This window comes from Doryrhamphus excisus, chromosome 14 (assembly GCF_030265055.1).
Source record: "Doryrhamphus excisus isolate RoL2022-K1 chromosome 14, RoL_Dexc_1.0, whole genome shotgun sequence".
NCBI lineage: Eukaryota > Metazoa > Chordata > Actinopteri > Syngnathiformes > Syngnathidae > Doryrhamphus > Doryrhamphus excisus.
Genome location: NC_080479.1, coordinates 3,383,683 through 3,513,497, shown reverse-complemented (window position 1 = coordinate 3,513,497; position 129,815 = coordinate 3,383,683). Strand labels below are relative to the sequence as shown.

Below are 129,815 nucleotides of genomic sequence, written 5' to 3'. Positions count from 1 at the left end.
TGTCGGTAGATCTCTGGCGCATCACAGGTGGCCCCCTCCTCTCCTCGGCCGACATCTTCTCACCAAAGGGAAATGTCCACCTCCAAGCAGGGTGGGCGGGGTGGAGCGGTGGAGCCAGCCGTTATCGACAGGCCGTGGCTGCCGACGTCATGCTCCCCCGTTATCTGTTGTTAGTCAAAATTGTGGATGTGTAGGAGAGCTCCGGAACTGTATGTGCCTGAAAGCGGTTATGTGTCTTGTGATTTGCCCAAGGCTACTTGGTTGTACTTGATTAAATGTAGTGCATAGTTATATGAGTGAGACACAAGAAATAGGAGACAAACATACATGAGACACAAAAAATAGGAGACAAACACACATGAAATCCTTCAATACTGAAGACAGTGAAATAATTAAGAAACTGGAGGACTGGGGAGTGACAGTTGTGTCACCAATAAAGAGGAGAAAGTGGCCAGGAACAAACATTTTGGATGGCACATGCTTCTGCCGCATCAAATTCAATGAAAGGGTCCGCTCACTCCCCTTCGCAACCGAATTCTCAACACTTGAAGGGGAAGAATATTTCAAGGTGATGCACGATAGGCAGGTCAAGGTGTGCAGGCTTTGTATTCAACCTGGTCACAGCCTAAGAGAGTGCTCGGAATTCAAGTGCTTCAGCTGCGGTGCACAGGGCCACTACGCCAGGGAGTGCCGTCAATCAAGCGACCCAGCGGGAGATGAGGAGATGCCGGAAGCCAGAATCCAAGCAGAGGCGGTCAGCATGGAGGAGGAAGAGGGGCAAAGGCCTCAGAACGTCAAGATCACTGCAGCAGCAAGGATGGAAGACGAGGAACAGAGTCCGTGAGGGTTCGTGAGGACGGCGCAAATGAGACAGCAGAGCTGAAGCGCAAAAGGAGCGACGGGAATGAAGAGAGTGTGGAAGAGCTAACAGCAGGACGAGAAGACGAGACAACAGGAGAGGACACGGTCAACGAAAGTAAGAATGACATTGCTGACAAGAGGCATAATCATGGGGAGGAAAGAGGGAGGAGAGTGATTGATGGGTTCAAGGTGATTGAGGGAATTTGGGGAGAGGAAAGGGAGCTGGAAGTGTGTGGGGCAACAACGAGTAAAACTAGAGAGAGTCTCAAAGATGTATCGAGTGAGGGAGAAAAGGGTAACGGGGAAGAGACGAAGGGAACATTACATAATTCCCAAGTGAGGAGTCGGATAAGGGGCAGGAGGGTTTGACAGTGCAAGAGGAGATCAAGGGGAGAACAGCTGATCGGAAGGAGACAAAGAAACTGATCAGATTAATGTAGAATTAAAAGTGGGGGGTGTCAGACTTTTCTCCTTCTCACATGAAGTCAATGCTGACGCTTTCCTCATTCAATGGGAACGGACTAAGAAATAAAGAGAGACTGCTTTATGCAATGCAAATATGTAAAGAGGACATTGTTTGTCTGCAAGAGACTAACTGGGATGGGGGGGGTTATAGATTATATAGAGAAAGAGTGGATTGGGGAAATATTTGTTAATAATGGAGAGAAGAATGCGAGGGGTGTGGCAATATTAGTTAGGAAGGGAGTGGTGGAAGATGTAAAGGAGTGTGGGAAGGATGGGAAGGGGAGGGTTTTAGGGATTGAGTTTCATTATGGCGGCAAAACATATCAGCTATGGAACATCTATGCACCGAACGATGAGAGGGAAAGGAAGGTATTTTGGGAGTTTGAAGGAGTTCATGGAAGAGAACTGTGTGATGGTCGGGGATTTCAATGTGTGGTGTGGGAGGTTGGATGTGTGCACAGGGATGAGGTTCAGGGATGACAGCTTAAGGGGGGTTCTACTGCAAAATATGAGAGCAAATGGAATGGTGGATGTATGGCGGGAACGAAACCCAGCAGGGAAGGTGTTCACAAGGAAACAAGTGGTAGGGGGGGGGGGTGCTCAAACAAAGCAGAATAGATTTGGTTTGGGCGAAAGAAAACATCTTAAACAAGATAGGATCAATCAAATATAAGATGACTGCAATCAGCGATCATGCAATTGTGTGTTTGACTATATCACAAGGGAGGGAGGGGAGGGGAGGCGGGGTGTGGTGTTTGAATGGAAGCCTACTGCACGACACTAAATATAAAAATCAAGTGGAGACATGCATTGCAATATGGATGAATGATAGTATGTATGAGGATAATGTTGGGGAATGGTGGGAAAGGGTCAAAAGAGCAATTAAAATATTGAGCATAAAATATGGCAGAGATAAGAGCAGGAGAGAGAAAGAAAGAGAAAGGAGGCTGAGGGATGAGCTGGACAAGGAGAATGAAAAAATAGACAATGGGGGAAGTGATCTAACGAAATACATAGCCCTAAAATATGAATTAGAGGATATAGAGGAGAGGAAGTGTAGAGGGGCGATGGTGAGAAGTAGAGCAAGATATGTGATTGAGGGAGAAAAATGTAGTGGATATTTTCTGGGCTTGGAAAAAACAAACCAGAAAAAGAGCTTCATAGGGGAGATAGAGGATGGGGACGGGGGGATCATCACAGATGGATTTGGAATAGTGGAGAGGGTAGAGCAGTTTTATAGGGACCTATTTAAGGAGGAAAAGGTCGACAAAAGAGTCATGGAACAGCTTCTCGAAAAGGTGAGGGTCAAGGTCAGCGAAGGAGATAAATTAATAAGTGAAAAAGAAATAGAAGAGAGAGAGATAGAGCAATTAGCGAATTAAAAAGGAATAAAAGTCCAGGTTCGGATGGACTGATAGGAGAATTTTATATTGAGTTTAAAACCATACTAACTCCAGTATTATATAGATTATTTAAGTGGATGGAGGAGACAGGGGAGATGCCAAATAGTATAAGAATGGGGGTTATAAGTTTAGTATATAAAAAGGGTGGGAGGGAAAAATTAGAAAACTATAGACCAATTAGTATATTGAATAATGATTATAAAATACTGGCAAAAGTAATCACAAACAGGTTAAAGAGATTCATAGGGAACATTATAGGAAAAACACAATCTTACGGCATACCTGGGAGGGACATCACAGACACAATATGTAGTATTAAGGATGTAATTGATTATATGAAAAAAGGTGGTGGAGGGATTATCATGAGCATAGATTTAAATAAGGCTTTTGACAGGGTGAATCACGAATATTTATTTACATTACTTAAAAGAATAGGGTTTGGAGATAGGCTGGTAGGCTGGATAAAAAGAATGTATAAAAATGTCGTAAGCGTTTTAAAAGTTAACAGCGTTCTAACAGGGTTAATAAGATTAGAAAGGTCTGTCAGACAGGGCTGCCCGATGTCGGCCTTATTATACTCTCTATCAGCCGAACCGCTGGCATGGCTATTGCAAGGGAACAATAATATTAGAGGGATAAATATACCAGGAGGACAGAGGAGCTTAGTATACCAATATGCAGATGACACAACTATCACAGTAAAAGATGAGGAGAGTGTAGGAGAAGTACTGGAAAGTATAAAAGCCTATGGTAGGGCATCGGGGGCAAAGGTCAACATTGGGAAGTCGGAGATGATGTATATAGGAGTAAGTGAATCAGGGAAGAATGAGATGGGGTTAAAGGTGAAGAAGGACTATATATATGAAGATCTTAGGGATAAATGTGGGGATAGAGAGAGTAGAAGGAAGGGATAGAAAGTAGGAAGGAATAATAAACAGTATGAAGAATACATTGAAATTTTGGAAAAAGAGAGGACTAAAATTAAAAGGGAAAGTGGTGGTGGTGAATGCACTGCTAATGAGTAAAATGATCTACGCAATGAGAGCGTTGGATGTGCCTGACAGAGTGGTGAAAGAAGTGGAGGGGTTGGTGAATGACTTTTTGTGGGACGGGAAAGGGGCCAGAATAGCACGGGAGGTTTTAGAGAACGAATACAAGGATGGTGGATTAAAACTAGTAAGTCTAGAATGCAAGAAGAAGGCAATGAGGGTGAAGACAATGGTGAACTATTTAGCTGCTAAGAATGATCACGTGTGGAAGGCTTTTCTGAAGGAAGCAATCAGTCAATGGTCAATGTGGGGGGTGCAGAGAGAGTGGTGTATACATGAAAATGAGAAAAGGAATGTTGAATGGAGTGAGTGAGTTTTACAAAGAGGTGTTGAGTGCATGGGGGGAGTTTGTAAAGAACATAAGCTATGAATGTCAAAATCTAAAACAAATATGGGAACAACCTCTCTTCTTAAATCCAAAAATCACAAGCGACGGAAGAATGATGGACAATATGCTGATCAGGAGGGCAGGTATAAGGAAAGTTAGAGATATAGTGTATGAATATGTACCTGGTTTCATGTCAGCACAGGTGATGGTGGATGAAGTGAAATTGAGGGGGGATGACATTGGGGTGGGAGAGGTGGAAAAAGTGATGGGCAAAATGAAAGATGGGATGCCGAGGGAGTGGAGAATGATGATTGAAAGAGGGCATAAGGTGGGGGATGACTGTGAGCTGGAACTCTATGTGGGAGAAGGGAAAAGTAAGAAAAGACTGGAGAATGTAAAAACTAAGATATTGTATGCATATTTTAAAGGAGAGAATGTTAGAAGGCCGGCATCGGAAAGAGTGTGGGAAAAAGCAATAGAAGGAATGGATGTAAAGAAAATATGGGCAAATATGAGAGTGAAATGGAACACCAGTGAATGTGAGCACATGGACTTCATGCTAAGACACAATAGAATATTCAATAATCTAATTATAAGCAAATTTGATGAGAATGTAAGCAAAGAATGTGAAGTATGTGAAAAGAAGGTAGAAACATTTATGCATGAGTTCATAGAATGTGAAGGGTTAATAACATATTTTGACAAAATGAGAAAGCTCATAATGAGTTGTTGGGGGGTAGATTTGTAAGGGACATGGACTGGAAAGAACTGTGGGTATTTGGTGTAAATAAAAGGGTGGGAGAATGTAATGCAAATCTGTTGAATTATACATTGAGCCATGCAAGATATGCTGTTAAGGTACGAAGAAATATGATTCACTATGACAAGACAAATGTGGATGTATGGCAAATTTTTAAAAGTATAATGAAAAAAGACATTTCTATTTTGTATTATTACTTGGAGGAGGGGGAATTCTATCATGCTATTGTCAAAGGGAATACAATGGTGTATATAAATGAAGAAATGGGACTGAAATTCAGAATTGATGTGTAAAGTATGTTGAATGTATGAAAATAATAATAATAATTAAAAAAAAGCATTCAGTGCTCTCACCGCCGCAGCCCGGTTTCGATTCCCGGTCAGGGAATTGACATTTGGATAGGTTTTTACTGGACATAGGATTTGTCTTGGGCCTCGGTGGAATGGTTGGGGTCACCTTGAAGCGCTACTTGGGAACAATAAATCACGAACTGGGTTTCTTCACTATTACATGACAAGAGACTGGATTAGGTTTGGGGGATTTGTCTGACACTGATGGATAGATCCTGGACTCATTTCCGATACCACATCTCTTTTACAAAATACAAAGGATTCCTTGGAGAATGCGGGTATCGATTCGGTGAGAGCACCAAGTCTTAGCCACTAGACAACCAGGGACTGCATCATGGCTGCACTCTGAAAGGCAGAGACTGTGTCGCTTTGACGTACTCCAGCAAAGGAACAAAAATAGTTCTGAGACTGGACCTTCTCTGCCAACATTGCAGCAGCAGGGGAATTACCTCAGATAGTAGAGCGCTTGCTTAGCATGTGAGAGGTAGCAGGATCAATTCCCACATTCTCCAAGGAGTCCTTTGTAATTTGTAAAAGAGGTGTGGGATCGGAAATGAGTCCAAGATCTTTCCCTTCGGCATCAGACAAATACCCCAAACCTCTTCCTGGTTGCGTTCTCTAGACCAGTCTCTTGTCCTGTAGTGAAGAAAACCAGTCTGTGATTTATTGTTCCCAAGTATCTCTTCATGGTGACCTCAACCATTCCACCGAGGCCGAAGACAAATCCTATCTCCAGTCAAAACCTATCCAAATGTCCTGACCGGGAATGGAACCCAGGCCGCGGCGGTGAGAGCACCGAATCCACACCACCAGACCACCAGGCACTGCTTTAGGTCTGCACTCAGAAAGGCAGAGACTGTGTCGCTTCTCTTTGTGTTGAGGATGAGAGAGGAGGAATCTTCTGGCATTCTGGACTTGACCACAGTAGGAGGATAAAAGAGGTTGGTTTCCTCCTTGATAGATGAGGACAACTCAATGAAGACAAAATGAAAACAAAATCTTCTGGCCTACTGTACTTCTCCTTGCAGAGATGAAGAAGCCCCGGTCCCGAAATGTCCACCTCCAAGATGGACTGAGGTCTTAAACTACCCACATGGACAAGCCAAATATCTTCCGGAAAAAAAAAGAGTTCATGGTCAGACAAGACAAAGGTTGAGCCGGTCACCCGAAATGGAAACTTTTGATCTGAGTGTCCACGATTCAAGTCCTTTCGCCCTCGGGAGGGGAGGCGTTCCCGTTACGCCCGGGGCCGTTCTGGGTACCTCCCGCCGAACGCCGAACCGACCCCGTCTTCGAACGGGGGCGGGCGCGCTCGTCGCGGAGGAAAGGCGAAGGGCTGAATCGCGAGCCGCTTCCCCCCCCCCCCCCCCCCCCCCCCCCCGCCAGAGACGGACCTCCCGCCGGCGCCCTCGCCCCGCTCGATCTCGGTCTGGCGCCGGGGCCCCGGCGGGCGTTCCCGTTACGCCCGGGGCCGTTCTGGGTACCTCCCGCCGAACGCCGAACGCCGTTTTTCGCCGAGCCCCGTCTCTCTGATTTTTTTTCCCCGAGGGCGGGGGGGAGCGGTTTGCGGTTCAGCCCTAGACCTCCCGCCGGCGCCCTCGCCCCGCTCGATCTCGGTCTGGCGCCGGGGCCCCGGTGGGCGTTCCCGTTACGCCCGGGGCCGTTCTGGGTACCTCTCGCCGAACGCCGTTTTTCGCCGAGCCCCGTCTCTCTGATTTTTTTTCCCCGAGGGCGGGGGGGAGCGGTTTGCGGTTCAGCCCTAGACCTCCCGCCGGCGCCCTCGCCCCGCTCGATCTCGGTCTGGCGCCGGGGCCCCGGCGGGCGTTCCCGTTACGCCCGGGGCCGTTCTGGGTACCTCCCGCCGAACGCCGAACGCCGTTTTTCGCCGAGCCCCGTCTCTCTGATTTTTTTTCCCCGAGGGCGGGGGGGAGCGGTTTGCGGTTCAGCCCTAGACCTCCCGCCGGCGCCCTCGCCCCGCTCGATCTCGGTCTGGCGCCGGGGCCCCGGCGGGCGTTCCCGTTACGCCCGGGGCCGTTCTGGGTACCTCCCGCCGAACGCCGAACCGACCCCGTCTTCGAACGGGGGCGGGCGCGCTCGTCGCGGAGGAAAGGCGAAGGGCTGAATCGCGAGCCGCTTCCCCCCCCCCCCCCCGCCAGAGAGAGACGGGGCTCGGCGAAAAACGGCGTTCGGCGTTCGGCGGGAGGTACCCAGAACGGCCCCGGGCGTAACGGGAATGCCCGCCGGGGCCCCGGCGCCAGACCGAGATCGAGCGGGGCGAGGGCGCCGGCGGGAGGTCTAGGGCTGAACAGCAAACCGCTCCCCCCCGCCCTCGGGGAAAAAAATCAGAGAGACGGGGCTCGGCGAAAAACGGCGTTCGGCGTTCGGCGGGAGGTACCCAGAACGGCCCCGGGCGTAACGGGAACGCCCGCCGGGGCCCCGGCGCCAGACCGAGATCGAGCGGGGCGAGGGCGCCGGCGGGAGGCGGAGGAGCGAGCCCGAGCAGGGGATTTTTTTTCTCCACCGCTCCCCCCCGCCCTCGGGGAAAAAAAATCAGAGAGACGGGGCTCTTCGAACGCCCCCGTTCGAAGACGTGAAACTGTGAAACTCCGCCATCTGGTGGCCACTTAAAATTACTGCAACTTAAACTGTGAAATTCCGCCATCTGGTGGGCACTTAAAATTACTGCAACTATACTTGGGAATTTCCGCCATCTAGTGGTGTTTTTTAAGCACTGCTAATCTTCTTGGGAAATTCCGCCATATAGTTGTCACTTGCATGCATTTAAAATACTATAAATACTATTTTTGAGAAAATAAAGATAGAAACAAATGGATTTAAAGGTCCAAAAAAGTACACAACAAGTGGAGTGATTGTAACCCGGAAATACTGGAAAACATTCCTTATACAAAGTGTGACATTATTTGTAAGTACTAACATGACTAGATTATTGCAAAATAATACTTCCATTGTTGTCAACAGATGCTCCACTCGTATAGACAAGTGTTACAGTTGGTTTAGCCTTAAGCTTTTACAAAAAGTACAAGTGGTGATTAAGAAGAGAGTAGTTGTCAGAGCTGGGAAAACATGTAGGCCAATTATAATGACCTCCATGTGGCCGGCTAACATTGTACTGTAACAGCCAGAGCAACCTTTACAGCCAAAGCATTAGTCATGGCACTCGTGTATGAATTGCATATCTTTTGTCATCTATTCATTTATCCTGTGTTATTGTGCTACATGTATGAAGGCCATCATGTCATTTACTTGAACAAGTCTTCCTACCTGTGAAGAACGCCGACACCATGTTGTTGATGGTCTGCCAACACGATTACATGAGTCCTTCCCCGGGGGCCGACAGACTGCTGATGGACGCAAAAGGTTGAAGCTCCAGAAAATGCCGTCTTGTGCGTGCAATAGGTGAAACTGTCCACTGGAGAACCTATGGCATCAGATGACGCTCCCATTTGGAGCTCATGTTGGGATGGATGCAGAGGGATCCCACGGGCTGTTAAGCGACAAGCGGCTTTTCATCTGTAACAGAAGTTGTAAGATTAGCTGCTATTCCTTTGCTGTAATGAAATACTCAGTTTTATAAAATTCATTCCTGCATTGAATACTTATAATAATAATAATAATAATAATAATAATACATTTTATTTGTATAGCGCTTTTGAAAATACTCAAAGACACTTTACAGAAGAATGGAGTTGAATAAAGTATACAGAATAGAAGACACACCAAAATACAACATTCATTGGTTAATACACAGTTAAAACATGAGTAAAAGCGGGGCGGGGCACAGCAGTCAGATATAAAAAAGTTAGACATTAAAAACTGATTTAAAGAGGTGGGTTTTGAGTTGTTTTTTGAAGGTGGGAAGGTCAGGGCAAGCACGGAGTGAATGGGGCAAAGAGTTCCAGAGGGTGGGGGCAGCGATGGAGAAGGCTCTGTCTCCCCAGGTTCGGAGCTTGGTTATTGTAATGATGCGGTCTACAGAAGTAAGTTTTTTAGGCGCCATGAAAAAATATGATTAATTAATTATGAGTGTGCTTTCTCTTCCGTTGTCACAATGATGCTCAAAGTTAAAATCAGCGGCTTACACTCACCTAACAGATGCCTCGCCTCTGACGGCAACAAGTTCCGACACAAACTTAACACGCCATGCACGCGACATAACCACGACATCAAGGGATTTTCACGTCAAACGAAATATTTCCAAATAAACCACTTTTAGCTTCGGTTGTCATTGACTATGACGAGGGTAGCGAAACATACTTTTAAAAAATCGTTGTCAATTTGGGCCAAAGTCGTTCACATTATGTTATGGATTGCAAATGAACCGGTTGAAACAATTGCTTCCGTCATTTCGAGCAATCTGCGCGCCAATTATGTCCACAAAATGGCGACCTCGGCTCCAGCTCGTCAACTTCGACATCGTTTATATACTGTATATTGTCCTATTGTCGGAGCGAAACGCCACTATTCGTGCGCCAACGTGACTTAAAACTTTGATACTGACCTTGTAGCATTGCTTGTGCGGCGTCTGAGTTACATGGCAACTCCAGTGTTTTCCGTCAGGGTGTTGGAACGCCGACTCGATACCGAATTAAATTGGCGCCAATGAAAACGATGCTGATGCAAGACAAACCGTTTACTTCGGCACTTCTCCACGGTCGTGGCGGTGTTAACTGTCACTATTTTCAGCCCCAAACCGTGGTAAGGGGCGGCCTGACTTCGTCAGAGAAAGACAGATGGTTGCCTGCTGCTTCCGGTGTTGTGCCGAGTTTTGCATGCCTGCCGGAATATGCATCCACCTCGCGGGAGCGCGCACGCTCACTTAAAACCGAAAATATGTGACGCTGCGGGCTTTTTTCGCCACAGGACTTCAGATTAACGTAGATTACAGTTACTATGAGATACCTAAAGCACACAGTATATGAAAACTTCGATTTATTGGCTTGGTATTTGTTAGGTATGTCAAGCATTTGACGCATGCGTATCCAGGAATACGGTGAGTGGAGCGGGTTAGACATTTACAATGTAATTGTGGCGCTTTGTAACACAGTTCTTCCGCCATTTAGGTATTTCTGCATAACTAATGACAAATATGACCAAACCAACCAAACCACAAGGAAGAGTTGTTAACAGACAGTGAATGAGGCATGATGCAACAGTCGATCTCACCCGTTTGACATACTTTGGACTGTAAAATGAAAAATAAAAGTGTTGAACTTGGGGGCTCCACTCATTCATTCATTATGTGGCAACACAATGGTTATTTGGTGAATTTTAAATTCCCCATCAACAAATATGGGTGCATGCATTCTATGGCAGGGCAGATTTTTGACCTGCCGAGATTTGCATCCACCCCTATTTGGGCTGAGATCACTTCTACATGTCTATAGTTCACATGATTTACTTTAAAGACATCCACCTATCAAGTGGACTTCATCTTTGGACCAAAAAAGTTTCCCATCAGCAAATAGGGGGTGCATGCATTTTACGGCAGGGCGGATTTTGACCTGCCGAGATTTGCATGCACCCCCTATTTGGACTAAGATGAGTTCTACATGTCTATCATTTGAACAAAAAAGTTCCCTAACAGCAAATATGGGGTGCATGCATTCTACAGCGGGTGGATTTTGACCTGCCGAGATTTGCATGCACCCCCCACTTGGACCAGTATAACTGCTACATGTCTATAGTTCACATTATTTACTTTAAATACATCCATCTCTCATGTGGATGTCATCATTTGAAAAAAAAAGTTCCCATATTGGAAATATTGTCACGCTGCACAGTGACATGTGTTACCTTGTGTGTCGGGTTGGGGGTACGCCCAGTTCATGTGGTTATTAGGACTCTTACTGCTCTCTGTGTGCATCTACAGATGTGGACCTCCTTGGAGTTGGGCGGAGCTACCTGACGGGCGCAGCTGCTGACAATCAAGCTAATTTCCGGTTCCCTTCTTTAGGCACTGAGCTGCGGCAGGAGGGTGCTGGATTATTCCTTTGTGGACGTGACAGACTAATTCCTGTACCTCCTCCAGCGTTACACACGCCTCGGCCACGCACCCTCCTACCCGTCCGGTAGCCCGCTGGCCTCTAAGACTGCTCTGTTCTTCCTTGTATTTTGTGTTGTGCCTGCGTGCACCCTTCCACGGAGCTCCCTTTTTTGTGCTCCGGCGCCTTTTGTTTATTGGGTCTCCTCACCTGAACTATTAAAGCAGCTTGACCTTACCTGAGCTTGCTGTGTCCTGCATCTTGGGATCCACCCTCTCCGCCACACAGTCAGAACGTGATAAATATGGGGTGCATGCATTTTACGGCAGGGCAGATTTTTGACCTGCCGAGATTTGCATGCACCCCCTATTTGGACCAGCGTAATTTCTACATGTCTATAGTTCACATGATTTACTTTAAAGACATCCATCTCTCATGTGGACTTCATCTTTGGACCAAAAAAGTTCCCATGTTGGAAATATGGGTTGCATGCATTTTACGGCAGGGCGTAATGTAATGAGCAATGTTGGGGGAGGGCACTCAGAAGGTGCTGTATGTGTGTCTTTTGCACACTGGCTGTACAAAAAATATTACTGGCCAAGCTAGTTACTGCTGGCTCATATTGAGGTCATGACCCTTTTCTTGCATTTTAACAAAGAAAGATTTCACACACTCACAAACACAAACTCTGTTTTTAGGAGTCTTTGGGGTCTTCATATAAATCCAGTCCTGATTTGAGAAGTCCAGATATAATAGTTTTTGAAGTGGAGCAGGTCTAAAATGAACTAGATGGAAAGAAAATGTGCAAATGTGACTTTATTCACAAATACAATAGTCACCTTCAGGAAAGTGCAATGTCTTACATGAAATGTTTTCACATTAAGAAGTGTCACCAAATACAGACCGAAAACACTAAGATTCATCATTATGTGACCTTCAATTCTATCTTATGTATATTTAAGTACTGTATCGGAAGCCAACTTCAGCATCGTAACATACTGTTGGAAAAATAATTATTCTCATATATATATTTCTTCTGAATCCAAATTGCGTAGTTTACATCCATCTTGTGTTCATTACACAGGTGTCAGAATGTACTGTCTGCCAGGCGGCTCAGCATACCATAAAGCACAATGTCCAGCATATTCCCATAAAGGTATCATTTGTTCTATTACTTTGTCCTCACTAGGGTCGCGGGTGTTCTGGTTGGTGTCAAAGCTAATTTAATGTTCCACTGTTTTTTTGTGTTTTTTTAGGTCACACAGCCATTTGAACTGGTGGGTATGGACCTCATTGGAAAACTAACCACCACAACAAATGGACACATGTATGTGTGTGTGATGGTGGACTACTTCACCAAGTGGCCACAAGCCTATCCCCTTAAGACCAAAAGGGCTGAGGAGGTCACAGAACAAATATTGAAATTTGTTCATCAATTCGAAGCACCGAAACGCATTCTCACGGACCAAGGGAGTGAGTTTGTAAATGCGGTAAGCACAGAACTTATATCTTATTGGGATCTATTCTTCTTCTTTCTATTTGTGCTTTTCCCTTCAACTACCCTCATGTCCTCCTTCAATACATCCATAAACCTCCTCTTTGGTCTTCCTCTACGCCTCCTACCTGGCAGCATCCTTCTACCAATATAGTCACTATCTCTCCTCTGGACATGTCCCAACCATCTCAGTCTGGCCGATAACTGACTTTATCTCCAAGGCCTCTAACATGTAATGTCCCTCTGATCTTATCCATCCTGGTCACTCCCAAAGAGAACCTCACCATCCTCATCTCTGCTACCTCCAATTCTGCTTCCTGTCTCCAGACCAAACAGCATGGCTGGTCTCACCACGGTTTTGGATACCTTTCCTTTCCTTTTAGCTGAAACTCTTCTATCACACATTATTACACCTTTTTGGAATTTATTACTATGTGTTTAAAATAAGGTTTCTTAATATGTTATGCAATTGTCTGAAATTGTATATGTGTTACCAGGTCAATAAGAATGTCTGCAATATTTTGGAGATCAAAAGAAGTTTGTGTGCCCCCTACCATCCTCAAACCAATGGTTTGGTGGAGCGCATGAACGCAACCATCCAGAGGTAAGTAATGTCACCTTGTCATCCAAGTTGTCCCTCAAAAATTATATTGTTGAATAGATTTGCAATCTATTTTTTCTCTTTTAGGGCTCTTGGTAAACTGGTAGGGTGCAAACCAGAAATGTGGGACGAATATTTGGATGCTGTTATGTTTGGGTTGCGTACCAAAAAACAGATGACAACCAAATTCTCCCCCTATTTTTTGATGTTTGGCCGTGAAGCCCGGTACCCAACAGAAGTTCCAGAGGACTTTCTGGTTTGTGAAATGCACTATTAAGTTTAATTACATTATGAAGAATTGATGTTGTTATTATGAAATTGAAGAAGTAATATATTTCCATGCTGTTTTCTTTCATATTGAATGTATTTGTAGAATGGAAATGTTGCATGAGCTACTGTCTATTTTACAGATGGACAGTAATGTGGAGGATTACATTGGAGCGGAGACAGTTTGCGAGGACATTAGGCGGCTTGATGTGATCAGGGACATCAAAAACGTGTCCCGATCTCAGCAGAGAATGGTGCAACAGAGTAGTTCAAAACGGAAGCAAGTCAGCTTCGCAGAGGGTGACAGAGTGTTGAGACAGAATGTGAGGAGCCAACAGCGTAAGGGTGGGAAGCTGGAGTCTAATTTTCTTGGGCCCTTCACCATCACAGCCATCAACGGGAAAAGTGCTGATCTACTTGGCGACAATGGAGTTAACTACAAGAAAATTAGCATAGACCACCTGAAGCATTTCAGGCAGGAGACTCCACGGATTCCACATAAAATTGGAGCACTGGAGTGCCAATCCGCTGCCACTGCTGTCAATGTGCCAGGCGTGTCTGTCCTCACTGCCACTGTCCTCACAAGACCTACAGTCATTGTCGTCCTCAAAAAGAGACCTTCAGCCCTCTCCACCACAGCCGCTGTCCAAGCTGCCTCTGTCCCCGCCGCCACACATGTAGCACCTGTCCTGGCTGCTCCTGTCCCTTCGACCACTGTCCTTGCCACGACACCTGCATCCACTGTGCTGACTGCTTCTGTCCCTGCGGCCAATGTCCTCGCCGCAACACCTACAGCTATTGCCCCAGCTGCCTCTGTCCTCGCTGCCACAGGACCAACTGCCCCAGTCCACCCAGTTGCTGTCCCAGGTGCAGCAGGACCGGAATATCAAGACTCTGCAGCTGAAGGACATGTCCTGTCCAGAAATTTGTGGCACATACAGTGACACAGAAGTACAGAAATGTATGTTTATTATGTTTATGTTTGCCTTTACACAATAAATCTGGTATGCATGGATGTTTAAATGTTTCCAAGTCAGTGTTCAGTCTTGTAACTGTGATTAACGTATACGTTTCACTTTTGTAGATCTAGAAGCAGTGTGGACTGGGAACCACTCTAGTGACCATGTGCTGCTCTCAAAAATAGAAAAGTATAAACTATTTTGTAGGGACATTGCTCGGATCGCTCCTGGCAAAGAGCTTGAGAGTGAGGTAATAATTCTTTACTTTCGAATGACAGACTTTAGATTAAGTATATCTTGGATTGAGAGTACTGATCAAATGTGTGCGTGTATTTGTTTTTTAATTTTTTAATGTTCTTACTAGGCACCTCTGGGCCATATTTTAATCCATGAATACATAAATGAGTGTTTAAATATGTTTCTGTGTTGTGTGGAAACAAAATGTTATCTTTTTGTTGTCTTTAAGGTGATAAATGCATATCTAACATTGCTTGTCCAACGATACACCAATGCCAACAGCGGTGATCAAGCTGCTGTCATTGACAGCTATGAAATGACACGTATTTGGACTCACAACACCTCCAAGCTCAAAGTTAGTAGAGAAAATATTTTTCTAATTAAGTAATGATTACACAATTGCTTTATATAGTCACATTTTACTTTATTATCCTTCAAGTTGTTTGTTTGGATTGATTTTCAGATGGATCCGATGCAGTTCAATATTATTGTGGGGATTTTTAACCAACATCATCACTGGATGTTAACGGTAAAGCTTTGACTGTCGCTTTGAATACCTACATATAAAATAGTCCTTATTGGGACTGATATGAAGTGTATGATTACAGTTTATGAAACATTTTAAACAAATATTAATCTGTTCATTCATTGTCTCAATTGGTGGTAGTTGTAGTGGAAAAGTTGTAAAGTTGTTACCTTCCAAAAGGTCATTTATCCTCATGAAAAGAGGACCTTGTTTGTGGATCCATTTGGGGAAACTGACGATAAAATAAAAAGATGCCTGGAAACAAGAAGGTAAGAAGAACTTAAAGAAAGCAGTTAAAAACATCAATCTGGTATAGACAAAGATGTATCATTTCTTCAAAGGGCATTCATGCGGAAGAGGGACTGTAAGGTGTCAAGGTGGACATGTGGTACCCTTCCTCATGGACTTCAGGGTGATGGCACATCATGTGGTATGTTAGCCTTGAAAGTGAGTACAGTTGCAGTTTCATATAGCCAGACTTTTAATGTTGACTTAATCAGTCTGTCTTATGCACACATATATTCATAACAGATTTTCAGCTTGTATTAGTCCTGTCAATGTCTGTAACCCCCCCCCCCCCCCATATTTTTTGCAAAGCATGTACAAAGTATCACAATTCATTGGGTCCATATCTAATAACTTGTCTTCAGTTTGCTCAGTGTATCCTGGAAGACCAGCCCCTGACCTTAGATACCAGCAAAGGGGCCGTCAACAACATGCGAGAAGAGATTGCCAAAACTCTTCTCCGTGAATCAGGTGTGCTACCGTTTGCCTTCTTTTGTTTGTGTTAAAATTCATTATCAAAGGGACAGTTTGTGGATTTTTTGTCAAATTAATTAACGTTTTTTTGTGTGCGTGTATGTTTTTTTTTAATTAGAATCCCTCAAGAACCTGTGCCACCATTGTGGGTCTGAGGAAACGGATGACATGCTATGGGTAATGACATTAAATTGAACATATCAGAACACATACAGTACTTAACAAGCCAACTTGTACTAATTGTACTTAGTACTATTGTAGTGATAGTAATGCCTACAGTAAAAGACGGATGTGAATAACACCTTAAATGTTTGTCATTTTCAGATTGGCTGTGACAACTGCAGCAGGTGGTGCCACCACAGTTGCTTAGGTCAGCCACCACTTGATGCGGACTATCTCTGTCCTCTCTGTCTGTAAGGCGGGCAGAAGACCATTGAGTGTGTGTTTATGTGTTTTGCTGATGGATCATGAATATTTCTCTACTGTATATAGTTTAAAACAATTTTCACACAATTCAAATATTTTCATATAAAGTTTTCGTATAAAACATTTTCCTGCTCCTATTTCTTTTAGGGCACATTTTGTGCACACATTATTTTAAAAGCAAATTGGCATACTGCCGTAAAATGCATGCACCCCGATTTGCTCTTGAAGAACTTTTCTGTTCAAATGATGAAGTCCACATGACAGGTGGGTGTCTTTAAAGTAAACCATGTGAACTATAGACATGTAGAAGTTATCTTAGTCCAAATAGGGGTGGATGCAAATCTGCCCTGCCGTAAAATGCATGTACCCCATATTTCCTATATGGAAACTTTTTTGTTCAAATGATGACATCCACATGAGAGATGGATGTATTTAAAGTAAATAATGTGAACTATAGACATGTAGCAGTTATCCTGGTCCAAGTGGGGGGTGCATGCAAATCTCGGCAGGTCAAAATCCACCCACTGTAGAATGCATGCACCCCATATTTCCTATTGGGGAACTTTTTTGTTCAAATGATAGACATGTAGAACTCATCTTAGTCCAAATAGGGGGTGCATGCAAATCTCGGCAGGCACAAAATCTGCCCTGCCATAGAATGCATGCACCCATATTTGTTGATGGGGAATTTAAAATTCACCAAATAACCATTGTGTTGCCACATAATGAATGAATGAGTGGAGCCCCCAAGTTCAACACTTTTATTTTTCATTTTACAGTCCAAAGTATGTCAAACGGGTGAGATCGACTGTTGCATCATGCCTCATTCACTGTCTGTTAACAACTCTTCCTTGTGGTTTGGTTGGTTTGGTCATATTTGTCATTAGTTATGCAGAAATACCTTAATGGCGGAAGAAATGTGTTACAAAGCGCCACAATTACATTGTAAATGTCTAACCCGCTCCACTCACCGTATTCCTGGATACGCATGCGTCAAATGCTTGACATACCTAACAAATACCAAGCCAATCGAAGTTTTCATATACTGTGTGCTTTAGGTATCTCATAGTAAATGATAAAACAGACAAAAAGTATAATATCTACGTAATCTAAAGTCCTGTGGCGAAAAAAACCCGCAGCGTCACATATTTTCGGTTTTTACTGAGCGTGCGCGCTCCCGCGAGGTGGATGCATATTCCGGCAGGCATGCAAAACTCGGCACAACACCGGCTTCTCCTCAAGATGATGGCGGATCTCGACTACATCATCCACTTGCTACCCGGCACAGTGGTGATGTTTTCGGATATCTTGCCCCGTTGGAACTGGCGTTACCAGACGGCACCCACAGGACGTGGACTGGACAATGCGAGGAAAAGGATTAACCGAGTCCTTGGCGGCTTCCTACGACAACGCGGCATGAAGCGCATCCCGCATTCCAACATCTCCGTCCACGAATTGCTTGCCGACGGTTGCCATCTCAACGAGAGGGGAAATGAGACGCTCTATCTCAACTTCCGCCGAGAAATCGCTGCAAATCTGCAGTAGATTCACCACAACGGCTCTTTTAAGAGCCAACCACTTTTCCATAAAGAGCAAGATGTTCCAATGCATTCCACACACCGCAACGCACTGCTTCAGAATAAAACGTAAACAAATGGTTTCAATCAGAATGATGTACAAAATACTACGCTCAGAAAATGACCCAGAGCTTAAGCTTGGTGACGTAGACCGTCATGACGTGCCCCCTTCGCGGCCAAAGGGGTGGAGTTATGAGAGGTCTATGGTACAGTTTCCGGCAACACAACACCAGCGAAGGTATCAAGACGAGCACGGCAAGTTATATGGACGACAATACATCGGTAAGTAGAGCACTTGCAATTTTTAAACTAATAGCGACCCCGTCTTCCTTCAAATACGCTGGGTGTTGTTTTTTTAATGTCACCACTATTCTGTTGCGCGTAAGCTAACTTTAGCTATGTTTGCTAGCCACCAAATTGCTCAGCTAACATGGTTCGTTGGGCGAACATACTTTAACAGGTAACGGACCATCGAACCGGAAAAGTGAAGCTTTTAACCGCGCTCTCTTTGTGTGTACGCCGTGTTTTGCTTGGTTTTACTTTGTTTTTGTAACATGACGTGATGTCGATATGCTCCGATGGGAATCTCTTGTGGGAACAGCCGAGCTACTTCCGGAGCTCATTACAATTATAATACAAGAGTATTCAACATTCGTTTTCTACCGCTCACCCCCACGAAGGTCGCGCGGGGTGCTGGAGTCTACTTGGAATTAAATTTGCATGTTTTTGGAATGTGGGAGGAAACCGGAGTACCCGGAGAAAACCCACGTATGCACGGGGAGAACATGCAAACTCCACACAGAGATGGGCAACAGTATTCATTAAAATTATTCATGGTTTTATATACAAAATATTAATTTGAATTATGAATTACTGCATGTTTTCCTATAATTATATTTGGAGATATAATTAATGTCAATGTGCATTTTTGGCAGGCGAGTGATTAGTGGCAGACCTCACAGCTAAAAGATGCCAGTTCAGGGGTGCTCATTAAGTCGATCGCGAGCTACCGGTCGATCGCGGAGGTGGTACTGGTCGATCGCTGGTCGATCGCGGCGTGACATTAAAAAAATATCATCCCAGCATCAATGCCGTCACTTGATTGATATACAGGGCAGCCATTCAGATGACAACTGAATGTTGCCCTTCGGGCGACCAATCAAATCAAACAACGTCTCTAAGTGCAGCAGAACTTACGATGTCAGCCTATCATCCATCCCCGTTACTTGATTGACATACAGGACAACCAATCAGATGACAACTGAATTTTGACCTTTAGGTCACCCCTCATGCGTAAACAACGATGCAAAGTGCTAAGCTAGTCGGCGAATTGCGAGATTTTAAGCCCTCGCTAAAGTTTATGGTCACTAAAATGAGTGAAGGAGCTGGACCAAGTAAAAAGGCAAAAACATATCACTTCCATACGGAATGGGAGGTGGACTTTTTTTTCCACAATGTCTTTTTCGAAGTGCGTTTGCCTGGCTAACCTGGCTATCAGCAGCTACTGTCCGGACTATGCATCCCTGGCTGGTTCAATTCAGTGCAAGTCATCAAAGTAAACTCAGGTAATTACAAAAAATGTTAATAGTTAATTATGTGTGTTTTGCAATATTGGCTCATTTGGTTATGTAAGGTACATCAACATACATTGTACGTACAAATAATCCTCAATACATTTGAAAATAAATAGATGTTTTGCATTTTTGTAGTGGGTAGATCATTTTGACTCGGTCATTTTAAAAGTAGCTCGCATGCTGAAAAAGTGTGAGCACCCCTGTGCCAGTTCAATTCCACACTCGGCCATCTCTGTGTGGAGTTTGCATGTTCTCCCCGTGCATGCGTGGGTTTTCTCCGGGTACTCCGGTTTCCTCCCACATTCCAAAAACATGCTAGGTTAATTAGCCACTCCAAATTGTCCATAGGTATGAATGTGAGTGTGAATGGTTGTTTGTCTATATGTGCCCTGGGATTGGCTGGCCACCAGTCCAGGGAGGCCCCCGCATCACGCCCGAAGACAGCTGAGATAGGCTCCAGCACCCCTTGCGACCCTTGTGAGGATGAGCAATCAAAAATGAATGCATGAATGAATGTGCATTATAATTCTTTCTTTAGAACTGTGGATTTAAAACGCAATCCAAAAACGATGTACATGAAATTACACAGCACTTTTAAAAACAAACCATCCTAACACTGTTTATGCTCCTTTTTAAGGTGGCGGCCCGTGGCCTGGCAATGTAGGCGCTGCACATTGGAAGATACTTCAAAAGGGGAGCTTCTCAAGCATTACCAAGTCAAGCACAGTATTTATGGTTGTGGCTGTAAGTACCCTGTCTTCATTTAAGATGTCCTTGCTCCCTTAAAACATGGAACAGTGGTGAAGTGGTATTCTTCCTCGCTATCCTCCAGGAGCTGAACCAAAACCAACTAATCACCAATTAAAGAAGAGAGACAGCCCAGTCATTAAGGACTTGATGTGGAGAACTTTTGCACATAGAGGAACATACGACATACAAATCAGGGCTCGACAATAACGATGTACCGATGGCCCGGGGCAAGTTAAAACAAAATTCGGGCAAGTAAATCTAATCAGTGATATTCCCGTCGGGCAAGTGCACTACTGCCAAGAGGTATTTTTTTAAAGCGGTTCTTGTTGGGTGTTGGTAAAACACGGAATGCGTAATTCCGGTGGTAATTTGCAAAGCAATCCTTGCAATGGACCAATCAGAATCGTTTATTTAGACCGCGGTCCGTAATCCACAGTCCGCGTTTTACCCACACCCATTTGACTATGAAAACATCCATCATGGCGTCGCTGCTAACATCGTCTAATTCTGAAGGAAACGAAAAAAGTGATGAAGCAGTGCCTCCTAAACAAGTATTTTATTAGTGGCAGCAAATCAAATGATGGCACAGGTGAGTGAATCACATTGCTGTGACAAACACCACCGATTAGATCCAATACCAAGTGCTGATTTTGCACAAGTTACAAAATCTAACGCTTCCATTTCTCTGTGTATTTTTCTCACCTTTGCTTCACAAATTATTGTTTGACCATTGAGCATTTTTTTTCTGGATTAAAAACACTTTACTAGTACACAAATGTGTCTATTCAATAATGTTTCATTGTGGTGCACAACTTATAAATATCACTGCTTACTACGACTACCATGTGTAAGGTATTATTTATTATATTATTGTATTTATTTGAGATTCTCATGTGATGCCACAAAAAATTACATGATATCATTATGGCAGTCTTTTCATTTTACATGGGGCAAGTTCGGGCAAGTAGTTCTCACCTTAAGGATTCCCTATGGGCAAGTCATTTTGGTTTTTAATGTAGAGCCCTGCAAATGAGCATCAGTGACATGAAGCACAGGTGGCCTACCTTGTTTAATGTCTCACAGGTGAGTATTTGGATCTTTTGTGTTAAACACATTATGGACTGTAAACAACTACTGTATGTTTCACAGTTATACTTAAGTATGCACTTCACTTTTTGTTGTCACTGGTTCTTTTGTCTCTTCTTTCATATCTCTCTTTCAGGAGAGGAAGGTGCCAGAAGGGAGGTGAAAGGACACCAAAACTGATGTCCTTGTTTCCAGCAAGGAAAAGCGATGTCAGAGCAACAATTCAAGCACAGACCAACATTCTACTTCAGGTATTAAAACCATCCTCCACCTATTCAATTTGTACCTTACCTGCAATAGTCATCATTCCACCTGTCTCATTCACATTTCTCTCCATTCTCTGTTCACATCATACAGCTGACATTTATCTTGTCTGACTCTCTCTCCTATTTATTACTCATCCTTTCCTCCAGTCTTTCTCAAAGGAACTCTATGTATGTACGAAGTACACAAAATATCGCACAATATGTCTGTCATCAGAGACTAAGAAAACATGTTAATTTGAAATAAAGATGTGACAACAAGCCTTCTGTAGGTGCACAGCGCACAGACACAATGTCAGGGCGCACACTGGTCCAGAATCACGAAAAAGTCGATCAAAACTGATCTCTCCGATTTTCGAAAAAAGGGGTATTTTTCCTTTTTTTAGTTCATGAGGAACTGGGGTGTGCTTTTACTTTGGTCCCCGAGCCCCCTGATTAGGAGCAGTGCGCGTTCAAAAGTAAGGTTTTCAGTTTCCTCTTTGTACCGCTTCCCAGCAAGTGAAATGTTGGGCACTTGTGCTCACTAGTGAACGTGCGTGTTTCCAAGTTTTTGTGGTACCTCCAGTCACCCAAGGATGGCAACTGCCCAACCAGGTGGTCGTTTCTCCTTTTGAGCCAATACTGGGAGAATTCCCTTTGGTTTGAATCACATGTTGTCGAGCAGTCATTTAGTGTTTGTTCAATGGGTCATATAATACAGAAGAAGGGCCAAGCACAGACTCAAATCAACATCATGTGATACCTACGACATCACTCTTTACTTGGTTGGAAAAGGTTTTGCCACTTTTTGCAACTTTAGGAGTAAACTGGATTTTCCCGACTTTCCCGACTCTACCATGTTCCTGGCGAGTATGGTCCCTCTGCGGCTCCGGACCGAGGATGGCCGAGTGATCTGGGCAAACCCGAAGCCAAACTCCACTTTCTTCTGTCGTCCGATCAGCTTCATCTTCGAAAAGGAGTCCAGGGAGTTGACCACCTCCACCTACGTCCAACTCAAGCAGGAGGTGGAGTCACTCACGCCGTCAACCGTCCAACTCACCAACGACGCCACCATCTCCGTCCGCCACGACATGGCATTAACCATGATTGACGGCAAGGTCCACAACGCCATCCAGGACATCCGGTCGCAACAGGTCTGCAGCATCTGCCTGGCCAAGCCTACCGAGATGAACGATATCGACGGAGTTCTGGCCCGGCCCACTGGAGACCGGACCCAGCACGGAATCTCCACCCTCCACTGCTGGATCCGGTCGATGGAGATGCTCCTTCACATCGCGTACAGACTCCCGTTCTGCGAGTGGCAGGCCCGTGGAGAGGAGAAGCAGCGGATTGTCAAGGAACAGAAGCAGCGGATCAAGACCGAGTTTCGTCAGCGTTTGGGGCTCCTAATCGACCAACCCCTTCCTGGCGGATCTGGAACAACCAACAATGGGAACTCTGCCCGCCGCTTCTTCTTGGAGCACGAAACGTCTGCGGACATTCTGGGCCTTGATTCCACCCTGATCCGCCGCTTCAGCCACCTCCTCCGCGCTGCATCCTCCAACTTCAACCTCGACGAGGAGCGGTTCGGCGTGTACGCGGTTGAGACGGCCAGGATGTTGGTCAGCCTATATGGGTGGTTCAGGATGCCACAGTCGGTCCACAAGCTCCTGATCCATGCTCCCGCTGTCTCCGCCGGCATGCTCCTTCCCCTGGGGGCGATGTCAGAGGAAGCCCAAGAAGCAAGAAACAAGGACTTCAAGGCCATCCGGGAGCACCATTCGCGCCAGATGTCCCGGGTTCAGTCGAACACCGACCTGTTCCACCGTCTTCTTGAGAGTTCTAACCCCTTGATCAGCCCCCTCCGGATGCGGAAGCTGAAGACTCCAACGAACAAGGCCACGGACCAGTTTCCGCCAGAGGTCCTGGCCCTCCTTCGAGCTCCATCGGTAGAGCTGTAGACCCTGGGTGATGGTGGTGGTTGTCTTTCAGGTCGCGGGGGATAAACTTTTAGTGTGTGATATGATGTGAAGTGGAAGGCGTTAAGTTACCAACTTTCAGTGTGTTTTATGATGTGACTTATAAAGTTTTGGTACAAGTCAGTGTTTTTGTGAAAGTTGGCCAACTAAAGTCATTCGTTATTTTCGGTTTTTGAGGTAAAATGAAGAGATACGGTCATGTTTTTGCTTATAGATCATTTTCATGCTGATTTACAATGAATTCACTCAAAAATTAGTTTTGATCGACTTTTTCGTGAATCTGGACCAGTGTGGGGCGGTGAAAGTGGAACAATAACCAGCAGAGCACCTGACTGACATGACCTCTGCTTTTAGTTACTGTGACTGATAGTAAGAAGCTAAATACCCGTCCATCCTACCCGCTTAAGCCACAGAAGCCTGAATAGATATCACTGTGACAACAGATACTGCCGCTTCATTCCTGCTGCTAGTTGCAATACAGATTTTTTTATTTCACTCCAGCAACAGCCACAATAGCCACAATCTTACATACAGCCCCTTGAACAGTTTTTGGTTTTTCTTCCTTAGTTTTCTGTTTCCAATCTCTCACATCCTTTGCACACCGCACCACAATATCCACTTATATTCATGCGCCTGGCAAAATTTTAGGTCTGAGGTTTTTTTTTGCTGCCATCACTACTTACAAACTTCCCTCTCATGTAATTTCTATAGACATGTTTGAGACTTAAGTTTTTCTAGTAAATCAAAGCACTGCTTTAATGTGTAGTGTTGCTTTTTATTACTTTAAACACTTTCTGTCCGGCAGATTGAATCCAACGTGGGCAGACAAGGGACGTTGTCATCCGATGCCTTATTGACTATCTTGCAGGACATGCCAGTGCCCTTTTCAAGGACTTTGAGGTTGGTATACTACTGTACTTCTCATGCTTTTCAAGGTTTTAACATTTTAGCAAATGTAATCTCAAGTGCACAGCTGCAGTACAGTTATTTTTCTTTACTGCACACAAAGATGGAGCTGCTTTTTGTATGCCAGAGTACGTGCTACTTCTCTTGTGAGGTGCAAGTTGAACGTGAACTCCTAACAGCTGTCTTTACAATGTCTGCAGGGTGCCGGGGATGGATCAACCAGCATTCAAGAAAAGATGGCATAGTGATTGAGAGCAGCACCGTCCACAGCACTCTTGGGGATCTTAGCAAGGCCTGCTACTATCTGATGGGACTGACGTATGCACGAGACCTGCGGTTCCCCAAGACCCTGTCATCCAGTTTTATGGTGTTCCAGAAAGTACTGCTGGATCTGGATTTATGGAAACCTTTCAAAGACTTTGCCAACGAAATGTTGTTGCCTGGCTCCCTTAAAGTGCATGGTTGTCTATATGTGCCCTGTGATGGTGAGATATTTCATATTTCATTGATGACAAGTTATATATTGTGTTGATGTTGCAATATTGTCATGTTTATGCGTAACATTATGTATGATTCTGATGATATATTGTAGTTGTTAATGCGGTGGATGTTATAGTGTTTCACCGCTAGATGTCACTCATGTGTTATTTCTTCTAAACAGACACCCGTGACTGTGCGACACAAACGGACGACGAAAAAAACCCGGAAGACAGGATAAACGTCCAGAAAAACCACGTCCGGAAAAAAGACAAAAAAACAAATAAACATCCCCCCTTCCACAAACATGTTAGGTTAATTGGCGACTCCAAATTGTCCATAGGTATGAATGTGAGTGTGAACGGTTTTTGTCTGTATTATTATTAATAAATTGTTGTTATGGTGCGTGCTTTGGATTGTTGAATTTTTGTATGTTACGTAATTAAACATGTTTTGTTTTGTTCGTACGCGACTTTGTTTAAATCTTTTTAGCTTTCATCCATCATCTGGTATTCCACAACATGTTGGTTAATTTGACAAAGCCGGTCTTTATTCATTTTGACACACGTAATAAGGTTTAAGTGGACTTTACAAAACAAAACACACCAACAAATACATTGCTCAGACATCTCACTTTGCATATGAACTTCACCCATGAAGTACTCGTGGGTGTTAAAAAACACTGAGAGAACCTGAATATGCCCATTTGCTGGAAAGGGATGTTAACGTAAAGACGTTACTCATTATAAGACCCACAACAAAGTCTCAGGAAGCGGCTGGAGCGCTCCACATCGCCCCCTTCCGGATAAATATGGTGCATGGTGAATTCCGCTCCGAGCGCCTCTGTTTTTTTCTACCGGACACGCCGATGCCGGGGGCTCGATCCGAGCCCGTCGATTCGCGTGCCCGTCAACTCTCGCGCACCCCCAGTGGCATGGGGTGCGGTATGTTCAATTGATAGGAAGTTTTGGTTGATCCATGAAATGTGGGCGTGGCGGGTCGCCTTGCATGCTGAGCAGACTGTAAACGTTAATAAGTTGGCTTCACATGGTCAGATCATCATACTTGGTCATGTGATCATGGCCCCACCTCGACGATCCACATAGGTCACTTCCTGATTTTGGCGCAGCCCCCCTATTGGCAACAACTAGCCTAACAATTAGTCTTCTTCTGGCAGGAGATTGATCAGATGGACATAAAGGTCACAAGGTCACTGACTGCCAGCCTGGTGAATACTGTTGATGGACGGTGATCTGAATAAAGCACACGTGGTGGGCGTGGCCTGGCGGCGAATGCTCAAACCTCGCCATTGACCCTCAAAGGGTCATAATTAGCCTGCAGAAGGTCGCATGTGGTTGAAAACTTATAGGGGGGTCAGAATCCAGGCCTGAGCGCCCTGGTGGTGCTCCCATGTGACACCAATCTAAGTTGACACACTAGCGCCACCTAGAAGTTTCCATTCATTATCCCTCGCCACCCGTTGCACGTATCACTATGATTTTCGGTGGAGACGTCTATCATGACAGGACGCACCTAACGCTCCAGAACCCATGTTCAAAACACAGCGCCACCAACTGGTGGAAATTTATATCTGCCGTAACTTCCTTCCGCATGGTCGGATCGGCCCCTAATTTTTTCTGTCGGTTTGGGGTACCCTCCGGTCCGTTACCGTGTGGGCGCATAGACTCTATAGCGCCACCCACAGGTGGAAACGTATATCCGCCACAAGTACCTACCGCACGGTCAGATCGTCGCAAATTTTTTTACGGCGGTTCGGGGCGTCGGACGGGACGTGACCGCGCACCCGCCTCGCCGCCAGCGTCGCCCCCTCCTGGCGGAAAATTGCAAGTGCCGTAACTCCCTTACCGCTTATCCCATCACCGCGGTTTTTCGTACGGCGCGTCCGCACGCCCGTCCAGTTGCGCCCCCGACCTGCGCGTACCCCCGACCCGCGCGTACCCCCGACCCGCGCGTACCCCCGAGCGCGCCGGGGTGCTCGAGCCCGCTCATCACCGCTTGCAGTTTTAATTTATATTATTCCTGTTCCCTGGGCTGCTTAAAATGTGCTCTCCCTTCTGTGAGCCAGATCTCTGAAGCCAAAACACTGAAGGAGCTGCAACAGTTTGCAGAACCCCTCACTGATTACCTAGCCAATGCTGGCTGCTTGAGACATCTCACAAGCCTGGCTGACAAGGACAAACTGCTGGAGGATGTCCTCATGTTTCAAGTGGTCCAGCGTGTCCGTGGTCCCCTGGAAAGGTACATCCTGTCACAGGTTAACTGTTGACTATATAGTACACATTCAACGGACTATTAGAATTAATATTCATTCTTGCAACATGTATTTACTGAATTTGGCCTGTATTTGTTGATAATAATTTGTAATATTCAGTTTTCATCTCAAATTATTGTGTAGGTTTTCTGATTGACTGAAAACACTTGGAGTCCTCAATAAAATGAAATCTCACCCTGAAGCCTTTCGCCCAGTCGTGCTACAGCCCTGGTACTCTGACTGCTGATATTAAGGAAGACTTGTTTGACATAAGATGGTAAGAGGTGGGAAGTAACAACAGGGCAGATGAAAACAGGGTGGTAGCCTATTGGAGGGACTACTTGCAGGATGTTGAAGGTGAATAACTGCAGGGGAATTGGTTCTGGCCTGATGTATTTTTCCAGCTTTTGAATTTGTGCTCAAACTTGACTGGAACTATGGGTACAATAGGATTTGAATTTGTGTATCCAGCAAAAAATGTTGCTTTCTGTCCTTGTTTTTGAGTGTGGTTCCCACCACTAGTTGTATTTAGTTTTCAGAGGAGGAAGGCCCTGCAAAGCCAGGAGACATCTTGGCATTTGCAACAGGATGCCATGTGGCACCCCCTATTGGATTTTGTCCAGAACCATCACTAGGATTCCAGAGAGGGAGATACCCAATAGCAAACACATGTATCAACTGTCTCAAAACACCTCGCCATAAGTCATATGATGATTTCAAAAGAAACATGGACTTTGCAATCCAAAACACTCAGGGTTTTGGAATGGAGTAAAAATTCTTACCATTCATCGTGAGAAAGTCTTGCGTTCATATTCAAAGCCATGCTGTGCCACACACCTGTTTGGGTGTCATTTCTGCATTAGCACTTTATTTTTACAGGAGTATAACATTTCTTACATCAGTATTTGCACTTCAAAAGTACGAGTTGCATTTCTTGAAACAATCTGAGTGTTGAAGGTTGTATTGCATTAAGATTGAAATTTAAATTTGGTATCAGAACATGTCCGCCGTTTTTCATTATTTGCACCACATCTCAAAATGATTACACAAATTTGAAATGAGTTTAATTTTGTGTGGAGTACAATGCGTGCACCTGAAGAATTACGCTTGTAATACGCTTACGCTTGTAATACATTTGAGAGAAAACTACCAATTCAGTTACTCTTTTTAATTATTTAGTGTGTATTAATTAATCCCATTGTCACTTACCTTGTTTTTTTTTTGTAAATAATGTATTCATAGTTGAGCCAGATAAAATCTTAGCAGAGACTGAAAGCCAACCATTCACATGTAGGCCACTACTATTTATTTTCAAGGAAATGTACAAGCGTTACAAATAAATGAATGCCATGGTTACCATCCTCAGTAAATTGATTCATTGTCTGGCTAACTTCCTCCATGGTGCTATGGTTGACCTGAAAGTCAATGTTCAGGAACCTCAACATTGTTATTGAGCTGGAGCTCATGTAAGGGTCCGTTGTCAGTCACTGAAGCGTCATTAGTAGTAAACACATTCCTTCCAGCTGTACTGTTCTGTCCAACGGTGGTGAGCATACCTTCATACCACAACTGTAGAGGTGTCCCGTGTCTCTCAGTTCGTAGTGCGTGGTGGATCTGTGGTAAATAAATGTAGTGCAAGCTAAATATGTGTACTTCAGACAAGGAATCAAGTATATTTTCATCCTGCATAAAGGGATCTCAAAGCTGATACATTCTCCAAAGCGATGGGAAGAAATGTGAAAATAAACCATTTGTGTGTTTCCCCTGTTTTCGTTTGCAGGAGAAGCTAACTTCCAGCAAGCAAGTTTGCAGGCTATATTTTCTGGAAGTGGAAGGCCAAAAAATTGTAATATTAACGAATCTAATGAAAACGTGCAAAAAAACTGCCCTGCACCCAACATGACTTTCTGTCAGACTTACCATGACTCATGAGGTCCCCGCACATGGTAGACTCTTCGATGAATCGCTCGACTGCGATGAAAGCATCGTCCGATTGGGTCGATGTGTCGCAGTACTTGGCGGACCCTCCAACGCTGCCGCGGACATATGTTTCACCAGCATTGGGCGTGTTTGATAAAATATGTCTGATGATTGACATCAAACAATCATCAGACAGTGGCGTGTAATCCCGTGATAGGGCATTGAGACGTTGTCTGTGACGAAATAAGGTTCGTCGGTCTATCACATACAATAGAGAAATTCTCTGCCAGTTCAGCCCTATATCCAAACACTGGTTTATCTAGTCCAGTGTCAGGTCGTACCTTGGCCGACCAGGAGCACCACTTTGAGTTGTTGGTGTCATAATAATGACTTCTTGAACTGACGTTTGCTGTAAAATAAGCAACAAGTGTCTGTGGAGTGACTCTAATAGTGCAGCACACTCTCTTGACTCTGAGCGTTCAGCACGACGAGCCACAGAAGTCATAGCACCAATAGTCCTGGTATGGCTCCACAGCTCGGTGAAGTGTCCGGCTACTGGGTTCTGTTGGATAGACTGGATGCAGTGCACAACTCCAACGAAAACGTCATATATTTCCTCAACATGGCTGAAAAAACAAAACTCCAAATGCAAGTAGAATCAACTTATGTGCCTCCACATTTAAAGGACTATACTATGTACAAGTCGTTCCAACCTTGTGTGGAGGGGGAGGAATAATTCAAATAGCAAGTTTACCTCCGTTTGCCTACCGCCGGCCATTGTTGCGATTAAATGTCTGCACTTACTATGACTTACAGTTGTGCGTTTCAGAATAAAATACACTCAAACATGCTAAAACTTACATTTAGCAAGCAGGCGAGCTGGTTTGTTCTTATTGATTGTAAATGTACGCAAAATAATGAACAATGAGTCCTTGTCTCCCAAGTATGAAGTTTTTATAGCAAAGCCTATAAAAATGTAAAGGGTTGAGAACATTATTTTGAAGTGGCAAAATGGGAAGTAGCTGTAGTAGTGGCTTCCTGTAAACAAGCAATTTCAGGTGCTTTCCGGTTACACGGAACTGAGCTTCCGGGCGCACACAATTTCTTTTTGCACACACGCACGCTACAAACTAATACTCCTGTGTGAATATTATATCTGTGTGTGCGTGTTTATTTGTGTGTATGTGCCTGTTGTCGGTGTGTGTACACGGCTTTTAACGTGCGTGTGTACCCATTATTAGTGAGTGTATGTGTGAATTGTGTTTGTGTGTACAGATTTTTGATGTGTTTTGCCCTGTTTCGGGGCATATGTGCCAAATACGGCCTCCCATAGCCATTGGACCCGTCGCTGCGCGCCCAGCTGGTCGCTCTGCCGTCGCCGCGTCACCCATGGCAACCTGTTCCGGATGTTCCCGAAGAGTTGGTCTGTAGGCCCACGAATTGTTACGATGCACGTTAAACCCCGCTGTGGGATTCCTCCAGGAGAACGGGTGTGAGTGTTGGAGCAACGAACACCAGACATATAACGCAACGCCAATCATTCATTGAAATAAAAGAACACCTTAACACTCTGACTGCATCCACACCTGCCGTGGTTCACCCGCGTCTAATTTACCCATGATGCTTTGTACAGTGGGTCTGACAACTTCATTTTAGTTTGTTCAATAAAATAGTGTTTTTTATTCGGCTTGTCTGCACATATCGCACATAGTTTAATTAAATAAGTAATATGTATCTGTTTAAATTTGTTCATACGATTATATCAAAATACCAAGCTATGTTGTTGACCCGCACCCCCTCGCAATGGACTAGCCCAGGGGTGCTCATTAAGTCGATCGCGATCTACCGGTCGATCGCAGAGGTGGTACTGGTCGATCGCTGGTCGATCGCTGGTCGATCGCGGCGTGACATTAAAAAAATATCATCCCAGCATCAATGCCGTCACTTGATTGACATACAGGGCAGCCATTCAGATGACAACTGAATGTTGCCCTTCGGGCGACCAATCAAATCAAACAACGTCTCTAAGTGCAGCAGAACTTACGATGTCAGCCTATCATCCATCCCCGTTACTTGATTGACATACAGGACAACCAGTCACATGACAACTGAATTTTGACCTTTAGGTCACTGCTCATGCGTAAACAACGATGCAAAGTGCTAAGCTAGTCGGCGAATTGCGAGATTTTAAGCCCTCGCTAAAGTTTATGGTCACTAAAATGAGTGAAGGAGCTGGACCAAGTAAAAAGGCAAAAACATATCACTTCCATACGGAATGGGAGGTGGACTTTTTTTTTCCACAATGTCTTTTTCGAAGTGCGTTTGCCTGGCTAACCTGGCTATCAGCAGCTACTGTCCGGACTATGCATCCCTGGCTGGTTCAATTCAGTGCAAGTCATCAAAGTAAACTCAGGTAATTACAAAAAATGTTAATAGTTAATTATGTGTGTTTTGCAATATTGGCTCATTTGGTTATGTAAGGTACATCAACATACATTGTACGTACAAATAATCCTCAATACATTTGAAAATAAATAGATGTTTTGCATTTTTGTAGTGGGTAGATCATTTTGACTCGGTCATTTTAAAAGTAGCTCGCATGCTGAAAAAGTGTGAGCACCCCTGGACTAGCCCAATACGCAGTGCTGTGTTTTCAAATCCAAGGGTGAGCGGGAAGAGTCGTAAAGGCCTGCGTAGCACTGCCGCTCGTCTTGCTATCGAGACACAAAATAGCATAAAGGGGGGAAAAAAGTTGCAAAAAGTTTGTTTGGCTATAGATACACTCGACGAGGTTACGACGAACACTCTAAAAGGTACGTTAAGTGGCAACAGGGTATAATGTAGACATTTTTATGACTGCTATGCTAGCACAAGTCTTACTTATTAGCTAATGAGTAACCAATTGTCATGATTCACTCTGCTTGGTCCTCTGCTGTCTCCTTGCAGCCCTGCTGAGGACTCCACCCCCGGCTCATCCGGCCAGCACACCTGGGGTCAATCTTCCATTAGGCCTTCTTAGCGCTTTTATTTCCTGCTGCCTACTCTTTTCCCGTGAGTAGTTGAGCTTCCTAGTTTTTCCTAGTTTTTCCTTGTTTGCTGCTTTGTGCCTTCTGTTGTACTTCTCGTTCCCCGGTGACCTTTGGTTACCGGCGTCTTTTGTCGTACCGTGTTTTTTCCTCCTCTGTGAGTGCCTTCTGTTACCATTAACCCGTTTTTTACCATCTTCGCCTTCGTCTCTGCTCTGGGGGCCACAACGGCTGGCACCAGCCTTTGTAACACCAATCTGGTTTAGCTGGTGAGATTAAATTGTGTTTTATCGAAGACATTGTTCTTTGGAGATCCTCTAACAAACCCCAAATAATTTACAGTAATTAGCTTCCAAATAATGCATTATTGAATCAAGCTGCTGTCTCTGTTATTAAGTGAACTTTTCCGTATGTGTTCATATATTTGATCTTATCTTGTTCTATTTTCTTCAGTTTTCTCTCCTGTCTTGTCTTGGTTGTTGTATTTTGTTATGAAGCTTATTCTGACGTTGATTGGTGAGCTGCTGGAAACAGGAATTATCATATCATAATCATCATAATCATATTACTGAGGAAGCAATGAAAAACGAATGAACTAAGGAACTAATGAGTAAGGGTTGTGTACATTTGTTCCTCATTAACTACTGTCATTTCGTGTACCTTATGGTAAAGTGTTATCAACAAAGTATATGTCCATCTTGTACTGCATTATAACAACTGCAATTGGTCAGAGTTCACACATGGTGTACATGGTAAAACTATTATGACAGTCACAATATGGTTTTAGTGATGAAGCACGGAAAGACTGGAAGTGGTTGAAACGTCATTTGCAGTGGTGTGCAACAGACAAATTTGGCATTTAATGACAAGTGTATTGTACTGTATTTCAGCTGCTAGTATTGGAGAAGACCTGCTCAGGTCACTCTCCAGGGATGACATCAAAGATTAGTTTCCTGGTCCAGAAAACTTTCTGAGACGGCGGGCACTGTGGCTTCTTGTGAGTGGTGAACAGGTTAGTGCTATTTTTTTAAAACTCAGATTATACTCTTCCATTACACTACATTTGATGAAACTGTAAATTCGTTTTAAGGCTTACTACATTTATTCTTGTGGAAAATTGCAAAAGGTAGATCCACAGATCATTAAGTGACATTTATTTTAGGTTCAGGCTTCTGTCAGTGATGTGGACTGGACTAAATCTTCATTTACTGCAACCACCGGCCCTCCAGCAGAGGAACAAAACGCCAAATGTCCAACCCAGAGTACATTGTCTAAACAGTCTGCGAGAGGCAATGATGAGAGGTTTAGTAGATTAAACGCTAAACCGTGGTGAGGGCGGTTGAGGTCATTTTGGTGGAGATGGCGGCTGTGGCTGAGATGGATGTTTTCTTTGTCTCTTTGTCTGCCTTTCTTCATCTGTGCCATTTCCCTCTTGTATTCCTAAAATAATAAATGACATTACATTTTTGTATTTGGCTTTCCCCTCAAACACCCCCAGTTACAGTAGCAAATCCATTGTATCATATATACAAATTATGAAGCCCTACTAAAATTGTACAGTAGTAATGACAGTAATTGCACAGCATATAGCTATAATCAATGTATTTTCTTGATATTTGAATTTGATTTAATACAAAATGTCCCCACTAATACTGTGTCCCATGAGAGCTACATTCCAGGTATGACACATATATGTGATGCTTGCAAGTGTACTTATGCAAATGGATGATGTATATCGCCATAACCTCCCTGGTAAATAAAAAAGGGTCATCTTTTTTGCACGGCGTGTTTGGCATGGTTAATGTTTGGGCTTTTTTTATATGAAATTGTTTTTATAAAATTGCACCCTTACCTACATGTAAATCAATGCATGTTTGGTGTATGAAGACGACTTCATACTACAAGCTCATAAAAAGCTCATATTCAACAACAACAGCCTGTTAAGAGATCCCCATAGGTGATCACTCAGCACAACAGTCTCAGTCATGGTGTGACAAAAATGAAAACACAGCAACACAACAGATGACTAAAAACCAACGAGACACTCTTCCAGGTTATATAGAACAATAGCTAACAACAGAGTGACTTTGAACAATCAACTGAAGAGCTATTTACATATAGACAGTGAACCAGAAATTGCTCCCAGCGACGCCACTATAACTTAAGTGTGTTTTGGGGCAGAAGGGGAAAAAATACTTTTGGCCTTACATTGCTTGTCTTTACTAGCTGCCGGCTAACATTTACCTGATAAGTTAATGAGTTAGAAACAAGTATACATGTAAACGTAAACATAAAAAAAAACTCTGCGGATGGGCACAATAACATATCGGGATACCCCAAGACTTGCACCCTCGTTGAACCCAATTAACATAAAAAGTTCCTTTATGTTAAGAAAAAAACATCTAAAGCATTATCTTCTTGATTTTGAACGTCACTTCGAATTCCTCTTCGGTTTCAAACCAAATAGTTTTTACCCATTTCTGAAACTGTGGCCCACTTCTCCGAGCAAGGGGCGTTGGGCCCTGCGAATCCATTCGCCACAAATGAATGTGTCACAGAAGCTTTGCCTCCGGCCCTTGCCCAAAGGTCTTTTTTTCTTTTTTGTCCTTTTCTATAGCGCCCCATTTTAAATGTTTAACGAGATGCACAAAATGAAATCTTTGTTTTCCACACCTGTCTGTCTGCCTGTAGGTCGCTATAAGTTTGCTAATAAAATCGCCCCCTACAGGTTTTTGGTACGTGTAGAAAAACATTTCAAGAAACATGCAACTGAGCTGTATGAAGGCAACCAAAAACACACTGAATAGCCTGAATCCAAGTTAAATCAGCAAGGTTAATGCCTGGGGTTGTGGGAATTCTATTTTTAAGTAAGTAATTAGTAGTGACATGTTACTTCTGAAAAGTAACCAAATCAGTAACTAATATACTATATAGTATATAATTAAAGTAACTACTTACAAGACAAAGTACTTAAACCGCCACTATGTATACTAGTGTTATACGTATGTTATGTACAATATGTATATGTAGGCCTATATCTATAGAATGAATCCTCTCAGGCCTGAAAGGTGACCCATTATGCTTTTTCCACTTTTCTGACCTATTTAGAATGTTATATTCTCGTCTTAAATGATCCCAAAGTTTCAGATAATGAGCTTTGTGTACTTCGAAGTGAATCCTGAAAGAAGTTTAGGATGGCTCAAAATGCTCAGTTGTAAAAGTCATGGTAAAACTGCCCCTTAGTGATGTCACAGAGGGGCGAACTTCCTTATATGGTTAATAGTTCAGCCGCACTTTGGCCGTGTGACCAATCGCAGCGTAGTGGGCATGCCTGGAGGCAGGCCGTAGGTGGAATAAATGACAACACCCCATTTGGGCAGGAAGCACAAATGAAAGGTAATACAGATGGAATAGGTGCAGATTCTGCTAAATCTAAAAAGTTTTCTCTGCGGGTTATTGGGTTATTGAGACCACAACTCAATATAAAGGGTTGCAAAATTAGTATAAACGGTCCCCTTTAAAGGGGAACTGCTTTTTTTTTTTTTATTTTACCCATCATTCACGATCCTTCACATCATTCACAATGTGAAACATGAACACATATTTCTTTCCCTTTTCTGTGCATTCTAACATGAGAAAATGAGTTAGCTCACAACAGACATCATGGGAAATATCTATTTTGACCACAAAAAACGCCAACAATGTCCATTTACTGTCATATCCTGGGGTCCTTGCTCTGTTCCCCAGTCTCCTCCCTGTCTTTTGTGTCTCCTCAGATCCTCGTTTCCTGGCTGGAGGCGGAGCTGCTGAACGCACCTGAAGCCAATCACTCCACTGGCACTTAAGCGGACCGCAGACAGCTGGCCAACGCCGGATTATTGTGCTACCTACGCTACGATACACATGCCGCTGCTCTTCCTAGTTACACCTGTTGTTTTGCGTTCAGCAGCGCTCGCCTTCAGCCAGCCTATCTTGTGTCTTTTTTTCCCATGGTGCTCTTTCCCGACACCATCGCCTTTTGTTTCTTCCTTTTTGGGCCAAATAAAAGCCTTGAGACGCACTTACCTGACTCCTGTCTCCGTGTCCGGAACCAAGACTAACCCCCGACGTAACAGAATAATCCGGCCATAAGAATGGACCCCGGCGACACGGACCCGGTCAAGAAGTCCCTCCGTCTCCAAGCCATGCGCCTCTCCAAACAAGAGGAACTATTCGGCGCTCTCGGTGCCAGCGTGCAGAACTTGGCCGAGCAGCAAGATGCACGCATGGCCGCCCTCGAAGCTCAGCTCAACACGGTGCTCTCGGCTCTGCAGGTCCTCCCGGCTCTCGCCACACCTCCGGTGGCGGACGTCCCTCCGGACCCTTCCCCTCTGCCCATGGGGCCCAGCCCGGCCGCCGTTTGCCCCCAGCTCTCGAAACCGGAGCGATTCTCCGGGGACTCAGGTGACGTGCGCACCTTCCTGACACAGTGCGAGCTGCACTTCGAGCTTCAAGCAGCCGCCTTCCCCACGGAACGCGCTCGAGTTGCCTTTGCCACCTCCCACCTCACGGGCAAGGCGGGCGCCTGGGCCACAGCGGAATGGAGCCGGCGCTCGGCCATCTGCTCCTCATTCTCCTCGTTTGCCAAGGCCTTGGAGCAGGTGTTCCAGCGTAATCTCCCCGGCCGCGAGGCAGCGCGGACCCTCCTGAGGCTTCGCCAAGACAGGCTCAGCGTCTCGGACTACGCGATCGAGTTCCGCGCGCTCGCAGCCATGAGCGACTGGAACCCCTCAGCTCTCCTGGATGTGTTCTCCGACGGGCTCGCGGAACGAATCCGAGACCACATGATCCCTCTGGAGACGCCGAGCGACCTGGACGAGTTGATCGCCTTGGCCGTCCGCATCGAAAAGCGCTTGAACTTCCGCGAGCAGGACCGGCTCCTCCGTCGCGCCGCGCCGACCTTCGTTCGGAGATTCCCCGATGAGCGGCACCTCAACGACAGGCCGTCCGCCTCCATGGGGACAACACCTACGCTGGCTCCGGAGGAACCGATGCAGCTCGGCGGACATCGCCTCACGCCGGCCGAGAGGAGGCGTCGCCTTCGGCTTCGTCTCTGCATCTACTGCGGACAACCCGACCACAACATCTCTCGCTGTCCACTCCGCCCAGACAGCCAACGCTCACAAGCTACGGGCGCGCCCTCTCCTGGTTCGTCGGTGATCTCTCTGGCCGCGCCTCCTGTCTCGACCACGTCTGCTGTCAGCCGATTGCAGCTGCCAGGTACACTTTCCTGGTCTGATATCAGCGTAGATATCAAGACTTTTATCGACTCTGGCTCGGACGACTGCTTCCTCGATGAAGCATTTGTGGTTAGCTCGTCTATCCCTGTGGTGCCGCTATCTACGCCTAAGATTGTACACTCATTGGACGGGCGCCACCTTGCTAAGGTCACTCACCAGACCCGCTCTCTTGTGCTCCGCCTATCTGGCAACCACGTTGAAAATTTATCTTTTTTCGTCATCCCCTCGCGCTCCGCTCCGGTGGTTTTAGGGCTTAATTGGCTAAACAGACACAACCCTCACATTGACTGGACGAAGCCAGCCATAGCTAACTGGAGCATTTTCTGCCACACGCATTGCCTTAGGGGGGCGTGTCCCCGTCTGCCGACCACTCGCGCCGCTACTCCCGAACCCATCGATCTCTCCTCGGTCCCCTCCGCCTACCACGATCTCCGTGACGTGTTCAGCAAGAGCAGGGCCATGTCACTCCCCCCTCACCGTCCGTACGACTGCAGTATAGATCTTCACCCCGGTGCCACACTCCCCACCTCACGCCTGTATAATGTGTCTAAGCCGGAGAGAGAGGCACTTGAAGAGTATATTTCTTCCTCTCTCGCGTCGGGTCTCATTCGCCCCTCTTCCTCTCCTCTAGCTGCCGGCTTCTTCTTCGTAGAGAAGAAGGATAAGTCACTCCGCCCATGTGTGGATTTCCGCGCCCTCAATAATATCACGGTCAAGAACAAATACCCACTTCCCTTGCTGGACTCTGCGTTTAACTCCCTTTACTCAGCGAAGTTTTTCACCAAGCTCGACCTCCGCAACGCTTACCACCTTGTCCGCATCCGTGAGGGGGACGAGTGGAAAACTGCGTTTAACACCCCCATAGGCCACTTCGAATACCTAGTAATGCCGTTTGGACTCACCAATGCTCCGGCCGTCTTTCAGGGCCTCATTAACGATGTTCTTCGAGATATGCTGGGTCGGTTTGTCTTTGTCTATCTGGATGACATCTTGATTTTTTCTGCCACGCTCGAGGAGCATATCCAGCAAGTGAGGCTGGTCTTACGTAGGCTCCTCGACAACAAGCTTTTCGTTAAGGCCGAGAAATGCACTTTTCATGCTTCGTCTGTGTCTTTTCTGGGATTTGTGGTGGAGAAGGGGCAACTCCGAGCCGACCCAGCCAAGATCCAGGCTGTGGTCGATTGGCCCTCTCCTACATCAAGAAAGGACCTTCAAAGGTTTCTGGGCTTTGCGAATTTCTACCGTCGCTTCATTCAGAATTTCAGTCGGGTCGCAGAACCTTTGAACAGGCTCACATCCTCTAAGATTCTTTTTGTGTGGTCCCCTGACGCTAATTCCGCCTTTGAATGTCTCAAGTCGTGCTTCACCTCTGCTCCTGTTCTTGTCCACCCTGACCCTCTCTCTCAATTCTTTGTCGAGGTGGACGCGTCCGACACTGGCGTGGGGGCGGTCCTCTCCCAGCGCTCCACCGTCGATCAGAAGCTGCACCCCTGTGCCTTCTTCTCTCGCCGTCTGACCCCGGCGGAACGCAACTACGATATTGGCAACAGGGAATTACTGGCCGTCGTCTTGGCCCTACAGGAGTGGAGGCACTGGCTGGAGGGTTCGGCGGTCCCCTTTGTCGTTCTCACGGATCACAAGAACTTGGCTTACCTCCGCTCTGCCCACAGACTTAACCCACGGCAGGCACGCTGGGCCCTATTTCTCACCAGATTCGACTTCACTCTGACCTTCCGCCCCGGTTCCCGGAATGGCAAGCCCGATGCCCTGTCACGGATGTACTCTCCGCCCTTGCACACACCTCCTCAGGAGACCATCCTCCCTCTGTCCCGCATCCTTGGGGGCCTTCAGTGGGACGTGGAGAAACGGGTGATGGACGCCCTGAAGGACTCTTCCCCTCCGGGGGGCTGCCCAGCTGGACGCCTGTTTGTTGCCCCTGACCTTCGCCCAGAGGTTCTTCGCTGGGCGCATGAGTCCAAGCTCGCGTGCCATCCCGGAGTTTCACGCACCACCTTTCTCCTGTCGCAGAGGTTCTGGTGGCCTTCCCTGCGCTCGGACGTCACAGAGTTTGTGGCCGCTTGCTCAACATGTGCCCGCAATAAGTCCTCCCATCAGGCCCCGGCAGGCCTCCTATGCCCCCTTCCCATCCCATCCCGGCCGTGGTCCCACGTGGCTTTAGACTTTGTCACCGGCCTTCCCCCATCCAATGGGAACACGGTCATCCTCACCATTGTGGACCGTTTCTCCAAGATGGCCCACTTCGTCGCCCTCCCCAAGCTCCCCTCAGCCCTGGAGACCGCCCAGCTACTGGTCACCCACGTTTTCCGGCTTCACGGCATCCCTGTCGACGTCGTCTCCGACAGGGGACCACAATTTTCCTCTGCTGTATGGAAGGCTTTCTGCAAGGCTTTGGGGGCGACCGCCAGCCTGTCCTCGGGCTACCATCCTCAGACAAATGGCCAGTCCGAGAGAGCGAACCAGGACCTGGAGGCGGCCATCCGCTGCGTATGCCACCAGCAGCCTGCCTCCTGGGCCATCAACTTACCCTGGATTGAGTATGCCCGCAACTCCCTGGTCAGCTCCGCCACAGGTCTCTCTCCGTTCCATGGGGCATATGGTTACCAGCCCCCAGCCTTCCCTTCTCTAGAGGCGGAGTCAGCTGTCCCCTCGGTGTCCGCCCACCTGCGCCGCGCCCGCCTGGCTTGGCGCAACACCCGGATGGCCCTGGCACGCACAGCGGAACGCAACCAGCGCCTGGCCAACCGCCACCGTGTGGCAGCTCCGGAGTACAAGCCGGGACAGAGGGTTTGGTTGTCCACTCGTGACCTGCCCCTCCACACCAGTTCCAAGAAGCTCCAGCCTAGGTTCATTGGCCCTTATCCCGTGGAACGGGTCATCAGCCCCACCTCGGTGTTGCTTAGCCTCCCGGACTCCCTGGGGATCCACCCCACGTTTCACGTCTCCCTCCTCAAACCCGTCAGAGTCAGCGACCTCAGCCCTCCAGATGTGCCTCCTCCTCCTCCCAGGCTTATCGACGGCCACCCCGCATTCTCGGTCAAGGCCATTTTGGACGTGAGAAGAAGGGGCAGGGGTTTCCAGTACCTGGTCGACTGGGAGGGGTACCGCCCCGAGGACCGTTCATGGGTCTCGCGGGCGCTCATTCTTGACCCGGACTTGCTTGCTAACTTTTACCGTCGTTTCCCCGAGAAGCCAGGTAGGCCGCCAGGTGGCGCCCGTCCTTAAGGGGGGGGTACTGTCATATCCTGGGGTCCTTGCTCTGTTCCCCAGTCTCCTCCCTGTCTTTTGTGTCTCCTCAGATCCTCGTTTCCTGGCTGGAGGCGGAGCTGCTGAACGCACCTGAAGCCAATCACTCCACTGGCACTTAAGCGGACCGCAGACAGCTGGCCAACGCCGGATTATTGTGCTACCTACGCTACGATACACATGCCGCTGCTCTTCCTAGTTACACCTGTTGTTTTGCGTTCAGCAGCGCTCGCCTTCAGCCAGCCTATCTTGTGTCTTTTTTTCCCATGGTGCTCTTTCCCGACACCATCGCCTTTTGTTTCTTCCTTTTTGGGCCAAATAAAAGCCTTGAGACGCACTTACCTGACTCCTGTCTCCGTGTCCGGAACCAAGACTAACCCCCGACGTAACATTTACAGAACTGCCTAGTGTATTAACCAAGCCACAGCCATATTGTTGTTATGGCAGTTAAAATGTAAAACAATATTTATCTTGGGGACGAACACGGCGTGTCACTAATCGCTGGTCTCAGCATAATTCACAGACAAAAGAGTGGATACTTGGCTCTAAGTTCCACTACAAAGACTCAACAAGATGCTCGTTTTCCAGCAGCATTTGCCTGAGGACTGGAGCACACGTCTTGTGCTGGAAGACACAGCCATCCCACAGAGAGTAGACATTGGAAGTTTTGTCGCTGTATGTATGCCGCCTCATATCTAATGCGCTTAGAAACAAAGTTTGGGTTGTGTTTTAAATCATCAAAATATGGAAAGATACAGCAACTATTATATGTCATCATTAGTGTACGTGTTATTGTATGATCACAGCATGGATATCAAACCATGCAACTTTGTTAGAGGTTTCTTAAGAGGGCTTCACAGGCCAAATAGGTGTATCCCAATGACGTGTCATGAGCTGTGTCGTCGCTCTGCTGCCACCTGCTGCCTTTTTCTTACAGTGCATCCTGATGGGCAGCAGGCTGGTCTTTTCTGCACACACCTGAGGCCACTTATCCCCTGGACTACTTAAGCTGCACTCAGAGACCAGCACACCACCAGATTGTTCCTCAAGCTTCTTTTATGACAACCTGTTGCACACCTCCTGTCCACTTGGCCCCGTGTGTGGACTCGCAGGCCCCTTGTTTTCGGGCTTTTAATCTTAGTGTCGTGAGTACTCGCCAACTGTTTTATGCCGTGGTATTTTACGTTACCCTTACCCAGTTTTTACCCGCAGACTTTCTGTCAGCTCTGTTTTTTGTTCTTGTGCCTTGTGTCCTGCTTTTTGCCTGTGAGCCCTTTTGCTGAAGTGTTTTAGTTTTTTTGTATTTAGCATTGGACAGTGTTCTCAGCTGTACTTTTTGCTTACCCTTTTGGTGTTTGTTTGCCCTTCCCCTGTAAGGGCACCTTCTCTTTAGTAAGCATTTTGGCCCACATTTTACATCTCCATTTTGGGTTTTAAAACAGCTCACTAGTTCAAACATGACATCCTTTTTTTATATCAACTTATCTCATGGAGTAATACATAGAAAAAGGAAAGAAATGTGTTCATGGTTCACATCAGGATTGTGAATGGGCCAAATTCCCCCCAAAGTGCTGCCCCCCTTTAAAGTGTTATCACAAGTCTTGTTGTTGTTGTTGTTTGCAGAACTCTGCTGCTGCTGCTTCTTGGCTTCGGTTACAGCCACCAGCACCCAGGAGGTATGTGAGCATCCTACAGGCCAGCGACAGTCTATTAGTTTGTGGCTGGAGCAGGGTCTGAGAACAGAAACCGCTCAATGTGACGACTCTCATAAAAGGAGAAACACCTGGAGGATTGATGCATAAAAAAAGCTTAATGTTGAAATGGTAACAGCCTTATTAAAATGAATGGAGGAAGTACATTCAGGTTTCACAAAGGTTGTCAAGATTAACCAAATGAACTCACTCAACACTTCTCTTTGTCAGTCGCCCTCCTGCAGCAGGACTGGTATGTCATGTGAAGGAGCATCTGTCATCACCATGGTTACCACGCTGCCCGCACCAGACTCTGCTGCATATACAGTGTAGAAATGCCTGGAGAAATTGGAGTTAATTTATCAATAAAATACCTCTACTACTAACAAGATTATTTGATGTGGAAAACAGCCATGTTACCATCACTCAGGTGAGAAAGGTAGTTGAGCTATTAACGCTGCTAGCCCAGACTGTATTGGAGCAAAGTAAGAAACACTAACATTGGTCCTACACAGTACATCCCTGATCCCTCTGCTTCACCGCACAGGCCACTGGCAATCTAACAACTAGCTTACCAACTCCAGTCACAAATCATCACCTAACTGCCGTACCGCTCTGAGCTTTTTTACTTTTGCACTCTACAGTCTGGTCAGGTCAGCTGATCAGTTGCTCCTGAGGAAGCCTAAAACAAAGCGGAAGCTCAGGGGGGGATCGTGCCTTTGCTGTTGCAACCCTAAAACTTTGGACTAATCTGCCACAGTGTATCAAACAGGCCTCCTCTCCGTCTGTTTTTCAATCTTAAGACTTCTCCATGGGTTTTAACACTTAGTCGGAGGCTGACTTTTGACTGTTTTGGGGGTGGGGGTTATTTTTTATGACTTTGATCGTACTGTATTATCTTATTTTATTTTATGGATTTTATTATCACGTTCTGACCGTGTGGCGGAGAGGGTGGATCCCAAGATGCAGGACACAGCAAGCTCAGGTAAGGTCAAGCTGCTTTAATAGTTCAGGTGAGGAGACCCAATAAACAAAAGGCGCCGGAGCACAAAAAAAGGGAGCTCCGTGGAAGGGTGCACGCAGGCACAACACAAAATACAAGGAAGAGCAGAGCAGTCTTAGAGGCCAGCGGGTTACCGGACGGGTAGGAGGGTGCGTGGCCGAGGCGTGTGTAACGCTGGAGGAGGTACAGGAGTTAGTCTGTCACGTCCACAAAGGAATAATCCAGCACCCTCCTGCCGCAGCTCAGTGCCTAAAGAAGGGAACCGGAAATTAGCTTGATTGTCAGCAGCTGCGCCCGTCAGGTAGCTCCGCCCAACTCCAAGGAGGTCCACATCTGTAGATGCACACAGAGATCAGTAAGAGTCCTAATAACCACATGAACTGGGCGTACCCCCAAACCGACACACAAGGTAACATATGTCACTGTGCAGCGTGACAGTATCCCCCCCTCCCAATTCAACGGGTGGTCCTAGGCGGACAACCTGGCTTGTCTGGGAACTTGCGGTAAAAATCAGATAAGAGGGTAGGGTCGAGGATAAGTGACCGGGAGACCCATGAGCGATCCTCGGGACCGTAACCCTCCCAGTCCACGAGGTATTGCACACCCCTGCCCCGTCTCCTGGCATCCAAGATAGACCTGGCTGTAAAGGCTGGGTGTCCGTCCACCAGGCGAGGAGGGGGAGGAGGCACTGGCGGTGGGTTAAGCTCGCTTATTGTAACCGGCTTCAGGCGGGACACGTGAAACACCGGGTAGGTCCTGAGAGAAGGGGGGAGCTTGAGTCTGGCGGAAGCAGGGTTGACCATACGAACCACCTTGTATGGTCCGACGAACCTGGGGGCCAACTTCTTTGACTCCACGGCCAGGGGCAGGTCCCGCGAAGACAGCCAGACACTCTGCCCTGGCTGGTAATTGGGTGCAGGCCTCCGATGGCGATCCGCCAGTCTTTGATTACGTTTGGCGGTCCGGGACAGCGCCGCTCGTGTGTCTCGCCACACCCGATGGACCCGGCGGAGCAACGAGGCTACCGAGGTAACCGATGATCCGGACTCCTGAGGGGGGAACAGTGGAGGCTGGAAGCCGTGGACCACATGAAAAGGAGAGAGGCCCGTGGAGGAGCAGACCAGGGTGTTGTGGGCGTATTCCACCCACGGGAGATCCCGAGACCAGGACGTGGGATGTTGGTGGCACACACACCTCAAGGCTGACTCCAGGTCCTGGTTTACCCGTTCCGTCTGCCCGTTGGACTGGGGGTGATATCCAGAGGAGAGGCTGACCGAGGCTCCCAACGACTTGCAAAAGGCCCTCCAGACCGCTGAGGCAAACTGGGGCCCCCTGTCGGACACCACATCGACAGGAATGCCATGGGGGCGGACCACATGTTGTACCAGGAGCTTGGCTGTCTCCAGGGCGTAGGGGATTCTGCGGAGGGGTACAAAATGAGCAGACTTCGAGAACCTATCTACGATGGTAAGAACCGCCGTGAAACCCCTCGAAGCGGGCAGACCCGTCACAAAGTCCAAGGCAATGTGCGACCAAGGGCGAGAGGGGATGGGGAGAGGGTGAAGCAGGCCAGCCGGTGGTTGGTTGGATGATTTGTTTCTGGCACAGACTGAGCAGGCAGCCACGAAGCTCTTAGTGTCGGCGTGGAGGGAGGGCCACCAGAAGCGCTGGGACAGGAGGAAGGCTGTGCGTCTGGCTCCGGGATGACAGGCGATCTTAGAACAGTGGCCCCAGGTCAGGACCTCCGACCGCAGGGACCGTGGAACAAACAGTCTGTCTGGAGGGCAGCCCGCTGGAAGAGGGGTGTCTCCGCTGGCTTCAGCCACCCTCTTCTCGATCTCCCACTGGAGTCCGCCCACGATGCAGGACAGGGGAAGGATGGAGTCAGGTGTTTGGTCCTCAGCTTGTGGTGCATATATACGGGAGAGTGCGTCTGGTTTGCCATTTAGAGAACCTGGGCGATAAGTCAGAGTGAAGTCGAAGCGGGTGAGGAAGAGGGCCCACCGGGCCTGGCGGGGGTTGAGGCGCTGGGCAGAGCGGATGTGTGAAAGGTTTCTGTGATCCGTGTAGATGACAAACGGGTGTGCAGCGCCCTCCAACCAGTGCCTCCATTCCTGCAAGGCGAGGACCACCGCCAACAGCTCCCGATTGCCAACATCATAGTTGCGTTCAGCAGGCGATAGGCGCCTGGAGAAAAAGGCGCAGGGGTGCAGCCTCTGGTCAGAGCTGGAGCGCTGGGAGAGCACGGCCCCTACACCAGTATCGGACACATCCACCTCAACGAAAAACGGGAGATTAGGGTTAGGGTGAATAAGAACAGGTGCAGAAGTGAAGAAGGCCTTGAGGCGCCGAAAGGCTGAATCGGCCCCCGGTGACCAAGAAAATGGAACCTTGGTAGATGTCAGCTTGTTCAGAGGGTCGGCGACTTTACTAAAGTCGCGAATAAAGCGCCGGTAGAAGTTGGCGAAACCCAGAAACCTCTGTAACAGCTTCCTAGATGTAGGAGTGGGCCAGTCAACCACAGCCTGGATCTTGGCAGGGTCCGGTTTCAGTTGCCCCTTCTCCACAATAAACCCCAGAAAAGGAACAGATGGTGAATGAAAAGTGCACTTTTGAGGCTTGACAAACAGACGGTTCGCCAAGAGCCTCTGGAGGACAAGGTGAACGTGCTGCCGGTGTTGTTTGGTGGAAGAGGAGTAAATAAGAATGTCGTCCAGATACACAAACACAAAGCGGCCAATCATGTCACGTAAGACATCGTTAATGAGGCATTGGAAAACTGCAGGGGCGTTAGTAAGACCAAAAGGCATGACGCAGTATTCAAAATGCCCTAATGGCGTGTTAAAGGCCGTCTTCCACTCATCCCCTTTCCGAATACGGATGAGGTGGTAGGCACTACGTAGGTCCAACTTAGTGAAGATGGTGGCAGTGTGAAGTGGAGTGAAGGCGGAATCAAGGAGAGGAAGAGGGTATTTATTTTTTACCGTGATGGCATTGAGTGCCCTGAAGTCGATACATGGGCGCAAGGAACCGTCCTTCTTTTGAACAAAAAAGAACCCTGCTGCCAAGGGGGAGGAGGATGGCCGGATATGCCCTGCAGTGAGGGAAGTGGAGATGTACTCCTCGAGAGCCTTCTGTTCAGGTTTGGAAATATTGTATAGTCGGGATGAAGGAAGCGGCGCCCCCGGCAATAAGTCTATGGCACAATCATAGGGGCGGTGGGGGGGAAGAGACATAGCATGATCTTCACAAAAGACTTTCCTAAAGGTGTGATATTCCTCCGGAACCAGAGATAGGTCAGGCGAGACAGGAGAAGGGTTTGAAGGACAGACCGGAGGAGAGGCGGAGCGGAGACAGTTAGCATGGCAGAATGAACTCCAGTTGACCATTTTAAAAGTGGACCAATCAATATAAGGACTGTGACGGTGCAACCAAGGGAGACCCAAAACTACAGGAGCGGAGCGTGAGGGGATAACAAAAAAACAAATGGATTCCCGGTGGTTGCCAGACAGCAGGAGTGAGACCTGGCGTGTCTGATGCGTAATGCTAGCTAAGTGGCATCCATCCAAAGAACGCACATTTTTGCATCTCTCCACCAGCATGGTGGGGATATTAAGTTCCTTTACCAAGCCACTGTCTATAAAGTTCTCGTCAGCGCCCGAGTCGACAAGGGCGGAGATAGCGAGGTGCCCCTCCCCTCCCCAAGACAACGTACCTTCCACTTGCAGACGGCCCACGGAAGCAGTGGAGGAGGGAGGGGGGGAACGTCCGTCCACCGATGAGCTCTGGGAGGGGGACGAACGTCGAGCAGCTGGTCGGCTGGAGCAGCGGGAAACTGGATGGTCCGCAGCGCCGCAGTAGCGGCAGAGACGAAGACGCAGACGGCGAAGTCTTTCCGCGGCGGATATCCGGTTGGCTCCCAGCTGCATAGGAACAGCCTCCCCGATGCTCTCGATGGGTGAAACCATCGACGGTGGAGGCGGAAGCGCCAGAGTTTCGTGGGGGTGAGAGAGTGGCTGGGGGCGTTCCCCACCACGCTGACGGCTGCGCTCCCGCAGACGGTTATCCATTCTGATGGCGAGGGAGATGAGCTCTTCGAAGGAACGGGTCTCATCTCGGGCTGCCAATTCGTCCAGCAGACGGGGACTAAGGCTGGCCAGGAAGACGCACCGTAGGGCTTTCTCATCCCAGCCGCTCTCCACTGCGAGAATGCGGAAGGAGATTGAGTGATCCGCCACCGAGTTCGTGCCTTGGCGCAGGGCCAGGAGGCGCAGTCCAGCCTCTCCTTCTCTGACCGGGTGGTCGAACACATTCTTGAGCTCTTCAACGAACAGGGGTAAGCTGGAGAGGAGTTCCGGCTTGTTTTCGCTCACCACCATGGCCCATTTGGCGGCGCGTCCGGTCAATAGACCAATTATATACGCCACCTTGGCGGAGTCGGTGGCGTAGGTTTGCGCTTGCTGACGAAACACGAGGCAGCACTGGTGGAGGAATAGTCTGCACTCGCCAAAATTACCCTCGTACCTGGAAGGGTGAGGGATATTGGGCTCCCGTGGGACTAGTTGGAGCGCCGGCGATGTTGTGGCCGGTGGTGGAACGGCGTCCGAGGGGGTGACCACAGACGTGTCAGTCAAGCGGGCGTGCATGTCGCGGACCAAAGTGGATAGGTCCTGTAATGTCCGCTCGTGGTCGCTGATCATCTGCCCCTGGGCCTTGAGGGCAAACTCCAGTTGCTGATGTTCCGCGGGATCCATGGCATTGGCTGGATTATTCTATCACGTTCTGACCGTGTGGCGGAGAGGGTGGATCCCAAGATGCAGGACACAGCAAGCTCAGGTAAGGTCAAGCTGCTTTAATAGTTCAGGTGAGGAGACCCAATAAACAAAAGGCGCCGGAGCACAAAAAAAGGGAGCTCCGTGGAAGGGTGCACGCAGGCACAACACAAAATACAAGGAAGAGCAGAGCAGTCTTAGAGGCCAGCGGGTTACCGGACGGGTAGGAGGGTGCGTGGCCGAGGCGTGTGTAACGCTGGAGGAGGTACAGGAGTTAGTCCGTCACGTCCACAAAGGAATAATCCAGCACCCTCCTGCCGCAGCTCAGTGCCTAAAGAAGGGAACCGGAAATTAGCTTGATTGTCAGCAGCTGCGCCCGTCAGGTAGCTCCGCCCAACTCCAAGGAGGTCCACATCTGTAGATGCACACAGAGAGCAGTAAGAGTCCTAATAACCACATGAACTGGGCGTACCCCCAAACCGACACACAAGGTAACATATGTCACTGTGCAGTGTGACATTTATATTTTTATGCTTTATTTTTTTTAGATTTTATTTGATCTTATATTACTCTAATTTACCAGACTGACATTTTCATTGTCCTTATTGTGCTTGTGCAGCACTTTGGAAACCTTGTGTTTGTTTAATTCTGCTACATAAACAAAATGGATTGACTTGGACATTGCATGGGTTATGATCCTCCAATTACACGCCTGCCTCAGTATCAACTTGAAGAAAACTAAAAAGATAGTTGCAGATTTCAGGAGGACCATAAAAAGGCAGTGTATGGTACCAGCATGGGAGTATGAAAGATTCAAAGTGATTTGGAGGTCAAGGGTCATATGACCTGGCGCTATTTATAATAGTTCATAAAAAAAATATCACATGCAATCTTATGAAAGTCAAGTAGAAAAGCTAAAAGATGAGTATGGTAGTAGCAGACAATTCCTATTGATACAAGGCAGTTTGGAGGTCAAAGGTCACATGACCTGGAATCTACTGGTAATGATTTGTAAAAAATTCATATTTAATTCTAGCAAAGTTGAGTAGCAAAGCAAAAGGCGTGTATAGTACTGGCAGACAAGTCCCACTGATACAAAGTAGTTTGGAGGTCAAAGGTCACATGACCTGGAAGCTATTCATAATATTTTATTTCAAAAAATTATATAAAATCCCAGCAAAGTTGAGTAGCAAAGCAATAAGGCGTGTATGATACTAGCAGACAAGTCCTACTGATACAAAGTGGTTTGGAGGTCAAAGGTCACATGACCTGGAAGCTATTCATAATATTTTATTTCAAAAAATTATATAAAATCCCAGCAAAGTTGAGTAGCAAAGCAATAAGGCGTGTATGATACTAGCAGACAAGTCCTACTGATACAAAGTGGTTTGGAGGTCAAAGATCACATGACCTGGAAGCTATTGGTAATGATTTGTGTAAAAAATTCATATAAAATCCTAGCAAAGCTAAGTAGAAAAGTAAAAAGGCATGTATGGTACTAGCAGACAATTCCTACTGATACAAGATGGTTTGGAGGTCAAAGGTCACATGACCTGGAAGCTATTGGTAATGATTTGTGTAAAAAAATTCATATATAATCCTAGCAAAGTTGAGTAGCAAAGTAAAAAGGCGCGTATAGTACTGGCAGACAAGTCCCACTGATACAAAGTAGTTTGGAGGTCAAAGGTCACATGACCTGGAAGCTATTCATAATATTTTATTTCAAAAAATTATATAAAATCCCAGCAAAGTTGAGTAGCAAAGCAATAAGGCGTGTATGATACTAGCAGACAAGTCCTACTGATACAAAGTGGTTTGGAGGTCAAAGGTCACATGACCTGGAAGCTATTGGTAATGGTATTTAAATTGGTTATTTCCCTTCGTCATGGAACATCGTAGAACTAATGTACAAAAAGTAACATGAAAATTCATACATGAAATTCATATGGCAGTTAAACATCAGCGGCACTGTCGCACCAAAGTTAATACCAAATATAAATAGCACTCACCACTTTAGCCTGCTTCTCAATCAATGGCGGAGTCACGACTCTACAAAACTCTGCTCTTAACAGTGTCTAGACATTTTATAGTGACATTTACATCTCTTGAGCAGTTGTCCTTCTTATACCTCTCTCAAAATGCACGAGCGCCACCTAACGGCCGTAACGGTCCTTAACTTAAGGAAGTAGTTCATAGCACTGAACTTCCTTGGTTGTTAGTGGTATATAGTGTCGTGAAATCTCAACCTCAGACAGATTAAGGAGGTCTTGGAGCCATGCTTCCCAGTGCGGTCTGAGGTGATCAGGAAGTGGCTCATCCCATCCTACCTTGTCTTGACACATCCGTTGTAAAATCTGCTTACCTTTCAAGATGACCGGTGCCACAAATCCAAGAGGATCAAAAATTGAGGCAACTGTCGACAATACTCCTCTTCTAGTAAAGGCATGATCCTTTATCCTCACTCTAAACTGGAACATATCGGAGCAAATGCACCACTGGACCCCAAGAACCCGTTCCATTCTTTGTTCTCCCAGGGCCAGGTCCAGATCAGCTGCACCTTCTGCCTGTTCTTGCTTTGGGATTGTGTCAAGCAAATTCCGATTGTTGGTGATGAATTTGTGCAAGTGGAGCTTACCAACACTGCACAGTTCTCTTGCCTCTTTGACAAGCTGGATGGCTTCTGCTTCACTGTCCAAACTTGACGACATAAAAGTCGTGTTTTATAAACCGCACTGTGGCTTCACTAAAGTTTCCTGCTCCTTCTGCAGCCAGGTGCTTGAGCCCAAAGTTTGCGCATCCGGGTGATAATGCAGCTCCAAACAAGTGAACTTTCATGCGGAACACTGACACTGGAGCTTTTATATTTCCCTGTTCCCACCACAGGAATCGGAGGTAGTCTTGGTCTCTTGGTGCAACACATCACACATGAGGGCTACTTGTCCTTTGCGGAAGCGAGACAAGACCCCTACAAGGGTATTGGTAAGATCTGGTCCAGTAAGTAGATGCTCATTCAGCGATGTATTCAAGTTCAAGTTCAAAGTTCAAGGTCTTATGGACCCACTGCAGTTTACATACAGGGCCGGCAGGGGAGTGGACGATGCCAAACTGTTCATAATGGAGGCCATCCATGCTCATCTGGAGACCCCTAATTCCATTGCTCGGCTCCTGTTCGCGGACTTCTCATCAGCATTCAACACCATGCAGCCACACCTCCTTGCTCAAAAGTTAGTTACCCGCTTTAAACTGGATCATCAGCTCACTTTGTGGATTATGGATTTTCTAACTGACCGTTCACAAAGGGTGCTTGTTAACGGTTTTTACTCCGACACCCTCCGTACCTCCACCGGCTCCCCCCAGGGCTGTGTTTTATCACCACTCCTCTTCATCCTCTATACGGACGACTGCAGGTCTAGCCGCATTGCCACCTCGTGAAGTTTGCTGACGACACAGTTCTACTTTCTCTGCTTTCTGCACCAAATCTACACCATAGCTCTGTTCTTCAGGACTTTGTCACCTGGTGTGACGACGTTTGCCTGCAACTCAACCCAACCAAAACCAAAGAGGTGATTGTGACATACAGCAACAAGCAGAGACAACTTGCAGAGGCCATCACTACCACCATTGGGGGGGAACCGGTGGAGGTGGTTGAGGAGTATAGGCACCTAGGCACGATATTTGATGGCCTTCTGAGGTTTTCATCAAATACAGAGGAGATCCTCAAGAAGTGCAATCAGAGACTGTACATGTTGAGGAAAAAAGGAAAAAAAAATTGCTGACCTTCTATTATGCTTTCATTGAGAACTTTTTGGCCTTTTCATTCATTTCATGGTTTTATTCACTGCATCTACAGGATCGGACTCGTTTAACCAGTATTTCAAATGTTTGTTCCAAAATCATTGGCCATCCTGTGAGACCTCTTCCTACATACTGCGATCAACAAATAACCCGGACTGCATACAGGATTCTACAGGACCCTTCCCACGCGCTACACCCCGTGTTTGAGTGGCTTCCATCGGGTCGTAGACTAAGATGCCCACGATGTAGAACACAAAGGAGGAGGGCTACCTTTGTCTCTACAGCAGTCCGGCTTCTGAACTTGGACCCCTCCCTATCCAGATTTCGCACAACCTCCCTTTAGCTTGTTATACTTTTTAAATTATTTAATTACTATTTATTCTCTTAGGTACATGTATGTTCAGTTGTGTCTGCTCTTTTACTTGTCCTTGTCTGCTTTCTACATTTTTATTCGATATGCTGCTCTCTGTGTCCTTTAAATTGCCCCTCGGGGATAAATAAAGTGTTTTTGAACTTTGAACTTGAATAAAGGCCACATAATGCTTGTGGTATACGTCATCTTTCCTAAAACGTTTTTCCAGACACCTGAGTCGATGTTCTGCACATACTTTGTTGTTTGGCAGCTTGGGCCTCTCTTCCTTGAAAGGTCATTTCGTAATGTCCATTTGGCTTATGCTTGATGCCTTCTCTCATTGTCGTCAAAAACTTAATATCTTCTTGTGATATTAGAACATTTCACTGAACCTTTCAGTAAAGTCTGACTCAAATACTTTAAGTATTTCCGCTGGAGTGATAATTTCTTTAACCTGGGTTCTACAGACAAACTGAACCTCAGACTTGATCTCCAAAGATGGCTTGATAGCTGGAACTAGCTTTGCAGTTGTACATGTAGGTATATGAGATCTATTAGCTGGTATGTAACTGCTGGTGTAGGTTGTTGGGAGTTTTATTTTTGTGTCCGAGCCGATGCCTCTTACTTGTAGTCCTTGCACCCTTTCGCTCTTCACCACCTTAGTTTTTGATGTTATTGTGGATACTTTAAGTTTTACTGGCTCTTTCTTGATGCACAACATTTCAGCTACATTTTGCAAAATGAAAGTTGTGTCACTTTGACTGTCCAGTAAAGCATACACTAGAACTTCCTTGCCTGGTTCAGTTGACGTGGAAACATAGACTGGAACAATAGATGAAGTATGAGTTCCCTTTTCCTCTTGAACAACTCTGTTGGATGTAACTTGCTGCATTTCTATGGATTCAGACTGCTGGTTTTTCTCTCCTTTGTTTTCGTCTGTAGTGGTTTCATTTGTTGCTTGCCTTTTACTTCGTCCTTGTTCTTGAGCTCTCTTCTCACGGTCTTGATGAAGGCATGTGGGGTGACGTTTTCCACATAAGTCACACACACTCCTGGATGTACAGGCTTTGGAGTTATGATCATTCTTGAGACAACCAAAACATAACTTCTCCTGTTGTACAAACTTGAGTCTTTCTTCAACTGTTTTTTCCATCATTTGGCGGCACTTGTGGACAGTATGTCCCCGCTTCTTACAGAAAAGGCATGTGATGTTTGTTCTCTCACTTGCGCTAGTTGTGAAAGTCTTAGCACTTAAGTTTTGATTTCTTTGAAACTTGGACTGTTCTCGTTCTGTTGGCTTTGTTCTTTCTTGGTCAGTTGGCTTCATTACATTTAGTGATGTAATAGGATTGCATGCGATTCGAGCCTCCATGTTGAGAAATTGCACAAAATATCTGAAACATTTTGTGTTCGTCTTGATAAATTGTAACTTCTCTGTTCCAACGCGAGCTCAACCAATCTGGTAGTTTGGCAATAATCCTTTGGTTTTCTACACAGTCGTTTAGTGTTTGTAGGCCTTGAACATATGGCATAGCTGATTCCACACTGTTTAGAAAATCAACAAACTCGCGAAGATTGTCGCTGTCTTTGGGGCTAATTTTGTGCCATGCATATATCTTCTCACGGTATGCTTTGGCAACAATGAATGGATTACCAAATCTGTCTTCAAGTATGCCCCAGGCAGCATGATAAGCCGTTTCTGTTCCTGCAAGGAAATGGCCTTCAATAGCTCTCTTAGCAGTTCCTCCAACATACTTGTGAAGAAAGAACAGTTTTTCTCGAGTTGGAAAGTTTTTACGATCAATCAGAGCACAGAAAGACAGCTGCAGTCACATACCGGGTGACTTAAAAAAGAAACAGTCAGTTCATCTCTGCACGGTTCAGAGGCAATTAACCTGCAATTCTGGATTCCTAGACCATCCAAGAGCTTCTTTTTACCCTCCATATCCTTCATTGTGACTTCGTATCTATTTCTTCCTTTAAATCTGCATCCTGTCATGGTTCCACAGTTTAGAACAATTCCCTTGTCCAGTGGTGCAATGGCCCCCTCACCCACAACTTCCACTGCCACAGCTAATTGCCTAGGATAGGCAGCAGCCTTGTCTGATGGCTCCCTGGCTACCAGCTTGACTTGTGCTTGTTTAAAACAAAAAGTGCCCCTCCCCCCACCAGCCACAAATTTGGGGGGTGGGGGAGGACAGGGAGGGGGGAGCGGGCCCACTCCCTGAACATTCACAAAAGAGAATTTTTAACACTTTAAATAGAAAAGAAAAAACGGAATATATCTAAAAAAATATCTCTCTGTGATCTACTCTGCAACTGCTCTCACCGTTTTTTTTCAGGGTAGTATAGCCGTAAGGTGCCAGGTCAACTGAAAAGATCCTATTTGAAGGTGATGCAGGCTAGACTCCAGAAAAAAAGTGTCAAACAGCGCCCTCTGCTGTCAGGCAAGAGCAGAAACCATAAAAAGCTTACAGCACCTGGTATTCCCAGGTGGTCTCCCATCCAAGTACTAACCAGGCCCGCCCTGTTTAGTTTCCGAAATTGGGGGGTTTCAGGGTAGTATGGCCGTAAGCTGCCAGGTCAATGTCAGGTTCAAACTCCTGTGACACTTGTAAAAACACTTAAATACAGAAATACAGAAGAGACAGACAACAATATTCAAAGTTGCTCGCAGCGAGGAGAGTGAAACCACATACCCAGTGACATGCCGCTCCACTCTGAATATGCAGTTCACACTCCCCTCTTTTTATTTTCTTTTGGGGGTCTCTACTACATGGTCGTGCAACTCTAAGGGGGGGGGGGGGGTAGAAGGCAGTTGCACGAGCTGTATTTGTTTGTCTATGTGTGTGTGTGTATGTGAGAGCAATTACTTTTAATGTTTTACGAGTTCTTATCTTGACACATTCTTGCAGGATTAACATGAGCATCTGCAGAGTTGCTGTTGGCGCATCCAGGCACCTCCAGGACCTGGGGGTCACTGGGGGTCTCTGATCAGGGTCACGGGAACATTCCTTCTTCAGCACATTCAAACACTTTCTATTGTCTTAGCAAATTGATATAAGGGTGATAACTAACAAAATAATACTTGTATCTACATTTTATTCTAACATTTCCCTCCTGTTTATCACGCTTTTATCTGCTTGTAGTCGCTCCTAGGCTGTCCTCTCGGTTTTTACTCGCAGGTCATCTTTGTCAGAAAATGTGCTTACACCTAAACGGAAGTGTTCTCGTCATCTGAGTCAAAGTACAAGTCAGAAACAAGTCAGGCATATCCATAATGGTTGTCCGAGTCATCATCACTGTCATCGCTGCCACCTGCCACCAGTAGGGGGTACATTTCATTTACCTTGTTGTCATTGGTGCCATGGCTAAATTCACAGTCCATGTGATTCTAACCTTCAAGATAGGGTTAGGGTATTCCCAGGTGGTCTCCCATACAAGTACTAACCACGCCCCTGCTTATCTTCCGAGATCTGACGAGATCGGGCGTTTTCAGGGTAGCATGGCCATAAGCTACCAGGTCAACTGAAAAGATCCTATTTGAAGGCGATGCAGGCCAAACTAGACTCCAGCAAAAAGTGTCAAACAGCGCCCTCTGCTGTCAGGCAAGAGCAGAAACCATAAAAAGCTTACAGCACCTGGTATTCCCAGGCGGTCTCCCATCCAAGTTCTAACCAGGCCGGCCCCTGCTCAGCGTCTGAGATCGGACGTTTTTTTATTTTTTTATTATAGAACTTACAACAGTACATCACAGATCTGCGTTTTTTTTTAATTATTATTTTTTAAAAATCATATATATATATATATATATATATATATATATATATATATATATATATATATATATATATATTTGTAATTGTTGTCATTATTATTATGACTATTATTTTCGATTACTATTATAATGTTTTTTTCCCTGTCCTCTCTCTAGCCTATAAGTTGAACATTATTTTGCCATTGTCTGCTACTGAGATTAGGCTGCTCCCTTCTGTAAAAGAGTTCTCGAAGCTTTCTTGGTTGGCGGCCCGGCATATCGACATGGCCTTCTTTACATTAGCCTCAAAGTATGTCCATACGGGTATCTTCTTTTTTTCAAACTTTGTGAGGTTCCGTCTCAGCCATATGGCGTACCTCGCATGGCTCAGCATAAAGTTCCATAGGAATGGAATGGCCTTTATTGTCATTATACAAGATGTACAACGAAATTGGAGAGCTTCTCCTTCCAGTGAAGTAGTCAAGTTTAAAGAAACAAAAAAGTATGTAAAGTAGAGAAAAAAAGACTATTTAACAAGATATATACAAGATATCCAAAATATACACATAGTATTGCACAGGAGCATATGCAGGAGCAGATATATTAATTTTAGTGCAATGATCAATGGGTCATAGTGCAAATAATGTCTGGTGTATACAGATGAGTAAAGTCACATATGAGTGTATTGTAATGGTTGTTAAATAAATAAATATGATTGAGATAGTAACAGAGGCAGTGATGGAAAATATTGCACATTTGTACGTTGTATGTCTGAGTTCAGGGTGGTGATGGCTCTTGGGAAGAAGCTGTTTCTCAGTCTGCTTGTTTTTGCCTTGATGCACCTGTAGCGTCTGCCGGAGGGCAGCAGGTCAAACAGCTGAGCACCGGGATGTAAATTGTCCTTGATGATGTTGCGAGCTCTGCTGAGGCACCGGGTGGAGTAGATGTCCGTCAGGGAGGGGAGAGGGCAGCCGATGATGCGCTGCGCTCCCGCGACTGTCCTCTGAAGCCTCCCTCTGTCCGACTCAGTCAGCTTCCGTACCAGGTGGAAACGCAGTAGGTCAGCAGGCTCTGGATAGACGAGTGGTAGAAGGCCAGTAGCAGCTCACTGTTCGGGTTGTTCCTCCTGAGGACTCTCAGGAAGTGTAGACACTGCTGGGCCTTCTTTATGACAGCTGTGATGTTGTCTGTCCAGGAGAGGTCGCCGGAGATCTGGACTCCCAGGAACCTGAATGTGTGGACCCTTTCCACACACTCGCCATTGATGTAGAGGGGGGGGCGGGTCACTTCTGTTCCTTCTGAAGTCCACGATGATCTCCATTTGTTTTGTGCGTGTTCAGGGCTAGGTTGTTGTCGGAGCACCAGGTCGTCAGCCTCTGGACCTCCTCCCTGTAAGCTGCCTCGTCTCCCTGTGAGATCAGTCCGACCACTGTGGTGTCGTCAGCAAACTTGACGATGATGTTGCTCTCATGGGGCGGACTGCAGTCGTGTGTGTAGAGGCAGTACAGGAGGGGGTTCAGCACGCAGCCCTGTGGTGATCCGGTGCTCAGACTGCGGGTGGAGGAAAGGTGGGGGCCGAGTCTCACAGTCTGGGGTCTGTTTGTTAGGAAGTCCTTGATCCATCTGCATGTGAGGGGAGGGAGGCCTAGGGTGTCCAGTTTTGTAGTTAGGATGTCCGGGATGATGGTGTTGAAGGCCGAGCTGTAATCCACAAAGAGCATCCTGGCATAGCTGTGCTGTTGTTCCAGGTGGTTCAGCACCGCGTGCAGGGCTATGGCGATGGCGTCCTCTGTGGATCTGTTCGCCCGGTATGCAAACTGGTGGGGGTCGAGTGGGGGAGGGAGACAGCCTTTTATGTGCTGGAGGACCAGTCTCTCAAAGCACTTCATGATTATGGGTGTGAGGGCAACAGGGCGATAGTCACTGAGGCTGGATGCGGGTGACTTTTTCGGGATGGGGATGATTGTGGCGGATTTCAGGCAGGTGGGGATGACTGCTTGGGCCAGGGAGAGGTTGAAAATCCTGCAGAAGACTCCGGACTGGTGTGCACATGCTCGGAGAACCTTTCCAGGTACGCTGTCAGGGCCCGGGGCCTTCCTGGGGTCCACTGCTTGGAGCACACGCCTCACGTCATGCTCTCTTAAAGTTAATGGGGGGGGGGGTCGTCGTGGGGCCGGGAGGGGCTGGGAGCAGGGCTGGAGAAGATGAGTGTGGCTGTGGTGTTTCAAAGCGGGCAAAGAAACTGTTGAGTTCCTCTGCCAGAGACACGCTCAGGTCTCCTGACATCACATCACGTCCTCTGAAGTTAGTGATGCTCTGCAGTCCCTGCCACACCTCTCGTGCTGGAGAGGTGGGACTCTATCCTCCTGTTGTAGTCCGCTTTGGCTGTTTTTATTCCTCTTCTCAGGTCAGCTCGAGCCGTACTGTACAGAGCTCTGTCGCCTGACCTGAAGGCAGAGTCGCGGGCTTTGGGGAGGGAGCGGACCTGGCTGGTCATCCAGGGTTTCTGGTTTGGAAAAATCCAGATGACTTTGTCCACAGACACAGTTCCCATACAAAACTTGATATAGTCTAGTACTGTCACTGTGTATGTTTCCAGGTCCTGATGTTGAAATAGGTCCCAGTCTGTGTGTTGGAGGCAGTCCTGAAGTTCACTGAGTGCATTTTCCGGCAATGTGGTGATGATCTTTTTGGTGGGCCTGGATCTGCGTGTGAGGGGGGTGTATGCAGGAGTGAGCAGCAGGGAGAGATGGTCTGACTGTCCGAGGTGGGGGAGTGGTGTTGCTCTGTAGCCGTGCTTTATGTTTGAGCAAACATGATCAATAGTTTTTGGTCCTCGCGTTGGACACTTGACATGCTGATGAAACTTCGGGAGTACAGTCTTTAAATTGGCCTTATTAAAGTCCCCGGCTATAATATAAACGCCATCAGGGTGGGCCCGCTGATGTTCATTGATGACGTTCAACAGGAGAGAGAGTGCCGTGCTAGCGTTAGCATCCGGTGGGATGTAAACAGCGGTGACAATCACAACAGTTAGCTCCCTCGGGAGAAAATACGGCCGGCATCTTACGGACATGTACTCAATGTCAGGGGAGCAGTGAGTCTCTATGATCTTGCTGTTGTTGCACCAATCCTCATGCACATAAATACAGACCCCCCCACCTCTGCTCTTACCGGAGTCCTCTGTTCGATCCCAGCGGTGTAGGGAGCGGCCGGCTAGCTGCACGCTAGCATCGGGGATCGTCGGTTTGAGCCAGGTCTCCGTGATGATTAGAACACAACAGTCACGAATGTAGCGGTTTCCCTCAAGCTGTAACTCCAGGTCGTCCTTTTTGTGGGTAATGGATCTGGCGTTGGTGAGGTACAGGCTGGGCAGGGGTGGCTTATGTGGGTTGTTTCGTAGCCGTAGCAGTAGGCCGGACCTGCGACCCCGCTTCTGCTTGTGCTCCCGACGCCGCCTGCGCCTCTTTCCAGACCCGACAACAATCCACGGAGCGCCCGTTGGTCTCGCTAGTTCGTCTGGGATGTTGTGTCGACGATGAAAGTCTCTGCAAACTGCCAGTTTGTGTCGGTAGCCGATGTCCACAAGGTCCTGTCGGGTGTAGTGGTGTAATGCCGATGTATACGTGGATAGAGTCCATAGACTAACACACATAAAATAAGCAAACAAAGCACTGAAAGGGAGAGCCGTGAGCCGCTGCGTCTGTGCGCGCCGCCATCTTTGATGTGGTGTCAATTGGCCAAAGTGGACCATGAACAATTTTATGGTAGCTGGAGACTTCAACCAATGAAATCCATCCATTTTCTGCACCGCTTATTCTCATCAACGGACTGTATTCCCCACCTGTTACCAGCATGGGGACATTCCAACCCAAGATGACAACATACTGGACCAGGGACACAGCAACTTATGTGGCACAGACCCAGTGGCACACACACTTTTAGCCCAGACTGAGAGCCACTTTAGCAGCTGAAATATCTCAGGTGGGAGGGCGTTATACTGAAGATCTGAAGGTCCCTGGTTCAAGCACGGTTTTCAGCATAATCCTGATTTGCATTGTGACTTGGCAAATAGTTTGGAAAAAGGACCTTAACTTCAAAATCCCGCCCATCCAGCCAACCTTGAGTTCACTGAGACATTAAGGTAAGCCTGAGGTTGGCTCAGGTGCTTTCTTCACAGCTGGCTTTTAAACCTTTCAAGCCTCATTTCCAATTGTGATTTCTTGTTTTGTTGAGAAAAAGCCCATTATTTCTGGAACATGTTATATGAACTACAATTTTCCCTACAAAGGAGAAATATTTGTCAATTTGGACAATTGTCATTCTGCCCCCACTTTGGACACATCGTCGTGATTCATTGTTTGGCAACTGCTTTGTGACCTCGCCAGTCCTCTTCACAGCCCATTCCCCATTGATCCCCATTCACATGTAAAAGATCCCCGGTTCGAAACTGGGTGGAAACAATGCCGTTCAATTCCTACTTTTACAAAAACATGGGAACAAGGACATGTGCTTGATCTCTGAAGGTGTATACACAAGCATCTGTCCCCAGTTTGGACACACAATCCATATTTCCCAGATGAATGATTGGGTGCATCACTGGCCTGCATGGAGGGGCTGTGGTGTCATTGCGTGTGTGGCAAAGCGAGCGGGGTAGGTAGTTTGCTGACAACGCCACCTGGGGACTTTCACCCCAGGATGTAACAGGTTTGATCAATCACAAACTCTACATTAATCCCCCAAATCCCACAGAACAAGATCGTGATTTACAATGATAAAAGTAGTTATTTTATTAAACGATTATCTTAAAATGAGTGACAAACCATGAATAATACAAATAAAGTGGTGATGGGAGGAGTCAAAAAGAAAAGAGGCCTGGGCTGGGGCTTACCACGACAGCGGTAACATAATGGGAGGGATCCAAACCACACTGCATCCGTGACTCAGTAAACCAAAAGTGGGAAAAAAGGGGACCAACAGGCTGCCGCTCTGGACCCTCAGCACCTGCCAACGAAAAAGAACATCCTTAAAAGCATAAAAGCAAGGCAACCCTCACACACACTTCAGTAATTAAAAGTCAATTTCAAACCAGCTGACGCCGGGGCTTGCCCCTAGGGTCATGGTTGGCGCTACCTCCCTGGGTCTGTCCTGGGTCGCGGGCACCAACGTGCCCTTGGGGGGGCGTTCACCGGCCTCCAGGCAGTGGGGTCCGCGCTGCTGGTGGCCTGAAGTCTACGGTGGTGGCTTGGGGTTGCTGTGCTGTGGTGGCCTGATCCTGCTCATGGGGACGGGGGCCTGGGTGGCGTGTGGGGATGGGGGACATGCTCCTTGGAGTGGGGCCTGCTGGGGGGACGGTGCTCTTCTGGGCGTTTGGGTGTCTGCTGCCACTGGTCCTATGCTCTGCTGCATCGCTGTCCCTGTCTTTGCCCATCCCCAGTCTTGCCTTAGGGCTCGTCAGGGATGGTTCTCTGGTACGTGGGTGGAGCGCTGCTGGTTCTGGGGGCGGGGGGGAGGTCGGCCCTCCCGGTGGATGGTGGGGTCCGTCGGTGGCCTTGCGCTGGTCTTAACTCCTCGGCTCTGGTGCTTGGCCTCCCCATGACTTGGAGCTATGGCTCTCCCTCACGGGGGTGAGCTGCCCGGCGGGTGTCGGCCGGCGCGGTGGAGCGCCTTACCACTCGCCTTACCACTCGCCTGCACGCCCCCTCCGCTTGCTCATGTGCGGGCCTCCTCCCCTCGCCCGCTTCTTTGTCTGCCACACTGCCGTAGCCCCGATGCCGTGGTCGAGGGGAGTCTGGGGGTGCTATCCCTTGGCGGTCCGTACCTCCCTGGGCTCGGGGCATGGTTGTGGGTCTGGGACCCCTGGGTGCCCCGCCCTGTGATGCCCCGGACGCCCAACCCGGGGACGTCCACAGTGTGTGCTTGCGTGTGTCTGAGATTATTTTATGTATTTATTGTTTTAAATACTTAGATAAATAATGATTAGTTTTATTATAATTATATATATATATATGTGTGGGTGTGCGTGTGTGTATATGGCTATATAGATATACGGGGGGGCTCTGCGGGGGTCTGGCGCAGGGCGTTCCATCTCTACCGCCCGGTCCTCCATGGGGCAGTGTGCCCGGGCCTCTTCTGTCCTGGCCGGGGCGGTCCTGTGTCGGTAGACAGGCCTGGGGTTACCTGGGGCGGGCCAGGTTCTGCTTCCTGGGGGTGTGTGGGGGGCGGGTGGGCGGCGCCTCCGGCCATGGACGGGCTCCCATCCGGTTGGCGGGGGCGCCCCTGTGCCCACAGGTGTGTGGCCTTTGATGCCCTTCTGCCCTAGTGGGGTATGGTCTCCCGCTGGTCTCGGGGGTGCGGCTCTCCTCCGGCCTGCTGGCGCCCTCTTGCCGGTTGGGATTGCTCCTCCATGGCCCATTGCTGGTCTCTTCGGGGAGTTGCTTGGGGAGTCGGCCCTGGCTTTGCCCACACCCACGGGGCCGGAGGATCTCTGGCGGTGGGGGCTTGACCTGGCTGCGCGGGGCGGGGTTTGCTGGGTGGTAGAAGGCAGTCTCTCTCCTTTTGTCATTCTCAGTGACAATTACACATTCACACACTCGCATTCACATACACAAGCACGTTTACGCACACATATATGAATATATACACAGAAGTACACACCTCCATATGGACACTCACAGCACATGGGTGCTTCTCTACACAATCTACCATCTTATCCCTGATGTCTATATGCTATTGGTATGCTATTATTACAGTAAAAATGATGTCAAGCAGTGAGATTTTAATTACTGTAACTGTATGGCTGTAATTGTGTTCACTATCATGGTTCATGTCTTCATTGTTACTATTGCTACTGGTAAGTTGGACTGTTTCACTTCACTGATATCATCTCTATTGTGACCCTTAGCCATCATTGACATTTAACTGTTCTGTTTGTCACTGTTGTTGTTATGGGAATTCTTGTTGCTGCTGTTTTTGTCTCTCCCTCTACTGCCCCCCCCACCCCCAACCCCCCACCCCACCTTTCTCTTCTTATTTTCTGTTCTTCTTCTTGCTCCGGTCCGGTCGCTCCAAATGGCAAAACAAAAACATCAAATAATGGCAAATAAAATTTCATGGTACAGGGAAGTTGTAGCCAACACCTTTCCTGACACAGAGCAAATCTGTTTAGCATGTAAGGGCATTTAGATCAACAATACTATCTGCCCCAATGGCTGGACGGGACAAAAAAAAAACCAAAAAAAAACAAAACAAAAAAAGACAGAGTTAGCAGTTCTTTGTACAAAGACGGAGTTGACGGTCATGCTAGGCTAGGAAAGGAGAGCCTCCGCGGTTAAAGGCCTTTTCGGGGTTTGAATGTGAAAACGTTTTCAAAGTACAAATGAGTGTGTGAATGGGAGATTTTGCCACTAGACAGGTCTTCATATTAAAGGGTGAGAAAAAGAGTAAGTCTTTGAGGAAGCAGAGGCAAGAATTCTCCGCCCTCACCGGGGTAGAAGCTTGAGAATTACCTCAAAGAAAAGTTCATTACTCTCTCACTGACAAACAACCCCGTTGTTAGTTTTCCCTAGGAAGATCATCACAACAGGGACTAAATTATTCCCAAGATGGGAAATAAAAGTGGAAAACCACAAGTCAAAAAGGAACCAAAAGCTATATTCAGCATGACTAGGCTTGTCTTAACAAATACAACCAGAACCAAATGATGAACCAGTAGTATAATTACAAGTACACCTAATAAAACTAAATGCATATGAAGGAATAAAACCAGCAATAGAAGATTTGTTAAAAGCTCAAGTCTTAGTAGAATGCGATAACCCACCATGTAACATCCCTATTTTCCCAGTGAGAAAAAGTGCCACTCTCTGTGGGATGGAGAATGATACAGGACAAGTTGTAAATCAAGCTGTGGTGGCAAGAGCACCTTGTGTGCCTGACCCACACACATTGTTAAATTCTTTACCAACAGATGTCACATAGAGAAAGAAAGTTCAGGTTCGCATTTACGTTTGCAAATATATATATATATATATATATAGTATATATATATATATATATATATATATATATATATATATATATATATATATATATATATACATATATATATATATATATATATATATATATATATATATATATATATATATATACATACATATATATATATATATATATATATATATATATATATATATATATATATATATATATATATATATATATATATATATATTAGGGTGTTCAGAAAAATAAAAGTTTGTGATATTCGTTGTGCTGAGTTTTGATTCAGCTCTACTACCCGAGAGTATTGCACCACAGTTTGCAATTTCTCCCGCGACATCCCTATCCCGTGCCTCACCACATCAGCCTAGCGTGTATTATTGCTTGGGAGAAGTTACTCTTACTGTAATGCTTTACCCGTTCTCTTTCTTTCCAGATGGCTAGCACACGATCCAAGAGAGACGTTGTGCTTCTAGGAAATGCTCGGAAAGAGAGTTTGTCCTCGTTAAAACAGCTCCCGACAGTCAAGGAGGTCCTCCTGCGACTTTTCTTCTTCCTCAAGAATGAGAAACAGGATCTGAGTTCAGCATCAGCGCTGGTCATTGAGGAGGTCATCCGTTTGTGGAACCAATCCTCCATTACTACTGCAGAAAAACGTAACGCCGTTCAAAAGTTGAAGGTGGAATACGAGAAATACCGGAAAGTGATGAAAAACCACGCCATTGCGTGACACCATCTTACTGCTCCTGGAGCAGCCTACTGGTTTTGTCACCATTTGCACTTGCCTGTCACTCATGCTCTCTCTCTCTCCCCTCAGGCCCCAGTTCGCCCTGATGGGAGGAGCTACCCGGCCAGCCACAGGTGTTCTCAATCACCACCTTCCATTTAGGCACACCTGTGGCAGCAGGAAGGCGTCGTAGTATTGTTCCACATGGACGCACGCCACTTGCCTGTTTGGACCTGAGCCTTTTTCCGTCTTTTCCACCACCACATAGTGGTGCCAAGTCTCCTGCCCGACGCCTTCCTGCCAGCCAGGTAGCTGCTCCCTACCTGCACTAAGAAGTTAGTTTTGTATAGCCTTGCTAGTCTTTTTCGTGGTGCCTTTTCTGTTTGCTCTCCATTTTTGCACCATAGTTTTTTGTTGTCACTATCCTGCTTTTTGAGGAGGCAATAAAGACCTTTTATTGCAAACTACTCCTGCCTGCGTGCTTCTCTTGGGTCTTACCCTCTCCTCGGCGTGACACAGGGGAGGGGAAGCACAGGAAAAGAAAGAAGCAGAGAACAATAAGTATTGTCTAGGTCTTTTCGACATCGCCAAAGGGAACGTGATGTCCCACATTGAAATTCAAGAAGACAGGGACTTCCTGAGGGATCAACGCGGTGCCCGGGTGATGTTCCTAGGTGGATCTGATAAGAAGTACGAGGCGAGAATCAAGGCAAAAGACAAGAAACAAAAGGACCTCGAGAGGCGTCGCTGGAAGTCAAAGAGTGAAATCGACAGACTTTTGGCCAAATCAGCGGTTGAGTGTGAGCAATCTCAAGCCACTTCATCTGAAGACGATCACGACGACGATGAGTATCACCCCTGGGGAATGAACCTCAGCCAGGGCCGTCAGTCAATCGGCGCCGCGTCATCGATGATCCACTCTTCGTTGCTTCCTGCGACCGAGCCGGGGTATCCACGAGGGCCACTCCTGCCCTCATGGCTGCGGGGGTCAACGTTGGAGAACTGACTCTGTCTGTTGGATCACTCCATGAAGCTAGAAAAGAGGTGCGTACTGAACTGGGGAAGAGCCTTCAAGAAGAGTTCAAACCAGAAGTCCCCCTGATCCTCCACTTCGACGGCAAGCTCCTCCCGGATCCTGAGGGTGGGCGAAGCGATCGCTTGGCGATTGTGGTGACAGGAATGGGTCTGGAGAAGATTTTGTCCGTCCCCTCCATCCCGGCAGGGACTGGCGTGGCCATGGGAGGAGCAATCCTGAAGGTTTTGTAAAGAATGGCCTCAAGTCAAACCTTGGCTGGCGGGACTCTGCTTCGATACGACAGCTGCCAACACAGGCGTTCACGGTGGCGCTTGTGCTGTAGTGGAGCGAGCTATTGGATCCCGACTCCTCTTCCTGGCATGCCGTCATCACATGGCAGAGTTGGGAGAAGGCCGAAACCAGGGACGACTACCTGGAGCTGCTGAACCTGACACTGGCCTACTTAGGGAAGAAGCCCAAGATGGCATTCCGCCGACCTGGAGCCTACCACCGAGCCCGCTGGATGGCAAAGGGGCTTTACTGTCTGAAGATATGCCTCTTCCGACGGCAGCTGAAGGAAGCAGCAAACTTCGCCATCAGCAAGCACCAGGAACAGGCCATCCAGCGGTTGTGTACCTTCCTGGTCTCTGTCTATGTGCGCCACTGGTTCGAGGCTCCCTACGCCGCGGACGCTCCGATCAACGACCTGCTTCTGGTGAAGGAAATCGAAGCCTATGGTCAACTGGTCGATGCTGACGTGGCGGGGAAGGCGATGCAGAAAGTAAAGGGCCACTTATGGTACCTGAGCGAGGATCTCGTTGGTCTTGCCCTGTTCTCCAAGAAGGTGTCGCCGGACGAGAAGAAGGAGATGCTGGAGAACATGGCATCTGTGCCGCCAACAAAGAAGGACCTCCGTCGGGTGAACCTCAACGTGAAGGCTGGTCCAAAAATAGCTGACTTGAAGTTAAGTCTGTTCGTCACACAACGGTCTCAGAACCTATTCTTGAAGTTGATGGTCGACACGCCGCGAACTCTGGAGGACCTGGAGATCATGCCTCAGGCTCTGGCAGCACTAAAGGTGGTCAATGACGCCGCTGAACGAGCTGTAAAGCTCGCCACAGACTACAACGTGGCTCTTACCAAGTCTGAAGAGGAGCGGCAGTTCATCTTCCGAGTGGTTCAGCATCACCGTCAGGAGTACCAGCCAACCAAAAAATCCTACCCTTCTACCACTCCCTGAGGAAGGCCAACCACATGATTGTTATGAACTAACAACACAAACTGCAAAGTGTAGACCAGACATATTAGATCAGGCACTAACAAAAAGAGGAGATTTTGTAGATGGTTCCTTGAAGAAAAATAATTTTGGACAAACAATAACAGGCTATGCAGTTGTTACACAAGATATGGTGTTGAAAGCAGAACATTTACCATCCTCTTATTCTGTGCAAGCAGCAGAATTAGTAGCGCTTACAGAAGCATGCAAATTAATGAAAGGTCAAAAGGTGACAATTTATACTGATAGCCAATATGTATATTGAACAGTACATACCTTTGCACAATATTGGCAAAACAGAGGTATGATAACATCAACGGGAAAACCAGTAACTCATGACGGATTACTAACAGCATTACTAGAAGCAGTGCAATTGCCAAAACGAATTGCTGTATGTAAATGCATGACACATATTACAAATAATACTGATCCGATATCCTTAGGAAATGCGTTCGCTGATAAAATGATAAAACAAGCAGCACTAAAGGAACTGAACCATCTTAGCACTAAAAAATTACAAGTAGACTTTGAGATTCTGGCAGACATGCAACAACAGAGTCCAAAGCAAGAAATTGACCACTGTCTTAGGAATAAAGCAACCCTGGACAAAAATGTTAATATGTCGACAGATAATAAAACAATCTTGCCAAAAAATTTGCATAAGTGGGACGCTATTTTGGCCATGGTTTTGCACATGTTTCAACAGGAGGGATGTGCCACACTATTAACACCCACTTTACTATGTATGAATTTAATTCTTATTCCAAAAAATTTGTAGAGCGTGTTTAATGTGTGCAAAACACAATGCCCAGGGCAGCTTGCGACCTCGGTGTGGCCAATTTCAAAAACCACAATATTTATTTCAAGTAATACACATGGACTTTATTGTTTTATAAGTGTAAAAAGAAAACACTGACACTCTTCCAAGTGGGAAGGACCTTATCAAGTATTGTTAACGACATTGACGACATTGAAATTGCAAAAAGAGGTACATCAATCGCATTGTAAACTAGTCATTGTTCGGGAGTCTGACGAGGAAGGTAAAGACCCGTCTGTGACGCAGGGGACTTCAGAGTCCTAGACTCTGGGGCATCGTGCTGAGCAGTGAAGATTATAACACATACCCTTGGCCAGAAAACCCAACAATGCATCCTGGTTTTGAGGGTACTGTAGCAGAATGGCACAAAAATGAAACAGTAACCAAAATGTCCCCCGGCTTAACAATAACTATTGTAGTCGGGTTAAGCTATAAATAATATAATAATTAATAAATGTTTAAGTCTATATGATTATTGTAATGAATCCAATAGTAAAAATGGAAGGCATCACCATGGAACCATTTCAGGAACTTTTAACAACTGGGTTTTAAACATTGAACAAGCAGCAAAAAGTGCAGCAAACTATGTTAAAAATATTAGTTGTGTTGCATGTATGACCATGACCCCACTTCTCCAGATTGTACCAGCACTGATCAATGCTACTTGAGTCCCTGAAGTAATGACAAAAATGTCCACACTGTCACCATCATGTTCAGAATATTAGAATGTTTTTGTCGAGAATGTTTATATGATATAAACACTATATTCCCAGTAGTCAATGAGACAAAAAGGCCCCCACCATTCTCTACTAAAGTAGCCCGAGCAAATTTCACCAGTGTACAGCTAAAAGGAACCGCAAAAAAATGTAGGTCACGTTGAGTTCAAATATTGTAGACATGTAAAAAAAATCAAGATACCTACAACACAGAAGGAGGAAACACACCCCCATCAACTTAGTACTTTAGAGCAGACGTGTGGTAGTGGTGCGAGGACGAATACCTCGATGACATCGTTTATAACATGACCGGAACATGTGCGGTAGTGACATTACTGATTCCAGTATCTATTTACCCTATGAATGTTGACATGTTACTAAGTGCTATCATTGAAGCAGATAAACACCACATCCCAAACTACTTCCAAAGGAAGAGAGAAGTTCCAGCCCCCGACTGGATGATGCAAGACAATCCCACCGACATCAATGCCATCAGCGTGCCACGAGGGGTACCAGACGAATACAAACTTGTAAATCAGGTTGCATCAGGTTTGGAAAGTATTATCCCATGGATAACAGTTAACAAAAATGTGGATAGGATTAACTACCTCCACTATAACATACAAAAGCTTGGGAACTACACCGAGGCCGGACTCACAGCAATTGGAGAACAACTCCATGCCACGTCACTCATGGCCTTCCAGAATCGTATCGCCTTGGATGGACTGCTGGCACATCAGCAAGGAGTGTGCGCCATGCTTGGCGACCAATGTGGCATGTCCATCCCCAACAATACAGATTCCACAGGAATGCTGATGCGTGCGATTTCTGGTTTAAAGGCGCTAAACACCAAGATGAAGGAGCACTGGTGTTGACACTGAGATGTTCGGTGACTGGAGAAAACTTGGGGGACAATGGTCTCCTTATGTGATGTCCGTGCTTATTGCACTCGCTGTTGCCCTTCTTTTGTGTGCCTTATGTGGATGTTGTTGTATCCCTATCCTGAAGGTTACAATCACATGGACTGTGGATTTAGCCATGGCACCAATGACAACAAGGTAAATGAAATGTACCCCCTACTGGTGGCAGGTGGCAGCGATGACAGTGACGACTCAGATAGCCATCATGGACATGCCCCTGACTTGTTTCCTGACCAAGACAAGTACTTTGACTCAGACGACGAGAACACTTCCGTTCAGGTGTAAGCACAATTTCTGACATAGATGACCTAATAGGTGAAAACCGAGAGGAGAGCCTAGGAGGGACTGCAAACAGAAAATGTGTGATAAACAGGAGGGAAATGTTAGAATAAAATGTAAATACAATGATTATAGTGTTAAGTTAAGGGCAGTTTCAGCTTGTTGCTCCTCCCGTACAAGGCGATGGTGCTGAGGCTTCGCGGTAAGCCCAACCACCTCCGCAGGAAACAGCTGACCTTCCTCTCGAAGCCCTTGACGGTGGTCAGTGGCACATTGTAGACCAGCAGCGGCCAGAGTAGGCGTGGCAGGATGCCGTGTTGGTAGATCCAGGCTTTAAACTTGGTAAACTTGGTAATCCTGACTTATCCACTGCGGTCAGCCAGGTTCCCAACTCCTCTGATGTTGCTTGGAGTGCTCCGGTGTCCTTCGAGGTACAGTCATAGATCTTGCCCAGGCTCTTAACTGGCTTCTCCCCCACCGATGGAATCTGGGTGCCTCTGACTGAGAAGCGAAACTGGTCTGTGATTTTCCCCTTCTTCACCACCAGAGACCTGGAGGAGTTTGAACCTGACAGGGACTCTCAATTCACACATGTGTTGGACTTTGGACTCCGTCCCTTGTATGACCATTTTTCCCCATTGACGAACTGTTTTTGTGTTGGTGCCAGATGCACTGCTGGCACTGTGGCTAAGCTGGTCAAAGTGCCTGTCTAGTAAACAGGTGATCCTGGGTTCAAATCCCAGCAGTGCTTGGGTGCTTGGTCAGTGAAACTTTGGCAGCTGATTTCTGAACCATGTACTTCTTTTTGTCACTTGCCCTTCAAGAACGAATTGACGTTGCATCCACAGCTGACATGATTGTTGTGGATCCCACTACGCCAGAAGGTGCTTGAATCCAAAGAGTATGACATTGTGATGTTTTGTCATTCAGCGCCACTTTGCAGAGGCTCATCCACTTGACAGTTGAATTTTTTTCTCTTACAGTGTGTCCCCACGTGGCATTGGTGGTTCAGTGGTAGAATTCTCAGACATTTGCTGCCAGCCAATCAGGATGCGACACAGACGTCAGACAAGCAAAGAGACTCGCCTGCCATGCGGGCATGATTACCATTACCATTACCATCTATCAGGGATGACAACTGAATTAAGAATCAATGCCAGAAACCTGCCACAGGATTTCAGATAATGTTTTGATGCAGACTGGTCATGATACCTCTGAAGTTCACCAAAGCAGACCTGACTTAAGGTGACTACACTTCCAAAGTTCCCAGTGATGACTGAACCTCTCGCTCCTTGTGTTCCCTGAGAAACTCATATCTTCAATTTAATTATTGAGAATTGTGTTACCCACAGTCCTGGAAGATCGCAAAGGTGCTAGGTCGAAAAGGTTTACTTAAACAAGTTATTCCTTGTGTGCTGTTGTAGTCTCTGTCACGCAATTGGTCAGCGAGTTTGGCTGTTAACTGAGAGGTTGGTGGTATGAGCCCACCCAGGGACTGTCAATTCACACGTGTTGGACTTCGGACTCCCTCCCTTGTATGAACATTTTTCCCCATTGGCGAACTGTTTTTGTGTTGGTGCCAGATGCACAGCTGGCGCTGTGGCTAAGCTGGTCAAAGTGCCTGTCTCGCACTGTATCTTCAATTTAATTATTGAGAATGGCGTTTACCCACAGTCCTGGAAGATCGCAAAGGTTTACTGAAACAAGTTATTCAGGGAAGGGGCCTGCCTACCTTCACCGCTTGAACAGGGACTTGATCCCTGGACCCTCAGATTAAAAGTCTGATGCTCTACCAACTGAGCTATCCAGGCCGTTGTTGAATGAGGACAACTCTCAAGGTAAAATCTTCTGGCATACTGTACTTGACCTTGCAGAGATGAGAGCTTCTTCTCTGGCTCTCAACAAAGGCGGTCTCATCTTTCCCCTCTCCTCCCTATCCCTTATCTTCCCTGCTTTGTTGTCCCCTGTCCATCCTGTCGATGGAGTTTGACTTGATTCTTTGTCACGCAGTCTGGAATTGGCAAACTGAGAAATTCTGCTTGAGTGACCAATGCAGTCTGTCTATTTTAATACATTTCGTCTCAACTCATGTTGAAAAAGGACAGAGCCATTTCCGTGAGAGCACAAGACCCCTGGATTGTACCCAAAAATACTTTGCGTTCATCAAAGAGTAAAGCTGGTGTCCTGGTTTGCAATGCCTCGATTGTTACACCAGAAGGTGCGAGTCACATCCAAAACAAAGGGCATGCTGGACGCATAGCATGCGTTAGTATGGCTTCAACTGAACAGAAGTTGGCAGTGTGTGAGTCTCTGTGGCGCAATCGGTCAGCGCGCTCGGCTGTTAACCGGGAGGCTGGTGGTTTGAGCCCACCCAGGGACGTTCTCTGGATGCATCAGTGTCACTGTTCATTCATGTTTGCGCTCCACTCTTGCACAGCACTTGTGTGGTTCCCAATTGGCAAACTGCGTGTCAATGACTTTTCAAAAGCACATTCCAGCTTCCATGGTCTAACACATTTGATCAGAAGTTAGGTTGATCAAGTCACAGATTTCAGTTTGTTTCTGCACAGGTCTGGTGAAACACAGAAGCTCTGCTTGAAAATATTATCTTTTGCAAAAGCGCCAACCAGGATTATAGATTAAGAGACGACGGAATGCTTTTATGTTAAAAGGAATCAAGTCAAACCCCATCAACTGGTAAGCAGGGGCCCTTAAGAGAAGACACTGTATACTGTTGTGATTTTTTGACAGACATGTCTAGTAAACAGGAGATCCTGGGTTCAAATCCCAGTAGTGCCTTCTCTGTGTTTCAGCAGCTCCTATGCTGTTATTTAAAAGAAATGTTGTTCTTGTTCTGTTGAATAAAGACCCATCATTTCTGATGTCATATGTAGTATACATGTCACATGTACTACAATGCTCCCTACAAAGACAATACCCTTGTGTATTTGGACATTTGCAGGTTTAAGAAAACAGACCACATTAGCCAAATATCTTCCGGACAAAAGAGTGGTCAGACAAGACAAAGTTTGAGCCAGTCACCTGAACATTAGACTTTTGATCTGAGTGTACGGGATTCAAGTCCCTGTTCAGGTGACCAGTGATAGGGTCTGAGGTCCGCTTGCAAACGCCTCCTTTTTGCCCACAAAATACAAGGGCAACAGGACAATCCCTTGGTACTTTATGGAAACAATGTGAGGTGCCTGGCTTTTAACTAGAAGTGGAAAGACTTGTGTAGCCCCTCACACAAACCATGTGTCTTCCTCCCATGCACATGTTGCCAGCTGATCCTTGACATCAGCAAAATTTTGGTTCTAGAACAATGGGGTCACCTGCCCCCATTGGTCTTTTCCAAGGAGTCACGGTGGCCGAGAGGTTAAGGCGTTGGACTCGAAATCCAATGGGGTTTCCCCGCACAGGTTCGGAATCCTGTCTGTGGCGCTTTGGCTGGGCATTTGTTTCCGCCATGCTGTTTACCTTGTGGTGGAGTACTGTTGGTTATGAGGGCCGGGGTGTTGTCCTTTCACGGTCCGCATTCTCTACACTGGAGGTCTAAATTTTGGGTAGAGGATAATGGGGTCCACTGTCCCCATTGATCTGCTTCTTGCAGTCTCGGTGGCCGAGAGGTTTGTTGCCACTCTGCTTTGACATGCTGTTTTCTTTACCTCTCCCCGGTCTTTGAGCGGCCTTGTCGAGGGTGTTTCACAGGTGGGTGGGTGGTCTGATGCTGGATATGGGGGCCAGTGGGTTGTCGCCCTTTTGTTGTTCCTGGAGCACATAAAGAAGAGTGGCCAGTACGGGGGGTAGAACCCATGACCTTGGCGTTATGAGCACCACACGCTGACCAACTGAGCTAACCGGGATAGCGGCAGAGAGCTGCTGGAATGACAAGGCGCTACTAAACGTGTATCGGGCGAGCCTCAGCGTCTGGGTCTCATCCCGAGCGGCCAGCTCATCTTGCACTTGTTGGCTGAGGCTCGCCCGATATGCGCTCCGCAGCGCCTTGTCATTCCAGCCGCTCTCTGTCGCTATCCATTCGACTCGACAACCGGCTGCGGGAGTGCAGCGCACAGCGGAGGGCGGAGCCTCTCCGACCCACACGTCGGCTCCAAATCCCACCTCCTGGGGCTCTTCCGGCACCACTCCTCCCTCCCTGCTCCAGCATCGGAGTGCCGTCTGATGACGTCGGGAGTGTCGTCCCCATGCAACTGGGAGCCAGTCGCCTTTCGTCAGCGGAGAGGAGTCACCGTCCACGCCTGTGGCTGTGCCTGTACTGTGGGAGTCCTACACACAATTTCCCGCTGTCCAGTTCGCCCAGCACGCCAACGCTCTTCCTCCACCAGGGATATTCCCCAGCTGCTGGCACTGCCCGCTCCAACCACACCGGCTGCGTCATCCGCTTTGGTGGGCCGACTTCAGATATCCTGGGCGGGGGAAGCTTCTCCTACCACAGCATTAATTGACTCTGGGGCGGACGAGAACTTCATTGATAGCGGACTGGTCAGTTCTCTCAACATTCCTACTGTTGAGCTTGTCCCCCACAAGAATGTCCGCTCGCTAGATGAACATCACCTGGCATGCATTACGCATCAACCACCACAAGGTCACAAATTTTTTTCTTATGCCCTCTCGCTCAGCTCTGTTAGTACTCGGCCTCCCCTGGCATCCCGTGCGTGTGTTGTGATGTTTTGTCATTCAGCGCCACTTTGCAGAGGCACATCCACTCGACAATTTAATTTGTTCTCCGACAGTGTTTCCCAATGTGGCATTGGTGGTTCAGTGGTAGCATTCTCGCTTGCCAAGCGGGAGGCCCGGATCCGATTCCCGGCCAATGCAGTATATCTCAGCTTATACCTTTCTTTAGAGCTCATGTTGAAAAAGTACAAAGGCTCTTTTCCTGCGAAAGGGCAGTATTCAGAATGACACCTGAAACGTAACAGACCGGACCACCCGAGAGTTAAGGTGGACAGCACTTAGTGAAACCTGACTGCAGTCATGCTGTTGTAGTCTCTGTCGTGCAATTGGTCAGCACGTTTGGCTGTTAACTGAGAGGTTGGTGGTTCGAGCCCTCCCAGGGACTCTCAATTCACACATGTGTTGGACTTTGGACTCCCTCCCTTGTATGAACATTTTTCCCCATTTGCGAACTGTTTTTGTGTTGGTGCCAGATGCACTGCTGGCACTGTGGCTAAGCTGGTCAAAGTGCCTGTCTAGTAAACAGGAGATCCTGGGTTCAAATCCCAGCAGTGCCTGGGTGCTTGGTCAGTGAAACTTTGGCAGCTGATTTGTGAACCATGTACTTCTTTTTGTCACGTGCCCTTCAAGAACGAATTGACGTTGCATCCACAGCTGACGTGATTGTTGTGGATCCCATTACGCCAGAAGGTGCTTGAATCCAAAGAGTATGACATTGTCATGTGTTGTCATTCAGCGCCACTTTGCAGAGGCTCATCCACTTGACAGTTGAATTTTTTTTCTCTTACAGTGTGTCCCCACGTGGCATTGGTGGTTCAGTGGTAGAATTCTCACTTGCCAAGCGGGGGCCGCGCGGGGCCGCGCGCGTGTTGTTGACATTTGCTGCCAGCCAATCAGGATGCGACACAGACGTCAGACAAGCAAAGAGACTCGCCTGCCACATGGGCATGATTACCATTACCATTACCATCTATCAGGGATGGCAACTGAATTAAGAATCAATGCCAGAAACCTGCCACAGGATTTCAGTTAATGTTTTGATGCAGACTGGTCATGATGCCTCTGATTCATTCAATTAATTAATTAATTAAAATTAATTAAACCACTACCTGTGAGAGGTAAGTTACACCATTGCACTAAACATTGATAGAATAGTTAGTAATGGAGTAGTAGTGAATAACTAACAATGCTTGTGGGGATTTTTTTGGTTTTGGACATCTTTCAGATAAATAAGCATGCAAACTGACCCGGGAACATCATGGCTGTTCCTGACAAATGTAACAGGAGGGTTAAGATGACTACACTTCCAAAGTTCTCAGCTATGACTGAACCTCTCGCTCCTTTGTTCCCTGAGAAACTAGGTTGGGTGTGGAATTGATCAAACATCAAGAAGACCACATCAATTTAAAAAAAATTAAAAAGTGATATCTTGGCAGAAAAAGGCCCGGTTAGCTCAGTCGGGAGAGCACGAGACTCTTAATCTCAGGGTCGTGGGTTCGAGCCCCACATTGGGTGGTTCAGCTCTTTTGGTGATACGTCTTAAAGATTTCTTTCCTGTGGAAAATTCTGCAACATGCGGAAAACATTTCATTCGAAGTACACAAAAATAAATCCCATTCTTGTAGGACCACAAATGGTAGAGCGCTCACTTCGCATGTGAGATTAAGTGGAATTGATGCCTGCATTCTCCAAATGGTATATTATGCCTTTTTCTTTCCAAAAAAGCATTCTCAATCTCCCACATCGTACCGGATGCTTGGATTAATTGCATTCTAATGATGTTTCCTAAAAACACAGGTGGTGTCAAAACTAGTGCATTAGTATAGTCCGATGAGGATGGGATTCGAACCCATGCGTGCAGAACACAATGGATTAGCAGTCCATCACCTTAACCTCTCGGTCACCTCATCTCCTTTGTGGACATGGTCTTGTTGACTCAAAATGACACATCTTAGTTAGTGTTTTGGTGTTGCAGAAATCGTGGCAGCCTTCCTGTGCAGCGGGGGGATTTAACTCAAAGGCTAGAGTTCTTGCTCTACATGCAAGAAATAGCGGGTTTGATATCCGTATTGTCGAAATGATATGTTATGGCTTTTTTGCCAACAAAAGCGTTCTTGATCTCCGACATCGTACCTTATACTTTGATTCATTGCATGCTAATAATGTTTACTAAAAATACAGGTGTGGTCAAAACTAGTGTATTTTTATAGCACCACACTTCAAGTGGACAGACAATCTTGTCTTTTCAGACAATACAATTACAAAAGCAACACACACCTGCCATGACCCTGAATCGGCCGGGGTTGATGTGGCCACAACACAGAGTAGGAACCACTATACAATTACGGCTGTGAGCTATGCTTTTCTGGGCAAGAACCATAAACTCAGACTTGGAGGTGCAGATTGCTCATTTCAGCTGGTTCTTATTTGTCTGCGAGCAAAGCTTGAATTTCATGTGGGTGTTGTCCTGGCGGGAGAAACATTTTAGCTTGTGTCGGCATGGCTACAGTGACAAAAGCCCATTTTCCTTTCCAGTAAATGTGCATCAGCTGAACACTTTGCAGACCTAATGCTGTGAACATTTGTTGTACGTCACCTCCCAACTGCACTTGTCTGGTCTTAATATGTAATTGTCTGGCTGTGTTGTCGTGATCGATGTTGATGAAATCAAGAGAACAAAGTCACACCTTTACACCTTTTATTTGCCAACTCACCATGTAAACAGCGATTGTGCTGAAAACTGGGATTGAACCAGGGACCTTTAGATAGTCAGTCCAACGCTCTCCCAACTAAGCAATTTCAGCTGCAAAGGTGTTTCTCTGCTTTTTCAGTCTGGGCTAAAAGTGGGGGAAGGGTGACGCTGTGTCTGTGCCACGTACTATGTTGCTGTGTACCTGGTCCAGTGTGTTCTCATCTTGGGTTGGAATGTCCCCATGCTGGTAACGGGTGGGGAATACAGTCCGTTGATGAGGATAAGCGGTACAGTGGAGTTCACTGGTTGAAGTTGCCAGGTACCATAAAAATGGCAATGGGCCACGAGCGTGTTCTGAATTCCCCTTTGGCCAAATTGGCTAAATGGCCGTACAAAAAGCACCATACTTGGAGCCTGTGGTCAATGTCAACATTCGGGCTAATTCAGTTAAATTGAGACGGTGATTATGTACCAAGTCAGTTATGTCAGTCAGGATTTGGTCAAGGTTGTTGTGTGGTTTTGGCATGGATAAGGCTATTTATCTAAATTTATGAGGAGTCCATGGTCTGTAAACATACTGAGGTACTCCCACAGCTGTTGCGGAACTTGCGGGAACTTGCAAATTTTCCCACTGAGGGGTGAATAAAGGCATATCTTATCTTCTACCATAGGGTAGGCTTCTCCTTCTACTTCAAAGGGTAGGTTTTGGCAAGAAGTAGGATTCTTAATCCTACTTCTTGCCATTAATGCTTTCCCGAGTTACAACATTTCCTTGGGAGCGAGTTTGATAACCTCGGGGTGTGGACATACTCGTTGATATGCCAACGAGACTGGGAGGATTCCAACTATGGTCTTTTGATTTTAGTGTGTCATTTAATTGAGTCGAGTCAATAGTTCCCCAAGAGAGGGTGGACATGGGTGTCTGTTCAGGGGCGGTTGAAGAGTGATCATAAATTGGAAATGTCGGGTACAAAGATGTGGCCTGAGTCGGAGTCTGTACAACTACAGATGACTGAAAGTCTCGCTCCTTCTGAAACAAGGTTGTCTGTGGAATTGATCAAACATGAAGATGGCCACATCGATAAAAAAGAAAAACAAAAAATTATATCTACAACAGAAAAAGGCCTGGTTAGCTCAGTGGGTAGAGCATGAGACTCTTACTCTCAGGGTCCTGGGTTTGAGACCCACATTGGGTGTGCATGTGAGGAAGACACTTGGTTTGTGTGCGGGGCTACACAAGCCTTTCCAGTTCCAGTTAAAAGATAGGCACCTCAGGCGGGCATTGGTGGTTCAGTGGTAGAATTCTCGCTTGCCAAGCGGCAGGCCCGGGTCTGATTCCCGGCCAATACAGTATATCTAAGCTTTTACCCAGAGCTCATGTTGAAAAAGGACAAAGGCTCTTTTCCTGCCAAAGGGCAGAATTCAGAATGACACCTGAAAAGTAACAGTCCGGACCACCTGAGAGTTAAGGTGGACAGCACTTGAGTATTTGCAACTTTCTGTCAAAAGTGGAAACTTACTGAAACCTTACTGCAGTGATGCGGATGTAGTCTCTATGCAGCAATTGGTCAGCGCGTTCGGCTGTTAACTGAGAGGTTGGTGGTTCGAGCCCACCCAGGGCCGTTCAATTGACACATGTGTCTGGCTTTGGGCTCCCTCCCTTTTATGAACATTTTCCCCATTGGTGAACTGTTTTTGTGTCGGTGCCAGATGCACAGCATTTCCTTTTTTACTGAAGGCACCATTTTCAAGTTTGCATGCTTCGCAGGCACTATGCTTTAGTTGGTCAAATTACATGCCTAGCAAAGAGGGGCTCATTGGTTCTAATTCCAGCAGTCCTCTACTGGTATTTCCATGACTCTGGTTTTCATACTTTTTATCAGAGGTCATGTTGAAGAACAAAGACTGTTTTCTGGAGAAACGCAAGACCCCAGAATGCAATAGGTCTGCTTTGTATACTTTTCAGCAGCAGTCATGTTGAAAAGCACCCCTGGTTTACTGCCCAGGAGGAGCAGCCTCGGCCACTTTAGAATGAAGGGTGACGCCACTTCAAGATGCAAGAAGCTGTCAGAATTGGGACTCAAACCCACACCTCATTAGAGACTGCAACCTGAATGCAGCACCAAACTTCAGGTTCAGGTTCAAACTCCTGTGACACTTTAATTACAGAAGAGACAGACAACAAAATTCAAAATTTCTCGCAGCGAGAAGAGTGAAAAAACAAACCCAGTGACATGCCGCTCCACTCTGAGGATGCCATTCATGCTCCTCTCTTTTTATTTTCTTTAGGAGGTCCCTAATACATGGTCGTGCAACACTAAGGGGAGGGGGAAGCAAGCAGTTGCACAAGCTGTACTTGTTGTCTATGTGTGTGTGTGTATGTGAGAGCAATTACTTTTTGTGCATGTGTTCTTATCTTGGCGCATTTTGCATGATGAACAGGAACATCTTCAAGGCCACTGCTGGCATTCCCAGGCACCTGCAAGATTAGTGGTGCTGGGAGTTGCTGGTCAGCGTCATGGAATGTTCCTGCTTTAAAACACTCAAGACTTTTGTCTATTGTCTAAGCAAACGGATATAAGGGTGATAACTTAACACTATAATAATTGAATTTACATTTTATTCTAACAGTTAGTCCAGATTAACAGCCTAGTTATTTGTGTCAGTCCCAGGGACCATTTCTAGACCCTTGTGTGACACTTGTGTTGGAGAGCCTCTTTTGGAGAGCCCTTGCATTCTTCCCAATTGGTAAACCCTTTGTATCGGTGCCAAATATACGGGATTCTCCCCCTGCTGACCGAATGACACACGACAAATGGCATCATCTCAGCGTTGGAGCAGTTTATGTCTAGAAGAGTAAAGGCAGCATTGCCAGGGTGACTTACTCGGCTGGCGCTGTGGCTTAGCTGGTCAAAGTGCCTGTCTTGTAAACAGGAAATCCTGGGTTCAAATCCCAGCAGTGCCTGGCTGCTTAGTCCGTGAAACTTTGGCAGCTGATTTCTGACCCACGTACCTCTTTTTGTCACTTGCCCTTCAAAAACGAGTCAATGGTGCATCCACAGCTGACATGATTGTTGTGGATCCCATTACGCCAGAAGGTGCTTGAATCCAAAGAGTATGACATTGTGATGTGTTGTCATTCAGCGCCACTTTGCAGAGGCTCATCCACTTGACAGTTGAATTTTGTTCTCTTACAGTGTGTCCCCACGTGGCATTGGTGGTTCAGTGGTAGAATTCTCACTTGCCAAGCGGGGGCCGCGCGTGTGGTGTTGACATTTGCTGCCAGCCAATCGGGATGCAAGAGAGACGTCGGAGAAGCAGAGAGACTTCAGAGAAATGAATTCAGGTTTTCAAATCCCGTCTAAGTCATCAGTCAAGTCACTGTTTTCTTCTCCACAATATTATTGTTTTCCAATTAATCCCTATATCATTACAAACTATTCCTATCAGGCTTATATTGATACCAGTGCTTGAAATAAAATACAAAATCAATGCAATGTCATTCATTCATTTTCTACCGCTTTTCCTCACAAGGGTCGCGGGGGTGCTGGAGCCTATCCCAGCTGTCTTCGGGCGAGAGGATCAATGCAATGTAACAAATAATATTTATTTATCAGGGTACCACACTCAAGAACACTCTCAATAATAAAAAATAAATAATAATCTACATGTAAGCAGTTATGAATAATAAATATACGTATTGTTCACTTATTTTGCCGTCTTTGTTTCTCCTTTTCATAGAAAGGAGAGGCCTGGAACTCCTTCCAGCTCATCTCTTTTTTTCATCCTGTGCTCTCTATAAATGGAGAACACTTTGGCAGGGCAGTAGATGTACTTCTTAGAAGCCAGCGTGGATGTGGGGGCTTTTCGGGCCCTGCTTCAGCTGCATCCTGCAGAGGTACTTTCGGACAGGGGGTGGAGGAGATTCCTCCCTCTTCCTTCTTCTTCTGCTGTTTTTCCTCCACCCTCTTTCTTGTCTCATCCAGCTCTTGCTGGAAGAAGTCTGTTTGACTGAAATCTTTAAACGGCATCTTAGGGTCTGTCAGACCTTCTGCAGCAATAAGAGTATCTGACAGGGCCTCGTTGATAAAAGTCATGTGTTTGATGTCCCATCCGCTTGATATTTTGAGGTGGTGAAATAACCATCGCTGCAGGCAGTGTCACTACAGGCACAGCAGCTTTGGTAGTGCTTCGCGACTACCAAAGCTGCTGTGTATGTTGCAGTTTCTCTGGGCTGGTATTTAGTGAAGATGATGTGTGTTGAGAAATTTACTGTTGTGTTTTATGTATTTAGAAATGTGCAATTTTGTTGGATGCAGCATGCTGTTGGGGTCTTTGCTAGTGTTTATCTAGGAGATCGTCAATTGTGGACTTCATTGGAGTCGGCAGCGCTTGTGGTCCAACAGAAATACCCTCCCTCCAGTCTTCACTGGTCCAGTGTGGGCAGCAGTTGGAGAAGTTTGGATGGACAATCTTTTTTGGGCTCTAGGCAAATAAAACCATGAAATACACATTTGTAATTTGGTTCAAACAAGATGCAACTATGAGAACAAATGGACACATGATTAGGTTTTTACCTGGCTTTGCTTTGGCTGAAGCTGTTGCTAATGTAATGTAACTGTTGCTAATGCTAATAGGTATACTACGTGTAATAGGTATACTGCGGCGGTCGTAAATAACGAACAATAGCGGAAGTGGCACCGCCACACCACAAACAGCCACATAAAAACATGAAAGCAGAACAGTTCAAAGACAAAATATTTTCAAGTATTTGTGTTGTGCTGTTTTCTTTTACTGTAGTTTACCATGTTTTTGTCCGTCTCGTCGCTCACTCGCTCGGCAATTGTGCTGTTTATTACCCGAAGTTCAACATGGATGGAGGACAGAAGCGGCCACAGCGCCACTCCTGGACAAAAGTATATTACATTCATAATGGGCTTTCGCTATAATTGGAAATGAATGGGGAATGTTTCGGTCGTTTCAGCAGACCCGGAGACCCGGGTCCGATTCCGAATGCAACAGGGCTGTTTTTATACCTTTCATCGGTGTAAAAAAGTGACCGTTTTTGGGACCAACACATGACCTCTGAATTTGATCAGAAATGTCACACCTCTCCACCTCCACATCCATCAATCTTCCTCCGCTTATCCAGGTCCAGGTCGCGGGGGGCAGCAGTCTTGGTAGGGAAGCCCAGATTTCCCGGTCCCCGGCCACCTCCTCCATCTCCACCGGGAGGACACCAAGGTGTTCCCAGGCCAGCTGTGAGACATAATCCCTCCAGCGTGTCCTAGGTCTGCCCCGGCGCCTTTTCCCGGCTGGGTATGCCCGGAACACTTCACCAGGGAGGCGTCCGGGAGGCATCCGGACTAGATGCCCGAGCCACCTCAACTGACTCCTCTCGATGTGAAGGAGAAGCGGCTCTACTCTGAGCGCTCCCGGATGACTGAGCTCCTCACCCTATCTCTTAGGATGAGTCCAGCTAGGATGAGGAAACTCATTTCAGCTGCCTGTATCCGAGATGTCATTCTTTCGGTCATGACCCAAAGCTCATGACCATAGGTGAGGGTGGGAACATAGATCGACCAGTAAATTGAGAGCTTTTTTAACCACGACGGTCTGTTACAGCGACCGCATTACTGCCGAGGCTGCGCCGATCCATCTGTCGACCTCACGCTCCCACTTTCCCTCACTCGTGACCATACCTAAGATACCTAAACTCCTCCACCTGGGGTAGGACCTCATTCCCAACCCGGAGGGAGCACTCCACCCTTTTACGACTGAGAACCACGGCCTCTGATTTGGAGGTACTGAGTCTCATTCCAGACGCTTCGCACTCAGATGCAAACCGTCCCAGTAAGCGCTGAAGGTCACAGCCCGTAGAGGCCATAAGAACCACATCATCTGCAAATAGCAGAGATTAGATTCTAAGGCCCCTGAAACAGATTCCCTCAACACCTTGGCTGCGCCTAGAAATTCTGTCCATGAAAATTGTGAACAGAATCGGTGACAAAGGGCAGCCTTAGCGGAGGCCAACGTTTACCGGAAACAGGCTCGACTTACTACTGACAATGCGACTCCTGCCCCATTTGTACAAGGACCAGATAGCACGTAGTAGCGTGCCACCAATCCCCCCAAAGTAGAGAAGTTTGGATGGACAATCTTTTTTGGGCTCTAGGCAAATAAAACGATGAAATACACATTTGTAATTTGGTTCAAACAAGATGCAACTATGAGAACAAATGGACACATGATTAAGTTTTTACCTGGCTTTGCTTTGGCTGAAGCTGTTGCTAATGTAATGTAACTGTTGCTAATGCTAATAGGTATACTACGTGTAATAGGTATACTGCGGCGGTCGTAAATAACGAACAATAGCGGAAGTGGCACCGCCACACCACAAACAGCCACATAAAAACATGAAAGCAGAACAGTTCAAAGACAAAATATTTTCAAAAAAATTTTCAGATAGCACGTAGTAGCGTGCCACCAATCCCCCCAAAGTACGCCACGAGGGACACGGTCGAATGCCTTTTCCAGATCCACAAAGTACATGTAGACTGGTTGGGCAAACTCCCATGCACCCTCCAGCACCCTCGTGAGGGTGTAGAGCTGGTCCAGTGTTCCATGACCAGGACAAAAATCGCATTGGACCTCTTGTAACGGAGGTTCGACCAACGGTCGTACCCTTCTCTCCAGCACCCTGGAATAGACTTTCCCAGGGAGGCTGAGGAGTGTGATCCCCCTATTGTTGGAACACATCCTCCGGTCACCCTTCTTGAGAACCACCACCCTGGTCTGCCAATCCAAAGATACTGTCCCCGACTTCCACGCAATGTTGAAGAGACGTGCCAGCCAAGACAGTCCCTCAACATCCAGAGCCTTGAGGAATTCCGGGCGGAACTTGTCCACCCCGAAGCTTTGCCACTGAGGAGGTGACGGAGGAGGAGGAACCGTACCTCGCCCAGATGTGGGATACCGGGGCCTCACCCTGGAGCCAGGCCCGGGGGAGGGGCTCGCAGGTGAGCACCTGGTGGTCGGGCCTTCACCCCCAGCCACATGGGCTCTCCCCCTCGTAGACCCACCACCTACGGGGGGAAAGCATAAGGGTCCGGTGCATTGTGTGTTAGGTGGCGGTCAAGGGCGGGTGCATGGGTGACCTGGTCTTCGGTGGCCAAAAACTGGTTCTTGGGACATGAAATGTCACTTCTCTGGTGGGGAAGGAACCTGAACTTGTGCAAGAGGTTGAGATATTCCGGCTAGACATAGTCGGACTCACCTCGACCCACAGTTTGGGTTCCGGAACCAAACTCCTCGAGAGGGACTGGACCTTGTTCTACTCTGGAGTTGCTGCAGGGGAGAGGAAGCGAGCTGGTGTAGGCTTATTAATAGACCCCCGGCTTGGTGCCTCTGTGTTGGAGTCAGCCCCGGTGAACGAGAGGGTAATTTCTCTACGCCTTCGGGCTGGGGAAAAGGTCCTAACTGTCATTTGTGCGTACGCGCCAAACGGCAGTTCGGAGTACCCGGTCTTTTTGGAGTCCTGGTGACTCCGTCGTTCTACTGGGAGACTTCAACGCCCATGTAGGCAATGACAGTGTGACCTGGAGGGGCGTGATTGGGAGGAACGGCCTCCCTGATCTGAACCCGGGAAGTGTGATGTTATTGGACTTCTGTGCGAACCACAGTTTGTCCATAACTAACACCATGTTCGAACATAGGGATGTCCATAAGTGCACTTGGCACCAGGACACCCTAGGCTGCAGGTCTATGATCGACTTTGCAGTCGTGTCATCAGACCTGCGTCCGCATGTTCTGGACAGGCGGGTGAAGAGAGGGGCTGAGCTGTCAACTGATCACCACCTGGTGATGAGTTGGATTAGATGGCGGGGGAGGATGCTGGACAGACCTGGTAGACCCAAACGAGTAGTGAGGGTGTGCTGGGAACGTCTGGCAGAGTCTCCCGTTCGTCGGGTCTTCAACTCTCACCTCTGGCAGAGCTTCGCCTGCATCCCGGGGGAGGACCGGGATATTGAGTCCGAATGGGCCATATTCCGTGCCTCCATTGCTGAGGTGGTTGACCGCAGCTGCGGCCGCAAGGCGGTCAGTGCGAGTCGTGGCGGCAGGCCCCGAACCCGATGGTGGACACCAGAGGTCAGGGCCGCCATCAAGCTGAAGAAGGAGTCCTATCGAGCATTGATGGCTTGTGGGACTCCGGAAGCAGCTGACAGGTACTGTAAGGCCAAACGGTTCGCGGCTTCGGCGGTTGTCGAGGCAAAAACTCGGGTGTGGGAGGAATTCGGTGAGGCCATGGAGCACGACTTTTGGTCGGCCTCGAAGGGGTTCTGGCAAACCGTCCGGACCCTCCGAAAAGGGAAGCATTGCCCAGTCCACACTGTTTACAGTGGAGACGGGGCCTGCTGACCTCGACTGGGGATTTGTTTTGGTGAAGTAGGTGCAGACACATCTATTAAAAAATGAAAATACAAAATATACAGTATACAGTATAAATATATGTACACAGTCTGTTTTTTGTTTGTTGTTCCGGAACTGCAGTCTGATTGTTTTTCCTAGGAGTCCAAACTGAGCGTTAATTTAACGCATATAGAGTGTCAAAGTGGCAGGATGAGGCAGAGGTGGGGTGTGAACAGTGTCAGGGGGGGGTTCCGGGACTTGTTGATGAGGCTGACAGCAGACGGGAAGAAACTGTTCTTGTGGCGTGAGGTTTTGGTCCTGATGGACCGCAGCCTCCTCTCAAAGAGACTGTGTCCGGGTTGAGAAGGATCGGCCACAATCCTTTTCTGCACGCCTTAGGGTCCTGGAGGCGTACAGATCCTGGAGGGACGGGAGATTGCAGGAGGTGAGGATGGACTCAATGATGGAGCTGTAGAAGTGCACCAACATTGTCTTTGGCAGGATGAATTTCTTCAGCTGCCATAGGAACGTAGGAAGTACATCCTCTGCTGTGCCTTCTTGATGAGGGAGCTGATGTTCGGCTCCCACTGGAGGTCCTGGGAGATGATGGTACCCAGGATGCGGAAGGACTCCACAATGTCAATCGTAGAGTCACAGAGGGTGATGGGGACAGGAGAGGCTGAGTTCTTCCTGTTGACAACCATCTCCACTGTTTTTAGGGCGTTGAGCTCCAGGTTGTTCAGGTTGCACCAAGTAACCAGATGGTCAACCTGTCACCTGTAGGCAAACTTGTCGCCGTCAGAGATGAGTCCGATGAGGGTGGTGTCGTCCGCAGACTTCGGGAGCCTGACAGACTGGTGACTGGAGGTGCAACTGTTTGTGTACAGGGAGAAGAGCAGAGGAGAAAGAACGCAGCCCTGGGGGGATCAGGTGCTGACGGTTTTTGTATCTGAGATGTGTTTCCCCAGCTTCACGCACTGTTTCCTGTCAGACAGGAAGTCTGTAATCCACCTGCAGGTGGAGTCAGGCACGCTCAGCTGGGAGAACTTCTCCTGGAGCAGAGTTGGGAGGACGGTGTTGAAGGCGGAGCTGAAGTCCACAAACAGGATCCTAGCATAGGTTCCTGCGGAGTCCAGGTGCTGGAGGACCAACACACCAAGGCAGCCGTCCGCAGCGCCATTTTGGAAACACGTGGTGGCATGGGAATAGATGACTACATGGTAATCAGGTGGTTAGGTGTAAGTGGTTCCAGACACATGGGTTGTTTACATTGTCCACAGTAAGAGGGTGATTATTCACAACAGACATGGCTTCCTAAAGAAAGGTTCTCAAGGAACTGTCACTCAACCTGCCAGCACTGTTTGCTAGGACTGAAAGGAGCACGTTTTTGATGGTTCTGATCTGGCGCTCCCAAACACCTCCCATATGGCTTGCATTTATGACAAAGTTGCATTGCTTGTCTGCCAGGTATTCTGTTACTCTTTCTGTGTTTATTTCCTTTAGAGACTTTTCCATTTCATTTTTAGTTCAAACTAAGTATGTTCCCTGATCTGATCGGATGTGCCAAACAGCACCTCTGATGGCAATGAAGCATCTTGGGGCATTGATGAATGAGTCAGTGGTCAAGTCCTCCAGCATCTCTATATGAACACCTCCAGAACATAGACAAGTGAATAGTAGACTGTACTGTTTTTGTTCTTTATGCCCTTGTTTTGTGTGAAAGGGGCCAAAACAATCCATGCCACCATAGGTAATTGGTGGAGAAGGCTCAATGTGGTCTTGAGGTATGTCAGCCATCTTTTGTTCCTCTGTGGCTCCTCGAGCTTTCTGGCATGGGATGCACTATCAAATATGTTGAGCCACTGCTTTGCTCCCTCCCACGATCCAGTAGTCATTTGCTCTGAGTTAATTCAAGAACCAATATAGTTCTGAGACTGGACCTTCTCTGCCAATTCAGGAAAAGCAGGGGAATTAGCTCAAATGGTATAGCGCTTGCTTTGCATGTGAGAGGTAGCGGGATCGATTGCCTAAATTCTACAAGGAATCCTTTGTTTTATTGGCTAATTGTAGGCCATTCGCGCACCCCGGGGTTACAGAGGTCAAAGGTAAGCCCATATTCAGCAGCACAGTGGCGAAAGGTAAATGTATGTGCATTACCGTTTCCACAGGTTCCCGATTTGTACAACCCGGCATTAATACCTCTTAGTGTAATTCTACCTTACTGGTGGATGCCTTCTTCTGGTCGCTCCTCAGGGCTGACCTCTGGTAGTGGTGCGGTGGACCCGACGTGAGTGATAGGTTACCGACCGAGAACATGACTGGTGTTTGTGCCCTGATTTCTTTCCTTCCTCCAATAACAGTATTGTCAATTGATGTGGAGCGCCTAGTGCATAGTGCTACTTCCGTAGGGTCTCACCTCGTGCCACGGACGCCCTGAGGACCAGACAAGGTGTGTCAACCTCACCCTGGTTCGACGCTTCCAACCTGACGTACATTGACCCTTGGATAGGTTTTCCTGGTGTCCTGTTGGTTATGAGGGTGGGGTGTTGTCGACGTGGGCTTTTGTTGTTCCTTCACGGTCCACGTTCTTTGCACTCGGGGTCTAAATTTTGGGTAGAGGACAATGGGGTGGCCGCCCCCATTGATCTGCTTCATGCAGTCACGGTGCGCGAGAGGTTTGCCACCACTCTGCTTTGCCATGCTGTTTTCTTGACCTTTCCCCGGTCAGTTAGCGGCCGTGATGGGGGTGTTTCGCAGTTGATTGGGTTGTGCGCTGTTGGTTATGGGGCCCGATGGGTTTTTGCCGTGGGCTTTTGTTGTTCCTGGAGCAGATAAAGAAGAGTGGTCAGTACGGGGGTGAACCCATGACCGTGGCTTTATTAGCACCACGCTCTGATCAACTGAGCTAATCGACCACAGGACACCATTGCATCAAATGTTTCCAGCTAAAATCGACTAACTCATCCTTAACAGACCGCATTCTCCGTGCCATGCTGTTTTCTTTACCTTTACCTGGTCGGTTGGTTGCCTTGATGGGGGTGTTTCGCAGTTCACTGGGTTCTGCGCTGTTGGTTATGGGGCCGGGGGGTTATGAGGGGCAGGGTGTTGTCGACGGGGGCTTTTGTTGTTCCTTCACGGTCCGCATTCTCTGCACTCGTGGTCTAAATTTTGGGTAGAGGATAATGGGGGCCACTGCCCCCATTGATCTGCTCCTTGCAGTCTTGGTGACTGAGAGGATTGTTGACGCTCTGCTTTGACATGCTGTTTTGTTTACCTCTCGAGGGTGTTTCACTGGTGACAATTGACACTTTGGTCTCCATCCCTTGTATGAACATGTTTCCCCATTGGTGAACTGTTTTTGTGTCCGTGCCAGATGCACAGGATTTCCTTTTCTACTAAAGGCACCGCCACTTTTCTCCGACAGTGCAACCCCATGTGGCATTGGTGGTTCAGTGGTAGAATCCTCGCTTGCCAAGCGGGAGCCCTGGGTCCAATTCCCAGCCAATGCAGTGCATCTCCGCTTGTACCTTTCTTTAGAGTTCATGTGAAAAAGTACAAAGGCTCTTTTTCCTGTGAAAGGGCAGAACTCAGAATGACACCTGAAAAGTAAGAGAACGGACCACCCGAGAGTTAAGGTGGACAGCACTTAGTGAAACCTGACTGCAGTCATGCTGTTGTAGTCTCTGTCGCGCAATTGGTCAGGGCCCCGTTTCACGAAGCAGGTTCAACCAACTCTGGAGTCTAACCCTGAACTCTGAGTTGATCTACTCTGAGACAGGAAACTCTGAGTTACGGGTTTCAGAACAGGTGATTTCAATTGGTTCAATCAACACAGAGTTTGTTCACTCTGAGTTAAGCGCGTGCACCACGACTTTAAAAAGCCCTGATCAATGGAGCCCCGTTTCCTCGATTCACCATGGCAACGAGTGAGAAGAAAAGATCGTCGTATTTCAGTCCTCTGGAACTGGATATATTAATGCGGTCATACGGCGAATTTGAAAGCGTTTTTAAAAAGAAAAGCAACACGGCTGCAGCAGCGAAAGAACGCGAGTCTGCGTGGGAGAAGATTAGTGCTCGAGTCAATGCGTAAGTTTAAATTTATTATATACATTTATGTAATCACAATAATATTAGGCTACAGATGCAAACAAGTAGAATGGTGTTACAGCTACAATTTATGTCACTTAGATGTAATCCCACCGGCGAAAAAAGAACGTGGAAGCAGCTGAAGATGAAATATAAAAACATTGTTCAAACAGGTAAGCCCTCAGCATAACAGTCAGGGTGCCTCTTTTTAATCATGTTTACCACTAAATATCATTCAGCAGCTGTTTCAGTGTGCATTAACTCCAACATAATATTGTTTTCACACACATAAATGTCCTCACCTGTATACAGTTAAATCAGACATATGAAAAGCAACATCTAACTTCTACTCAGCCAACAGAAAGCGGGCAGATGCCCGCAAAACTGGCGGAGGACCACCCCCACCACGTCTGACCGAGGCAGAGGAGCTGGCCATGAGTCAGACTGTCGGGAGGCCAGTCGCAGAGGGGATCCCTGGAGGAACCTCATCCTCGGACATGATTACACAGGAGCCACCAGCCTTGATAAGATGCAATAGGCATAGGCCTCAAACTTCTTTTGGGCCTATATTTCAATGTTAATTTCCCTTTCATGTGTTTTTCTTTTGTCTCAACAGATTCTGAAGGCGTACTTGGTCTAGTGGATCCATGTGCCACTTTAACTGTAAGTAGCCAATAGTCCAGAGATTATGCCATATTTAAAGTATAGCATAGTGAAACACAACACTCTAAACAGGATGATGAAGATGATGGGACCACAATGTCTGCTGCCTTCTCTGTGGTGTCTGAGAGGGAGCCTGAGAGGCCTACAGAGGTAAAATCTTGATGTTACTGATTTCCTCTCCATTCACATGTCTTTACATGCTTTTGTGGATTATAGTGACTTTTAGCCTACACTGAAGTATTAACGGATTCTTATCCATTTTAACAGAGCATGGCTGGGCAGCAGGAAGAGGGTCTCTCAACCTCCACAGCACAGATTGACACAGTGAGATACGTATTCAGTAAATTCCAGAGGTTAATTCAGTGGAATTCATGTGTAACTGTATAATGTCATCCTTATGTGTTCCCAGCTACCACAAAAAGAAATCTACAAAGTGCATTTATTAAAAACAGTACAAAGAACAGAAAAAGAAATGGTGCTGCTGGACCGCCAGATAACTAAAACGGATCTGGAAATTGAATTATTAAAACACAAGTTAGAGGTGGGTGCATGGTCATAGGTGAATTGTGTTGATGATTGTAACAATTAAAAAGTAAGAAACCATTTTTTTCCCTTATTTGTTGGAAATAAAGAAGACCAAATAAATTTTTTTTTGTCTTTCTGTTTATTTTACTGCTGTTGGTGATGGTGATTATGAAAAACGACCAAACTGGCTTTAAACACGCGCGACAATGAATGAATCACACCGTGTGTAGCGTAAGAGGGCGGAGACAGAAAGAAACTTGAGGTTCATTGAAGAAAACCCGGTCCCGACCAGGTTATGTTCACAGAGTCTGTTGCCATAGTAACTGACACCGAGGTTAAGTTACCTCTCTCTGTGAAACAGGCTGGAGTTACTCCTCTGTCTCTGGTTTGACTTACCTCACTTTTTGAAACGGAAAACTCAGAGTTTCCCTCATTTCAGGGTTAACATACTCCGAGTTTTCACTAAACCTGCTTCGTGAAACGGGGCCCAGCACGTTTGGCTGTTAACTGAGAGGTTGGTGGTTCGAGCCCACCCAGGGACTCTCAATTCACACATGTGTTGGACTTTGGACTCCCTCCCTTGTATGAACATTTTTCCCCATTTGCGAACTGTTTTTGTGTTGGTGCCAGATGCACTGCTGGCACTGTGGCTAAGCTGGTCAAAGTGCCTGTCTAGTAAACAGGAGATCCTGGGTTCAAATCCCAGCAGTACCTGGGTGCTTGGTCAGTGAAACTTTGGCAGCTGATTTGTGAACCATGTACTTCTTTTTGTCACTTGCCCTTCAAGAACGAATTGACGTTGCATCCACAGCTGACGTGATTGTTGTGGATCCCATTACGCCAGAAGGTGCTTGAATCCAAAGAGTATGACATTGTGATGTTTTGTCATTCAGCGCCACTTTGCAGAGGCTCATCCACTTGACAGTTGAATTTTTTTTCTCTTACAGTGTGTCCCCACGTGGCATTGGTGGTTCAGTGGTAGAATTCTCACTTGCCAAGCGGGGGCCGCGCGCGTGTTGTTGACATTTGCTGCCAGCCAATTAGGATGCGACACAGACGTCAGACAAGCAAAGAGACTCGCCTGCCACGCGGGCATGATTACCATTCCCATTACCATCTACCAGGGATGGCAACTGAATTAAGAATCAATGCCAGAAACCTGCCACAGGATAATGTTTTGATGCAGACTGGTCATGATGCCTCTGATTAATTCAATTAATTCATTAATTAAAATTAATTAAACCACTACCTGTGAGAGGTAAGGTACACCATTGCACTAAAGATTGATAGAATAGTTAGTAATGGAGTTAGTAGTGAATAACTAACAATGCTTGTGGGGATTTTTTTGGTGTTGGACATCTTTCAGATAAATAAACATGCAAACTGACCCGGGAACATCATGGCTGTTCCTGGCAAATGAACATAACAGGAGGGTTAAGATGACTACACTTCCAAAGTTCTCAGCTATGACTGAACCTCTCGCTCCTTTGTTCCCTGAGAAACTAGGTTGGGTGTGGAATTGATCAAACATCAAGAAGACCACATCAATTTAAAAAAATTAAAAAGTGATATCTTGGCAGAAAAAGGCCCGGTTAGCTCAGTCGGGAGAGCATGAGACTCTTAATCTCAGGGTCGTGGGTTCGAGCCCCACATTGGGCGGTTCAGCTCTTTTGGTGATACATCTTAAAGATTTCTTTCCTGTGGAAAATTCTGCAACATGCGGAAAACATTTCATTCGAAGTACACAAAAACAAATCCCATTCTTGTAGGACCACAAATGGTACAGCGCTCACTTCGCATGTGAGATGAAGTGGAATCGATGCCTGCATTCTCCAAATGGTATATTATGCCTTTTTCTTGCCAAAAAAGCATTCTCAATCTCCCATATCGTACCGGATGCTTGGATTAATTGCATTCTAATGATGTTTCCTAAAAACACAGGTGGTGTCAAAACTGGTGCATTAGTACAGTCCTATGAGGATGGGATTTGAACCCATGCGTGCAGAACACAATGGATTAGCAGTCCATCACTTTAACCTCTCAGTCACCTCATCTCCTTTGTGGACATGGTCTTGTTGACTCAAAATGACACATCTTAATTAGTGTTTTGGTCTTGCAGAAATTGTGGCAGCCTTCCTGAAATAGCGGGTTTGATACCCGTATTGTCGAAATGATATGTTATGGCTTTTTTTTGCCAACAAAAGCGTTCTTGATCTCCGACATCGTACCTTATACTCTGATTCATTGCATGCTAATAATGTTTACTCACTCTTTCTGGCGCCGCTCTGGTGGCAGCCTGCTACAGCAGCTCTCGCTCTTCGTTGAGTTCTTTTCTTCTTTATTCTGTCTTTTTCATTCTTTTTCTAGGTTATTCTTAAAGGAACTGCTTCGTAAATGCTCAGTTCAACTGTCAACCATAGTGATAGTGTTGAGCTGGCATTTCTCATAATTTTTTCGACGATGTTTTCGACCGCACGCCGAAACTCTATTGTTTACAGTAGGGACCAGCTGTTGGCGCTCCGCAACACAGCGGCGCTGCCCCACAAGAGGCTCGAGGTTCCCCGGGAGGTAAAGAGGAGAAGACGGGGAAGCCGTGCCGGAGCCCAATGCCGCGACAAGAGGAGGAGATACAGACCAGTTCTCCCGTCCATCATCATGGGGAACGTAAGATCTCTCCCCAATAAGATGGACGAACTAGCGGCGCTGACCCGGCATCAGAGGCAGTTCCGGGAGTGTAGCGTCATGTTGTTTACGGAAACGTGGCTGGATACACGGACCCCAGACACGATCGCTACACTACACGGATTCACACTACTGCGGGCGGACAGGACAAAGGAGAGCGGTAAGAGGAAAGGAGGCGGGCTAGCAGTGTTTGTGAATGATAGATGGTGTAACTCTGGGCACATCACTATTAAAGAGCAACTCTGCTGCAAAGACATTGAACTATTAGCCGTTAGCATGAGACCGTACTATCTGCCGCGGGAATTCTCGCACGTTATCGCGATAGCGGCGTACATTCCCCCCTCTGCTAACGCAGACGAGGCCTGTGACGTCATCCACTCTGCCAAGGGCCGGCTACAGACACAACATCCGCAGGCTCTCCTTCTTCTCTCAGGTGATTTCAACCACGCTTCTCCATCCTCCACCCTGCCCACCTTCACCCAGTATGTCACCTGCTGCACCAGAGACAATAAAACACTGGACTTGTGTTTTGCCAACACCAAGGAGGCATACAATTCAACAGCACTTCCTCCCCTGGGAAGATCAGACCACAACCTGGTCCATCTCCAGCCTGTGTACAGACCTCTGGTACGCAGGCTGCCAGCTGTGTCCCGCACAGTGAAGAGATGGTCTGATGAAGCCGACGAGGCTCTGAAGGACTGTTTCAACACAACAGTGTGGGAGGAACTCTGCCATCCTCATGGGGACGATATAGACAGTCTCACTGACTGCGTCACGGACTACATAAACTTCTGTGTGGAAAACACTGTACCCACCAGGACTGTACGGTGTTTCTCCAACAACAAACCGTGGATTAATCCGGACATAAAGGCTCTCCTAAAGGAGAAGAAGAGGGTCTTTAAGTCAGGAAATAGGGAAGAGCTGAAGGCTGTGCAGAAGGAGCTGAGGAGGAAAATCAGGGAGGGGAAGGACTGCTACAGGAAAAAGATGGAGGAACAGCTGCAGCAGAACAACGTCAGAGGAGTCTGGAGAGGCCTGAAAACCATCTCTGGCCACAAGGGGCCCGACTCCCAGGCTGCTGGGGACCAGGTAAAGGCTAACGATCTGAATCTATTTTTCAACAGGTTTGATCAACCATCTGCCCATCCCCCGGCCCAGCACCTCCTGCCGAAACTTCTGCCGAAACTCCCCCCATCGACACCTCGAGTGGACAGCCCTACCCCCACCTCCCCCTCCTGCACACAGCCATCCCCCACCACTTCTCACCTAATCAGCTCAACCTCCTCACTAACCTCCCCCCGCACACAGCCCCCCTGCTCCAACCTGACCCTCACAACATCCCAGGTGAGAAACCAGCTCCGGAAAACCAAGGCGAGGAAGGCGGCGGGAACAGACGGCATCAGCTCCAGGCTCCTGAAGTCCTGCGCGGATGAGCTGTGCGGGATTGTTGAGCACATCTTCAACCTGAGCCTGAAGCTGGGGAGGGTGCCACAGCTGTGGAAGACATCCTGCGTGGTTCCTGTCCCCAAGACCCCGCACCCCAAGGACCTCAGCAGCTACAGGCCGGTGGCACTTACATCACACCTGATGAAGACCCTGGAGCGGCTGATCCTTGACCATCTCCGCCCCCTGGTGGGTCCTTCGATGGACCCGCTCCAGTTCGCCTATCAACCTGGCACTGGGGTGGACGACGCCGTCATCTTCCTCCAGCACAGAGCGCTCTCTCACCTGGAGAAACCTGGGAGCACGGTGAGAATCATGTTCTTTGATTTTTCCAGTGCGTTCAACACCATCCAGCCAGCACTTCTGAGGGACAAGCTGGAGAACACAGGGGTGGACCTGCACCTCACATCGTGGATACTGGATTACCTCACCAACCGTCCACAGTATGTGAGGACACGGGACTGTGTGTCCGACACAGTTGTCTGCAGTACGGGGGCTCCGCAGGGAACGGTCCTGGCTCCGTTCCTTTTCACCCTCTACACAGCAGACTTCTACTACAACACACCAACCTGCCACCTGCAGAAGTTCTCTGACGACTCTGCAATTGTTGGCCTCATCACAGATGGGGACGACTTGGAGTACAGAGGACTGACACAGGACTTTGTGGACTGGTGCCAGCGGAACTGCCTCCAGATCAACACGGGGAAAACCAGAGAGCTGGTGGTGGATTTCCGCAGGCGCATCCACTCTCCTCCAACACCAGTGAACATTCAGGGAATGGACATTGAGATGGTGACATCCTACAAGTACCTGGGTGTTCATCTCAACAATAGACTGGACTGGACTCATCACACAGAAGCACTTTACAGGAAGGGCATGAGCAGACTCTATCTGCTCAGGAGACTGAGGTCTTTTGGAGTGCAAGGGGCACTCCTCAAGACGTTCTATGACTCTGTTGTGGCTTCAGCCATTTTCCAGGGAGTGGTCTGCTGGGGCAGCAGCATTTCGGCTGCGGATAGGAAGAGACTGGATAAGATCATCAGGAAGGCCAGCTCTGCACTGGGTTGCCCCCTTGACCCAGTAGAGGTGGTGGGAGAGAGGAGGATGTTGGCTAAGCTATCATCCATGTTGGAGAACGACTCCCACCCCCTGCAGGACACTTTGACAGCACTTGAGAGCTCCTTCAGCGATAGACTGCTTCACCCCAAGTCACACTGGTCCAGAATCACGAAAAAGTCGATCAAAACTGATCACTCCGATTTTCGAAAAAAGGGGTATTTTTCCTTTTTTTAGTTCATGAGGAACTGGGGTGTGCTTTTACTTTGGTCCCCGAGCCCCCTGATTAGGAGCAGTGCGCGTTCAAAAGTAAGGTTTTCAGTTTCCTCTTTGTACCGCTTCCCAGCAAGTGAAATGTTGGGCACTTGTGCTCACTAGTGAACGTGCGTGTTTCCAAGTTTTTGTGGTACCTCCAGTCACCCAAGGATGGCAACTGCCCAACCAGGTGGTCGTTTCTCCTTTTGAGCCAATACTGGGAGAATTCCCTTTGGTTTGAATCACATGTTGTCGAGCAGTCATTTAGTGTTTGTTCAATGGGTCATATAATACAGAAGAAGGGCCAAGCACAGACTCAAATCAACATCATGTGATACCTACGACATCACTCTTTACTTGGTTGGAAAAGGTTTTGCCACTTTTTGCAACTTTAGGAGTAAACTGGATTTTCCCGTTTCAGATCCACTCCATGAGATGACGTCCCCCACCCGTCGGGGGCTTCTGGAGGCGATGCTGGGAGCCGGTTTCCTGATGTCGGACGCGGCATTGAAAGCTGGTGTCGAGTTCCTGTGTCTCTCGGTTCCTCCTGGATGTGTGCCTGACCGATCCGTCATCCGGGACGTCGTTCTTTATCAACGGAAGATGATACTTCAACGCTGGGATGCTCCAGGAATTCGACGGTCATTCGCGAAGATGCTCAACAAACATGAAGTCTGGCTTCGCGAATCTGTTCCAGTGGCGAGCCTGGAACCTCCAGCTCCCGAGCAGGACAACACGATGGATGGCCGCAGGGGCGGACGACCGTCGCAGATGCCGGCTGCCTTCTCCCTCGTCTCCTCCCCCACCCGGCGCCGCAGCGTGTCCCAGCTCCTCGACCAAGGATTTACCGGCGAGCAGCTGGCGTACGCGTCTCAGATGACTCTGAGGAAGGAGGGGAGGCACACCGAAGCCGACATCATCAAGAAAGTGATGGCAGCAGATGGCCCGGACCCTACAGTGGTGCAGGCATCGTACCGCGCACCCCCTCCATCGCTTCCGAAAATGCTGTCGGCCGACGAAGCTCTCGTGTTGCTCTTCAACACCAACATGACGCGAGCTGCGTACCAAGTGGTCCGTGAGACATCGAAGGACCACGTCGCCGACATCTTCCCACCGTACAACTTCGTATTGGATGCCAAGAAACGATGCCATCCGGCTGGAGTTGCTGTCGACGACCGTGGCGCTTCTGTCCCCGTGCAGCAGTTGGTTGACCACACGGCGTCAAGGCTGTGCACGCTCCAGGCGTCGGTCATCCAATCGTCGGCAGCTCAAGGCTCCTTGATCCTGACCTCTAACTACGGGTTTGACGGTGCTACCGGTCAACAAGTCTACCGCCATCGACAGTCAACGGACGTCGACGACTCTACCATGTTCCTGGCGAGCATGGTCCCTCTGCGGCTCCGGACCGAGGATGGCCGAGTGATCTGGGCAAACCCGAAGCCAAACTCCACTTTCTTCTGTCGTCCGATCAGCTTCATCTTCGAAAAGGAGTCCAGGGAGTTGACCACCTCCACCTACGTCCAACTCAAGCAGGAGGTGGAGTCACTCACGCCGTCAACCGTCCAACTCACCAACGACGGCACCATCTCCGTCCGCCACGACATGGCATTAACCATGATTGACGGCAAGGTCCACAACGCCATCCAGGACATCCGGTCGCAACAGGTCTGCAGCATCTGCCTGGCCAAGCCTACCGAGATGAACGATATCGACGGAGTTCTGGCCCGGCCCACTGGAGACCGGACCCAGCACGGAATCTCCACCCTCCACTGCTGGATCCGGTCGATGGAGATGCTCCTTCACATCGCGTACAGACTCCCGTTCTGCGAGTGGCAGGCCCGTGGAGAGGAGAAGCAGCGGATTGTCAAGGAACAGAAGCAGCGGATCAAGACCGAGTTTCGTCAGCGTTTGGGGCTCCTAATCGACCAACCCCTTCCTGGCGGATCTGGAACAACCAACAATGGGAACTCTGCCCGCCGCTTCTTCTTGGAGCACGAAACGTCTGCGGACATTCTGGGCCTTGATTCCACCCTGATCCGCCGCTTCAGCCACCTCCTCCGCGCTGCGTCCTCCAACTTCAACCTCGACGAGGAGCGGTTCGGCGTGTACGCGGTTGAGACGGCCAGGATGTTGGTCAGCCTATATGGGTGGTTCAGGATGCCACAGTCGGTCCACAAGCTCCTGATCCATGCTCCCGCTGTCTCCGCCGGCATGCTCCTTCCCCTGGGGGCGATGTCAGAGGAAGCCCAAGAAGCAAGAAACAAGGACTTCAAGGCCATCCGGGAGCACCATTCGCGCCAGATGTCCCGGGTTCAGTCGAACACCGACCTGTTCCACCGTCTTCTTGAGAGTTCTGACCCCTTGATCAGCCCCCTCCGGATGCGGAAGCTGAAGACTCCGACGAACAAGGCCACGGACCAGTTTCCGCCAGAGGTCCTGGCCCTCCTTCGAGCTCCATCGGTAGAGCTGTAGACCCTGGGTGATGGTGGTGGTTGTCTATTAGGTCGCGGGGGATAAACTTTTAGTGTGTGATATGATGTGAAGTGGAAGGCGTTAAGTTACCAACTTTCAGTGTTTTTTTATGATGTGACTTATAAAGTTTTGGTACAAGTCAGTGTTTTTGTGAAAGTTGGCCAAGTAAAGCCATTCGTTATTTTCGGTTTTTGAGGTAAAATGAAGAGATACGGTCATGTTTTTGCTTATAGATCATTTTCATGCTGATTTACAATGAATTCACTCAAAAATTAGTTTTGATCGACTTTTTTGTGAATCTGGACCAGTGTGCAAGTGTGTGAAGGAGCGATATCGCAGGTCTTTTCTTCCTGCAGCTGTCAGGCTGTACAACCAGCACCGCTCCCGATAGACTTCTACACTGCTATGTACATCTGTGTACTACTTGCTTTTATAGTCAGTATAGTTACTCCAGATCCCATTCACTGTGCAATATCTGATCAACCTCCATGTGCAATATTAAGGGCTCTAAATGCAATATACTAAGTTCTATGTGAAGTATTTCCATAATGCCTCATATTAACTCTCTAACAAGATCTCAGTGTATAGACTGGTCATATATCTCATCTCGTCTCATATTATCTACATACTGTATTGTATATAACTCTAGGAAAAACTGTTGATTTTTGTTAATACTTGGGTCGTTTATATTGTTTATTTTTCTATATTGTGTATTTTGTACTGCTTAACTGACTCTGTACTCTTGCTGCTGTGCAATACAAATTTCCCCACTGAGGGACGAATAAAGGCATATCTTAATCTTAATCTTAAAAATACAGGTGTGGTCAAAACTAGTGTATTTTTACATCACCACACTTCAAGTGGACAGACAATCTTGTCTTTTCAGACAATACAATTACAAAAGCAACACACACCTGCCATGACCCTGAATCGGCCGGGGTTGCTGCGGCCACAACACAGAGTAGGAACCACTATACAATTACGGCTGTGAGCTATGCTTTTCTGGGCAAGAACCATAAACTCAGACTTGGAGGTGCAGATTGCTCATTCCAGCTGGTTCTTTTTCGTCTGCAAGCAAAGCTTGAATTTCATGTGGGTGTTGTCCTGGCGGGAGAAACATTTTAGCTTGTGTCGGCATGGCTACCGTGACAAAAGCCCATTTTCCTTTCCAGTAAATGTGCATCAGCTGAACACTTTGCAGACCTAATGCTGTGAACATTTGTTGTATGTCACCTCCCAACTGCACTTGTCTGGTCTTAATATGTAATTGTCTGGCTGTGTTGTTGTGATCGATGTTGATGAAATCAAGAGAACAAAGTCACCCCTTTACAAACTATTTGCCAACTCACGATGCAAACAGCGATTGTGCTGAAAACTGGGATTGAACCAGGGACCTTTAGATAGTCAGTCCAACGCTCTCCCAAATAAGCAATTTCAGCTGCAAAGGTGTTTCTCTGCATTTTCAGTCTGGGCTAAAAGTGGGGGTAGGGTGAAGCTGTGTCTGTGCCACGTACTATGTTGCTGTGTACCTGGTCCAGTGTGTTCTCATCTTGGGTTGGAATGCCCCCATGCTGGTAACGGGTGGGGAATACAGTCCGTTGATCACGATAAGCGGGACAGAAAATGGATGGAGTTCACTGGTTGAAGTCGCCAGGTACCATAAAAATGGTAATGGGCCACAAGCGTGTTCTGAATTCCCCTTTGGCCAAATTGGCTAAATGGCCGTACAAAAAGCACCATACTTGGAGCCTGTGGTCAATGTCAACAGTCGGGCTAATTCAGTTCCGTTGAGACGGTGATTATGTACCAAGTCAGTTATGTCAGTCAGGATTTGGTCAAGGTTGTTGTGTGGTTTGGGCATGGATAAGGCTATGTATCTAAATTCAGGAGGAGTCCATGGTCTGTAAACATACTGAGATACTCCCCCTGCTGTTGCAGAACTTGCGGGAACTTGCAAATTTTCCCACTGAGGGACGAATAAAGGCATATCTTATCTTCTACCATAGGGTAGGCTTTTCCTTCTACTTCAAAGGGTAGGTTTTGGCATGAAGTAGGACACTTAATCCTACTTCTTGAAAGACATTCTTAATGCTTTCCCGAGTTCCAACATTTCCTTGGGAGCGAGTTTGATAACCTCGGGGTGTGGACATACTCGGTGATATGTCAACGGGGTTGGGAGGATTCCAACTATGGTCTTTTGGCTTGAGTGTGTCATTTAATTGAGTCGAGTCAATAGTTCCCCAAGAGAGGGGGCGGTTGCAGAGTGATCATAAATTGGAAATGTTGGGTACAAAGATGTGGCCCGAGTCAGAGTCTGTACAACTACAGATGACTGAAAGTCTCGCTCCTTCTGAAACAAGGTTGTCTGTGGAATTGATCAAACTTGAAGATGGCCACATCGATAAAAAAGAAAAACAAAAAATTATATCTACAACAGAAACAGGCTTGGTTAGCTCAGTGGGTAGAGCATGAGACTCTTACTCTCAGGGTCCTGGGTTTGAGACCCACATTGGGTGTGCATGTGAGGAAGACACATGGTTTGTGTGCGGGGCTACACAAACCTTTCCAGTTCCAGTTAAAAGGAAGGCACCTTAGGCAGGCATTGGTTATTCAGTGGTAGAATTCTCGCTTGCCAAGCGGGAGGCCCGGGTCTGATTCCCGGCCAATACAGTATATCTAAGCTTTTACCTAGAGCTCATGTTGAAAAAGGACAAAGGCTCTTTTCCTGCCAAAGGGCAGAACTCAGAATGACACCTGAAAAGTAACAGTCCGGACCACCTGAGAGTTAAGGTGGACAGCACTTGAGTATTTGCAAATTTCTGTCAGAAGTGGAAACTTACTGAAACCTTACTGCAGTGATGCGGATGTAGTCTCTATGGATCAATTGGTCAGCGCGTTCGGCTGTTAACTGAGAGGTTGGTGGTTCGAGCCCACCCAGGGACGCTCAATTGACACATGTGTTTGGCTTTGGGCTCCCTCACTTGTATGAACATTTTTTCCCATTGGTGAACTGTTTTTGTGTCGGTGCCAGATGCACAGGATTTCCTTTTTTACTAAAGGCATCATTGTCAAGTTTGCATGCTTCACAGGCACTATGCTTTAGTTGGTCAAATTACATGCCAAGCAAAGAGGGGCTCCTTGGTTCTAATTCCAGCAGTCCTCTACTGGTATTTCCATGACTCTGGTTTTCATACTTTTTATCAGAGGTCATGTTGAAGAACAAAGACTGTTTTCTGGAGAAACGCAAGACCCCAGGATGCAATAGGTCTGCTTTGTATACTTTTCAGCAGCAGTCATGTTGAAAAGCACCCCTGGTTTACTGCCCAGGAGGAGCAGCCTCGGCCACTTTAGAATGAAGGGTGACGCCACTTCAAGATGCAAGAAGCTGTCAGAAGTGGGACTCAAACCCACGCCTCATTAGATACTGCAACCTGAATGCAGCGCCTTCGACTGCTCGGCCATCCTGACCCTCCAGAGCCCACTTTTTTAAAAGGCATTCATACACTCTGTACGTTATTATTTTACGTTAGTGTCAGGTTCAAACTCCTGGGACACTTGTAAAAACACTGAATTACAGAAGAGACAGACAACAAAATTCAAAATTTCTCGCAGCGAAGAAAGTGAAAAAACAAACCCAGTGACATGCCGCTCCACTCTGAGGATGCCATTCATGCTCCTCTCTTTTTATTTTCTTTAGGAGGTCCCTAATACATGGTCGTGCAACACTAAGGGGAGGGGGAAGCAAGCAGTTGCACGAGCTGTACTTGTTGTGTATGTGTGTGTGTATGTGAGAATAATTACTTTTTGTGCATGTATTCTTATCTTGGCCCATTTTGCATGATGAACAGGAACATCTTCAAGGCCACTGCTGGCATTCCCAGGCACCTGCAAGATTAGTGGTGCTGGGAGTTGCTGGTCAGCGTCATGGAATGTTCCTGCTTTAAAACATTCAAGACTATTGTCTATAAACAGATATAAGGGTGATAACTTAACACTATAATAATTGAATTTACATTTTATTCTAACAGTCCAGATTAACAGCCTAGTTATTTGTGTCAGTCCCAGGGACCATTTCTAGACCATTGTGTGACACTTGTGTTGGAGAGCCTCTTTTGGAGAGCCCTTGCATTCTTCCCAATTGGTAAACCCTTTGTATTGGTGCCAAATATACGGGATTCTCCCCCTGCTGACCGAATGACACACGACAAATGGCGTCGTCTCAATGTTGGAGCCGTTAATGTCTAGAAGAGTAAAGGCAGCATTGCCAGGGTGACTTGCTTGGCTGGCGCTGTGGTTTAGCTGGTCAAAGTGCCTGTCTTGTAAACAGGAAATCCTGGGTTCAAATCCCAGCAGTGCCTGGCTGCTTAGTCCGTGAAACTTTGGGAACTGATTTCTGACCCACGTACCTCTTTTCCTCACTTGCCCTTCAAAAACGAGTCAATGGTCCATCCACAGCTGACATGATTGTTGTGGATCCCATTACGCCAGAAGGTGCTTGAACCCAAAGAGTATGACATTGTGATGTTTTGTCATTCAGCGCCACTTTGCGGAGGCTCATCCACTTGACAGTTTAATTTTTTTTCTCCGACAGTGCAACCCCATGTGGCATTGGTGGTTCAGTGGTAGAAGAGTAGAAGAGTGGTAGAGAGACTTTGGAGAAGTCAGGTATTTGAATCCCGTCTAAGGCATCAGTCAAGTCACAGTTTTCTTCTCCACAATATTATTTTTTTCCAATTAATCCCTATATAATTACAAATTATTCCTATCAGGCTTATATTGATACCAGTGCTTGAAATAAAATACAAAATCAATGCAATGTAACAAAGAATATTTATTTATCAGGTTGCCACACTCAAGAACACTCTCAATAATAATAAAAAAAATCTACATGTAAGCAGTTATGAATAATGAATATACACATTGTTCACTTATTTTGCCGCCTTTGTTTCTCCTTTTCATAGAAAGGAGAGGCCTGGAACTCCTTCCAGCTCATCTCTTTTTCCATCCTGTGCTCTCTATAGATGGAGAACACTTTGGCAGGACAGTAGATGTACTTCTCTGAAGCCAGTGTGGATGCAGGGGCTTTTCCGATCCTGCTTCAGCTGCATCCTGCAGAGGCACTTTCGGACAGGGGGTGGAGGAGATTCATCCCTCTTTCTCTTCTTCTGCTGTTTTTCCTCCACTCTCTTTCTTGTCTCATCCACCTCTCGCTGGAAGAAGTCTGTTTGACTGAAATCTTTAAATGGCATCTTAGGGTCTGTCAGACCTTCTGCAGCAATAAGATTATCTGACAGGGCCTTGTTGATGAACGTCGTGGTTGATGTCCCATCCACTTGATATTTTGATTTTGGTTGGCCACAGCACAGACATGGTTTTTGTTTGAGTTTTTTGGCACAGGAGGTGGTTGCTGCTGCTCCAACGGGGTATGAGCAGGTGGTGGTGGTGAAATAACCATCACTGCAGGCAGTGTCACTACAGGCACAAGATGCAACTATTCCAACAAAGGGACAAATGATTACGCGTTTTTACCTGGCTTTGCTTTGGCTGAGCGAGAAGTCCTTTCAGGCAAGAAAACAACAAAAAGCAACACACACCAGCCGTGACTCAGACAAAACACAGAACAGAACAAAACAGAATACAAACAACAACACGATTACGGCTACAAGCTATCGTTTTTTTGGGTGAGAACCATGAACTCCTACTCAGAGGTGCGGATTGCTCATTCTCGCTGCTTCAAATTTGCCTGCGAGCAAACCTTGAACTTTAGACTCAGATCAATCGAAATGGTTGCCGATGCCCCTTTCTCTGTCTTGTTGCCGTTTCTCATTGAGGTTTCCTGACTGAGAGCAGATCGGCCTCACGGCTGGTTGGTTGTCTCCCGTGGACGGGCAGACCTTTCCAGCAAGCATTGGTAGTGCTGGGCTGGTCGTTTCTTGCTCGGTCTGGCTGCACTCGCAAGCCAAGGAGTTCAGCGCGGTGCTGCGCCTGCCTCTTGTTTTAAACACGGGATAAGGGGAGAGCGCGAACGCAGTCCCCCACTACCACAAATTATGCAGTAGAGATTCCCGCATTTGGGGAATTCGCAGAGGTCAGCTCAACCCATGTGCAATGGCTGAGCCTCGCCCTGGGTGAACCACCTTCTTGATCATGGTATCTCCCCTGGCAGGTAAGTATGAGTTGCACCGGTCCCGCCCGGACTAGTCTCTCGCACATGCCACATGCTGAGTGGTGGTCTCATCAGGTCGCCCACAACAAGCCCAGCCACTTGACCTGTGTCCAAATTCAGAGACATGACTCTGGTTATCTCAAGGAGTCAGTCTGTGTGGCACTCTTGTGACTTCATTCTGAGCAAAGGCAGCGGCAGCAAGTGGCTTAGGGCAGTTGCTGCAGACGTTCAATGCGGAGACTGAAGTACTGACTCCACGTCCCTAGTCACACCATGTAACATGAGAGGCCAATATGTTTAACCCTGACACGAGTAGATGTGCAAGGTCGTTGTGAGTCAGTGGGTTGTCAGGGTCAAACTCCTGTGACACTTGTAAAAACACTTAAATGCAGAAATACAGAAGAGACAGACAACAATATTCAAAGTTACTCGCAGCGAGGAGAGTGACACCACATACCCAGTTACATGCCGCTCCACTGAGTATGCAGTTCAAACTCCTCTTTATTTATTCTCTTTCGGGGGTCCCTACTACATGGTCATGCAACTCTAGGGGTCTAGGGGTGGCAGTTGCACGAGCTGTATTTGTTTCTCTATGTGTATGTGTGTGTATATGAGAGGAATTACTTTTATTGTTTTATGAGTTCTTATCTTGACACGTTCTTGCAGGATTAACGTGAACATCTGCAGGGTTGCGGTGGGGGTTGCTGGGGGTCTCTGATCAGGGTCACAGGAACATTTCTTCTTCAGCACATTCAAACACTCTTTCTATTGTCTAAGCAAATGGATATAAGGGTGATAACTGATGCTATGTTCATTCTATCTACATTTTATTCTAACAAGGATCTATCCCTGAGCATCCGACAAATGCTGTGTCTCACCCTAAACCCAGTCCTGACAGCATTCTCAGTCGAGGACCTTGTCTTATTGTGTTGTCCATTGTGTGTCCATGTTTTGTTTATATTCCTGTTGTCAGTCGCTTCAGGATGACAACGGTTTGTGCTTCAAGATGACCCCAACCATTCGACTGAGGCCGAAGACAAATCCTAGCTCCAGTCAAAACCTACCCAAATGTCAATTCCCTGACCGGGAATCGAACCCGGGCCGCGGCAGTGAGAGCGCCGAATCTGACAAGGATTCTAACAAGGATCTATCCCTGAGCATCCGACAAATGCTCTGTCTCACCCTAAACCCAGTCCTGACAGCATTCTCAGTCCAGGGCCCCGTTTCACGAAGCAGGTTCAACCAACTCTGGAGTCTAACCCTGAACTCTGAGTTGATCTACTCTGAGACAGGAAACTCTGAGTTACGGGTTTCAGAACAGGTGATTTCAATTGGTTCAATCAACACAGAGTTTGTTCACTCTGAGTTAAGCGCGTGCACCACGACTTTAAAAAGCCCTGATCAATGGAGCCCCGTTCCCTCGATTCACCATGGCAACGAGTGATAAGAAAAGATCGTCATATTTCAGTCCTCTGGAACTGGATATATTAATGCGGTCATACTGCGTTTTTAAAAAGAAAAGCAACACGGCTGCAGCAGCGAAAGAACGCAAGTCGGCGTGGGAGAAGATTACTGCTCGAGTCAATGCGTAAGTTTAAATTTATTATATACATTTATGTAATCACAATATTAGGCTACAGATGCAAACAAGTAGAATGGTGTTATAGCTACAATTTATGTCACTTAGATGTAATCCCACCGGCGAAAAAAGAACGTGGAAGCAGCTGAAGATGAAATATAAAAACATTGTTCAAACAGGTAAGCCCTCAGCATAACAGTCAGGGTGCCTCTTTTTAATCATGTTTACCACTAAATATCATTCAGCAGCTGTTTCAGTGTGCATTAACTCCAACATAATATTGTTTTCACACACATAAATGTCCTCACCTGTATACAGTTAAATCAGACATATGAAAAGCAACATCTAACTTCTACTCAGCCAACAGAAAGCGGGCATCTGCCCGCAAAACTGGCGGAGGACCACCCCCACCACGTCTGACCGAGGCAGAGGAGCTGGCCATGAGTCAGACTGTCGGGAGGCCAGTCACAGAGGGGATCCCTGGAGGAACCTCATCCTCGGACATGATTACACAGGAGCCACCAGCCTTGATAAGATGCAATATGCCTAGGTCTCAAACTTCTTTTGGGCCTATATTTCAATGTTAATTTCCCTTTCATGTGTTTTTCTTTTGTCTCAACAGATTCTGAAGGCGTACTTGGTCTAGTGGATCCATGTGCCACTTTAACTGTAAGTAGCCAATAGTCCAGAGATGATGCCATATTTAAAGTATAGCATAGTGAAACACAACACTCTAAACAGGATGATGAAGATGATGGGACCACAATGTCTGCTGCCTTCTCTGTGGTGTCTGAGAGGGAGCCTGAGAGGCCTACAGAGGTAACTCCAGCCTGTTTCACAGAGAGAGGTAACTTAACCTCGGTGTCAGTTACTATGGCAACAGACTCTGTGAACATAACCTGGTCGGGACCGGGTTTTCTTCAATGAACCTCGAGTTTCTTTCTGTCTCCGCCCTCTTACGCTACACACGGTGTGATTCATTCATTGACGCGCGTGTTTAAAGTCAGTTTGGTCGTTTTTCATAATCACCATCACCAACAGCAGTAAAATAAACAGAAAGACAAAACAAATTTTATTTGGTCTTCTTTATTTCCTACAAATAAGAAAAAAAAATGGTTTCTTACTTTTTAATTGTTACAATCATCAACACAATTCACCTATGACCATGCACCCACCTCTAACTTGTGTTTTAATAATTCAATTTCCAGATCCGTTTTAGTTATCTGGCGGTCCAGCAGCACCATTTCTTTTTCTGTTCTTTGTACTGTTTTTAATAAATGCACTTTGTAGATTTCTTTTAGTGGTAGCTGGGAACACATAAGGATGACATTATACAGTTACACATGAATTCCACTGAATTAACCTCTGGAATTTACTGAATACGTATCTCACTGTGTCAATCTGTGCTGTGGAGGTTGAGGGACCCTCTTCCTGCTGCCCAGCCATGCTCTGTTAAAATGGATAAGAATCCGTTAATACTTCAGTGTAGGCTAAAAGTCACTATAATCCACAAAAGCATGTAAACACATGTGAATGGAGAGGAAATCAGTAACATCAAGATTTTACCTCTGTAGGCCTCTCAGGCTCCCTCTCAGACACCACAGAGAAGGCAGCAGACATTGTGGTCCCATCATCTTCATCATCCTGTTTAGAGTGTTGTGTTTCACTATGCTATACTTTAAATATGGCATCATCTCTGGACTATTGGCTACTTACAGTTAAAGTGGCACATGGATCCACTAGACCAAGTACGCCTTCAGAATCTGTTGAGACAAAAGAAAAACACATGAAAGGGAAATTAACATTGAAATATAGGCCCCAAAAAAGTTTGAGGCCTATGCCTATTGCATCTTATCAAGGCTGGTGGCTCCTGTGTAATCATGTCCGAGGATGAGGTTCCTCCAGGGATCCCCTCTGTGACTGGCCTCCCGACAGTCTGACTCATGGCCAGCTCCTCTGCCTCGGTCAGACGTGGTGGGGGTGGTCCTCCGCCAGTTTTGCGGGCAGATGCCCGCTTTCTGTTGGCTGAGTAGAAGTTAGATGTTGCTTTTCATATGTCTGATTTAACTGTATACAGGTGAGGACATTTATGTGTGTGAAAACAATATTATGTTGGAGTTAATGCACACTGAAACAGCCGCTGAATGATATTTAGTGGTAAACATGATTAAAAAGAGGCACCCTGACTGTTATGCTGAGGGCTTACCTGTTTGAACAATGTTTTTATATTTCATCTTCAGCTGCTTCCACGTTCTTTTTTCGCCGGTGGGATTACATCTAAGTGACATAAATTGTAGATATAACACCATTCTACTTGTTTGCATCTGTAGCCTAATATTATTGTGATTACATAAATGTATATAATAAATTTAAACTTACACATTGACTCGAGCACTAATCTTCTCCCACGCCGACTCGCGTTCTTTCGCTGCTGCAGCCGTGTTGCTTTTCTTTTTAAAAACGCTTTCAAATTTGCCGTATGACCGCATTAATATATCCAGTTCCAGAGGACTGAAATATGACGATCTTTTCTTATCACTCGTTGCCATGGTGAATCGAGGGAACGGGGCTCCATTGATCAGGGCTTTTTAAAGTCGTGGTGCACGCGCTTAACTCAGAGTGAACAAACTCTGTGTTGATTGAACCAATTGAAATCACCTGTTCTGAAACCCGTAAGTCAGAGTTTCCTGTCTCAGAGTAGATCAACTCAGAGTTCAGGGTTAGACTCCAGAGTTGGTTGAACCTGCTTCGTGAAACGGGGCCCAGGACCTTGTCTTATTGTGTTGTCCATGTTTTGTTTATATTTCTGTTGTCAGTCGCTTCAGGATGACAACGGTTTGTGCTTCAAGATGACCCCAACCATTCGACCAAGGCCGAAGACAAATCCTAGCTCCAGTCAAAACCTACCCAAATGTCAATTCCCTGACCGGGAATCGAACCCGGCCGCGGCGGTGAGAGCGCCGAATCCTAGCCACTAGACCACCAGGGACTGCTTTATGGCTGCACTCAGCAAGGCAGAGACAGTGTCACTTTGACGTGCTCCAGCAAAGGAACCAAAATAGTTCTGTGACTGGACCTTCTCTGCCAACATTGCAGCAGCAGGGGAATTACCTCAGATAGTAGAGCGCTTCCCTTAAATGTTAGACCCGAACCTCTTTTGTTTTGCTAATGTGGTCTGTTTTCTTAGCCCCGCAAATGTCCAAATGCACAATGTTTTTGCCTTTGTCGAGAGCATTGTAGTACATATGACATTTATGCTACATATGACATCAGAAATGATGGATATTTCTTCAACAGAACATGACGTCTGATTTAAAACATTTACTTGAAATGTTGGAGAGAAAAAATGGAGTCGCTGAAACACATATGCAAGGCACTGCTGGGATTTGAACCCAGGATCTCCTGTCTACGAGACAGGAACTTTGACCAACTAAGCCACAGCGCCGGCGAAGGAGTGTCTTCAGTGTTAGGCGAACCACTGCATGACGGAAACCACACCAGTGGCCAGGCTTTCAACAGGACTGGTGAAATCCTGCCAGTGTAAGCGGACCGAATCCACGATTATTCTCCTCCTTGGTCTTCGCTGTGTCAAGGATGAGGATGTTGTTTGCATGCAACGACACCACAGCGGCCACCTCCTTCCTACAAGAAGGACTGCGTCTAAAAGATGGCGCCACGGACGGCTGCCTCGGTGTGTTGGTGCGCATTGTTTTGCTTTGTTTTATGTTACAAAACTGTTTTTTGCGCCGGTACCGGGAGCTCTTTCACCAGGGAAGAGCTCATGAACATCAGGGGAGCAACACCAGAGGATTTATTTCCTAAATTTCTGCTTCCAACAGTGGAAATTTTGGATATATTGGTCAAAGGTGCGCTCACCCTTGCACACGCAGCGAAACGCCGGAGGAGAGGAAAACGGGCCGGCGCGCTCGTGCGCGGGGATTACGCACGTCGCTACCCGGGATATTTCTCTCTAACGTGCGTTCACTTCCCAACAAACTAGATGAACTACAACTGCTGTTGGGAAAAAGCAGGGACTTCTCTTCATCTGCGGTTTTGTGCTTTATTGAGACGTGGCTCTGTGGATTAATACCGGACTCTGCGCTGCAGCTGGCTGGCTTCCAACTCCATCGCGCGGACAGAGACACGGAACTTTCCGGCAAAACCAAAGGTGGAGGAATCTGTTTCTATATCAACAGTGGTTGGTGCAACGATGTGACAGTGATCCAGCAGCACTTTTCTCCTGACCTGGAATATTTCACCATTAACTGCAAGCCTTTTTATTCACCCCGTGAGTTCGCTTCATTCATTCTGGTTGGCGTCTACATCCCGCTGCAGGCCAACGTGCAGGGCGCACAGCGCATGATCGCCGACCAGATACTGTGTGTGGAGCGGACCTACCCGGACTCCTTAGTTATTGTCCTTGGTGACTTTAACAAAGGCAACCTCACCCACGAACTCCCTAAATACAAACAGTTTATCAAATGCCCGACCAGAGAGGAGAATATTCTGGATCATTGTTACACTACAGTCAGGGATGCTTATCACGCCGTCCCCCGTGCTGCTCTGGGACTCTCTGACCACATCATGGTCCACCTGATTCCTGCGTACAGGCAGAAACTAAAGCTCTGCAAACCTGTAGTGAGGACATCAAGGAAGTGGACCAGTGAGGCTGTGGAGGATCTCCAGGCGTGTTTGGACTCCACTGACTGGGATGTGTTCAGGGCCCCGTTTCAAGAAGCAGGTTCAAGCAACTCTGGAGTCTAACCCTGAACTCTGAGTTGATCTACTCTGAGACAGGAAACTCTGACTTACGGGTTTCAGAACAGGTGATTTCAATTGGTTCAATCAACACAGAGTTTGTTCACTCTGAGTTAAGCGCGTGCACCACGACTTTAAAAAGCCCTGATCAATGGAGCCCCGTTCCCTCGATTCACCATGGCAACGAGTGAGAAGAAAAGATCGTCGTATTTCAGTCCTCTGGAACTGGATATATTAATGCGGTCATACGGCAAATTTGAAAGCGTTTTTAAAAAGAAAAGCAACATTGAAAGCGTTTTTAAAAAGAAAAGCAACACGGCTGCAGCAGCGAAAGAACGCGAGTCGGCGTGGGAGAAGATTACTGCTCGAGTCAATGCGTAAGTTTAAATTTATTATATACATTTATGTAATCACAATAATATTAGGCTACAGATGCAAACAAGTAGAATGGTGTTACAGCTACAATTTATGTCACTTAGATGTAATCCCACCGGCGAAAAAAGAACGTGGAAGCAGCTGAAGATGAAATATAAAAACATTGTTCAAACAGGTAAGCCCTCAGCATAACACTCAGGGTGCCTTTTTTAATCGTGTTTACCACTAAATATCATTCAGCAGCTGTTTCAGTGTGCATTATCTCCAACATAATATTGTTTTCACACACATAAATGTCCTCGCCTGTATACAGTTAAATCAGACATATGAAAAGCAACATCTAACTTCTACTCAGCCAACAGAAAGCGGGCATCTGCCCGCAAAACTGGCGGAGGACCACCCCCACCACGTCTGACCGAGGCAGAGGAGCTGGCCATGAGTCAGACTGTCGGGAGACCAGTCGCAGAGGGGATCCCTGGAGGAACCTCATCCTCGGACATGATTACACAGGAGCCACCAGCCTTGATAAGATGTAATAGGCCTAGGCCTCAAACTTCTTTTGGGGCCTATAGTTCAATGTTAATTTCCCTTTCATGTGTTTTTCTTTTGTCTCAACAGATTCTGAAGGCGTACTTGGTCTAGTGGATCCATGTGCCACTTTAACTGTAAGTAGCCAATAGTCCAGAGATGATGCCATATTTAAAGTATAGCATAGTGAAACACAACACTCTAAACAGGATGATGAAGATGATGGGACCACAATGTCTGCTGCCTTCTCTGTGGTGTCTGAGAGGGAGCCTGAGAGGCCTACAGAGGTAAAATCTTGATGTTACTGATTTCCTCTCCATTCACATGTGTTTACATGCTTTTGTGGATTATAGTGACTTTTAGCCTACACTGAAGTATTAACGGATTCTTATCCATTTTAGCAGAGCATGGCTGGGCAGCAGGAAGAGGGTCCCTCAACCTCCACAGCACAGATTGACACAGTGAGATACGTATTCAGTAAATTCCAGAGGTTAATTCAGTGGAATTCATGTGCAACTGTATAATGTCATCCTTATGTGTTCCCAGCTACCACTAAAAGAAATCTACAAAGTGCATTTATTAAAAACAGTACAAAAAACAGAAAAATATCTAAAACGGATCTGGAAATTGAATTATTAAAACACAAGTTAGAGGTGGGTGCATGGTCATAGGTGAATTGTGTTGATGATTGTAACAATTAAAAAGTAAGAAACCATTTTTTTTTCTTATTTGTAGGAAATAAAGAAGACCAAATAAATTTTTTTTTGTCTTTCTGTTTATTTTACTGCTGTTGGTGATGGTGATTATGAAAAACGACCAAACTGGCTTTAAACACGCGCAACAATGAATGAATCACACCGGAGACAGAAAGAAACTCGAGGTTCATTGAAGAAAACCTGGTCCCGACCAGGTTATGTTCACAGAGTCTGTTGCCATAGTAACTGACACCGAGGTTAAGTTACCTCTCTCTGTGAAACAGGCTGGAGTTACTCCTCTGTCTCTGGTTTGACTTACCTCCCTTTTTGAAACGGAAAACTCAGAGTTTCCCTCATTTCAGGGTTAACATACTCCGAGTTTTCACTAAACCTGCTTCGTGAAACGGGGCCCAGGACTGCTACCAACAGTCTGGATGAGTACACAGAGGCTGTGACGTCCTACATCAGCTTCTGTGAGGACTGCTGCGTTCCATCACGCACCAGGGTGAGTTACAACAACGACAAACCCTGGTTCACAGCCAAACTCAGACATTTAAGGTTGGCGAAGGAGGAGGCCTTCAGGAGTGGGGACATAAACAAATACAAAGAGTCGAAGTACAAGTTTAGCAAGGCGGTGAAAGAGGCTAAACGACTGTACTCTGAGAAGCTCCAACACCAATTCTCAGCTAACGACTCTGCGTCTGTCTGGAAAGGGCTCAGGCAGATCACCAACTACAAGCCTAAAGCCCCCCACTCCATCAACGACCGACGCCTAGCCAACGACCTGAACGAGTTCTACTGCCGCTTTGAAAGACAAAAGGACAGTCCAGCAACCATCCCCCTCGACACCTTCCAACAGCTCCAGCTCCAGCCACCAAGACCTGCCTTAATGGCCCTCCCTTCCCCCTCCTCACCCACCTCAGTGACGACTCTTTCCATCCACGAGAGAGACGTAAACAAACTCTTCAGGAGACAGAACCCCCGGAAAGCAGCTGGACCGGACTCTGTGTCTCCGTCCGCCTTGAAGCACTGCGCTGACCAGCTGTCTCCAGTGCTCACAGAGATTTTCAACACCTCACTGGAGACATGCCACGTGCCTGCCTGCTTCAAGACCGCAACCATCATCCCTGTTCCCAAAAAGCCAAGGACCACAGGACTTAATGACTTCAGACCCGTCGCCCTGACCTCCGTGGTCATGAAGTCCTTGAGCGCCTTGTGCTCTCTCACCTCAAAGTCATCACCGACCCTCTCCTAGACCCCCTGCAGTTTGCCTACAGAGCCAACAGGTCTGTAGACGATGCAGTCAACTTGGCCCTCCACTACATCCTCCAGCACCTGGACTCCGCAGGAACCTACGCTAGGATCATGTTCGTGGACTTCAGCTCTGCATTCAACACCATCCTCCCATCTCTGCTCCAGGAGAAGCTCTCCCAGCTGAGCGTGCCTGACTCCACCTGCAGGTGGATTACAGACTTCCTGTCTGACAGGAAACAGTGTGTGAAGCTGGGGAAACACTTCTCCGATACAAGAACCATCAGCACCGGATCCCCCCAGGGCTGCGTTCTTTCTCCTCTGCTCTTCTCCCTGTACACGAACAGTTGTACCTCCAGTCACCAGTCTGTCAAGCTCCTGAAGTTTGCGGACGACACCACCCTCATCGGACTCATCTCTGACGGTGACGAGTCCGCCTACAGGTGGGAGGTTGACCATCTGGCGACTTGGTGCAACCTGAACAACCTGGAGCTCAACGCCCTAAAAACAGTGGAGATGGTTGTGGACAACAGGAAGAAATCAGCCTCTCCTGTCCCCATCACCCTCTGTGACTCTACAATTGACATTGTGGAGTCCTCCCGCTTCCTGGGTACCATCATCTCCCAGGACCTCAAGTGGGAGCCGAACATCAGCTCCCTCATCAAGAAGGCTCAGCAGAGGATGTACTTCCTACGGCAGCTGAAGAAATTCAGCCTGCCAAAGACAATGATGGTGCACTTCTACACCTCCATCATTGAGTCCATCCTCACCTCCTCCATCACCATCTGGCACGCTGCTGCCACTGCTAAGGACAAAGGCAGGCTGCAGCGTGTCATTCGGTCTGCAGAGAAGGTGATTGGCTGCAATCTCCCATCCCTCCAGGATCTGTACGCCTCCAGGACCCTGAGGCGTGCAGAAAGGATTGTGGCCGATCCCTCTCACCCCGGACATAGACTCTTCGAGACGCTCCCCTCTGGCAGGAGGCTGCGGTCCATCAGGACCAAAACCTCACGTCACAAGAACAGTTTCTTCCCGTCTGCTGTCAGCCTCATCAACAAGACCCGGAACCCCACATGACACTCTTCACACCCCACCTCTGCCTCATCCTGCCACTTTGACACTTTCATTGTATACGTTACATTAACGCTCAGTTTGGACTCTTAGGAAAAACAATCAGACTGCACTTCCGGAATAACAAACAAAAACAGACTGTGTACATATATTTATACTGTTATTCTGTATATTTTGTATCTTCATATTTTGTATTTCATATTTTGTATTCTCATTCTTTTTTAATAGATGTGTATGCACCTACTACACCAAAACAAATTCCTAGTATGTGTTTGATCATACATGGCAATAAACCTTTTCTGATTCTGATAAGCCCCTTCGTGCAGGCCAGTGACGCACCCGATCAGTCATCCGGGAAATATGGATTATGTGTCCAAACTGGGGACAGATGCCCATGTACACACCTTCAGGGATCAAGCACATATCCTTTTTCCCATTTGTCACCTTGATTTTTTTGTGAAAGAAGGAATTGAACGGCCTTGCTTCCACCCAGTTTCCAACTAGGGACCTTTTGCATGTAAGGCAAACGTGCTAACCACTACACTATGAAGGGTGAGCCATTTAAGGGGACTGGTGAAGCAGTTGCCAAACAATGACACAAGACGATGCGTCCAAAGTGGGGGCATATTGACAATTGTCCAAATCGACAAATGTTTCTCCCTTGTAGGGAAAATTGTTCCACAAATTATGGGCCTTTCTTCAACAAAACATGAAATCACAATCACGGCTTGACAGGTTTGGCTTGTAACCTCCTCTAACGTTGTCTCGCAGTCACCCAACTGAGCGATTTCAGCTGCAAAGGTGGTGTTCCGCTTTTTCAGTAGAGGCTAAAAGAGGGGCCAGGGTGAAGCTGTGTTTCTGCCACATATGTTGCTGTGTACCTGGCCCAGCGTGTTCTCATCTTGGGTTGGTATGTCCCCATGCTGGTAATGTGGGGTCTACTCTTCTCCGCCTGAACAGGGACTTGAACCCTGGACAATCAGATTAAAAGTCTGATGCTCTACCAACTGAGCTATCCAGGCGCTTGATGAATGAGGACAACTCACAAGGCAAAATCTTCTGGCATACTGTACTTGACCTTGCAGAGATGAAGAAGCCCCTGTCCCGAAATTGCCACCTCCAAGATCGACGGAGGTCTTAAACTGCCCACATGGACAAGCCTAATATCTTCTGGACAAAAATAGTTAATGGTCAGACAAGACAAAGGTTGAGCCAATCACCTGAACAATAAACTTTTGATCTGAGTGTCCGGGATTCAAGTCCCTGTTCAGGTGACCAGGTGGCCACGAGCCCTCCAACTAATGCACCTGCAGTTTAAGGCTATGTTCTGGATTATCAGTGTTTCGCCAAGAGTAAAATTGGGTCGAGCGAGAAGTCCTTTCAGGCAAGAAAACAACAAAAAGCAACACACACCAGCCGTGACTCAGACAAAACACAGAGCGCCGTCTGATGACGTTGGGAGTGTCGTCCCCATGCAACTGGGAGCCAGTCGCCTTTCGTCAGCGGAGAGGAGTCACCGTCCACGCCTGTGGCTGTGCCTGTACTGTGGGAGTCCTACACACAATTTCCCGCTGTCCAGTTCGCCCAGCACGCCAACGCTCTTCCTCCACAAGGGATATTCCCCAGCTGCTGGCACTGCCCGCTCCAACCACACCGGCTGCGTCATCTGCTTTGGTGGGCCGACTTCAGGTGGAAGGTACGATATCCTGGGCGGGGGAAGCTTCTCCTACCACAGCATTAATTGACTCTGGGGCGGACGAGAACTTCATTGATAGCGGACTGGTCAGTTCTCTCAACATTCCTACTGTTGAGCTTGTCCCCCACAAGAATGCAATTAATTATTTGCATTCTAATGATGTTTCCTAAAAACACAGGTGGTGTCAAAACTGGTGCATTAGTATAGTCCGATGAGGATGGGATTCAAACCCATGCGTGCAGAACACAATGGATTAGCAGTCCATCACCTTAACCTCTCGGTCACCTCATCTCCTTTGTGGACATGGTCATGTTGACTCAAAATGACACATCTTAATTAGTGTTTTGGTGTTGCAGAAATTGTGGCAGCCTTCCTGTGCAGCGGGGGGATTTAACTCAAAGGCTAGAGTTCTTGCTCTACATGCAAGAAATAGCGGGTTTGATACCCGTATTGTCGGAATGATATGTTATGGCTTTTTTTGCCAACAAAAGCGTTCTTGATCTCCGACATCGTACCTTATACTTTGATTCATTGCATGCTAATAATGTTTACTAAAAATACAGGTGTGGTCAAAACTAGTGTATTTTTACATCACCACACTTCAGGTGGACAGACAATCTTGTCTTTTCAGACAATACAATTACAAAAGCAACACACACCTGCCATGACCCTGAATCGGCCGGGGTTGCTGCGGCCACAACACAGAGTAGGAACCACTATACAATTACGGCTGTGAGCTATGCTTTTCTGGGCAAGAACCATAAACTCAGACTTGGAGGTGCAGATTGCTCATTCCAGCTGGTTCTTTTTCGTCTGCGAGCAAAGCTTGAATTTCATGTGGGTGTTGTCCTGGCAGGAGAAACATTTTAGCTTGTGTCGGCATGGCTACCGTGACAAAAGCCCATTTTCCTTTCCAGTAAATGTGCATCAGCTGAACACTTTGCAGACCTAATGCTGTGAACATTTGCGCGAACTCAAGGTCGGGTCCTACATCCAGGGACCTTTAGCGATTCAATCCAGCGCTCTCCCAACTGAGCAATTTCAGCTGCAAAGGGGTTTCTCTGCTTTTTCAGTCGGGCTAAAAGTGGGGGTAGGGTGAAGCTGTGTCTGTGCCACGTACTATGTTGCTGTGTACCTGGTCCAGTGTGTTCTCATCTTGGGTTGGAATGTCCCCATGCTGGTAAAGGGTGGGGAATACAGTCCGTCGATGAGGATAAGCGGTACAGTGGAGTTCACTGGTTGAAGTCGCCAGGTACCATAAAAATGGCAATGGGCCACGAGGGTGTTCTGAATTCCCCTTTGGCCAAATTGGCTAAATAGCCGTACAAAAAGCACCATACTTGGAGCCTGTGGTCAATGTCAACAGTTGGGCTAATTCAGTTCCGTTGAGACGGTGATTATGTACCAAGTCAGTTATGTCAGTCAGGATTTGGTCAAGGTTGTTGTGTGGTTTTGGCATGGATAAGGCTATGTATCTAAATTTAGGAGGAGTCCATGGTCTGTAAACATACTGAGGTACTCCCACTGCTGTTGCGGAACTTGCGGGACCTTGCAAATTTCCCCACTGAGGGACGAATCTTATCTTCTACCATAGGGTAGGCTTTTGGCAAGAAGTAGGATTAAGAATCCTACTTCTTGCCATTCTTAATGCTTTCCCAAGTTCCAACATTTCCTTGGGAGCGAGTTTGATAACCGAGCCCACCCAGGGACTCTCAATTCACACGTGTTGGACTTTGGACTCCCTCCCTTGTATGAACATTTTTCCCCATTGGCGAACTGTTTTTGTGTTGGTGCCAGATGCACAGCTGGTGCTGTGGCTAAGCTGGTCAAAGTGCCTGCCTCGCACTGTATCTTCAATTTAATTATTGAGAATGGCGTTTACCCACAGTCCTGGAAGATCGCAAAGGTGCTTGGTCGAAAAGGTTTACTTAAACAAGTTATTCAGGGAAGGGGCCTGCCTCCCTTCACCGCCTGAACAGGGACTTGAACCCTGGACCCTCAGATTAAAAGTCTGATGCTCTACCAACTGAGCTATCCAGGCGTCTGTTGAACGAGGACAACTCACAAGGTAAAATCTTCTGGCATACTGTACTTGACCTTGCAGAGATGAGAGCTTCTTCTCTGGCTCTCAACAAAGGCGGTCGCATCTTTCCCCTCTCCTCCCTATCCCTTATCTTCCCTGCTTTGTTGTCCCCTGTCCATCCTGTCGATGGAGTTTGACTTGATTCTTTGTCACGCAGTCTGAAATTGGCAAACTGAGAAATTCTGATTGAGTGACCAATGCAGTCTGTCTATTTTAATACATTTCGTCTCAACTCATGTTGAAAAAGGACAGAGCCATTTCCGTGAGAACACAAGACCCCTGGATTGTACCCAAAAATACTTTGCGTTCATCAAAGAGTAAAGCTGGTGTCCTGGTTTGCAATGCCTCGATTGTTACACCAGAAGGTGCGAGTCACATCCAAAACAAAGGGCATGCTGGACGCATAGCATGCGTTAGTATGGCTTCAACTGAACAGAAGTTGGCAGGGTGTGAGTCTCTGTGGCGCAATCGGTCAGCGCGCTCGGCTGTTAACCGGGAGGCTGGTGGTTCGAGCCCACCCAGGGACGTTCTCTGGATGCATCAGTGTCGCTGTTCCTTCATGTTTGCGCTCCACTCTTGCACAGCACTTGTGTGGTTCCCAATTGGCAAACTGCGTGTCAATGACTTTTCAAAAGCACATTCCAGCTTCCATGGTCTAACACATTTGATCAGAAGTTAGGTTGATCAAGTCACAGATTTCAGTTTGAAGCTCTGCTTGAAAATATTAGCTTTTGCAAAAGCGCCAGCCAGGATTATAGATTAAGAGACGACGGAATGCTTTTATGTTAAAAGGAATCAAGTCAAACCCCATCAACTGGTAAGCAGGGGCCCTTAAGAGAAGACACTGTATACTGTTGTGATTTTTTGACAGACATGTCTAGTAAACAGGAGATCCTGGGTTCAAATCCCAGCAGTGCCTTCTCTGTGTTTCAGCAGCTCCTATGCCGTTATTTAAAAGAAATGTTGTTCTTGTTCTGTTGAATAAAGACCCATCATTTCTGATGTCATATGTAGTATACATGTCACATGTACTACAATGCTCCCTACAAAGACAATACCCTTGTGTATTTGGACATTTGCAGGTTTAAGAAAACAGACCACATTAGCCAAATATCTTCTGGACAAAAGAGTGGTCAGACAAAGTTTGAGCCAGTCACCTGAACATTAGACTTTTGATCTGAGTGTCCGGGATTCAAGTCCCTGTTCAGGTGACCAGTGATAGGGTCTGAGGTCCACTTGCAAACGCCTCCTTTTTGCCCACAAAATACAAGGGCAACAGGACAATCCCTTGGTACTTTATGGAAACAATGTGAGGTGCCTGGCTTTTAACTAGAAGTGGAAAGACTTGTGTAGCCCCTCACACAAACCATGTGTCTTCCTCCCATGCACATGTTGCCAGCTGATCCTTCAGCAAAATTTTGGTTCTAGAACAATGGGGTCACCTGCCCCCATTGGTCTTTTCCAAGGAGTCACGGTGGCCGAGAGGTTAAGGCGTTGGACTCGAAATCCAATGGGGTTTCCCCGCACAGGTTGGAATCCTGTCTGTGACGCTTTGGCTGGGCATTTGTTGCCGCCATGCTGTTTACCTTGTGGTGGAGTACTGTTGGTTATGAGGGCCGGGGTGTTGTCCTTTCACGGTCCGCATTCTCTACACTGGAGGTCTAAATTTTGGGTAGAGGATAATGGAGTCCACTGTCCCCATTGATCTGCTTCTTGCAGTCTCGGTGGCCGAGAGGTTTGTTGCCACTCTGCTTTGACATGCTGTTTTCTTTACCTCTCCCCGGTCTTTCAGCGGCCTTGTCGAGGGTGTTTCACAGGTGGGTGGGTGGTGTGATGTTGGATATGGGGGCCAGTGGGTTGTCGCCCTTATGTTGTTCCTGGAGCACATAAAGAAGAGTGGCCAGTACGGGGGGTAGAACCCATGACCTTGGCGTTATGAGCACCACACGCTGACCGGGATAGCGGCAGAGAGCTGCTGGAATGACAAGGCGCTACGAAACGCGTATCGGGCGAGCCTCAGCGTCTGGGTCTCATCCCAAGCGGCCAGCTCATCTTGCACTTGTTGGCTGAGGCTCGCCCGATATGCGCTCCGCAGCGCCTTGTCATTCCAGCCGCTCTCTGTCGCTATCCATTCGACTCGACAACCGGCTGCGGGAGCGCAGTGCACAGCGGAGGGCGGAGCCTCTCCGACCCACACGTCGGCTCCAAATCCCACCTCCTGGGGCTCTTCCGGCACCACTCCTCCCTCCCTGCTCCAGCATCGGTGCGCTGTCTGTTGACGTCGGGAGTGTCATCCCCATGCAACTGGGAGCCAGTCGCCTTTCGTCAGCGGAGAGGAGTCACCGTCCACGCCTGTGGCTGTGCCTGTACTGTGGGAGTCCTACACACAATTTCCCGCTGTCCAGTTCGCCCAGCACGCCAACGCTCTTCCTCCACCACGGATATTCCCCAGCTGCTGGCACTGCCCGCTCCGACCACACCGGCTGCGTCATCCGCTTTGGTGGGCCGACTTCAGGTGGAAGGTACGATATCCTGGGCGGGGGAAGCTTCTCCTACCACAGCATTAATTGACTCTGGGGCGGACGAGAACTTCATTGATAGCGGACTGGTCAGTTCTCTCAACATTCCTACTGTTGAGCTTGTCCCCCACAAGAATGTCCGCTCGCTAGATGAACATCACCTGGCATGCATTACGCATCAGACGTGCGCCATATCCTTGGTGCTGCCGGGTAACCACCACAAGGTCACAATTTTTTTTCTTATGCCCTCTCGCTCAGCTCTGTTAGTACTCGGCCTCCCCTGGCATCCCGTGCGTGTGTTGTGATGTTTTGTCATTCAGCGCCACTTTGCAGGGGCACATCCACTCGACAATTTAATTTGTTCTCCGACAGTGTTTCCTAACATGGCATTGGTGGTTCAGTGGTAGAATTCTCACTTGTCAAGCGGGAGGCCCGGGTCCGGTACCCGGCCAATGCAGTATATCTCAGCTTATACCTTTCTTTAGAGGTCATGTTGAAAAAGTACAAAGGCTCTTTTCCTGCGAAAGGGCAGTATTCAGAATGACACCTGAAACGTAACAGACCGGACCACCCGAGAGTTAAGGTGGACAGCACTTAGTGAAACCTTACTGCAGTCATGCTGTTGTACTCCCTGTCGCGCAATTGGTCAGCACGTTTGGCTGTTAACTGAGAGGTTGGTGGTTCGAGCCCACCCAGGGACTCTCAATTCACACATGTGTTGGACTTTGGACTCCCTCCCTTGTATGAACATTTTTCCCCATTGGCGAACTGTTTTTGTGTTGGTACCAGATGAACTGCTGGCACTGTGGCTAAGCTGGTCAAAGTGCCTGTCTAGTAAACAGGAGATCGCGGGTTCAAATCCCAGCAGTGCCTGGGTGCTTGGTCAGTGAAACTTTGGCAGCTGATTTGTGAACCATGTACTTCTTTTTGTCACTTGCCCTTCAAGAACGAATTGACGTTGCATCCACAGCTGACGTGATTGTTGTGGATCCCATTACGCCAGAAGGTGCTTGAATCCAAAGAGTATGACATTGTGATGTGTTGTCATTCAGCGCCACTTTGCAGAGGCTCATCCACTTGACAGTTGAATTTTGCTCTCTTACAGTGTGTCCCCACGTGACATTGGTGGTTCAGTGGTAGAATTCTCACTTGCCAAGCGCGGGCCGCGCTTGTGTTGTTGACATTTGCTGCCAGCCAATCAGGATGCGAGACAGATGTCAGACAAGCAGAGAGACTTTGGAGAAATGAAGTCAGGTGTCCGAATCCCGTCTAAGCATCAGTCAAGTCACCATTTTCTTCTCCACAATATATTTTTATTCCAATTAATCCCTATATGATTCCAAACTATTCATATCAGGCTTATATTGATACCAGTGCTTGAAATAAAACACAAAATCAATGCAATGTAACAAAGAATATTTATTTATCAGGTTGCCATGCCACACTCAAAAACACTCTCAGAAATAAAAAATGAATACTAATCACAAGCTATGAATAATAAAAAAAATGTTCATTTATTTTGCTGCCGTTGTTTCTCTTTTTCATAAAAAGGAGAGGCCTGGAACTCCCTCCAGCTCATCTCTCTTTCCATCCCGTTCTCTCTATAGATAGAGAAGACTTTGGCAGGGCAGTAGATGTACTTCCCTGCTTGCCCTGGAAAGCCAGTGTGGATGTGGGGGCTGTTCGGACCCTGCTTTAGCTGCATCCTGCAGAACCGGCACTTTCGGACAGGAGGTGGAGGAGATTCCTCCCTCTTCCTCTTCTTCTGCTGTTTTTCCCTCCACCCTCTTTCTTGTATCATCGAGCTCTCGCTGGAAGAAGTCTGTTTGACTGAACTCTTGAAATGGCATCTTGGGTTTTGTCAGACCTTCTGCACCATAATTTTGGAAAACTTTTGTGGGGCAATAAAAGTATCTGACAGGGCCCCGCTGATAAAAGTCATGTATTGATGTCCCATCCCCTTGATATTTTGATTTTGGTTGACAACAGCACAGACATGTTTTTGTTTGAGTTTTTTTGACACGGGAGGTGGTTGCTCCTGCTCCAATGGGGTATGAGCAGGTGGTGGTGGTGGTGGTGATGGTGGAATGACCATAGCTGCAGGCAGTGTCACGACAGGCACAGCAGAGGTAGTGCTTAGCAACTGACAAAGCTGCTGTGTATGTTGCAGTTTCTCTGGGCTGGTATTTAGTGAAGATGATGTATTGAGAAATTTACTGTTGTGTTTTATGTATTTGGAAATATGCAATTTTGATGTTGGATGCAGCATGCTGTTGGGGTCTTTGCTGGACTTGTGGACAAGAGTGCCATACTCCCAAACCACAAGCTTGATCATGTCCTCGTGCCCGCTGTGTTTATTAAGGAGCTCGTCAATTGCCGACTTCTTTGGAGACGGCCAGCGCTTGTGGTCCAACACAAATACTCTCCCTCCAGTCTTCACTGGTCCAGTGCGGGCAGCAGTCGGAGAACATTGGATGGGTAATCTTCTTGTGGGCTCTAGGCAAAGAAAACCAAGAGATACACATTTGTTATTTGGTTCAAACAAGATGCAACACTATTAGAATAAGGGGACACATGATTAGATGTGGCTGTGGCTGTGGCTGAAGCTCAGTAACAGAAGCTTTGTTGTCCAAGTCAGATGCTGGGATAGGGGCCACACGACTAGACGTAGTCACAGTAGAAGTTTGAAGAGGGTGAACAGAGTGGGGAACAAAGCTGAAAAGCCTGGTGGGAGGTGTGGAGGAAGGCTGCACTGGGTCTGCTCCCTGATCAGACAGTGCCTGGAGAAGGAGCACTTGTGGCGTGGCCGGGGTCCTTCTTGGTTTTATGTTTGTCCCAGTCTAAAGGGACCGGACAACATTCTGGCTCCCTGTACTCCAGGCCAAACCTCTCCCCGGTGTCTTCAGCTGCCAGACGAAGAGCAGGGTACTTTTCTTCGCCAAAGACCCGTCTGGAAACAGCATTCAGGGAGCATATCAGTGCAAGGTCGAAAACAGGCGGGAGAGAAACGCCTGGCAGTTTCAGGTCCAGCAGACGCTGATAGTTCCAGCGACACACTCCTGTCATGGCCTGGGCCTGGAACAGCTCTGGAGAGACCTGCGTGCCGGTCACCCATTTGGCCTGGTGAAAGTGGTAGCCCTCCTGCTGCGACGTGCCTCTGATGGGGATCCAGACGGGGACTGCTGCACGCTCACCTGGCACATGGTTTAACTGTATCGTTCCTCCACGGCGGTACAGTATGCCCCCTTCCACCTCAGGATCACTGAGGCAACCGCGCAGAATGTGGACACGTTGGATCCTCCATCTCTTTAGCATGGAGGGCTTATAAAGAGGGATGCCATTCGGATCTGTGGTCAGGTGAAAGTGCTTCAACACCCCTTCCACTCTCTGAATAAGCGTCCCGGGCGGAGGAATCTTTATCCTGCAGTGCTCACGAATATGCTGCTTGGTGGGATTTGCAGGCTGGATGCCACAGAAGACGTATGCATCCTGGAGCCTCTGCAGGTCTTCCTGGTCCACCACAGAGAAGGCAGCCGACAGGAACTGTGCGAAGGTGCCGTATAACGGGTGATATTCTGAGGCACACAGATGTGGCCTCAGTAACAATTGTGTCAGTTGTTTGCCATGCATCCCAGTTGAGGTGTTTCTCCGCAGAAGACTCTGCAACCCTGAACGGTGCGCAGCAATCTCTGAGAAACACAAATAACATATGAAATAATGACACTTAATAGAGTTAATTTCTACCTGAAGTTCAGGATGGATGTGGTGGGTGGAGCAGAAGCGGCCACAGCGCCACTCATGGACAAATGGATATTACATCCATAGTGGGGATGAACGCCACAGCGCCACCCCCGGACAAAAGTATATTACATTCATAGTGGCCTTTCGCTCTCATTGGAAATGAATGGGGAAAGTTTAGCTCGTTTCAGCTGAACTGTCCCCGCCAGCCGCGCGGGAGACCGGGGTTCGATTCCCCGACAGGGAGTACCTCTTTTGTATGTCACAATGTCAACAAACAAACCCTTCTCATTAGAACAAAACCTCTCTTAATCTTCTTCTTAAGGTGTTCAGGTGTCTTGTACAATCTGACAGTCTTTTACTGCCAAATCATTCCAGTCGTGGATAATGGAGCTGACCAGCTGCCAGCTGTGGGATTTCAACCAGTGCCTCCTGAGCGTAAGGAACCTTAATCTGGCGCTTTCGATCACTCATCCACCCAACCTAAAACGGTGCCCTGATCAGGAAAAAAAAACTGTGACCTTGTGAGGTTCACTGACAACAGAGGACACTCAAAAGGAGCCGCACAAAGCTGGGTACTTGTACAGATGTCAGCAGCAGAGTGGCGCAGCGGTAGCGTGATGGGCCCATAACCCAGAGGTCGATGGATCAAAACCATCCTCTGCTATGGCTGTACTCTTTACGTGTCCTTTGAAGATCTTGCAGATGTATGGTCTTTGTTACTTAGCTGACCTGGTCCAGTAAAGAGTTCACGCTTCCTTTACTGCTGTTCTCGATGCATTTATTGCTCTTGAGTGCATTCACACGCCATTGCGGGACATTGAAGCATCGTGAAACACCGTAACTGTCCTCACTAGTCCATTGTCACTCTTATGGACTTGAAAAATCCCAGCCAGTTTCCATTCGTTTCGGGGAACCTCCTCCTCTTTGACGATCACCACATCTCCAACTTGCATGTTTCTTCTTGGCGTATGCCATCTTTGTCTCAGAGCAGTGTCGGTCAGATACTCCTTCCACCATTTGTTCCAGAACTATTCCGACAAATATTGCAATTATCTCCATCTCATTTTAGTATACAAGTCCGTCCATCCATCCATCCATCCATTTTCCTCCGCTTATCCAGGTCCAGGTCGCGGGGGGCAGCAGTCTTAGTAGGGAAGCCCAGATTTCCCGGTCCCCGGCCACCTCCTCCATCTCCACCGGGAGGACACCAAGGTGTTCCCAGGCCAGCTGTGAGACATAATCCCTCCAGCGTGTCCTAGGTCTGCCCCGGGGCCTTTTCCCGGCTGGGTATGCCCGGAACACCTCACCAGGGAGGCGTCCGGGAGGCATCCGGACTAGATGCCCGAGCCACCTCAACTGACTCCTCTCGATGTGAAGGAGAAGCGGCTCTACTCTGAGCCCTCCCGGATGACTGAGCTCCTCACCCTATCTCTTAGGGTGAGTCCAGCTACCCTACGGAGGAAACTCATTTCAGCCGCCTGTATCCCAGATGTCATTCTTTCGGTCATGACCCAAAGCTCATGACCATAGGTGAGGGTGGGAACATAGATCGACCGGTAAATTGAAAGCTTTTTTAACCACGACGGTCCGTTACAGTGACCGCATTACTGCCGAGGCTGCGCCGATCCGTCTGTCGACCTCACGCTCCCACTTTCCCTCACTCGTGACCATACCTAAGATACCTAAACTCCTCCACCTGGGGTAGGACCTCATTCCCAACCCGGAGGGAGCACTCCACCCTTTTACGACTGAGAACCACGGCCTCTGATTTGGAGGTACTGAGTCTCATCCCAGACGCTTCGCACTCAGATGCAAACCGTCCCAGTAAGCGCTGAAGGTCACAGCCCGTAGAGGCCATAAGAACCACATCATCTGCAGATAGCAGAGATGAGATTCTAAGGTCCCTGAAACAGATTCCCTCAACACCTTGGCTGCGCCTAGAAATTCTGGGATGTCCATAAGTGCACTTGGCACCAGGACACCCTTGGCTGCAGGTCTATGATCGACTTGTCATCGTGTCATCAGACCTGCGTCCGCATGTTCTGGACAGGCGGGTGAAGAGAGGGGCTGAGCTGTCAACTGATCACCACCTGGTGATGAGTTGGATTAGATGGCGGGGGAGGATGCTGGACAGACCTGGTAGACCCAAACGAGTAGTGAGGGTGTGCTGGGAACGTCTGGCAGAGTCTCCCGTTCGTCGAGTCTTCAACTCTCACCTCTGGCAGAGCTTCGCCTGCATCCCGGGGGAGGACCGGGATATTGAGTCCGAATGGGCCATATTTCGTGCCTCCATTGCTGAGGCGGCTGACCGGAGCTGCGGCCGCAAGGCGGTCGGTGCCAGTCGTGGCGGCAGGCCCCGAACCCGATGGTGGACACCAGAGGTCAGGGCCGCCATCAAGCTGAAGAAGGAGTCCTATCGAGCATTGATGGCTTGTGGGACTCCGGAAGCAGCTGACAGGTACTGTAAGGCCAAACGGTTCGCGGCTTCGGCGGTTGTCGAGGCAAAAACTCGGGTGTGGGAGGAATTCGGTGAGGCCATGGAGCACGACTTTTGGTCGGCCTCGAAGGGGTTCTGGCAAACCGTCCGGACCCTCCGAAAAGGGAAGCATTGCCCAGTCCACACTGTTTACAGTGGAGACGGGGCCTGCTGACCTCGACTGGGGATTTGTTTTTGTGAAGTAGGTGCAGACACATCTATTAAAAAATGAAAATACAAAATATACAGTATACAGTATAAATATATGTACACAGTCTGTTTTTTGTTTGTTGTTCCGGAACTGCAGTCTGATTGTTTTTCCTAAGAGTCCAAACTGAGCGTTAATTTAACGCATATAGAGTGTCAAAGTGGCAGGATGAGGCAGAGGTGGGGTGTGAACAGTGTCGGGGGGGGGGGGGGGGGGGGGGGGGGGGTTCCGGGACTTGTTGATGAGGCTGACAGCAGACGGGAAGAAACTGTTCTTGTGGCGTGAGGTTTTGGTCCTGATGGACCGCAGCCTCCTCTCAAAGAGACTGTGTCCGGGGTAAAAAAAAAAAAAAAACTAGCAAGACAGCCTCAAGATCCAAAAGTGTTAAGGCAGTCCCATAGTGTCCCCACATCATGCCATGTGTCTATTTGCCTTGAGACATGAGTAAATTAGCTTAAATGCTAACATGCTAATGGTCATCATGTTAGCACCAAGCAAGAGAGTCTTTTTTCAGTCGGGTCTAAAAGTGGGGGCAATGTGAAGCTGTGTCTGTGCCACCTACTATGTTGCTGTGTCCCTGGTCCAATGTGTTCTCATCTTGGGTTGGAATGTCCCCATGCTGGTAACGGGTGGGGAATACAGTCCGTTGATGAGGATAAGCGGGATGGATTTCAGTGGTTAAAGTCTCCAGCTACCATAAAAACGGTCATGGGCCACGAGCCTGTTCTGAATTCCCCTTTGGCCAATCGACACCACATCATCGCAGCAGCAGTCCTCGTTAGTATAGTGGACAGTATCTCGGCCTGTCACGCGGAGGCCGCGCGGGTGTTGTTGACATTTGCTGCGAGCCAATCAGGATGCGAGATAGACGTCATACAAACAGAGAGACTTCGGAGAAATGAAGTCATGGGTTCGAATCCCGTCTAAGCATCAGTCAAGTCACCATTTTCTTCTCCACAATATCATTTTTTTTCCAATTAATCCCTATATGATTACAAACTATTCATATCAGGCTTATATTGATACCAGTGTTTGAAATAAAACACAAAATCAATGCAATGTAACAAAGAATATTTATTTATCAGGTTGCCATGCCACACTTAAAAACACTCTCAGAGATAAAAAAAAAAAAAAGAATACTAATAACAAGCTCTGAATAATAATAAAAAAATGTTCATTTATTTTGGTGTCGTTGTTTCTCCTTTTCATAAAAAGGAGAGGCCTGGAACTCCCTCCAGCTCATCTCTCTTTCCATCCCGTGCTCTCTATAGATAGAGAAGACTTTGGCAGGGCAGTAGATGTACTTCCCTGCTTGCCCTGGAAAGCCAGTGTGGATGTGGGGGCTGTTCGGACCCTGCTTTAGCTGTATCCTGCAGAACCGGCACTTTCGGACAGGGGGTGGAGGAGATTCCTCCCTCTTCCTCTTCTTCTGCTGTTTTTCCCTCCACCCTCTTTCTTGTCTCATCCACCTCTCGCTGGAAGAAATCTGTTTGACTGAACTCTTGAAATGGCATTTTGGGGTTTGTCAGACCTTCTGCACCATATTTTTGGAACACTTTTGTGGAGCAATAAAAGTATCTGACAGGGCCCCGCTGATAAAAGTCATGTATTGATGTCCCATCCCCTTGATATTTTGATTTTGGTTGACAACAGCACAGACATGTTTTTGTTTGAGTTTTTTTGACACGGGAGGTGGTTGCTCCTGCTCCAATGTGGTATGAGCAGGTGGT

The 129,815-nt window shown here is 47.4% G+C and overlaps 2 long non-coding RNA genes, 20 other non-coding genes and 1 pseudogene across 22 annotated transcripts; 12 read left to right on the top strand and 11 right to left on the bottom strand.

The window, feature by feature from the left end:
- Window positions 1-54,921: 54,921 nt before the first annotated feature.
- Window positions 54,922-55,029, bottom strand: LOC131102499 (5S ribosomal RNA; annotated as a pseudogene).
- A 15,609-nt stretch (window positions 55,030-70,638) lies between these two features.
- trnat-agu (transfer RNA threonine (anticodon AGU)) lies at window positions 70,639-70,712 on the top strand. Its single transcript has one exon. It is a non-coding gene; the product is annotated as a tRNA-Thr (tRNA).
- A 1,555-nt stretch (window positions 70,713-72,267) lies between these two features.
- On the top strand, window positions 72,268-72,341 carry trnan-guu (transfer RNA asparagine (anticodon GUU)). The gene has a single exon. It is a non-coding gene; the product is annotated as a tRNA-Asn (tRNA).
- A 978-nt stretch (window positions 72,342-73,319) lies between these two features.
- trnas-cga (transfer RNA serine (anticodon CGA)) lies at window positions 73,320-73,402 on the top strand. The gene has a single exon. It is a non-coding gene; the product is annotated as a tRNA-Ser (tRNA).
- A 1,737-nt stretch (window positions 73,403-75,139) lies between these two features.
- trnat-agu (transfer RNA threonine (anticodon AGU)) lies at window positions 75,140-75,213 on the top strand. Its single transcript has one exon. It is a non-coding gene; the product is annotated as a tRNA-Thr (tRNA).
- Window positions 75,214-76,484: 1,271 nt separating this feature from the next.
- trnas-gcu (transfer RNA serine (anticodon GCU)) lies at window positions 76,485-76,566 on the bottom strand. Its single transcript has one exon. It is a non-coding gene; the product is annotated as a tRNA-Ser (tRNA).
- Window positions 76,567-77,387: 821 nt separating this feature from the next.
- Window positions 77,388-77,460, bottom strand: trnav-gac (transfer RNA valine (anticodon GAC)). Its single transcript has one exon. It is a non-coding gene; the product is annotated as a tRNA-Val (tRNA).
- Window positions 77,461-80,239: 2,779 nt separating this feature from the next.
- Window positions 80,240-80,313, top strand: trnat-ugu (transfer RNA threonine (anticodon UGU)). The gene has a single exon. It is a non-coding gene; the product is annotated as a tRNA-Thr (tRNA).
- An 8,882-nt stretch (window positions 80,314-89,195) lies between these two features.
- On the top strand, window positions 89,196-89,266 carry trnag-gcc (transfer RNA glycine (anticodon GCC)). The gene has a single exon. It is a non-coding gene; the product is annotated as a tRNA-Gly (tRNA).
- A 2,405-nt stretch (window positions 89,267-91,671) lies between these two features.
- trnat-agu (transfer RNA threonine (anticodon AGU)) lies at window positions 91,672-91,745 on the top strand. Its single transcript has one exon. It is a non-coding gene; the product is annotated as a tRNA-Thr (tRNA).
- An 872-nt stretch (window positions 91,746-92,617) lies between these two features.
- trnak-cuu (transfer RNA lysine (anticodon CUU)) lies at window positions 92,618-92,690 on the top strand. The gene has a single exon. It is a non-coding gene; the product is annotated as a tRNA-Lys (tRNA).
- Window positions 92,691-93,003: 313 nt separating this feature from the next.
- Window positions 93,004-93,085, bottom strand: trnas-gcu (transfer RNA serine (anticodon GCU)). The gene has a single exon. It is a non-coding gene; the product is annotated as a tRNA-Ser (tRNA).
- A 10,138-nt stretch (window positions 93,086-103,223) lies between these two features.
- On the top strand, window positions 103,224-103,297 carry trnat-ugu (transfer RNA threonine (anticodon UGU)). Its single transcript has one exon. It is a non-coding gene; the product is annotated as a tRNA-Thr (tRNA).
- Window positions 103,298-104,949: 1,652 nt separating this feature from the next.
- LOC131102436 (U1 spliceosomal RNA) lies at window positions 104,950-105,113 on the bottom strand. Its single transcript, XR_009119432.1, has one exon. It is a non-coding gene; the product is annotated as a U1 spliceosomal RNA (small nuclear RNA).
- Window positions 105,114-106,586: 1,473 nt separating this feature from the next.
- On the top strand, window positions 106,587-107,613 carry LOC131101729 (uncharacterized). The gene is made up of 4 exons (XR_009119284.1): window positions 106,587-106,693; window positions 106,793-106,863; window positions 107,045-107,353; window positions 107,426-107,613. It is a non-coding gene; the product is annotated as an uncharacterized LOC131101729 (long non-coding RNA).
- A 207-nt stretch (window positions 107,614-107,820) lies between these two features.
- LOC131101727 (uncharacterized) lies at window positions 107,821-109,061 on the bottom strand. The gene is made up of 4 exons (XR_009119282.1): window positions 108,891-109,061; window positions 108,401-108,709; window positions 108,251-108,328; window positions 107,821-108,133 (listed from the first exon to the last, which is right to left on the bottom strand). It is a non-coding gene; the product is annotated as an uncharacterized LOC131101727 (long non-coding RNA).
- Window positions 109,062-109,602: 541 nt separating this feature from the next.
- On the bottom strand, window positions 109,603-109,673 carry trnae-cuc (transfer RNA glutamic acid (anticodon CUC)). Its single transcript has one exon. It is a non-coding gene; the product is annotated as a tRNA-Glu (tRNA).
- A 382-nt stretch (window positions 109,674-110,055) lies between these two features.
- trnat-cgu (transfer RNA threonine (anticodon CGU)) lies at window positions 110,056-110,129 on the bottom strand. The gene has a single exon. It is a non-coding gene; the product is annotated as a tRNA-Thr (tRNA).
- Window positions 110,130-116,311: 6,182 nt separating this feature from the next.
- trnak-uuu (transfer RNA lysine (anticodon UUU)) lies at window positions 116,312-116,384 on the bottom strand. Its single transcript has one exon. It is a non-coding gene; the product is annotated as a tRNA-Lys (tRNA).
- An 883-nt stretch (window positions 116,385-117,267) lies between these two features.
- trnas-gcu (transfer RNA serine (anticodon GCU)) lies at window positions 117,268-117,349 on the bottom strand. The gene has a single exon. It is a non-coding gene; the product is annotated as a tRNA-Ser (tRNA).
- Window positions 117,350-119,026: 1,677 nt separating this feature from the next.
- On the bottom strand, window positions 119,027-119,099 carry trnak-uuu (transfer RNA lysine (anticodon UUU)). The gene has a single exon. It is a non-coding gene; the product is annotated as a tRNA-Lys (tRNA).
- Window positions 119,100-119,594: 495 nt separating this feature from the next.
- On the top strand, window positions 119,595-119,668 carry trnan-guu (transfer RNA asparagine (anticodon GUU)). The gene has a single exon. It is a non-coding gene; the product is annotated as a tRNA-Asn (tRNA).
- Window positions 119,669-120,609: 941 nt separating this feature from the next.
- trnas-cga (transfer RNA serine (anticodon CGA)) lies at window positions 120,610-120,691 on the top strand. The gene has a single exon. It is a non-coding gene; the product is annotated as a tRNA-Ser (tRNA).
- Window positions 120,692-129,815: the final 9,124 nt, after the last annotated feature.